The sequence below is a fragment of the Stomoxys calcitrans genome, chromosome 1 (assembly GCF_963082655.1).
Source record: "Stomoxys calcitrans chromosome 1, idStoCalc2.1, whole genome shotgun sequence".
Lineage (NCBI taxonomy): Eukaryota > Metazoa > Arthropoda > Insecta > Diptera > Muscidae > Stomoxys > Stomoxys calcitrans.
Genome location: NC_081552.1, coordinates 165,394,392 through 165,538,570, shown reverse-complemented (window position 1 = coordinate 165,538,570; position 144,179 = coordinate 165,394,392). Strand labels below are relative to the sequence as shown.

The window sequence follows — 144,179 nt, the reverse complement described above, 5'->3', positions numbered from 1 at the left end:
AATCTTTGCATATATCGATATATGGTCCAATTAGGAGCGAACTGTCACTTGCTTAATTCATACTTTAATTTACTTGTTATTCAAATTTTATAAATTTCTATTTTAAATTTTTAACATTATTTTTCTATCAGAAGGAACATTTTTAATTATTTAATTGAAAACTATTTTCGAGCAATAAAAGAATATATTTTTTGGCTGTTAAACAAAACGTGTATATATTCCACTTAAATTATCAGATTATGGACCAGCAGAGGAATTTGGAATATATTCAAAGGACATTAATTAGAAAATTGGAGATTCCGTGCAGAACGTCATTTGGCGGCTGATAAATGCTTGTAAACTGTGAAGAGTTCAGCTCCGGTTGCAGATGCTGGATATTATTGTGCAAGACCAGCAGATTGAAACAAAAAGGATGGATTTGAAAGCACAGTATGTTATAACATCTTTTATGTACGATGATTCTTTAGAATATATTCGTGATCAATCTACAGCCAAAGATTTGTGGCTGACGTATACCAAACAAACATTAATCCGAAAGGAATTGGCAAATCTTCATTTATATTATACCAGCTGGTCAGGGCCCGATCCGCTGCGCCTTCTTTCACTTCCTTATTTTATCTGAGCCTTATGCGGTCACGTCAGAAAATAAGTCCTGTTTGGAGGTGCTGGTACGGCCTTTCAGATATGTCGCGCCTATATGGATAGGATTGGGTTGGACCCTTATATTGCTATGGCGGATCTCCATGTATCAGATTCGTGCTCTGGTCTCAAATACCTTTCATTTGAGTCCCATATTGTCATTATTGGTCTATATTTCATTTGGCTGGTGGCTTTGGCTAAACCGATCTGAACCATAAACGACACGGATGTCGAAAAGCCTAACATAAATTTCAGTGAAATCGGATTATAAATGCGTCTTTTATGGGGCCAATACTTTTAATCGAGATATCGGTCTATATTGCAGCTATATTTAAATCTGGACAGATTTGGGCCAAGTTGCAGAAAAATTTCGAAAGCCTAACGCAACTCACTGTCCCAACTTTCGGCGAACACGGACAATAAATGCGACTTTTATGGCCCCAAAACCTTAAATCGAGAGATGGCTCTATATGGCACCTATATTCAAATCTGGACCGATCTGTGTCATATTGTTGAAGTATATCGAGGGGCTTAACTTAACTCAACGTCCCAAATTTCAGCGACATCGGACAATAAATGCGCCTTTTATGGCCCCAAAACCTTAAATCGAGAGATCGGTCTACATAGCAACTATATCCAAATCTGAACCGATCTGTGCCAAATTAAAGAAGGATGTCGAAGGGCCTAACACAACTCACTGTCCCAAGTTTCAGCAAAATCGGATGATAAATGTGGATTTTATGGGGGAAATTTGACACAGTAAATTTCGGTGAAATCGAACAATAAATGCGCCTTTTATGGGCCCGAAACCTTAAATCGAGAGATCGGTCTATATGACAGTTTTATTCAAGCGACATCGAACAATAAATGCGCCTTTTATGGCCCCAAAACCTTAAATCGAGAGATCGGTCTATATAGCAACTATATCTGAACCGATCAGGGCCAAATTAAAGAAGGATATCGAAGGGCCTTACACAACTCACTGTCCCCAATTCCAGCAAAATCGGGTAATAAATGTGGCTTTTATAAGCCTAGGACCCAAAATCGGAGGATCGGTCTAAATATATGGTGTGCAAAGTTTCAGCTCAATATCTCTAATTTAAAAGACTGTAGCGTGATGTCAACAGACAGACGGACATGTCTAGATATTTCGATGTGTTGCAAACGGAATGACAAAATTAATTTATCCCCATCCTTCGGTGGTGGATATAAAAAAAGAATCTTTTCAAAGTTTCGGCTCAATATCTCGGTTTTTAGAGACTGTAGCCCGATTTTAACAGACAGACGGACGGACTTGGCTAGATCGTCTTAGATTTTTACGCTGATCAAGAATATAAATACTTTATAAGGTCGGAAATGGATATGTCGATGTGTTGCAGACAGAATGATAAAATGTGGGTATAAATATAAAGGTTTTTACAAAAAAAAAAAATATACTAATTGGGCAGTTATTTGCGAAGTAAAAAAAAACGATCGAAATTGGAAATGGAGAGCAAGTTAGTTAATATATATATTTCACTTAAGACAGCAGTTTAAACTTGAAATTTTAGTACTTTGACTCGTAGGCATTCGTTGGAGCAAATAAAGTCTTAAAGAAAATTCTCAATTTAAAATTTCACCAAAATTGGATGGAACGTTTCTCACAAGAAATAATTTATGTTTTGGTTCATAATAGAATTTCAACTAAGTATGATTTTTTCAACTAAGTGTGAATTCTGTGGGTGTGCACAGCAAATTAGCAAAAATACCCCAAGGATATGAATGAAGTTCATATTTTTCTATTCACGTTATGTTTCTATTCATTGAAACAGAATTTCAACATAATTTATGTGTTGCAATACTTTGTGAATTATTCGTTATTCTGGCCACGTTCTTTTGGTGGCAATAAATAAATAGAATGTCCTTCGGCAACTTTAAACTGACGGTGAGCCCAAACGCAATGCCATTGATATATCGGCCTAATACTGCAACAAAACTAAAGTGACATATGGGATCAGAGGCTAGAAAATGGACGGACGGACGGATCGTGTTTTCATCTATCAGTCTATTGGTAACAACAACAAAGGCTGAACATACAAAAGAGTACGTGTGTTTGTCTATATCTGATATTTTTCGGGAAATGTGTTTGAATGTCACTTGCAAATTCTCGGCAGAGTATTCCATGAATTGGCTCGGTGTGTGAGTGGCTCATATCAATAATAAATCAAATTCAATGCCGAAAGAGCTCAATCTGGAAATAATAAAGGGTTATACAAAAAATACAACTTTAACTAAAATAATTTTTACATAGTTTTGAAAGCTCTGCCATCATCATTTTGTCATTCCGTTTGCAACACATCGAAATATCCATTTCCGACCCTATAAAGTATATATTGGGTTGCCCAAAAAGTAATTGCGGATTTTCTCATATAGTCGGCGTTGACAAATTTGTTCACAGCTTGTGACTCTGTAATTGCATTCTTTCTTCTGACAGTTATCAGCTGTTACTTTAAGCTTGCTTTAGAAAAAAAGTGCAAAAAAAGTATATTTGATTAAAGTTCATTCCAAGTTTCATTAAAAATGCATTTACTTTCTTTTAAAAAATCCGCAATTACTTTTTGGGCAACCCAATACAATATATTATTGATCGTCGTAAAAATCTAAGACGATATAGCCATGTCCGTCCGTCTGCCCCTCTGTCTATTGAAATCACGCTACAGTCTTTAAAAGTAGAGATATTGAGCTGAAACTTTGCACAGATTTTTTGTGTCCATAAGCAGGTTAAGTTCCAAGATGGGCTAAATTGGACTATATCTTGATATAGCCCCCATATAGACCCATTCGCCGATTTAGGGTCAGAGGCCAATAAAAGCCACATTTATCATCCGATTTTGCTGCAATTTTTGACAGTGAGTTGTGTTAGGCCCTTCGAAATCCTTCTTCAATTTGGTCTAGATCGGTTCAGATTTGCATATAGCTGCCATATAGACCGATCTCTCGATATAAGGTTTCGGGCCCATAAAAGGCGCATTTATTGTCCGACGTTGCCGAAATTTGGGACAGTAAGTAAAGTTAAGCCCCTCGATATACTTCTATAATATGGCACAGATCGGTCTAGATTTGGATATATCTGCCATATGGACCGATCTCTCGAATTAAGGTTTTGAGCCCATATAGGGCGCATTTATTGTCCGATTTCGCCGAAATTTGGGACAGTGAGTTGTGTTAGGCTCTTCGAAATTTTTCTGAAACTTGGCCCAAATAGGTCCAGATTTGGATATAGCTGCCATATAGAGCGATCTCTCGATTAAAAGTCTTGGCCCCATAAAAGACGCGTTTATAATCCGAATTCACTGAAATTTGACACAGTGACTTATGTTAGGCTTTTCGACATCCGTGTCGTATATGGTTCAGGTGGGTTTATTTTTAGCTACTGAAAAGATCAATATTTTGTTATACACAATTGAACAATGTTTTGTACTTATTAGTATTTGGTCCAATTCGGAACAACAAGACAACGCAACACTTAATATACCCTCCCCCATAAGATGGGGTTATGCTACTCTAGTCATTCCGTTTGTATCGCCTCGTAATATTGATCTAGGACCCCATAAATTACATATTTTCTGGATCGTCTCGACATTCTGAGTCGATCTAGCCATGTCCGTCCGTCCGTCTGTCGAAATCACGGTAGCGGTCGAACGCGTAAAGCTAGCCGCTTGAAATGTTTTACAGATTCCTGCTATTGATGTAGTACATTGGGGATTGTAGTTGGACCGTATCGGTTCAGAGGTGGATATAGCTCCCATAGAAACCGATCTCTCAATTTGACTTCTTGAGTTCCAGGAAGCCGCAATTTTCGTCAGATATGGCTAAAATTTTGTATGTGGTGTTCCCTTATGATTTTCAACCACTGTGTCAAGTAGGATCCAAATCGGTCTATGAGCTATTATAGCTTCAATATAAACCGATCTCCCGATTTGACTTTTTCAGCCCCTGGAAACCGCAATTTTTGCCCCATTTGGCTAAAATTTTCTATTCAGAGTTTTGTTTTAAATTCCATCGGTCTATAACATTATTTAGTTCTCATGTAACCCGATCTTCCCATTTGATTTCTTTTGCCTTAGGAAGCTGCAATTTCTGACCAATTGGGCTGAAATGGTCCACGTAATGTACTGTTATGATTTCGAACAACTTAACAACTTTGTTATGTACTGTCTGAATCGGTCTATAACCTGATATAGCTCCCATATAAACCGGTCCCTCGATTTGACTTCTTGAGCCCTTACAAGCAGCAATTTTTGTCCGATGTGGCTGAAATTTTGCATGTAGTCTTTTGTTATGACTTCCAACTACTGTGCCAAGTACAGTTTAAGTCGGTCCGTAACCTGATGTAGCCCCCATATAAACCGATCCCCCGATTTGACTCCTTGAGCCTCTGAAAAGCCCAATTTTTTACGCTTTGGCTTAAATTTTGCACATAGTGTTCTGTCATGACTTCCAACAACTGTGCCAAGTACGATCCAAATCGGTCAAGCACCTGATATAGCTCCTATGTAAACTGGAATTTTGATCATCCTTGTTTGGTTCCTGGAGCTTTAATTTTTGCTGGTTTGGCAGAAGTTTGGTATGTAGGATAAATAAATTCTATTTTGATTACTTATGGAAGGCCTGCAACAGAAGGCCTTAACAAAAGCCTGTTTTAAAAGACTTCCCAGAATGTCTGCTTTTGAACGCACAAAAGAAGACCTATGTAAGGCAAATAGTCCATAAAATGAGGAAAAAACAAGTAAAAGCGTGCTAAGTTCGGCCGGGCCGAATCTTATATACCCTCCACCATGGATCGCATTTGTCGAGTTCTTTTCCCGGCATCTCTTCTTAGGCAAAAAAAGGATATAAGAAAAGATTTGCTCTGCTATTAGAGCGATATCAAGATATGGTCCGGTTTGGACCACAATTAAATTATATGTTGGAGACCTGTGTAAAATGTCAGCCAATTCGAATAAGAATTGCGCTCTTTGGGGGCTCAAGAAGTAAAATAGAGAGATCGATTTATATGGGAGCTATATCGGGCTATATACCGATTCAGACCATAATAAACACGTATGTTAATGGTCATGAGAGAATCCGTCGTACAAAATTTCAGGCAAATCGGATAATAATTGCGACCTCTAGAGGCTCAAGAAGTCAAGATCCCAGATCGGTTTATATGGCAGCTATATCAGGTTATGAACCGATTTGAACCATATTTGGCACAGTTGTTGGTTATCATAACAAAATACTACGTGCCAAAATTCATTCAAATTGGATAAGAATTGCGGCCTCTAGAGGCTCAAGAAGTCAAGACCCAAGATCGGTTTATATGACAGCTATATAAGGTTATGAACCGATTTGAACCATACTTAGCACAGTTGTTGGATATCGTAACGAAACACATCGTGCAAAATTTCATTCCAATCGGATAAGAATTGCGCACTCTAGAGGCTCAAGAAGTCAAAACCCCAGATCGGTGTATATGGCAGCTATATCAGGATATGGACCGATTTGAACCATACTTGGCACAGTTGTTGGATATCATAACAAAACACGTCGTGCAAAATTTCATTCCAATCGGATAAGAATTGCGCACTCTAGAGGCTCAAGAAGTCAAGACCCAAGATCGGTTTATATGGCAGCTATATCAGGTTATAGACCGATTTGAACCATACTTGGCACAGTTGTTGGATGTCATAACAAAACACGTCGTGCAAAATTTCATCTCAATCGGATAAGAATTGCGTACTCTAGAGGCTCAAGAAGTCAAGACCCAAGATCGGTTTATATGGCAGGTACATCAAAACATGGACCGATATGGCCCATTTACAATACCAACCGACCTACACTAATAAGAAGTATTTGTGCAAAATTTCAAGCGGCTAGCTTTACTCCTTCGGAAGTTAGCGTGCTTTCGACAGACAGACGGACGGACGGACGGACGGACGGACGGACGGACAGACGGACGGACATGGCTAGATCGGCATAAAATTTCACGACGATCAGGAATATATATACTTTATGGGGTCTCAGACGAATATTTCGAGTAGTTACAATCAGAATGACGAAATTAGTATACCCCCCATCTTATGGTGGAGGGTATAATAAAAACGATGGTATAGATTTTCATAACTTTATAACGTTCCCTATTTGTAAAATTTTTGTATACCCTCCACCATTTGATTGGGGTATAAAAATTGTATATATATATATATATATATATATATATATATATATATATATATATATATATATATATATATATATATATATATATATATATATATATATATATATATATTATAGCTGACCCGGGCCCGCTCTGCAGCGCCTTCTTTTACTTTATATGGAACAAAAGTTTCCTTGCAATATTTATTTTCGACAGTTAAAGAGCTTTTAGTGAAATACCATACTGCAAAACTAATTGTTTAGCAATATAAGTGCCTTTGTCCGAATCCCATATGATCTAAATTGGTCTACGAATTTAAGTTCGGATGTAAGATGTACTCCATTCTTAAAATACTTTATTTCAGCCCTCAACTCAAATGATATCTGATTTAGTAGTGTTTTCGGGGGTGAGGTGGTCCCCGAGGCACTTGGCCCTGAAAATAATACCAGCATTGTGCTCTTCTTTCAAAAACCATTTATTGGTTTAGGGGAGTTTACGCGATGAGGCGTCCTCCAAACACATAGCCCCAAAATAGGTTATCAAATTTGTTTACAAATCTTAAATACTATATATTGGCATGGTCGCAAAATGTTTACCCTTTGCGGGGTGTTTGGGTGAGATATTCCCTAAATACATGGTCCTAAATTTGGATATAAAATTCGTATTCTACTCCCAAATAACTTTATTTGAGCCCCATTTTGCGATGGTCACTAAAAAATTGGTGCTTGTGGGGTATTTTGGGAAAGGGGTTGACCCCCAGAAAATTGGTCCCGAAAGTGGGTATCAATTCTTGCTCTACCCCCCAATACCTTTAATTTATTCTCCTCATTGACATGGTCGGTATATATGGCCGATTTAGGGGTGTTTTTGAGGATTGGTCCCCCAAACACAAAGCCTGGAAAATATATCAGCAACGTGCTCTATTCTCATATATCTATATATCATTTATTTGAACCCCATATTGCCATTGGCCTCAAAATTGGATATCAAATTCGTTTTCTAATCTCATTTAAACTCCTTATTGCAAAGGTCAGTAAATATGTCCGGTTTGGGGTATTGGGCCCTGAAAACGATAAATATTTAGTTCCACTCTCTTTACGACCCAAATAGTCTTGGTGAGCTAATACGTCCTATTTGGCGGTTGTTATAGTGGTGGGACGTCCCCTAGACTGTTGGTCCCTAAAGTTGATATCAGATACGTGGTCTACTCCCAAATACCTTTAATTTGAGCCCCATATTTCCATTGTCAGCAAACGTGACCGGCTTGGGGGGTGTTTTGGGGGATGGGCGGCCACTCAGTGAGTTGGAATTGGAAATATATATCTGATTCGTGTTCACTCTAAAAAACATATTATTAAACCTCATATTGCAAAAGTCAGAAAATACTTACTATAGACACTTTTCCCAAATATTGATATAAGATTCGTGCTTTACTCCCAAAGACCTTTCATTTGAGCCCCATATGGCTATGGTAGTAAATGTGTCCCCTTTGGGGGATGTTTTTGGGGATAGGCGGGCCCCCAAAACACTTGGTCCCATATTTGGATATCAGATTCTAATTCTACACTCAAATACCTTTTATTTAAGCCCCATATTCCCATGGTCAGTAAATAAGTCCTGTTTGGGGGGTGTTTTGGGAAAAGGCTCCACCCCCCCAGAAACGGGGTCGCATATTTGGATATCAGATTCGTATTCTACTCGCAACCTTTCCTTTTAGTCCCTCATTGCCATGATCGTTAAATATGTCCGATTTAGGTGTGTTTTGGGGGTTGAGTGGTGTTGTAAGGTAGGGGTGGCCTCATAGACACTTTTCCCGAATATTGATATCCGATTTGTGCTTTACTCCCAAATACCTTTCATTTGAGCCCCATGTAGCTATGATCGTAAATGTGTCCCCTTTGGGGGAGGTTTTTGGGGAGAGACGGCCCCCAAACACTTGGTCTCATATTTGGATATCAGATTATAATGCTACACTTAAATACCTTTTATTTAAGCCCCCTAATCCCATGGTCGGTAAAAAAGTCCTGTTTGGGGGGTGTTTTGGGGAAGGGGTGGACCCCCAGAAATGTGGTCCCACATTTGGATATCAGATTCGTATTCTACTCGCAAATAACACATTTGAATCCCATAATGCCATGGTCGGTAAATATGTCCGATTTGGGGGTGTTTTGGGGGTTGGGGTGGTCCACCTAGCACTTGGTGGTTGGTTCGACAAATGGATATCAGATCGTTTTCGTATCCTAAATACCTTTCATTTGAGTCCCATATTGTCGTGATTGGTCTAAATATATGTTTGGTAGGTTTTAGGGTGGGGCGGCCCCCCTAGGTACCCCATGCGAAATTTGGATACAAAATGATTTTTATTTATAAGATACTTGATTGTCATGACATTTTAGGTCGAAATAACCATGTCCGACCATCCATCTGCCTATCGAATGCACCTTTACTTTCGAAGGGGTAAAGGTAGGCGTTTGAAATTTTGTTCAAATATTTTCTATTAGTGTTGGTCAGTTGGGATTGTAAATGGGTCAAATCGGTCCATATTTTGATATAGCTGTCATATAATTCGATCTCTCGATCATCCTTGTTCGGTTCCTAGAAGCTTTAATTTTTGCTGGTTTGACAGAAATTTGGTATGTAGAATAAAAAATATGCTCTCCAACTAAATTTATTTTCTATAAATTTTTAGCAAAATCAATGGTTGTGGATTCAGCCTGGCCGAACTTAGTACCCTTTTACTTGTTTATACCCACCACCACAAGATGGGGGTATACTAATCTACTTATTCCGTTTGTAACACCTCGAGATATTGGTCTACAACCCCATAAATTAAACATATTCTTGATTGTCTGGACATTTTGAGTCTAGCCATATCCGTCCGTCTGTGGAAATCAAAATAGCGGTCGAACACATAGAGCTAGCCGCTTGAAATTTTGCACCGATATATCTAATTGATGTAGGCCATTGGTCAATTTGCTAAATGACAATATCGCTTCATATTTGGATATAGCTCCCATATAAACCGATCTCCCGATTTGACTTATTTAGCCCCTAGATGGCGCAACTGTTATAGGATTTGGCTAAAATTTTACATGTAGTATTCTGTTTCGACTTCCTACAACTGTTCCGAGTACGGTTGAAATCTGTCTATAACCTGACAACAACTGTGTCAAGTCCAAATTGGCCTTTAACCTGATCGGTTTATATGGATGCTACATATAAACCGATCTCTCGATTATCCTTGTTCGGTTCCTATGGCTGGTTTGTCAGGAATTAGGTTCGCAGATTATAATTATGCCTTTCATCTAATTTCATTTTGTGTCAATTTTTCCAAGAATCCATGGTAGTGAGTTTCAAAAATTGGACTCGGACAAACTAAGCACGATTATAATTGGAGGTTTGGCTACAACTCTTCTAGAAGACTCGTCTTAATGACACAACTTCACATAATGCGATAATTTTCTAAGAACATTTAGCGATCAAAACTTTTTCTGGAGGATTCGCGAAAAACTATTTAATAACATTGTGTTTCTCTAAAAATATGCAGGTGTTCTTATGTACCAATTAAGTTTTGTTGGAGTCCATTGATAATAAAAATACCTTAAATTTTTCTGGGTCACTTCGTTAAGTGATTTTATAAAGCTACAATATATGTACAAAAAAACGCGTTTCCGTAGATTTTCGGTTTAAACCCAGCATAACTTTTTTGATTCACAACGAAATTATATGATTCTAAGCTTTATTTGTAGTTCACAACATTATCTTTCAAATAAGTTATATTGCATTTAAATCTGCTAAGTTACATTGGCTGAAATATGAAAAATGCACTAAAAACAGAAAACAACATTTTCCTCGATCTCTATTCTGCTTAAAAGGCACCATACAATATACACATTTACTTCTGTGAAAAAGGAAATTAAATAAGCTTTCCAAAATGGGTTATAACAATAAAAAAGGTTAAAACAAGTAAAAGCGTGCTAAGTTCGGCCGGGCCGAATCTTTTATACCCTCCACCATGGATCGCATTTGTCGAGTTCTTTTCCCGGCAAACAAGAAGTAAAATAGAGAGATCGATTTATATGGGGGCTGTATTGGGCTATAGACCGATTCAGATCATAATAAACACTTATGCTGAGGGTCATGAGAGGATCCGTAGTACAAAATTTCAGGCTAATAGAATAATAATTGCGACCTCTGGAGGGTCAAGAAGTCAAGATCCCAGATCGGTTTATATGTCAGCTATATCAGGATATCATAACAAAACACGTCGTGCAAAATTTCATTCCAATCGGATAAGAATTGCGCACTCTAGAGGCTCAAGAAGTCAAGACCCAAGATCAGGTTATGAACCGATTTGAACCTTATATTACACAGTTGTTGAATGTATGTGTAAAATACGTCATGCAATAGGAATTGCGCCGTCTAGAAGCTCACGAAGTCAAGCACCCAGATCTGTTTATATGACAGCTATATCAGGTTATGAACCGATTTGAACCATACTTGGCACAGTTGTTGGGTATCATAACAAAACACGTCGTTCAAAAATTCCATTACAATCATATAAGAATTGCGCCCTCTAGAGGCTCAAGAAGTCAAGACCCAAGATCGGTTTATATGGCAGCTATATCAGGTTATGAACCGAATTGAACCATACTTGGCACAGTTGTTGGACATAATAACAAAACACGTCGTTCAAAATTTCATTTCAATCGGATAAGAATTGCGCACTCTAGAGGCTCAAGAAGTCAAGCACCCAGATCTGTTTATATGACAGCTATATCAGGTTATGAACCGATTTGAACCATACTTGCCACAGTTGTTGGATATCATAGCAAAACACGTCGTGCAAAATTTCATTCCAATCGGATAAGAATTGCGCACTCTAGAGCCTCAAGAAGTCAAGACCCAAGATCGGTTTATATGGCAGCTACACCAAAACATGGACCGATATGGCCCATTTGCAATACCAACTGACCTACACTAATAGGAGGTATTTGTGCAAAATTTCAAGTGGCTAGCTTTACTTCTTCAGAAGTTAGCGTGCTTTCGACAGACAGACGGACGGACATGGCTAGATCGACATAAAATGTCGCGACGATCAAGAATATATATACTTCATGGGGTCTCAGACGAATATTTCGAGTAGTTACAAACAAAATGACGAAATTAGTATACCCCCATCCTATGGTGGAGGGTATAAAAATGCCTTTATCTAACTATCGTATGATCTTTATTAGTCTGTGATTTCGCTCGGCAGTTTTAGAGTCAACTAAGTTCGGATGTTAGATGTGCTTCATTCTTAAAAACTTTAATTGAGCCCTTTATTCTCATGGGGATTTTGCCAGTAGGAGCCCATATTGCCATGATCGGTAAATACGCTTGTCCGATTTAAGGTCGTTTTCAGGGTGAGTTGGTCCTCCAGACACTTGGCTCTGAAAAAATTTCAGCATCGTGCACTTGGTCATTGGTTTCAGGGGAGTTTATAGGACGAGGAGCCCCCAAATACTTGGCTCCAAAATTGGTTATCAGATTCGTCTTCTAATCAAAAATATCTCTCATTTGAGCCACATATTGACATGGTCGGTATATATGTCCGATTTAGGGGTGTTGTGGGGGTTGAGGTGGTCCTCAAATACGTAGCCCCACATTTGGATAGCAGATTCGTATTCTACTTGCTAATACCTTTTATTCGAGTCTCATATTGTCGTGATATGTGTATAAATATATGTCGTGGATTTTGGGTTTGGGGCGGCCCCCTCCCCGCCTAGGTACCCCATCCGAAATTTTGATACCAAATTATTGCTTTTAGGTTACTATAAGAGAGCAAGCAAAATTTCGCTTAAATCGCACCACCCATCTCGGAAATCTAGCGTTTCTGAAAATTAGGGTATGGGGGAGGGGCAAAAAAAGTTAGTACCCTATTTTCACCATGGATTCATAATGCACCATCTGTGAAAATTTCAAGAAAATCGGTTCAGCCGTTTTTAAGTCTATAAAAAACACACAAACAAAAACAAATTGATTTGTATATATAAGACTAGCTGGAAAGGGCCCGCTCCGCTGCGCCTTCTTTCACTCTCTTATTTTATTTGATCCCTATACGGTCACGTCAGGAAATAAGTCTTGTTTGGGGGGTGCTGGTATGGCCTTTCAGCTTTGGAGGTAGGGCGGCCCCCTCGATATCCCTCACTAAATAAGGATATAAATTTTCTGTATTTAAGTTATTATAAACAAACTAAATTTCGCTTTAATCACCCCAGCCATCTCCGAGATCTGGCGTTTTTTAAAAATAGGGTATGGGGAGTGTCGTCCCATTAAAGTTGAGATGTTAGATCTACATCATTCTCTTGGATTTGTTGGTGGATTGGAGTAGCCAAACTCTTTGCCGCGAAAGTGGGTATCAGATTCATACTCCACTACCAAAAGAGTCGCTCCCCCAACGCTAAAAAACAAACGACAATTTATTTTAGTCTATTATTGTCGCGATCTACTGTCCTGCGGAACGGTAGGACATGACCCAGCTACTTAAATCTTTATACAAATATTATATTCGAAATAAATTGTCATAGGCCTTTCCCGATCGAACTACACGTCCTATTGGCCCAGGCTCTGTCCTTTTTGTGTATACCAAATTCGTAGTCAACTCCCAAAGGCCTTTCATTCGATACCCATATTGTGACGTTGGAAATTTATGCCCGTTTTGAGGGTTTTTGGAGATGGGAAGGCCCCGAGGACACCTTGTAGAGAAAAAAAATAACTCTTAGAAAAAAACAACTACCAAATTTGTATGTGAAGCTTTGAATTCTCAACAAATTTTTGCATTGAATAGAAGAAATTATTTGTTGAAGTACGTAAGTAAGTCTCTACAAGAGACTTGACAGACAAAATTTTTGAAATTTTGTGGACTTTCAAAATAGGCGAAGTACCATGTAGTGCATAAAACTCTCATGCCGTTCATGACTTGCAAACCCAAGTACGAGTCCCCCCGTCAGTCAAAACAAATTATATTTTTATACCCTCCACCATAAGATGGGGGGTATACTAATTTCGTCATTCTGTTTGTAACTACTCGAAATATTCGTCTGAGACCCCATAAAGTATATATATTCCTGATCTACGTCCGTCTGTCCGTCCGTCCGTCTGTCTGTCGAAAGCACGCTAACTTCCGAAGGAGTAAAGCTAGTCGCTTAAAATTTTGTACAAATTCTTCTTATTAGTGTAGGTCGGTTGGTATTGTAAATGGGCCATATCGGTCCATGTTTTGATATAGCTGCCATATAAACCGATCTTAGGTCTTGACTTCTTGAGCCCCTAGAGTGCGCAATTCTTATCCGATTGGAATGAAATTTTGCACGACGTGTTTTGCTATGATATCCAACAACTGTGCCAAGAATGGTTCAAATCGGTCCATGTTTTGATATAGCTGCCATATAAACCGATCTTGGGTCTTGACTTCTTGAGCCTCTAGCGTGCGCAATTCTTATCCTATCAGAATGAAATTTAGCACGACGTGTTTTGTTATGATATCCAACAAGTGTGCCAAGTATGGTTCAAATCGGTCTATAACCTGATATAGCTGCCATATAAACCGATCTTAGGTCTTGACTTCTTGAGCCCCTAGAGTGCGCAATTCTTATCCGATTGGAATGAAATTTTGCACGACGTGTTTTGCTATGATATCCAACAACTGTGCCAAGAATGGTTCAAATCGGTCCATGTTTTGATATAGCTGCCATATAAACCGATCTTGGGTCTTGACTTCTTCAGCTTCTAGAGTGCGCAATTCTTATCCGATTGGGATGAAATTTTGCACCACGTGTTTTGTTATAACATCCAACAACTGTGCCAAGTATGGTTCAAATCGGTTTATAACCTGATATAGCTGCCATATAAACCGATCTTGGGTCTTGACTTCTTGAGACTCTAGAGTGCGCAATTCCTATCCGATTTACCTGAAATTTTGTACTACGGATCCTCTCATGACCATCAACATACGTGTTTATTATGATCTGAATCGGTTTATAGCCAGATACAGCTCCCATATAAATCGATCTCTCTATTTTACTTCTTGAGCCCCCAAAAGTGCGCAATTCTTATTCGAATTGGCTGACATTTTACACAGGACTCCAACATATAACTTAATTGTGGTGCTAACCGCACCATATCTTGATATCGCTCTAACAGCAGAGGAAATCTTTTCTTATATCCTTTTTTGCCTAAGAAGAGATGCCGGGAAAAGAACTTGACAAGTGCGCTCTATGGTGGAGGGTATATAAGATTCGGCCCGGCCGAATTTAGCACGCTTTTACTTGTTTAGAGTAGTTTTTATACCCTCCACCATAAGATGGGGGGTATACTAATTTCGTCATTCTGTTTGTAACTACTCGAAATATTCGTCTGAGACCCCATAAAGTATATATATTCTTGATCGTCGTGAAATTTTATGTCGATCTAGCCATGTCCGTCCGTCTGTCCGTCCGTCCGTCCGTCCGTCTGTCTGTCGAAAGCACGCTAATTTCCGAAGGATTAAAGCTAGCCGCTTGAAATTTTGCACAAATACTTCTTATTAGTGTAGGTCGGTTGGTATTGTAAATGGGCCATATCGGTCCATGTTTTGATATAGCTGCCATATAAACCGATCTTGGGTCTTGATTTTTGAGCCTCTAGAGTGCGCAATTCTTATCCGATTGGAATGAAATTTTGCACGACGTGTTTTGTTATGATATCCAACAACTGTGCCAAGTATAGTTCAAATCGGTTCATAACCTGATATAGCTGCCATATAAACCGATCTTGGGTCTTGACTTCGTGAGCCTCTAGAGTGCGCAATTCTTATCCGAATGGAATGGAATTTCGCACGACGTGTTTTGTTATGATACCCAACAACCTTGCCAACTATGGTTTAAATCGGTCCATAACCTGATATAGCTGCCATATAAACCGATCTTGGGTCTTGACTTCTTGAGCCTCTAGAGGGCACAATTCTTATCTGATTTGAATGAATTTTTGCACGAAGTATTTCGTTATGATATTCAACAACTGTGCCAAGTATGGTTGAAATCGGTCCATAACCTGATATAGCTGTCATATAAACAGATCTGTGGATTTGACTTCTTGAGCTTCTAGAGGGATTCCTATCCGATTTGGCTGAAATTTTGCATGACGTATTTTATTTTTACTTTCAACAACTGTGTCAAATAAGGTTCAAATCGGTTCACAACCTGATATAGCTGCCATATAAACCGATCGGGGACCTTGACTTCTTGACCCCTAGAGGTCGCAATTATTATCCGATATGCCTGAAATTTTGTACGACGGATCCTCTCATGACCATCAACAAACGTGTTTATTATGGTCTGAATCGGTCTATAGCCCGATACAGATCCCATATAAATCGTTCTCTCTATTTTATTTCGTGAGCCCCAATGGGCGCAATTCTTATACGAAGTGGCTGACATTTTACCGGACCATATCTTGATATCGTTTTAATAGCAGAGAAACTCTTTTCTTATATCCTTTTTTGCCTAAGAAGAGATGCCGGGAAAAGAACTCGACAAATTCGATCCATAAGATTCGGCCCGGCCGAACTTAGCACGCTTTTACTTGTTACCTTTTTATACCCTCCACCATAGGATGGGGGTATACTAATTTCGTAACTAACTGTTTGTAACTACTCGAAATATTCGTCTGAGACCCCATAAAGTATATATATTCTTGATCGTCATGACATTTTATGTCGATCTAGCCATGTGCGTCCGTCTGTCTGTCGAAAGCACGCTAACTTTCGAAGGAATAAAGCTAGCCGTTTAAAATTTTGCACAAATACTTCCTATTAGTGTAGGTCGGTTGGTATTGTAAATGGGCCATATCGGTCCATGTTTTGATATAGCTGCTATATAAACCGATCTTGGGGTTTGACTTCTTGAGCTTCTAGAGGGCGCAATTCTTATCCGATTGGGCTGAAATTTAGCATGACGAATTTTATTATGACTTTCAACAACTGTGCCAAATAGGTTTCAAATCCGATTTATCTGAATTTTTGTGCAACGGATCCTCTCATGACCATCAAGATACGTGTTTATCATGGTCTGAATCGGTTTATAGGCCGATACAGCTCCGATATAAATCGATAAAGAAGATGATATCGGTAGGCTAGTGGATGCGTGCAATTATTAAAATTTGTTTTTAAGGGTAATAGTAGAGAGAGTGACAGAGCAATCTAATAAAACGAACGAGACAAAGCAGCGCTAGCCGAACAAAGAAAATAAAAACTGCACCACCCGAAGCAAAGCACATGCGGCGGGCTGGTAGATGAATTTTTGTCTTGCATATGGATATATTTTTGTTGTTGTTATGTGTTGGCTTGCAAAGAGTGCCTTTCAATAACAAATTTGTACTTTGGGTCGTTGAAGTTCAAAATAAATTGTTGCAGGAAAATTTACAACTTCCGTAGTTGTTTTTTCAACCATAGTTGTTGTTTTTCAAAATTATTTTTATCTGTGCAACATTGCTTGGAGATGGTGCAAAGTTAGCCAATGACTTTCGGAACAGCATCGTTTTCCTTACGCGATACAGTCTTTATTACACTTACAACATTTGCATATTTAATATGTTGCCTTATTTTGAAATGATATCCTCTTGTTTCAGTTTAACAGAAATAGCAAAGTTTTTTCTATGCACACGAAGTGAAAGCCAATTAATCGGTTCAAGAAACGGTAATTCAAAAGAACAATTTCAGCGTTGAATAACAACACGAACACCAAACCGATGGTATATACCATTTTCCATATACTACGGAACGATTAAAATATTCTTCATAAAGAGAAATAATATGCTTCTTTACCGACACATCTATTTTGTATCGTTTATCCACATACACAACAAAAGTTATTTCTTAAACTACACATTTTTATATACTTTTATAATATTTTCGATCTTTTTGAGATTCCATTGTAGGATATTGTCCGGCTTTAGACCATTGTTTAATGCTTTATATTCAAAGAGTAGTATAGCAAAAAACATTTAAAAGTCAGCAAAAGTGTGTTGTTTTTGATATTCGGTATATTTTAATAATAAGACTTTTCACTTTTTGCACCAAAATTACTACGATGTTTATTGTTCACTTACAGAAATTATAATGTACCGGTTACGCAACCACAAGCATGGTTCCGTTTATCAATTTAACCCATTAATGTTTACGTGTTTAACCCATTACAACCAAGGCCATAAAAAATTAGAAATTTTGACTTCATTTATAAGGATCATTAAAAACAAACAGGTAAAAGGCTTAAAATGACAGTCATTTTACACTAAATGCTTGGTACCTTTGTAGCCTCTAAATATATTTAACCCATTAACATTTACCTATTTGACTCATAAACAAGTAAAAGTTCGGCCGGGCCGAATCGTAGAAATCGTGGATTCTAAAAAATTATACAAAAAAATTGTGTTGCAGGGAATATATTATTCTACATACCAAACTTCTGTCAAACCAGCAAATATTCAAGCTTTTAGAAACCGAACAAGGATGATCGAGAGACCGCTTTACATGGTAGCCACATCAGTTTATAGACTTGTTTCGACCGTATTTGGCATAGACGTTGGAAGTCGTAACAAACACCGAATACAAAATTCCAGTCAAATCGGACAAAAATCGGGTAGTATATAAAGCTTTTATGGTCTTCAGACCCTTTATCGGTCTATGTGGAAGCTATATCTAAAAATAGTCCGATCTGAACCATATTTATGTCAGATGTTGGGAGGCTTAAAATAACCCACTGTTTCAAATTTAAGCGAAATCGGGTAATAAATAAAGCTTTTATGGCCTTCAGACCCTTTATCGGGAGATCGGTCTATATGGTAGCTGTGTCTAACTATAGTCCGATCTGAACCATATTTGGGTCAATTGTCGAGAATCCTTAAGCTACTCACTGTTTCAAATTTCAGCAAAATCGGATGAAAAATAATAATTTTTATGGGCATTAAACCCTTTATCGGAAAATCGATCTACAATATATAGCACCTATATCCAAATATGGTCCGATTTGGCCCGTTCAAGAACTTAACCAGCGTGCATCAAAAAGACGTATCTGTGCCAAATTTCAGCTCAATATCTCAATTTGTACGACGATCCGAAATATATATACTTTGTAGGGTCGGAAATTGATATTTCGATGTGTTGCAAACGGAATGACTAAATGAATATACCCCCAATTCTACGGTGGTGGGTATAACAAGTAAAAGCGTGCTAAGTTCGGCCGGGCCGAATCTTGGGAACCTACCACCATGGGTTCTTATAATATATGAGCGCTATATCTAGTTATAGACCGAATTGGACCGTACTTGGCGCAGTTGTTAGGAGTCATAACAGAACACTACATGCAAAATTTCCGCCAAATCGGATTAAAATCGAAGCTTGTAAAGGCTCATGAAATTAAATCGGGAGATCGGTTTATATGGGAGCTATATAATGGTATTGACGGATTTGAACCGTATTTGGCACAGTTGTGAGAAGTCATAACATAACACTATGTGCAAAATTTCAGCAAAATCGGACAAAAATTGCGACTTCGAGGGGCTCAGGGTCAAATCGGGAGATCGGTTTATATGGAAGCTATATCAGGATACCGACTGATTTGGACCGTACTTGGCTCCGTTGTTAGGAGTCATAACAGAATACTATGTACAAAATTTTAGCCCCATCGGATGAAAATTGAGGCTACCAGGGGCTCAAGAAGTCAAATCGGAATATCGGTTTATATGGAAGCTATATCAGGTTCTTAACCGAGTTGAACTGTACTTGGCACAGTTGTTGAAAGTCATAACAAAACATTATGTGCAAAATGTCAGTCAAATCGGACAAAAATTGTGGCTTTCAGGGCCTCAAGATGTCAAATCGGGAGATCGGTTTATATGGGAGCTATATTCAAATCTGAACCGATATGGCCCATTTGTAATTCCCAACGACCTCATCAAAATCAATATAAGTATGTATGCAAAATTTCAAGCGTGATTTCGACAGACGAGACGTTTCAAGAATATATATACTTTATGGGGTCCTAGATCAATTTTTCCAAGTGTTACAAACGGAATGACAAGATTAGTATACCCCCATCCTACGGTGTTGGGTATTAAAACCCAAGACATAAAAAATTGTTTAATTCTTTTATAAGGATCATCATGTTTTTTAACTAAATGAATAACTTTTCTGAACCATTCCCTTTACTGTACTGAAGCTGGTACAATGGTCATTAATGGGTAAGTTCGATGTTTTTATGGGTGTTTAAAAAACTGTGCATGTTTTCTTCATTCACAAGTCATTTATTTTAAGAAACTTCTAAATAAAGAACAAGTAAAAGCGCGCTAAGTTCGGCCGGGCCGAATCTTATATAACCTCCACCATTGATCGCATTTGTCGAGTTCTTTTCCCGGCATCTCTTCTTAGGCAAAAAATGATATAAGAGAAGATTTGCTCTGCTATTAGAGCGATATCAAGATATGATCCGATTTGGACCACAATTAAAGTATATGTTGGAGACCTGTGTAAAATGTCTGTCAATTCGAATAAGAATTGCGCCCTTTGGGGGCTCAAGAAGTAAAATAGGAGCTGTGTCGAACTATATACCGATTCAAACCATATTAAACACGTATGCTGATGGTCATGAGAGGATCCGTCGTACAAAATTTCAGGCAAATCGGATAATAATTGCGTCCTCTAGATGCTCAAGAAGTCAAGATCCCAGATCGGTTTATATGGTAGCTATATCAGGTTATGAAGCGATTTGAACCTTTTTTGACACAGTTTTTGATAGTAAGAATAAAATACGTCATGCTAAATTTCAGCCAAATCGGATAGGAATTCCGCCCTCTAGAAGTCCCCAGATCTGTTTATATGAGAGCTATATTAGGTTATGAACCGATTTGAACCATACTTGGCACAGTTGTTGGATATCATAAGAATTGCGCCCTCTAGATACTCAAGAAGTAGACCCAAGATCCGTTTATATGACAGCTATATCAGGTTATTAACCGATTTGAAACATACTTGGCACAGTTGTTGGATATCATAACAGAACACGTCGTGCAAAATTTCATTCCAATCGGAGAAGAATTGCGCCCTCTAGAGGCTCAAGAACTCAAGACCCAAGATCGGTTTATATGACAGCTATATCAAAACGTGGACCGATATGGCCCATTTACAATGGTAACCGACCTACACTAATAGGAATGACGAAATTATTATACCCCCCATCCTATGGTGGAGGGTATAAAAAACATTAAACCGCAAAGAATTGCATATGTGATCGATTTTTATTGTTATTTCCCATTTTAGAAAGCTTATTTAAATTCCTTTTTCACAGTAGTATATATATAATGTATGGTACTTTTTAAGCAGAATAGAGACCTAGGAAAATATTGTATTGTGGTTTTAAAGGGTGATTTTTTTGAGGTTAGGATTTTCATGCATTAGTATTTGACAGATCACGTGGGATTTCAGACATGGTGTCAAAGAGAAAGATGCTCAGTATGCTTTGACATTTCATCATGAATAGACTTACTAACGAGCAACGCTTGCAAATCATTGAATTTTATTACCAAAATCAGTGTTCGGTTCGAAATGTGTTCAAATTTTGACAAATTTTGTTCAGCGATGAGGCTCATTTCTGGTTGAATGGCTACGTAAATAAGCAAAATTGCCGCATTTGGAGTGAAGAGCAACCAGAAGCCGTTCAAGAACTGCCCATGCATCCCGAAAAATGCACTGTTTGCTGTGGTTTGTACGCTGGTGGAATCATTGGGCCGTATTTTTTCAAAGATGCTGTTGGACGCAACGTTACGGTGAATGAACACATTTCGAACCGAACACTGATTTTGGTAATAAAATTCAATGATTTGCAAGCGTTGCTCGTTAGTAAGTCTATTCATGATGAAATGTCAAAGCATACTGAGCATCTTTCTCTTTGACACCATGTCTGAAATCCCACGTGATCTGTCAAATACTAATGCATGAAAATCCTAACCTCAAAAAAATCACCCTTTAGTAAATCTTTATCATATATTATCCACTGTAATTTTGTGATTTGTTGGCCGGTGTTGTGACCTACAAAAGGAGGTAAGAATCATAGATATCCGTTGTGAATCGAAAAAGTTATGCCGGTTTTAAACCGGAAAGGCGTTTTTCTCTACATGTATCGTCATCAAATCACTTAACGAAGTGACCCAGAAAAATTAAAGGCTTTTTTCGTTTTCCATGGACTTCAACGAAACAGAATTGGTACATTAGAACCCCTGCATATTTTTTTCAAGTTTTGTATCACAGTGTAGTCGAAAATGTTTGAATATTGATTGAGCATTTACGTATTATATAACCCTTTGGTGGTTAAAATGGAGTAAAATTTAAATATAACAGAAAAATGAAAAGAAAACAACTATCCGGGCGAAAAAAGAGAACATGAACGAATGTGGGCCATACTAAAACCTTTCGTTAGTAATATTTATTGGAAGATTCACCACATGGTCATTTATTTCATGTACCCAGCGGCGGAATGAGGAAGGTGATTACCGAATTCAGGCCTCTTGAATGCCTTAATTGGCAATGTGTTCCGTTTATAATGCCTGAGTTAGTTCTGATATTCCATTCGTGTTTTCTTTCTTTTGCCACTAAACAAAGTTCGGCATAACACGTTGTTTTCTACTTCTTAAAGTCAGTTGTAATATGTGTACACATCGCCTTTTACTTCCTTAAATGAGGTATTTATAGAACATGATAATCTGAGTTTGTTTTACGTCATCTGAGCAACAAGAACACAAAAAGTAATAACTTTTACCGCATGTAAAAAAAGAAAACAAAATATTTCGTCATCAAAGACATATAAATGCCATCTTTTTCGTTGATTTCTAGTCCTAATGCAGATCGGACACTTTTTTACAACAATGACTGACAAAAAAGGCAGTTTTACATAAAGTATGGTTAGTTTCATACTTAATTTTAAAAAATCTCCCCAAGTAATGCAATTATTTCTTATATTTCTACTAATTTCAGATTTGGCGAAAAAGCAATAGATTTGTACATTGCAATAATATGTGAAAAGTTTGACCCTGTTCCTTAATGGAATGTTCATGAGCAAATTTGCATTTTTGTCTTCAACATATATTTTAAGGAGATAGGGAGACTAAAAAATCTCCCACAAAGTATTTCTATTTTAATTAAATAATTTTTTAAAATGTTTATGTGTAATGCCTTTTATTCGAACTTGATAAGCACTTTGTAAGGATAAATTTTGCAGTAACTATGAAGTGGGTCGTGGAGTGTAGTTAAACGCCTGCATAATGTCTCTTCACTCAGAGAAATTTGTTAGTAAAAACAGCAAACATGTTAGCTGCAACAGCAGAAAGTCTGCTGAAATTGGGACAGCAGTAATTTTTTGCTAAAACAGCGAACATTTTCTGTTGTTTTCAAATGGTAAAAAGTTGAAAAGGTCAGAAACGTCATAAAGATTTCAAAAATTTTTATATACTATCTTATCGTTTAATTTAATAATCATATAACATAAAATGTTTCTAATTTTCTACAATTTGCTAATTTTTGAACGTATTTAAATAACAGCAGGCAAAATAACTACTGCTACTATAATTATTCTTTTAAACAAAAATTAGCGCCTTAAATTGTCAAATGTTTGTACTAAGTTAAAGCAAATGCTTTAATTATTGTTTAAAAGTTCAAAAATTTTATATGGATTCATTTGAAAATATAAAATTTTTATTTTATGTCAGCAGACAGAGTTTGCTGATATCAGCAGACTAATTTTTCTGGGTGCATATGAAGGGCTAGATATGATATTTCTTTTAATCAACGATAAGGCCTGAATTCCTGACATACCCTATATAAAATGGAAAGGAAGTTGCAATGTGCTAAGTAGGCCTCTGTGATATCTGGACAAGCCTGAAAAGAGGCCTCCTTAGCACATGAACTTCTCCACTGTGTAGTTACACATAAGTCCGATTGTTGAATGACAGCTTGCATGTGGCTTATGCTAAATTTCTCTTCAATAACACCATTTAACAATAGTTTTCTTTTTGAACTTACTAATGTCATTTCGCAAATGTTGTGCGTCAGCACACTAAAGACTTCGAATTGACTTGGGTGTCAAAGAAACAAAGACATTCAGTTACCAATGTATGTGATTCTGTTTGTTAGAATTCAGAGTAGACTCAAAATGTTAATCACTTCCATAGTGGGCACCTGTGTTGTACAGAAGTTCACGTTTTTATACCCAACGGCATAGTTCAATGAACATTAAAAGCCTGCAAATGTCACATTTTTCTCTATTTGTGCCATCTGTCGACAACAAATGCATTGCTACGATATGCGAACATCAACGCACATCACGCCATGACAGCGTTAAAAGTGCGTAGTGTGTTTACAGATGTCGCCGTATATGGATATAGATATATAGCAACAAATATTAAGAAACTAGATCTGCATTAAATCTCAAATCAATTATTTAAGCTTTGATAATCTATATTTGAAATATATGGATGACCAATTGTTTAAGCAAAAATTAGCATACAAGCAGTACAAACTGCACAATACACAAAATAGGTGGCGTTTTGGCATCGACTTATTTTTTAACCAGTAAGAAGAGGCAAAAGTTGAGCGGTGCCGGCTGTATTATACCCTACACCTACCCTACAAGTACAAAGTGCGAGATATATTTTAACCTGAACCAATTTCGATGGACCTCGCCGGATGTTTTCAGATTGGTTATTAAACAATCGGTATAATATTTCGAGCAAATATATTCAAACTGGAATAACTACGGTTGACAAATGACAACATTATTGTAAATTACCCAAAATCTGACTAACGTATATATGAGAGCTGTATCTAAATCTGAACCATCTTCGAACAAATGTCTTAGTTAATATGGTAGTTGTCGACGAAAGCATTTCGCAAAATTTTGGTAAATAAATTCGCTTGCAGTGGCTCTAGAAGTGAAAATCGGGCAATATGCCTATATGTCAGCTATATCTAAATCTTAGCCAATTTTTATGGAATTCGCTAGCAATATTAACAGTCATAAGAAAACCCTTCCTGTTAACAAAAGGGGAAGTTTATTGCAATATTTCTCAAAACAGGTCGTACATATACATATATGGGAGCTATATCTAAATCTGAACCGACTACGCGCAAACTTCTTAGATATTGTGGATGTGTTGTAAGATATAGAAAGGTTAAAAAAATCCAACTGTGACAAAAACGGGCAAAACTTTCTTGAACACATATGCAGTTAAGGATCCCCTGTATTAGAAAACCAAGATTCAGAGATTAAATGTTTTAATAGTCAACTATATCTCCATGTTTTTATTACAAAACAAACATTTTAAAGTCGTTAGAAATTTATTTATCTTCTTATATATAACAAGTAAAAGCGTGCTAAGTTCGGCCGGGCCGAATCTTATATACCCTCCACCATGGATCGCATTTGTCGAGTTATTTTCCCGGCATCTCTTCTTAGGCAAAAAAGGATATAAGAAAAGAGTTGCTCTGCTATTAAAACGATATCAAGATATGGTCCGGTTCGGACCACAACTAAATTATATGTTGGAGACCTGTGTAAAATTTCCGCCAATTCGTATAAGAATTGCGCCCATTGGGGCTCACGAAGTAAAATAGAGAGAACGATTTATATGGGATCTGTATCGGGCTATAGACCGAGTCAGACCATAATAAACACGTTTGTTGATGGTCATGAGAGGATCCATCGTACAAAATTTCAGGCATATCGGATAATAATTGCGACCTCTAGGGGTCAAGAAGTCAAGATCCCAGATCGGTTTATATGGTAGCTATATCAGGTTATGAACCGATTTGAACCTTATTTGACACAGTTGTTAAAAGTAAAAATAAAATACGTCATGCAAAATTTCAGCCAAATCGGATAGGAATGGCGCCCTCTAGAGGCTCAAGAAGTCAAGACCCAAGATCGGTTTATATGGCAGCTATATCAGGTTATGGACCGATTTAAACCATACTTGGCACAGTTGTTGGGTATCATAACAAAACACGTCGTTCAAAAATTCCATTACAATCATATAAGAATTGCGCCCTCTAGAGGCTCAAGAAAGCAAGACCCAAGATCGGTTTATATGGCAGCTATATCAGGTTATGAACCGAATTGAACCATACTTGGCACAGTTGTTGGACATAATAACAAAACACGTCGTTCAAAATTTCATTTCAATCGGATAAGAATTGCGCACTCTAGAGGCTCAAGAAGTCAAGACCCAAGATCGGTTTATATGGCAGCTATATCAGGTTATGGACCGATTTGAACCATACTTGGCACAGTTGTTGGATATTATAACAAAACACGTCATGCAAAATTTCATTCTGATCGGATAAGAATTGCGCACTCTAGAGGCTCAAGAAGTCAAGACCCAAGATCGGTTTATATGGCAGCTATATCAGGTTATGGACCGATTTGAACCATACTTGGCACAGTTGTTGGATATTATAACAAAACACGTCGTACAAAATTTCATTCTGATCGGATAAGAATTGCGCACGCTAGAGGCTCAAGAAGTCAAGACCCAAGATCGGTTTATATGGCAGCTATATCAGGTTATGGACCGATTTGAATCATACTTGGCACAGTTGTTGGATATAATAACAAAACACGTCGTGCAAAATTTCATTCAAATCGGATAAGAATTGCGCACTCTAGAGGCTCAAGAAGTCAAGACCCAAGATCAGTTTATATGGCAGCTATATCAAAACATGGACCGATATGGCCCATTTACAATACCAACCGACCTACACTAATAAGAAGTATTTGTGCAAAATTTCAAGCGGCTAGCTTTACTCCTTCAGAAGTTAGCGTGCTTTCGACAGACAGACGGACGGACGGACGGACAGACGGACGGACGGACGGACGGACAGACGGACGGACGGACAGACGGACGGACATGGCTAGATCGACATAAAATGTCGCGACGATCAAGAATATATATACTTTATGGGGTCTCAGACGAATATTTCGAGTAGTTACAAACAGAATGACGAAATTAGTATACCCCCCATCTTATGGTGGAGGGTATAAAAATCAATTTGTGTTTGTTTGTAGGTTTGTTTGTATGTTTGTGTGTTCCTTATAGACTCAGAAACGGCTGAACCGATTTTCTTGAAATTTTCACAGATGGTACATAATGACCCCCAACCCCCAAAACACTTAGCAAACAAGGATCATGTATTTAGGGCATCACCCCTTCCCCGAAACACCCCCTCAAAGGGTAAACATTTTTCGACCATCCCAATATGTGGTATTTAAGATTAGAAAACGAATTTCATAATCTATTTTGGGCCATGTATTTGAGGGACGCCTCATCGTGTAAACTCCCCTAAACCAATGGCAATATGGGGTTTATATAAATGGTTTTTGAAAGAAGAGCATGATGCTGATAGTTTTTCAGGGCCAAGTGCCTGGGGTAGCACCTCATCCCCGAAAACACCCCTTAATCAAATATCATGAGTGTAGCGGGCTGAAATAAAGTATTTTAAGAATGGAATACACCTTACATCCAAACTAAAATTCGTATACCAATAAAGATCATATGGGATTCGGATAAAGGCAGTTATATTGTTAAACAATTAGTCAAGCCATATACTATGTTCGTAGCATTGTATTTCACTAAAAGCTCTCTAATTGTCGAAAACAAAAATTCCAAGGAAACTTTTGTTTTTTTTTTTTTTTTGTGTAAAGTTGTATAAAGTAAAAGAAGGCGCAGCGGAGCTGGCCCGGGTCAGCTAGTTTATAATATATTGATTTTAACTGTAGCAAAAAGTCGTACTAAAATAAATCGAAATCATTTTAGTTTGAATGTGTAAAAGCGTGCTAATTTCGGCCTGGCCGAATCTTGGGAACCCACCACCATGGATTCTGCTAACAATTTATACAAACTGAATTTAGTTGAAGGGCATTACTTTAATTCTACATACCAAACTTCTGGCAAACCAGCAAAAATTAAAGCCTATAGGAACCAAACAAGGATGATCGAGGGGCCGGTTTATGAATAATGTCATAACAGAACACTGCATGCAAAATATCAGCCAAATCGGACAGAAATTGCGGCTTGTAAGGGCTCCATAATCCAAATCGGGAGATCGGAAGCTATATCAGGTTATAGACCAATTTGGACCGTACTTGGTACAGGTGTTGGAAGTCATAACAGAACATACCTGTTCTCGGACAAAAAATTGTGGCTTGTAAGGACTCAAAAAGTCAAATCGGGAGATCAATTTATATGGGAACTATATCAGGCTTTAGACCGATTTGCACGGTATTTGGCACAGTAATTGGAATTCATAAGAAAACACTATGTGCAAAATTTAAGCCATATTGGGCAAAAATCTCGGCTTCAAGGGGCAAATTGGGAGATCGGTTTATATGGGAGCTATATCAGTTTATAGACCGATTCGGTCCGTACTTGGCAGAGTTGTTAGAAGTCATAACAGAACAATATGTTCAAAATTTCAGCCAAATCGGACAAAAATTATGTCTTCCATTGGCTCAAGAAATCAAATCGGAAGATTGGTTTATATGGGAACCATAACAGATTATAAACCAATTTAGACCGTACTTAGCAGAGTTATTGGAAGTCATAAGCCAAATCGGACCAAAAATTGTGGCTTTCAGGGGCTCAAGAAGTCTAATAGGGAGGTCGGTTTATATGGGAACTATATCAGATTAGAGACCGATTTGGACCGCAATTGGCAGTGTTGTTGAAAATCATAACAGAAAACTATGTTCATAATTTCAGCCAAATCGGATAAAAAATATGGCTTCCAGGGGCAAAATATATCAAATCGGGAGATTGGTTTGTATGGGAGCTATATCTAAATCTGAACAGATATGGCCTATTTGCAATCCTCAACGACCTACGCCGATAGTGAGTATCTGTGCAAAATTTCAACAGGATAGTTTTACGCGTTCGACCGCCATCGTGATTTCGACAGACTGACAGAGATGGTATGATCGACTCAGGATGTCAAGACGATTCAGAATATCCATGCTTTATGGGGTCGAAAATCAATATTTCGAGGTGTTATAAAACGGTACAACTAATTTAGTATACTCCCATCCTATGGTGGTGGGTATTAAAAAAAACTAATAAAAGCGTGCTAAGTTCAACCGGGCTGAATCTTATATACCCTCCACCATGGATCGAATTCGTAGAGTTCTTCTCCCGGTATCTCTTTTTAGGCAAACAAATGATAACAGAAAAAGGTATGGTCCGATTCGGAGCTGCATTAGGATATAGACCGATTTAGACCATATTTGACACGTGTGTTGAAGGTCACAGGAGAAGCTGTTGTACAAAATTCAGCCAAATCGGATCGCTTTTGGAGGGCGCAATTCTCAGATCGGTTTATATGACAGCTATATCAGCTTATCAAGCTATTAAAAACATACTTCGAACAGTTATTGGAAATCGCAATAAAAAACCTCATACAAAATATATGGCAGCTATATCAAAACATGGACCGATATGGCCCATTTACAATCCCAACCGATCTACCCTAATAAGAAGTATTTGTGCAAAGCGGCTAGTTTAACTTCTTCGAAATAAGGCGTGATTTCGACTTAAAATATCATGCCGATCAAGAATATAAATACTTTATGGGGTCATAGACGATTATTTCGAGGAGTAACAAACGGAATGACGAGATTAGTATACCCACATCGTATGGTGGTGGGTATAAAAATGTATGTTCATGTACCTGCTGCAACTAGGTATATAAGCCCTTAGACCATAATTTTGGGGAATGTGAAAGAGGATATTATATCCTTTCGAATGATGCATAATATTTTGCTATGGCATGAAATTTATATTTTGAATTAAACCACACTTTTGAGGTAAAATTATTCACAGTGCAGCATGCCGCAGAGCGACACCTCAATACTCAAACCACAGTACCAGCCCACGCCGCATTCGAGCGGCCATCGTCGAAGTCGTCTATCTTTTCAGTCGAAATCCCTGCCGCTGCCACTATTTGAACATGCAGTTCAAATAGTTTAGCCCCTGGCCTGGATGACTCATCGTCATCGACCGCTCAAGGCAAAAATTCCATAAACTCTTCGCTCCAGCAATCGATAACTCAGACTCCGTCATTCCAATGTGCTCCGTCAAGGATTATGTCGCCGTTGCTCACTCTATCCGATAGCATAAAAAACGCATCTACAATATGTTCGTATTGCCTCCAGTATTTTCCAGTGGACTCGACATCATATTTGGCACCGTCCGCTTTATCCACCCTTTGCCTTGGAGGAACCACTCTTTCCAGCTACGCCTGTTGCCCATCCTTGCGCACATATGGCTTCGGTTTCTTGATCATGTTCTCATTCGCTGAGAAAATTTAGCTACCTGCAATGTTTCGTCCACACGAGGACTTCTTTCACCGCAGCCTGAGTCTCTTTCGCTGATTTGTTTCCTTTTGGTCAAATTATTCGACCCCACTATAGCCGGCCATTGATTGTTGACAGAGGGGAGGTGGACCAGGGTAAACTCTCTCGTGTCGAAGACTCGCTCTTCAGTTGAGTCTAGTTATCACTTCACTTGACACTCAGCTTTTTTAAAACAGAGCCTTCAGTTTCCGATTGCTCGGTAGTCCTCTGTTTGGTTGCTGACCCCTTTTGAGATAATGGACTCATGGCAGTTTTATGTATCTTTACAGAATTGAAGCATTCTCGCTTCGAATGATCTGTAGATTCAGATCCTTCAGAGTTAGCTGGGAAAATAATGATGACCACACCACCACTATGGTACAGGGTATTATAGATTTGTGCATTTATTTGCAACGCTAAGAAGGAGAAGAGCTAGACCCGTTGATAAGTATACCGATCGACTCAGAATCACTTTCTGATTCGATTAAGCCATGTCCGTCTGTGAGTCCATGTATTCTTATAATCAAAGTGCAGGTCGTATTTGTTGTCCGATTGTCACGAAATTTTGCACATGTCACTTTCTTGGCCCAAGGACAACGCTATTGATTTTGAAAAAAATCGGTTCAGATTTAGATATAGCTCCCATATATATCTTTCATCCGATATGGACTTTTATGGCTGTAGAAGACACAGTTTTAGTGGGATTTTTAAAATATTTTGGACGAGGGGTTTTATTTGAGGTCTTAATATATGTGGAAAATTTCATGTAAATCGGTCCATATTTAGATATAACTCCCATATATATCTTTCATCCGATATGGCCGTTTAAGGCTGTAGAAGCCACAATTTTTTACCGAACTTTACAAAATTTGGCATTAGGCGTTTTTTTGACGTCTTCATGTGTGTGCAAAATTTCATAAAAATCGGTCCAGATTTAGATATAGCTCCCATATATATGTATCGCCCGATTTGCACTTAAATGGTCGTAGTAGCTACAATTTTCAACCGATCTGCACAAAATTTGGCACGGACTATTTTGTTACTGCACTTAATATATCTGAAAAAATCGGTTCAGATTTGGATATAGCTCCCATATATATCTTTCATCCGATTTGAACTATTAAAGCTGTAGAAGCCACAATTTTGGTCCGATCTTTTCCAAATTTGGCGTGGAGTCGTTTTTGTGAAGTCTCAATGTATGTGCAATATTTCATAAAAATCGGTTCAGATTTAGATATAGCTCCCACATATATCTTTCATCTGATTTGGCTTTTTTATGTTGTAAAAGTCGCAATTTTGGTCCGATCTTTACAAAATTTTGCATCAGGTTCTTTATTTGACGTCTTCATATGTGTGCAAAATTTCATAAAAACCGGTTTGGATTTAGATATAGCTACCATATATATCTTTCATCCTATGTGACCTTTTAAGGCTATAGAATCCACAAATTTCGCCCGATTTTACATGAGACGTTTAAATTGACGTTCCAATACGTGCTCAAAATTTCATTTAAATCAGTCCTAATTTAGATATAGCTCCAATGTGTATATTTCATCCGATATGGACTTTTAAGGCAGTAAAAACCACCATCAATATAACTCCCATATAATATTTTATCCGATATGGCCTTTTAAAGATGTGGAAATCCAAATGGTAGGAAAATCTTACAAGGTCCTAAATTGGTATCCAAATTAAAGTCTGACTAGATTTCGAGATAAGTTCTACATATAAAAGGTATTGCATGCATTAGGTGGTGTAGGGTATTATATGTTTTGTTTTACAAAATTGAACAAAAATAAGCGACCCGACACTGAATGTATCTTATAAGACCCATCACTTGATCTTTACTTCTAATTTTCGTTTGAATATTTCAAAGGTTATGGGAAATAAATGATAGTATCGATACTATCGATATTTATTATGAGAATATCGATTGTAGCGAATATCGATAGTTTGCCATCTCTAGTCCAGATTCCCATCCAATGTTGTCAAATTCCCACCATGACTGTTTGAACACCCTTGTGACTAAGTTCAATGCATGCCTCGTAATCTCCCGTCTCTATTTAAGACTTGTGAAACTCGCTATATATATATTCCTGTCCAGCTCTCAAGGTCCGCCCGTTATGAATCACTTGTTATGAGATGAAGACGAGACATGCTTGTTGTTTCAACCAGATCAAACTCGTATAGGATGGGGATTGGACCTCCAGATTGACTTGTGTCGGACGGACAGACGGGACGTTGTACAGTGGGATAGACTCAAAAGAAAAATAGTAAAAAAATCTGACGATTGAGAACGCAAATTGCAAATTTGCCTATGAACATTCCCACATATCGCTAAGATCTATCCGATTTATGATTAGGCTCAATGATGGGGGGCCTCCGTTTTATCGACGAGTCTGAACGGCGTGCTACAGTACGACACCTCTTTGGGAAGAAGTAGAAAAGTACCTCACAAATGTCGCCAACATTAGGAGGATATAACCACCGCTGAAAATATTTTCTGATGTAATCATCAGAATAAGAACCCAAACGTTCAGCGTCATAGGCGGAAGTACTAACTGTCGAAAGGATGAAACTCCGGTATGACAGTTAGCACAACTACCGGTAGGGTATAAGCAAAACTACCATAAGGGTGTTGGCTAACTCAATGGTGATACTGCAGACAATAAAACGTTGTTTATACAATTGGCAGATGCAAATTAAATTATTTTTATGAAAATGATTGCTGAAACTGATATATCGGTATGAAGCATCTTCTTTTGACCCTATTTATTGTATCGTGGTTAAGATAGCGGCTGAACTATGAAAATAACCAAACTGTAGTTCAAACAATTGAAATTGTTTTGGCATTAATATCTTTTTATGCCCTCCACCATCGGATGGGGGTATACTTATTTCGTCATTCTGTTTGTAGCTACTCGAAATATTCGTCTGAGACCCCATAAAGTATATATATTCTTGATCGTCGCGACATTTTATGTCGATCTAGCCATGTCCGTCCGTCTGTCTGTCGAAAGTACGCTAACTTCCGAAGGAGTAAAGCTAGCCACTTGAAATTTTGCACAAATACTTCTTATTAGTGTAGGTCAGTTGGTATTGTAAATGGGCCATATCGGTTCATGTTTTGATATAGCTGCCATATAAACCGATCTTGGGTCTTGACTTGAGCCTCTAGAGTGCGCAATTCTTATCCGATTGGAATGCAACTTTGCACGACGTGTTCTGTTATGATACTTAAGAACGGTGCCAAGTATGGTTCAAATAGGTCCATAACCTGATATAGCTGTCATATAAACCGATCTTGGGTCTTGACTTCTTGAGCCTCTAAAGTGCGAAATTCTTATTCGATTTGAATGAATTTTGGCACGTAGTATTTTGTTATGATATCCAACAACTGTGCCAAGTATGGTTCAAATAGGTCCATTACCTGATATAGCTGCCATATAAACCGATCTTGGGTCTTGATTTCTTGAGCCTCTAGAGGTCGCAATTTTTGTCCGATTTGAATGCAATTTTGCACGACGTGTTCTGTTATGATACTTAACAGCGGTGCCAAGTATGGTTCAAATAGGTCCATAACCGATCTTGGGTCTTGACTTCTTGAGCCTCTAGCATGCGCAATTCTTATCCGATTTGAATGAATTTTGGCACGTAGTATTTTGTTATGATATCCAACAACTGTGCCAAGTATGGTTCAAATCGGTTCATAACCTGATATAGCTGCCATATCAACCGATCTTGGACGTTGACTTCTTGAGCTTCTAGAGAGCGCAATTCGTATCCGATATGGCTGAAATTTTGCAAGACGTAGTTTATTCTTACTTCCAACAACTGTGTCAAATAAGGTTCAAAACGGTTCATAACCTGATATAGCTGCCAAATAAACCGATCTTGGGTCTTGATTTCTTGAGCCTCTAAAGTGCGCAATTCTTATCCGATTTGAATGAATTTTGGCACATAGTATTTTGTTATGATATCCAACAACTGTGCCAAGTATGGTTCAAATAGGTCCATTACCTGATATAGCTGCCATGTAAACCGATCTTGGGTCTTGACTTCTTAAGCCTGTAAAGGGCGCAATTCTTATCCGATTTGAATGAATTTTGGCACGTAGTATTTTGTTATGATATCCAACAAGTGTGCCAAGTATGGTTCAAATAGGTCCATTACCTGATATAGTTGCCATATAAACCGATCTTGGGTCTTGACTTCTTGAGCCTCTAGAGGTCGCAAATTTTATCCGATTGAATGCAATTTTGCATGTAGTATTTTGTTATGATACTTAACAACGGTGCCAAGTATGGTTCAAATAGGTCCATAACCTGATATAGCTGTCATATAAACCGATCTTGGGTCTTGAATTCTTGAGCCTCTAAAGGGCGCAATTTTTATCTGATTTGAATGAATTTTGACACGTAGTATTTTATTCTTTCTTTCAACTACTGTGTCAAATAAGGTTCAAATCGGTTCATAACCCGATATAGCTGCCATATAAACCGATCTGGATCTTGAGCCTCTAGAGGTCGCAATTATTATCCGATTTGCCTGAAATTTTGTACGACGGATTCTCTCATGACCGTCAACATACGTGTTTATTATGGTCTGAATCGGTCTATAGTCCGATACAGCTCCCACATAAATCGATCTCTCTATTTTATTTCTTGAGCCCCCAAAGGGCGCAATTCTTATTCGAATTGGCTGACATTTTACAACATAAATTATTTTATTGTAGGTCAAACCGGACCATATCTTGATATCGCTCTAATAGCAGAGCAAATCTTTTCTTATATCCTGTTTTGCCTAAGAAGAGATGGCGGGAAAAGAACTGGACAAATGCGATCCATGGTGGAGGGCATATAAGATTCGGCCCGGCCGAACTTAGCACGCTTTTATTGTTGTTGTAATAATCGAATTCCAACAAATGATTTCTCTGGGTGACAATTTCCGTTTTGTTTTATTTTATATCTATGCCAAATTTATTCCGATTTTGATACGGTTTGGACTCACTTAACAAATTTTAATATATGGTCAAAATCCAGTGAGAAATGTGTACCTTATGTCCAATAGCAGCTATACCGAAATATGTTCCGATTTGGACCAAATACTAATAAGTACAAGTCATTGTTCAATTTTGTATAACAAAATATTGGTCTTTTTAGTAGCTATATCTAAAAATAAACCGATCTAATCCATATACGATACGGATATCGAAATCCTACCATAAGTCACTATATCAAATTTTAGTGAAATCGCATTATAAATGAGCCTTTTAAGGGAATCTGGACCGATTTGGGCCAAGTCTCAGAACAATTTCGAAGAGCCTAACACAACTCACTGTTCCGAATTTCGGTTAAATCGGTCCCAAATTTCGGTTAAATAAATGCGCCTTTTACGGCCCCAAAACCTTATATCGAGAGATCGGTCTAAATGCAGCTATATCCCAATCTGGACCGATCTGTGCCATATTGCAGAAAGATGTCATGGGCTTAACATAACTCATTGTCCCAAATTTTGTCAAAATCAGGCAATAAATGCGCCTTTTGTGGGCCCAAGACCTAAAATCGAGAGATCGGTCCATATGGCAGCTTTATCCATATCCGGACCGATCTGGGCCAAATTGAAGAATGATTTCGAATGGCCTAACACAACTTACTGTCCCGAATTTCAGCAAAATCGGATAATAAATGTAGCTTTTATCAGCCTAAAACCCTAAATCGGCGGATCGGTCTATAGGGGGGCTATATCAAGATATAGTCCGATATTGCCCATCTTCGAACTTATCCTGCTTATTAAAAAAAGAATCTGTGCAAAGTTTCAGCTAAATATCTCAATTTTTAAAGACTGTAGCGTACTTTATAGGGTCGGAAATGGATATTTCGATGTGTTGCAAATGGAATGACAAAATGAATATACCCCTATCCTTCGTTGGTGGGTATAAAAAACAAGTAAAAGCGTGCTAAGTTCGGCCGGGCCGAATCTTAGGAATGTGCTACCGTGAAATGATATCCAACTTTTTTTGGCCAAAATACAAGAGTTTGACTTGCATGACAAGTGGTTTCAACAAAAGGATGCCACATGCCATACAGTACGCGTAACAATGGACTGGAATATATTGGTTTATATCGGAGCTATATCAGGTTATAGACTGATTTGGACCGTACTTGGCACAGTTGTTGTCGTAACAGAACACCGCACGCAAAATTGTAGCCAAACCGGACAAAAATTGCGGCTTCCTGGAGCTCAAGAAAACAAATCGGGAGATCGGTTTATATGAGAGCTATATCCAATTCTGAACAGGTATGGCCCATTTGCAGACCCCAACGAACTACACCAATATTAAGTATCTGTGCAAAATTTCAAGCAGCTAGCTTTACGCGTTCGGGCGCTATAGTGATTTCGACAGACGGACATGGCTAGATCGACTAAGAACATCGAGACGATCAAGAATATATATTCTTTATAGGGTCTTAGATCAATATTTCGAGGTGTTACAAACTATGACAAGACTAGTCTAGATTAGTATACCCACATCCTATGGTGGTGGTCGAAATCGGTCTTCAACCTGATATAGATCCCATATAAACTGATCTCCCGATGTCACTTCTTGAGTCCTTACATGCCGCAATTTTAGTCCGATTTGACTGAAATATGACATGCGATGTTTTGTTACGACTTCCAACAACAGTGTCAAGTACGGTTCAAATCGATCTATAACCTGATACAGCTCCCATATAAACCTGTCTCCCGTTCATCCTTGTTCGTTTCCTAGAGGCTTCAAGCTTTGTTGTTTTGACAGAACTTTGGCATGTAGAATAAAATTAAGTCCTTCAACTAAATTTATTTTGTATACATTTTTAGCAAAATCCATAGTTGTGGGTTCCCAAGATTCGGTCCGGCCTATCTTACCACGATTTTACTTGTTTCTTATTGCACATACTTTTTTACAAAGATATGGTGTTTTTTTATCTTTTGCAGCAATTTCTCATATGGCTTAAATAAATCTTATAAAATATATAACAAGTAAAAGCGTGCTAAGTTCGGCCGGGCCGAATCTTATATACCCTCCACCATGGGTCGCATTTGTCGAGTTCTTTTCCCGGCATCTCTTCTTTGGCAAAAAAGGATAAAGGAAAAGAATTGCTCTGCTATTAGAGCGATATCAAGATATGGTCCGGGTCGGACCACAATTAAATTATATGTTGGAGACCTGTGTAAAATTTCCGCCAATTCGTATAAGAATTGCGCTCATTGGAGCTCACGAAGTAAAATAGAGAGAAAGATTTATATGGGAGCTGTATCGGGCAATAGACCGATTCAGTTCATAATAAACACGTTTGTTGATGGTCATGAGAGGATCCGTACAAAATTTCAAGCAAATCGGATAATAATTGCGACCTCTAGGGATCAAGAAGTCAAGATCCCAGATCGGTTTTTATGGCAGCTATATCAGGTTATGGACCGATTTGAACGTTATTTGACACAGTCGTTGAAAGTAAGAATAAAATACGTCATGCAAAATTTCAGCCAAACCGGATAGGTATTGGACCCTCTAGAAGTTCAAGAAGTCAAATTCTCAGATCTGCTTATATGACAGCTATATCAGGTTATGGACCGAATGAATTATGAACCAAACTAAGCACAGTTGTTGGATGTCATAACGCAATACTTCGTGCAAAAACTCATCCAAATCGGATAAGAGTTGTGCCCTCCAGAGGCTCAAGAAGTCAAGACCCAAGATCGGTTTATATGGCAGCTATATCAGGTTATATACCGATTTGAACCATAATTGGCACAGTTGTTGGATATCATAACAAAACACGTCGTGCAAAATTTCATTCCTATCGGATAAGAATTGCGCACTCTAGAGGCTCAAGAAGTCAAGACCCAAGATCGGTTTATATGGCAGCTATATCAAAACATAGACCGATATGGCCCGTTTGCAATACCAACCGACCTACACTAATAAGAAGTATTTGTGCAAAATTTCAAGCGGCTAGCTTTACTCCTTCGGAAGTTAGCGTGCTTTCGACAGACAGACGGTCGGAAGGACGGACAGACGGACGGACGGACAGACGGACGGACGGACAGACGGACGGACGGACAGACGGACGGACGGACAGACGGACGGACATGGCTAGATCGACATAAAATGTCGCGACGATCAAGAATATATTTACTTTATGGGGTCTCAGGCGAATAATTCGAGTAGTTACAAACAGAATGACGAAATTAGTATACCCCCCATCTTATGGTGGAGGGTATAAAAATCAATTTGTGTTTGTTTGTTTGTTTAGGGGGGCTGACCTCCCCTAAAACTTGCCAAACATATATTTAGACCAATCACCACGATATGGGACTCAAATGAAAGGTATTTAGGATAAGAAACCGTATCTGATATCTAGTTGTAGGACCAAGTGCTAGGGGGACCACCCCAAGCCCCAAAACACCTCTAAATCAGATATATTTGCCGACCATGGCGATATGGGACTCAAATGAAAGATATTTGCGAGTAAAATACAATCTGATATCCAAATGTGGGACAATGTTTCTGGGGGTCTACCCCTTTTCCAAACCACCCCCATACAGAACTTATTTACTGACCATGGGAATATGGGGCTTAAATAAAAGGTATTTGAATGCAGAATACGAATCTAATTTCCAAATATGGGACCAAGTGTTTAGCAATATGGGGCTCATATAAAAGGTCTTTGGGAGTAAAGCACGAAATTGATATCAATATTCGGGAAAAGTGGCTTTGGGGCCACTCCACCCCCACAACACCACCCAAATAGGAAGTATTTTCTGACTATTGCAATATGATGCTCAAATAAGAGTGTTTTTAGAGTGGAACACGAATCCGATATATATTTCCAAGGCCAACTCACTGAGTGGCCGCCCATCCCCCAAAACACCCCCCAAACCGGTCATGTTTGCCGACTATGGAAATATGGGGCTCAAATTAAAGGCATGTGGGAGTAGACCACCAACATTAGGGGCCAACTGTCTATACCCCACAAACAGCAATTTTTTAGTGACCATCGCAATATGGGGCTCAAATAAAGGTATTTGGGAGTAGAATACGAAAAATATCGGACCATGTATTAAGGGCATCACCCCTTTCCCAAAACACCCCCAGGGGAAAAAATTTTTCGACCATGCCAATATCTGGCTCAAATGAAAGGTATTCGAGATTAGAAAACGAATTTGAGAACCTATTTCGGGGCCATGTGTTTGGAGGACGCCTCATCGTGTAAACAATATTGCCCTAAACCAATGACAATATGGGGTTAAAATAAATGGTTTTTGAAAGAAGAGCACGATGCTGATATTTTTTCAGGGCCAAGTATCTGGGTGACCAACTCTCCGCCGAAAACACCACTAAATCAGACATCATGAGAATATCGGGCTGAAATGAAGTATTTTACGAATGGAGTACACCTTACATCAAAACTTAAATTCGTAGACCAATAAAGATCGTATGGGAATTAGATAAAGGAGCTTTTATTGTTAAACTGTTAGTCAAACGATATACTATTTTCGTAGCATGGTATTTCACTAAAAGATCTTTAATTGTCGAAAATAAATATTAAAATGAAACTTTTGTTCCATATAAAATAAAACAAGTAAAAGCGTGCTAAGTTCGGCCGGGCCGAATCTTATATACCCTCCACCATGGATCGCATTTGTCGAGTTCTTTTCCCGGCATCTCTTCTTAGGCAAAAAAAAAGGATATAAGTTTTGCTCTGCTGTTAGAGCGATATCAAGATATGGTCCGGTTTGGGCCACAATTAAATTATATGTTGGAGACCTGTGTAAAATGTCATCCAATTCGATTAAGATTTGCGCCCTTTGGGGCTCAAGAAGTAAAATAGAGAGATCGATTTATATGGGAGCTGTATCGGCCTATAGACCGATTCAGACCATAATAAACACGTATGTTAATGGTCATGAGAGAATCCGTCGTACAAAATTTCAGGCAAATCGGATAATAATTGCGACCTCTAGAGGCTCAAGAAGTCAAGATCCCAGATCGGTTTATATGGCAGCTATATCAGGTTATGAACCGACTTGTACTTTATTTGACATAGTTGTTGAAAGTAACAATAAAAAACGTCTTGCGAAATTTCAGCCAAATCGGATAGAAATTGCGCCCTCTAGAAGCTCAAGAAGTCAAGTCCCCAGATCTGTTTATATGACAGCTATATCAGGTTATGTACTGATTTGATCCATATTTGGCACAGTTTTTGGATATCATAACAAAATTTTACGTGCCAAAATTCATTCAATCGGATAAGAATTGCGCACTCTAGAGGCTCAAGAAGTCAAGACCCCAGATCGGTTTATATGGCAGCTATATCAGGTTATGAACCGATTTGAACCATACTTCGCACGTCGTGCGAAATTTCATTCCAATCGGATAAGAATTGCGCACTCTAGAGGCTCAGGAAGTCAAGACCCAAGATCGGTATATATGGCAGCTATATCAGGTTATAAACCGATTTGAACCATACTTGGCACAGTTGTTGGATATCATAACAAAACACGTCGTGTAATTTCATCCCAATCGGATAAGAATTGCGCACTCTAGAGGCTCAAGAAGTCAAGACCCAAGATCGGTTTATATGGCAGCTATATCAAAACATGGGCCGATATGGCCCATTTACAATACCAACCGACCTACACTAAAAGAAGTATTTGTGCAAAATTTCAAGCGGCTAGCTTTATTCCTTCGGAAGTTAGCGTGCTTTCGACAGACAGACGGACGGACGGACGGACTGATGGACGGATAGACGGACGGACATGGCTAGATCGACATAAAATTTCACGACGATGGGGGGTATACTAATTTCGTCATTCTGATTGTAACTACTCGAAATATTCGTCTGAGACCCCATAAAGTATACATATTCTTGATATGTATACTTTATGGGCTCTCAGACGAATATTTCGAGTAGTTACAATCAGAATGACGAAATTAGTATACCCCCCATCTTATGGTGGAGGGTATAAAAAGGCGCAGCGGAGCGGGCCCGGGTCAGCTAGTTTTTGAATAAATATTGCGTTATTCTTAGAGTGTTCTTCGAAATAGGAGTCACATGGTTTGATGCCGCATTCTGATAGTTTAGATGGCATAAAACATGCAATGGGGTCACTATAGCGAGGGTTTAGTATGTCTTATTATTAGGGCGCTGAAACTCTAGGTTCAAATTCTGGCGAGAACAGCGGAAAAAAATATGCATTGGACGTTAATCCCTACCAATGCGTAACGGTAGCCTCGTTGGTAGTGTGCTTGGATTACCAGTGCGGGGGTAGTGGGTTCGATTCCTACTAGAGGTCTTGGTCTGCTGCTACTCAGGTATCACAATGGACTTGAAATTTTCTAAGTGAGTCTGTAAAAGACTGTCACTCGTGCCTAACCTATCCCCTACTAATCCTGGCGCCATTTTGAGGTTTCAGCCATGTAAAACTTCCCCACAAAGTAATGTCGCTCTGCGGCAATAAGCGTAAAGACATGGTTTATTGTTTTCGACAAAATTTGCTTATTTTATCTCTACACCGAGAAAAATTAGTCTGCTGATATCAGCAAACACAGTCTGCTGATATTAAATTAAAAACTTTAAACTTTTGAACAAATCCATTTTAAATTTTGGAACTTCTAAACAACAAATGGCGCCATTTGCTATACAAAATTAAAACAAAAACCAAGTAAAAGCGTGTTAAGTTCGGCCGGGTCGAATCTAATATACCATCCACCATGGATCGCATTTGTCCTTTCCCGGTAACTCTTTTTAAGCAACATATGATAAAAGGAAAGAATTGCTATGATATTGAAGCTATAATTGAACTGAATGTTGGATACCATAATAGAAGTCGTTGTCTAAAATTTCAGCCAATTCGAATAAAAATTGCGCTCTTAATGGACTCAAGAAGTAAAATAGGGAGATTGTTTTTTTCCGGTGCTATAGACTGATTCAGAGAATAATTGCCACGTATGTTGAAGTTCATAAGATAAGTCGTTGTGCATAATTTCAGCCAAATCGGAGAATAATTGCGACCACTAGATGCTCAAGAAGTCAAGAATCCAGATCGGTTCATATGGCAGCTATATCAGGTTATGGACCAATTAAAACCATATTTGACACAGTTAGTGGGAGTCATAGCAAAACACTTGCTTGCAAAAATTCAGCCAAATCGGATTATAATTGCGCCCCATAGAGGCTGGAGAAGTCAAGACCCCAGATCGGTTTATATGACAGGTATATCAGGTTATGGACCGATTTAAACCACGCTTAACACAGTTGTTGAAAATCATACCAAAACACCTCGTGCAAAATTTCAGCCAAATCGGAAAAGAATTGTGCTCTCTAGTGGCTCAAGAAGTCAAGATACAAGATCGGTTTATATGGCAGCTATATCAAAACATAGACCGATATGACCCATTCACAATCCCAACTGACCTACACCAATAAGAAGTATTCGTGCAAAATTTCAAGCGGCTAGCTTTACTCCTTCGAAAGTTACTGTGTTTTCGACAGACAGACGGATGGACGGACGGACAGACGGATTGATGGACGGACATGGCTAGATCGACTTAAAATGATATGACGATCAAGAATATATATACGTTATGGGGTCTCAGAGGAATTTTTCGAGGAGTTACAAACAGAATGACGAAATTAGTATACCCCTATCCTATGGTGGAGGGTATAAAAATTGACAATTTTAGGCGTACATTTTTTGTTTATAAGCGTAAATATTTAAATTATTATTAACTATTATTTAATTTCGATGAAAAATAAGCAAATTGTACAAAATTTTAAAAATGTTAGTTTATATGATTGTGAAACAGATAAGCAAAATGGAATATAAAATTTTTTGACATATTTACGAAATTTTTGAGCTTTTTATACCCTCCACCATAAGATGGGGGGTATATTAATTTCGTCATTCTGTTTGTAACTACTCGAAATATTCGTCTGAGACCCCATAAAGTATATATATTCTTGATCGTCGTGACATTTTATGTCGATCTAGCCATGTCCGTCCGTCTGTCAGTCTGTCTGTCTGTCGAAAGCACGCTAACTTCCGAAGGAGTAAAGCTAGCCGCTTGAAATTTTGCACAAATAATTCTTATTAGTGTAGGTCGGTTCGTATTGTAAATGGGCCATATCGGTCCATGTTTTGATACAGCTGCCATATAAACCGATCTTGGGTCTTGACTTCTTGAGTCTCTAGAGGGCACAATTCTTATCCGATTGGGATGAAATGGGATGAAGATTTTGCATGACGTACTTTGCTATGATATCCAACAACTGTGCCAAGTATAGTTCAAATCGGTCCAAAACCTGATATAGCTGCCATATAAACCGATCTTGGGTTTTGATTTCTTGAGCCTCTAGCGTGCGCAATTCTTATCCGATCAGAATGAAATTTTTCACGACGTGTTTTGTTACGATATCCAACAACTGTGCCAAGTATGGTTGAAATCGGTTCATAACCTGATATAGTTGCCATATAAACCGATCTTGGGTCTTGACTTCTTGAGCCTCTAGAGTGCGCAATTCTTATCCGATTGAAATTAAATTTTGCACGACGTGTTTTGTTATTATATCCAACAACTGTGCCAAGTATGGTTCAAATCGGTCCATAACCTGATATAGCTGCCATATAAACCGATCTTGGGTCTTGACTTCTTGACCCTCTAGAGGGCGCAATTCTTATCCGATTGGAATGGAATTTCGCACGACATGTTTTGTTATGATACCCAACAACTGTGCCAAGTATGATTTAAATCGGTCCATAACGTGATATAGCTGCCATATAAACAGATCTTGGGTCTTGACTTCTTGAGCCTCTAGAGGGCACAATTCTTATCCGATTTGAATGAATTTTTGCACGAAGTATTTCGTTATGATATCCAACAGCTGTGCCAAGTATGGTTGAAATCGGTCCATAATCTGATATAGCTGTCATATAAACAGATCTGGGGATTTGACTTCTTGAGCTTCTAGATGGCGCAATTCCTATCCGATTTGGCCGAAATTTTGTACGACGGATCTTCTCATGACCATCAACAAACGTGTTTATTATGTTCTGAATCGGTCTATAGCCCGATACAGATCCCATATAAATCGTTCGCTCTATTTTACTTCGTGAGCCCCAATGGGCGCAACTCTTATACGAATTGGCTGAAATTTTACACAGGTCTCCAACATATAATTTAATTGTGGTCCGAACCGGACCATATCTTGATATCGCTCTAATAGCAGAGCAACTCTTTTCTTATATCCTTTTTTGCATAAGAAGAGATGCCGGGAAAAGAACTCGACAAATGCGATCCATGGTGGAGGGTATATAAGATTCGGCCCGGCCGAACTTAGCACGCTTTTACTTGTTTTAACTGTTTTGAATTTCAAAACAATAGAAAAATTTGCTGTTCTTGCAACAAATTTCTGTTGTCCCTTTTTTAGCAAACTTTCTGCGGTTTAAGCAAACATTTTTGTTGTTTTTACTAGCAAATTTCTGTTAGTGTATGGGTTTTAGCCAACCCCTCCAAACCGACCGACTGGTTTCACTAATTTCTACGACACGCCGGTTGGACTCGGCAATATAAAGGACGTCACTTCTCATTGAGCTTAAACATGAATCGTACAGTAGCCATTAAGACGAAGTATCCCCGATGTCCTTCTATGGAATGTTCATGGACAAATTTGCGATTGCTTATTAGAAATTTTGATAACAGCACTGCATTTTTATACCCACCACCATAAGATGGGGGTATACTAACCAACTCATTCCGTTTGTAGCACCTCGGAATATTCGTCTAAGACCCCATAAAGTATATTTATTCTTGATCGCCTCGACGTTCAGAGTCGATCTAGCGATGTCCGTCCGTCCATCGTCTGTCGAAATAACAATAGCGGTCGAACGCGTAAAGCTAGCCGCTCAAAATTTTGCACAGATACTTAGTATTTATGTAGGTTTTTGGAGATTGTGAATGGGCTGAAAGCTGAAAGCTGTACCGATATAGGTACAGCTTTAGATATAGCTCCCATATAAATCGGCCTCCCGATTTGACTTCTTGAGCCCCTGGAAGCCATAATTCTTGTCCGATTTGACCGAAATTTTGCACATAATTTGGGGTTGCCCAAAAATTAATTGCGGATTTTTTAAAAGAAATTAAATGCATTTTTAATAAAACTTTGAATGAACTTTAATCAAATATACTTTTTTTACACTTTTTTCTAAAGCAAGCTAAAAGTAATAGCTGATAACTGACAGAAGAAAGAATGAAATTACAGAGTCACAAGCTGTGAAAACATTTGTCATCGCCGACTATATGAAAAATCTGCAATTACTTTTTGGGCAACCCAATATTTTTTTATGACTTTCAACAACTGTGCTAAGTACGATTTGAATCGGTCTATAACCTGATATAGCTCCCATATAAACCGATCTCCTGATTTGAATTCTTAAGTCTATGGAAGCCGTAATTTTTGTCCGATTTAGCTGAAATCGCATATAATGTTTTGGTATGACTTCCAACAACTGTGCCAAGTACGGTCCGAATCGGTATATAACCTGATATAGTTCCCATACAAACCGATCTCACGATATGACTTCTTGAGCCCTTAATATATATTCACATTTTTTGTTCGATTTGGCTGAAATTTTACACATAGTGTTGTGTTATGACTTTTAATTGCTGTGCCAAGTACGGTTCAAATCGGTATAACTTGATATAGCTTCCATCAGGTACGTCGCCAGGCAGGGGTTCTCGGGCCAGAGGCCCATTTTGTCTAAAGAAAAAATTTAGTAAAAACAAAATTTTAATGATGTTTTCTAAAGAAAAAATTTCTGCATAAGATTCTCTAACGACAAAATTTCCCCAAGGGCCGGACTCCCTGGAAATTATTTTTTAGAGACAAATTTTTTTTTAATTTTTTCTAAATCAACATTTTAATTAACTTTTACTAAAGACAAAATTTTGATGAAAAAAGTTATAATAAAATTTTGTCTAAAGGCTTAATTTAAAGAAATTTTTAAGGACTAAATTTCAGCGAAAACTTTCTAAGGACAACCTAACCTCGAGATGATTTTTTAAAGCCAAAATTTCAATAAAATTTTGCATTTTGCGACACTACATTTTGGATAAACATTCTTTTTATTATACCCTCTACCATAAGATGGGGGGTATACAAAGTTCGTCATTCTGTTTGTAACTACTCGAAATATTCGTCTGAGACCCCATAAAGTATATATATTCTTGAACGTCGCGACATTTTATGTCGATCTAGCCATGTCCGTCCGTCCGTCTGTCGAAAGCACGCTAACTTCCGAAGGAGTAAAGCTAGCCGCTTGAAATTTTGCACAAATACTTCTTATTAGTGTAGGTCGGTTGGTATTGTAAATGGGCCATATCGGTCCATGTTTTGATAAAGCTGTCATATAAACCGATCTTGGGTCTTGATTTCTTAAGCCTCTAGAGGACGCAATTCTTATCAGATTTGAATGAATTTTGGCACTACGTGTTTTATTATAATATCCAACAACTGTGCTAAGTATGGTTCAAATCGGTTCATAACCTGATATAGCTGCCATATGAACCGATCTTGGGTCTTGACTTCTAGAGCCTCTAGAGTGCGCAATTCTTATCCGATTGGAATGAAATTTCGCACGACGTGTTTTGTCATGATATCCAAAAACTATGCCAAGAATAGTTCAAATCGGTCTATAACCTGATATAGCTGTCATATAAACCGATCTTGGGTCTTGACTTCTTGAGCCTCTAGAGGGCGCAATTCTTATCCGATTTGAATGAATTTGGGACGACGTGTTTTGTTATGATATCCAACAACTGTGCCAAGTATGATTCAAATCGGTTCATAACCTTATATAGCTGTCATACAAACCGATCTGGGATCTTGACTTCTTGAGCCTCTAGAGGACGCAATTATTATCCGATTTGCCTGAAATTTTGTACGACGGATTCTCTCATGACCATCAACATACGTGTTTATTATTTTCAAAATCGGTCTATAGCCCGATACAGCTCCCATATAAATCGATCTCTCTATTTTACTTCTTGAGCCCCCAAAGGGCGCAATTCTTATTCGAATTGGCTGACATTTTACACAGGCCTCCAACATATAATTTAATTGTGGTCCAAACCGGACCATATCTTGATATCGCTCCAAAAGCAGAGGAAATCTTTTCTTATATCCTTTTTTCCCAAAAAAGAGATTCCGGGAAAAGAACTCGACAAATGCGATCCATGGTGGAGGGTATATAAGATTCGGCCCGGCCGAACTTAGCACGCTTTTACTTGTTTATGCTTATCTGTCCCAAACAACATTTTCCTAAAATTTGATTTTTCGAAAGATTTCAAAAAAAATTTTTTAAGACAACATTTTAACCCATTGCGCCTGTCCCTCGATTTTGATGAAATTTAATATATATTCACAATTTAGGGAGTTTATATTTTGAGAATTTTTTTCGTATGATTTTTGGGATATAAAGCATGGCCGGTTTTCGACAATCGTATTTCCCCTAAAACGTGGCGGGAAAAATTGTTGTCACTGGTTTAAGTCGTCCACTTAACGCTAATCCAAATTTCAGTACCAGACCTCTTTCTTAACTAGAGCTAGAATTTCTGTAAGGCAGCTCTATTCTTGGATATTTTTCGTCGTTAATGGGTTAATGCAATTTTTAGTAAAGACCGAATCGCAATGAATTTTTTCAAAAAATACGATTTTTGTGATTGTTTTAAACGAAAAGTTATTAAAAATTTATTTAAGCCAAAATATTTTTTAAAATTTTTTTTGTAAAAGTTGACAACATTTAACAAAAATTTTTCTAAGATTTAATTGTATATGAATATTCTCTTAAATTTAATTTTATTATTTTATTGAAATTTTAGCTGTTGCCAAAAATTATTTAAAAAATATCTTTAAATGCAATACTTTGCTTGTTGGTCTGAAAACCCAAAGAATAATTCGTTATATATAATTATAAATTATTTGAATTACTTCAGCAATGAAATGAAAAATTTTAAGGACCCAGATTAATTTACATTTGTAAGTAATTATTTCAAATAAAACCATTTCGTTTTTCTTACTTACGTTTACCTTTTTGAAAAACTACTAAAATATCCATGATAATATAACACCTTTATTAAAGTTTTTCAAAAATAATGGGAAGGTCCCAATGAACGAAATCAGAAAGTCCTTTTGCTTCAAAATCTATTATTTACAAAAAGTATTGTAATTGTAACAAGTAAAAGCGTGCTAAGTTCGGCCGGGCCGAATCTTATATACCCTCCACCATGGATCGGATTTGTCGAGTTCTTTTCCCGCCATCTCTTCTTAGGCAAAAAAAGGATATAAGAAAAGATTTGCTCTGCTATTAGCGCGATATCAAGATATGGTCCGGTTTGGACCACAATTAAATTATATGTTGGAGACCTGTGTAAAATTTTAGCCAATTCGAATAAGAATTTGGGGGCTCAAGAAGTAAAATAGAGAGATCGATTTATATGGGAGCTGTATCGGGGTATAGACCGATTCAAACCATAATAAACACATATGTTGATGGTCATGAGGGAATCCGTCGTACAAAATTTCAGGCAAATCGGATAATAATTGCGACCTCTAGAGGCTCAGGAAGTCAAGATCCCAGATCGGTTTACATGGCAGCTATATCAGGTTATGAACCGATTTGACACAGTTGTTGAAAGTAAGAATAAAATACGTCTCGAAAATTTCTGCCAAATCGGATAGGAATTACGCCCCCTAGAAGCTCAAGAAGTCAAGTCCTAAGATCTGCTTATATGACAGCTATATCAGGTTATAGACCGATTGCGCACTCTAGAGGCTCAAGACCCAAGATCGGTTTATATGGCAGCTATATCAGGTTATAAACCGATTTGAACCATACTTGGCACAGTTGTGGGATATCATAAAAATATGTTGCGGATTTTTGTTCTACCACCTCTTCTTATTTTGTCACCAATTACCAACCAAATGTTTGGGGGGCCGCCTCTCACCAAAAACATCCCCCAAAGGGGACAAATTTACGACCATATCAATATGGGGCTCAAATGAAAGGTCTTTGGGAGTAAAGCACAAATCTGATATCAATATTCGGAAAAAGTGTCTATGGGGCCACCCCACCCCCACAACACCACCCAAATAAAACGAATTTGCTGACTACTGCAATATGAAGCTCAAATAAGAGGGTTTTAAGAGTAGAACACGTATCCGATATACATTTTCAAGGCCATGTCACTGAGTGGCCGCCCATCACCCAAAACATCCCCCAAGCCGGTCATGTTTGCCGACTATGGAAATATGGGGCTCAAATTAAAGGTATGTTGTATAAGACCACGTATCTGATATCAAAATTAAGGGTCAACTGTCTAGCGGACGTCCCACCACCATAACAACCCCCAAATAGGACGTATTTGCTCACCAAGACAAGTTGGGTCTTAAAGAGAGTGGAACTAAACATTCATAGCTTTTAGGACCAATACGTCAAACCGGACATATTTGCTGATTTTTGCAATAAGGAGTTAAAATGAGATTAGTAAACGAATTTGATATCCAATTTTGTGGGCAATGGCAATATGGGGTTCAAATAAATGATATATAGATATATGAGAATAGAGCACTTTGCTGATATATTTTCCGGGCTTAGTGTTTGGGGGACCACCCCAATCCCCAAAACTCACCTAAATCGGGCATATTTACCGACCATGTCAATGTGGAGCTTAAATGAAAGATATTGGGTGGTAAAGGAAGAATTGATACCCACTTTCGGGACCAATTTCCTGGGGGTTTACCCCTTTTTCAAAATACTCCACAAACAGCAATTTTTGTATAGGTCTCAAAAGGTTTTTGGGGGTAGAATACAAATTTCATATCCAAATGTAGGTTCATGTATTTACGGCATCACCGCTTTCCCAAAACACCCCCAAAGGGAAAACATTTTTCGACCATACCAATATGTTGGTCAAATGAAAGGTATTTGAGATTAGAAAACGAATTTGATAACCTATTGTGTTTGGGGGACGCCTCATCCTGTAAACTCCTCTTAAGCCAACGGCAATATGGGGTTTAAATAAATGGTATTTGAGAGAAGAGCACGATGCTGATATTTTTTCAGGGCCAAGTATCTGGGAGACCACCTCTCCCCCGAAAACACCACAAAATCAGACATCATAAGAATATCAGGCAAACGGGTTTTCGATCGACTTTAAAAGATTTCGAAAAAGAAATAAGTGACATCATTTAAGCAGATGGTTTTGCATAAAAATTGGTAAAAATTTGTTTTTTAAATGTATAATAATTATATTTGCTTAATGCTTTCAGTTTTTTTTTTGCGTAAGATTTTTTGGACATAAAAGTCATTTAAAACCAATAGACCGACACAATCTATTCTGTTGAAATCATTAAACTAGATTTAGAGCAAAAATGAGTGCAAATAAAAAAATTTCATCAAAATACTGAAGATGATTCTCCGAAATTCTGATAATATACAAATATATTCGCAAAGACAACCACACTTTGAAGGCTTTAAAAAAATAGGATTTGAAATAATAGTGTGTTGGCAATCTGTACAAAATTCAGCTCCGACTTTATGACCTAATGTCACCGCCGATGGGTCAGTTCCTGCACCCAATAGCGACCACAATTTTCAGAAAAAAATTAGGTATCTGATCCAGTAACAGAAGAATTCTAACAATTTTCGATTTTGAAAAAAACTATTTCCTGATTTGACTTGTTCAGCAAGCCGCAATTTTTTGTCCGATTTGGCTGAAACTGAGTATGTAGTGCTTTATAATGACTTTCAACATCTGTGCCAAGTGCGGGCAAATCGGCCTACAACCTGGTATAGCTTTCATATAAACCGGTTTCTCCATCAGCCTTTTCTGGTTCCTAGAAGCCTTAATTTTTGCTGGTTTGACAGAAGTTCGGTATGTAGAATAAAATTATGCCCTTCAGCTAAACTTATTTTGCAAAAATTTTTAGGTGGTGGGTTTCCAAGATTAAGCCCGGCCGAACTTAGCACGCTTTTACTTGTTTTGATGTAAAAACCTCCATATTTTTTGTTATTTTTATTTCTCTTTTAAATTTTTAATCACTTGCCGTGGATTTCTCTTTATTTATTGTATCACATGATAACTCCAACAGCAAGTGGAGACAATATAAGAAATAACACGGTAACGTCAAATGGATGGATCTAACAAATGCATGCTTGTTGCAGAGCCAAAAGGGAAAATCTCATTAAAAACTGATATTTCCAGTGGAAATCATGTACACTGTTTATGGGCAAATTTTATTGTAAACACAATAGCTGCATACGAATGCTTCAAGCTAGAGGGCAAAAAGCTTACATACAATAAAGGCTGCACCCGAAACCCGTACGTTGGAATTGTAGTATGTAGTGAATCTTGTGTGCAGAGCATCCAGCATATCCAGAGCACGGGAGTAATGTCATAAACATGTTCACGTAGAAACTTAAGAAATGCAACACGTAACATTACTACCATTGCATGTCGCCGTAAGTTTACTCGTGCATTCGAATATGCGTTTGTCTTTACATTTTTTCCAGATTTAAGTTTCATGTGACAACCTGCTAAGAGTTCTTCGCAGACAAGTGAATACTAGATGGAACCGGCAACAGCCTTTAATTAACATATACAAATAATATAACGCAAATGTTAAACTTAAACAGGAGAGATAAAACCATAGAATATTATAGACCCATTAAGAGCGTTTTAACTTCTTGAGTTCATAAAAGATAATCGCTCATAGGGTCTTAAGCCCATAAAAGGTGCATCTCCTATCCGATTTCGCTGAAATTTTAAACAGTGAGTTGTATTAATCTATATATATAAATAAATTTGTGTTTGTTAGTATGTTTGTTTGTTTGTTTGTGGGTTTGTAAATTTGTTTGTTCTGTATAGACTCCAAAAAGGCTGAACTGATTTCTTTCAAATTTTCACAGACTGTGAGGAATGATCCGGAAGGAGCAATAGGCTATATAATATATTGATATCGGTAGGGGGCCCCCTTAACCTAAAAGTACGACCCCAAAAAAAAGTGAACCGATCGGGTCTACGAAATTCATATTAATAATTGAATCCAAGTATCTGGGGAGCCGCCACGACCCAAAAACCCCCCAATATAGGTTTATTGGACGATAATGACAAAATGGGAATCGAATGAAAGGTATTCGCGAGTAGATTACGAATATGGTCCGGATGGAGCAATAGGCTATATAAGTTTTTGATATCGCAAATTGAGTCCAAGTAATTGGGGGGCCGCCCCGATCCCAAAATTGGTTTATTGGGCGAAAATGACAATATGGGGCTCAAATCAAAGGTATTCGCGAGTAGATTACGAATATTGTCAGAAAGAAGGTATAGGCTATGCAATTTGTTGGAATGGGGCGAATCCTCGCCCGTTACCACAAAAACCCCACCCAAAATCAAAAGTTGACCGATAGGGACAATATGGGTATCAAATAAAAGATGTTGGAGAGTAGAGAGCAAATGTGGTATAAAAACTTGGGTTCAAGTATTCAAGGGGTAGCCCAAGCCCGATAACTGTTCCAAATAGAGTAGACTACGAATATGGTATAGAGTAGAGGGAGTAGACTACGAATATGGTATAAAAATTGATATTCGCCCTATTCCCGATAAGCTCCCCAAATGGGAATAATAGGCATTTGAAAGCAGATTACGAATATGACATTAAACTTTGTGTCCAAGAACCTAGGTGGTGTTGCACCTCCTAAAATCATATCCAATAGATTATTTAACCTATCAAAACAATGAGCAATCAAGTGATTGTTTTTTTTTTTTTTTTTTTGAGTTGAGTCATTCAAATTTGTGCTCAAGTGGCAGTGTGGCGCACAACACTCATATAGACGCCCTCCACCAAACGGCTGTATACACCAATCATGTTAATATGAGGTTAAATTAAAGGTATACGGTTGTGTACTGCAAATCTGACATCATTATTCTGCTTATATATCTAGCGGACAACCTCAGCCCAAAACAGTCGATCAATTATAATGACCAAACGGGACACTGTGTGATTTAATTAATGTGTAGGCCGCAATAGCCTCGAAATTATAACATTCAGCGAAAAAGCAGGAGTTGCAAACCTTAACGATAAGGTTGCAACCATGTTTAGCTCACCGATAGACGAGACCAAACGACGTCTTGCTGGGCAACACTTTTTTGTTCAAGAGTTTTACACGGTAAGAACTATGGCGACCACACCAAATATACAGACTGGCAAATTAGTTTTTACCACAGAAAATCGTTTAATATGGCAATTTAATATGATTTAAAAACAAATAAAAAAGCGCTAAGTTCGTCCGGGCCGAACTTTCGATATCCACCACCTCGGGTATGTATGTAAACCATCTTTCATCACATTTCGGTGAAAATTTCATATTTTATGTCCCATAGCAGTTATATCGAAATATACTGAGCCAAATGGACGAAGGATTTTAAAGGGCTTAACACAACTCACTGTCCCAAATATCAGCAAAATCGGATAAGAAATGTGGCGTTTATGGACCTATGACTCTAAATCGGCGGATCGGTCTATATAGGGGCTTTATCAAGATATAGTCCGATATAGCCCATCTTCGAACTTAACCTGCTTATGGACAAAACAAAGGTTTATGAAAAGTTTCAGCTCAATACCTCTATTTTTAAAAATTGTAACATGATTTCAACAGACAGACGGACGGACGGACATGTCTAGATCGTCTTAGATTTTTACTGCTGATCAAGAATATATATACTTTATGGAAATTTCGATATGTTGCAAACGGAATAACAAAATTGATATACCCCCATCCTTCGGTCGTTGGTATAAAAAAGGATTAAATGATGATTATTTAATAGGTAGACAACCGCCATACCATTCATAGACAATCGCCATACCATATGATCCACTCTAAGCGAGAAGCACTAACATTTGAATTAGCGTCGTCTGGCAGTCTTCAACTGAAATTGTTTGATCCAATTGGATTTAGTAAGTCAACCAGAGAGAGGCCAGAGTGGTAAAAAGTAATCATCAGCATGTATCTTTGTTATGACAAACTGTGGGTCCTTTGAATAAAGAACAAGTAAAAGCGTGATAAGTTCGGCCGGGCCGAATCTTATATACCCTCCACAATGGATCGCAATTGTCGAGTTCTTTTCCCGCCATCTCTTTTTAGGCAAAAAAATGATATAAGAAAAGATTTGCTCTGCTATTAGAGCGATATCAAGATATGGTCCGGTTTGGACAAAAATTAAATTATATGTTGGAGACCTGTGTAAAATGTCAGCCAATTCGAATAAGAATTGCGCCCTTTGTGGGCTCAAGAAGTAAAATAGAGAGATCGATTTATATGGGAGCTGTATCGGGCTATAGACAGATTCAGACCATAATAAACACGTATGTTGATGGTCATGAGAGGATCCGTCGTACAAAATTTCAGGCAAATCGGATAATAATTGCGACCTCTAAAGGCTCAAGAAGTCAAGATCCCAGATCGGTTTATATGGCAGCTATATCAGGTTATGAACCGACTTGTACTTTATTTGACATAGTTGTTGAAAGTAACAATAAAAAACGTCTTGTGAAATTACAGCCAAATCGGATAGAAATTGAGCCCTCTAGAAGCTCAAGAAGTCAAGTCCCCAGATCGGTTTATATGACAGATATATCAGGTTATGAACCGATTTGAACCATATCAGGCACAGTTGTTGGATATCATAGCAAAATACTACGTGCCAAAATTCATTCAAATTGGATAAGAATTGCGCACTCTAGAGGCTCAAGAAGTCAAGACCCAAGATCGGTTTATATGACAGCTATATAAGGTTATGGACCGATTTGAACCATACTTGGCACCGTTGTTGGATATCGTAAGAAAACACGTCGTGCAAAATTTCATTCCAATTGGATAAGAATTGCGCACTCTAGAGGCTCAAGAAGTCAAGACCCAAGATCGGTTTATATGGCAGCTATATCAGGTTATGAACCGATTTGAACCATACTTGGCGCAGTTGTTGGATATAATAACAAAACACGTCGTGCAAAATTTCATTCTAATCCGATAAGAATTGCGCACTCTAGAGGCTCAAGAAGTCAAGACCCAAGATCGGTTTATATGGCAGCTATATCAGGTTATAAACCGATTTGAACCATACTTGGCGCAATTGTTGGATATTATAACAAAACACGTCTTGCAAAATTTCATCCCAATCGAATAAGAATTGCGCACTCTAGAGCCTCAAGAAGTCAAAACCCAAGATCGGTTTATATTGCAGCTATATCAAAACATGGGCCGATATGGCCCATTTACAATACCAACCGACCTACACTAATAAGAAGTATTTGTGCTAAATTTCAAGTGGCTAGCTTTACTCCTTCGGAAGTTAGCGTGCTTTCGACAGACAGACGGACGGACGGACGGACGGACGGACGGACAGACGGACGGACATGGCTAGATCGACATAAAATTTCATGACGATCAAGAATATATATACTTTATGGGGTCTCAGACGAATATTTCGAGTAGTTACAATCAGAATGACGAAATTAGTATACCCCCCATCTTATGGTGGAGGGTATAACAAGTAAAAGCGTGCTAAGTTCGGCCGGGCCGAATCTTATATACCCTCCACCATGGATCGCATTTGTCGAGTTCTTTTCCCGGTATCTCTTCTTAGGCAAAAAAGGATATAAGAAAAGAGTTGCTCTGCTATTAAAACGATATCAAGATATGGTCCGGTTCGGACCACAATTAAATTATATGTTGGAGACCTGTGTAAAATTTCAGCCAATTCGTATAAGAATTGCGCCCATTGGGGCTTACGAAGTAAAATAGAGAGAACGATTTATATGGGATCTGTATTATATGGCAGCTATATCAGGTTATGAACCGATTTGAACCTTATTTGACACAGTTGTTGAAAGTAAAAATAAAATACGTCATGCAAAATTTCAGCCAAATCGGATAGGAATTGCGCCCTCTAGAAGCTCAAGAAATCAAATCCCCAGATCTGTTTATATGACAGCTATATCAGGTTATGGACCGATTTCAACCATACTTGGCACAGTTGTTGGATATCATAACGAAATACTTGGTGCCAAAAATTCATTCCAATCGGATAAGAATTGCGCACTCTAGAGGCTCAAGAAGTCAAGACCCAAGATCGGTTTATATGGCAGCTATATCAGGTTATGGACCGATTTGAACCATACTTGGCACAGTTGTTGGGTATCATAACAAAACACGTCGTGCGAAATTCCATTTCAATCGGATAAGAATTGCGCCCTCTAGAGGCTCAAGCAGTCAAGACCCAAGATCGGTTCATATGGCAGCTATATCAGGTTATGAACCGATGTGAACCATACTTGGCACAGTTGTTGAATATAATAACAAAACACGTCGTGCAAAATTTCATTTCAATCGGATAAGAATTGCGCACTCTAGAGGCTCAAGAAGTCAAGACCCAAGATCGGTTTATATGGCAGCTATATCAGGTTATGGACCGATTTGAACCATACTTGACACAGTTGTTGGATATCATAACAAAACACGTTGTGCAAAATTTCATCCCAATCGGATAAGAATTGCGCCCTCTAGAGGCTCAAGAAGTCAAGACCCAAGATCGGTTTATATGGCAGCTATATCAGGTTATGGACCGATTTGAACCATACTTGGCACAGTTGTTGGATATCATAAAGAAACACGCCGTACAAAATTTCTTTCGAATCGGATAAGAATTGCGCACTCTAGAGGCTCAAGAATTCAAGACCCAAGATCGATTTATATGGCAGCTATATCAAAACATGGACCGATATGGCCCATTTGCAATACCAACCGACCTACACTAATAAGAAGTATTTGTGCAAAATTTCAAGCGGCTAGCTTTACTCCTTCGGAAGTTAGCGTGCTTTCGACAGACAGACGGACGGACGGACGGACGGACGGACGGACGGACAGACGGACGGACATGGCTAGATCGACATAAAACGTCACGACGATCAAGAATATATATACTTTATGGGGTCTCAGACGAATATTTCGAGTAGTTACAAACAGAATGACGAAATTAGTATACCCCCCATCTTATGGTGGAGGGTATAAAAATAAAATATAGGAATATATGAAGGTTCTAAAAGCAAAAAATTTGGTATCAAATCCTGGGGTGGAATGCCTAGGAGAGCCGCCCAACCCCAAAACCCGGCAAACTGATTTATAGACCAACCACTACAATATGGGACTCAAATTAAAGTGAGAGTAGATAACGAATCTGATGTCCAATTGCGGAACTAAGTGTTTCGTGGGACACCCTACCACTATAAAACCCCCCAAATCGGACTTATTTACCGAGCATGGCAATCTGGATCCTAAATTAAAGGTCTTTGGGAATAGAGCACGAAATTGACTTTCACTTTTAGGACCAAGTATCTGGGGGTCCACCACACCCCAAAAAGGACTTTTACTGACCATTGCAATGTGGGGTTTAAATTAGAGATACTAGAGTGTAGAAAAACCCATAGGAAAATTGGAATACATTTTCAACTACAATTACGCAGAAATGTTCAAATTTAGAGTACTCCTCTCCAACATAACATAATCGGGCGCGGCAGAGCGGGCCGGGCTCAGCTAGTCTTATATAAAAAAATCAATTTGTGTTTGTTTGTTTGTTTGTGTGTTCCTTATAGACTCAGAAACGGCTGAACCGATTTTCTGAAATTTTCACAGATGGTGTATAATGATCCCGTGGTGAAAATAGGGTACTACATTTTTGATATCTGAAAGGGGAGCGGACCCTCCCCCTTACAATAATTTTCAGAAACGCCAGATCTTGTAGATGGGTGGTGCGATGTAAGCGAAATTTTGTATGATCTCTTATAGTAACCTAAAAACAAATATTTGGTGTTAAAATTTCGGATGGGGTACCTAGGAGGAGTGCCCCATCCCAAAACCTACAAAATATTTATATACACCAATTACGACATTATGGAACTTAAATGAAAAGTATTTAAGATTAGAAAGCATATCTAATACCCAATTGTCGGACCTAGTGTTTGGTCGGCCCGGTTTGTCCAAACCGGACATATTTGTTGGCTTTTTCAATAAGGGGTTTTAGTGAATGGTATTTAAGATTAGAAAATGAATTTAATTTAATTTAATTTTGAGGCTAATGGCAATTTAAGGCATCACCCCTTCCCCAAAACACCTAACAAAGGGTAAACATTTTTCGACCATGCCAATATGTGGCTCAAATGAAAGTTATTTGAGAATAGAAAACTAATTTGCTAACCAATTTTGGTTATCAAAACCCAAGGGCAATTTGGATTTAAATAAATGGTATTTGAGAGAAGAGCACAATGCTGATATTTTTCAGGGCCAAGTGTCTGGGGAACACCTCACCCCCGAAAACACCCCTAAATCAGACATCGTGAGAATATTAGGCTGAAATAAAATATTTAAAGAGTGGAGTACATCATACACCCAAACTTAAATTCGTAGACCAATATATATCATATGGGATTCGGATAAACGCACTTATATTGTTTAACTGTTATTCAAGCGATATACTATATTCGTAGCATGGTGTTTCACTAAAAGCTCTTTAATTGTCGAAAATAAATATTCCAAGGAAAATTTTGGTCAATATAACGTAAAAGAAGGCGTAGCGGAGCGGGCTCGGTCCAGCTAGTACCCAATGTCGGCCCAGTTAGGTCTCTAACGCAGAAAAAAATTAAAATCTTGGTCGAATTAGAAAATTGTAGATTCAATTGAAAATGGTGCTGAAAGAAAAGAAATTTGTATTATAAAAACCAATTTGTATTTTGCATTTCTGACAAGCTGAATAGTTATATTTATAATACCCACTCGGTTCAACTGGGCTGATCATGGATCGCATTTGTCAAGTTTATTGACGGTTAATCTTTATAGAAATAAACTGAAAACGGCAAGGAAAATAGTGCTAAGTTCGGCCGGGCCAAATCTTGGCAACCCACCACCATGGATTCTGCAAAATATTTATACAATCTTAATTTAGTTGAAGGGCATTATTTTAATTCTACATAACAAACTTCTCTCAAACCAGCAAAAATTAAAGCCTATAGGAACCGAACAAGGATGATCGGGAAACCGGTTAACATGAGAGCTATATCAGGTTATAAACTGATTTGGATCGTATTTGCCACAGTTTTTGGAAGTCGTAACAGAACAACGCATGCTCAATTTCAGCCAAATCAGACAAAAATTTCCGCTTCTAATGGCTCAAGAAGTCACATCGGGAGATTGGTTATATGGGAGCCATATCAGATTATAGCCCGGCTTGGAGCATACTTGGCACAGTTGTTGAAAGTCATAAAAAAACACTAAATGCTCAGTTTCAGGCAAATCGGACAAAAATTGACGATTACAAGAGCAGACGGGCGGACGGGACATGGCTAGATCCGTCCGGAACACGGCTAGATCGACTCAGAACGTCGAGACGATCAAGAATATATATATACTTTATGGGGTCTTAGACGAATATTTTGAGGTGTTACAAACGGAATGGCAAGATTTGTGTAAACCCATTTCATGTTGGTGGGTATAAAAATGGTAAAAAAAAAAATGGTAGGTGACAACAAGTATCCCCTGGGATTTTTGGTTAAGAATTGTGCCCTCTAGAGGTTCAATAAGTATATTCGGGGGATCGGTTTGTATGTAAGCTATATTATCAAGTCATAGAAAAAGTCATTGTGCGAAATATCAGCCAAATTGAACTAGATTTGCGGTCTCTAGATGTTTAAGATGTATTTATATTCCTGATATATGTTTATATCAGAGTTTCGGCCGATCCAATCCATACTTACATCTGTTGGAAATCAAAGGATAGTTCATCGTACAAATTTTCAAATATACCGGTCTAAGTCTTCATATTGCAGACATATAAACCGACCTCCCGATTAGATTTCTTGAGCACGTGGTGTTTTCGTATGACTTTCAGCAATTGTGCCAAAGCGGTTCATAACCTGATATAACCTTATATAGGTTCATAACCAGATATAACCTCCTATTATATAACCGATCTCTCGATCAAACCTCTTGAGCTTATAGTGGGCAAAATTCTTATCCGATTTCGCTGAAATTTTGCACATATAGTTCTGGTATTTCCAACAACTGTACGCTTTTACTTCTTTTATCCAAATGTCATGTCCACAACCATAGAATAGGCGGTATATTCATTCAGTTATTCCGTTTGCAATAGATCGCAACATCAATTTCGGGCCCTTCAAAGTAGATATATATCGGGTCGCCGTAAAATTCTAAGGTTTAACGATGTCCGTGTATCTGTCCGTCTGCTGTAATCACTGTAACTGCAAATGCATTTTAACCCATGAACTTTCCATTAGGAACTTCTTGAACGTGTCACATGGGATCATATTTGAATATTTTGAGCTGAAATTTTGCGCAGATGTCTTCATTAATACGCAGATTAGGTTAGGTTGAAAAGAGGGTGCAGATATAAGTTTGCCCCATGCCACTATAGACATACACCTACGTCTGTATTCGGCTTGTTGTGCGCTCTTAAAACCTCGAAAAGAAAATTTTATGTTAGGAATTCTGTCCTATTTACAAAATCCTTAATTGTTTTCAATTCCACTCCCCTAAGTTGGTTCATGTTTGGTATCGTGTCCCCACCTAAGTACCGGTGTCTGTTAGCCGCGAAAGCCGGGCAATGACATAGGAAATGCTCCAACGTCTCATCTTCTTCCCCACATGCCCTACATATGCTACCACTTGCCGCACCGATTGTGCATAACCCTGCAAACATTTTCTATCGTGCGAGTCACTAAATCTGCACTCAAGGAAGTTGAAAACAATCTTAGGCGATATCACTTTTTACTCTAATTAGTGTCTCGGTACGGGAGAAAACGTGCCGCTTGGCGATATATACCCATGAGTGACTAAATAGGGACTAAAAAAAGTTTCAAATTCGATTATCAACTTCATTAATAAAAAAAAAAAAAAAATGTTTGCCTTATGTTTTTTTTTTGCAATGATTCTCCCTGACTGGGATTTGAACAGCCAACCTTACGATTGAGAGGCGTATGCTATCCTTCTGTGCTACGCGCCTTTCTTCATAACAGAAGGCTAAGTAAACATACATTCTCATGTGTGGGGTTGTTTCAGTTAGCATCCAAAACAACAACAAAAAATCTATTTTTAAATTTGTAATAATAACAGTTGATTATGAGAAACTAATTAGCGAATCATGAACGATAGAATTCCGATACTGATGTATTTTGTTGATTTAAATAAAGCAATCTCTACAAACTATCATTCAAAAGAGGCTTAAAAGTGACAATTCAGGGATGGAGTGAGAAAGTCACTTCCAAATGTTTGGAGGGAAGTGAGCACCCCATAGGATTTTCACCGTCCTACCGACTGTTTTGCTGTTCCACGTTTGTCGCCCACGCCCTTAAATCGGACTGCGTCGACCTGAAAGGCTTCGGGTTTGAAAAGTTCATCGACGGCAGTTCTCTGGCCTTCAGCTAAATCGTCTGCCCTTTCATTTCCAATTACTCCGTTATGGCCCGACACCCATACTATGCGGATTGTGCCATCCTCAGAGGAGGCGTTAATATCCTTCTAAAGAGATTTTAAGGTAAGGTCACGAACAGCCTTGTAGTGTACTACAAGGCTATTCGCGACCTTACCGTCCTGCTTGTCATTGCCCTTAGGGCCATTTTACTGTCCGTAAGGATGTTCACACTCGACATCCTTGCGTTAGTACCACATCACCTCAACCATTCCTTGATCACCCGGATCTCTGTTAGCAGGACGGTATTATGATCAGGCAGTCTTAAATAGATCCCAGTCCTTGGGTTCTCAATGTAGACCCCTGGCCCACTCTGTCCCCTTTCTTTGATCCATCCGTGTAACATGTTCTTCCAGATGGCAATACTAGGGTTCTGTCAGTCCAAGACTGTGCCGATGGCAGAAGTGCCTCGCTCTCGACCTCAAAGTCCATCTCGGGTATCCGATCGGGAACCACTTCCCTTCCTTCCAGATTTCTTATCGTCGCCTTGAATATACCGCGATGGTATGAGCTACTCCCATCCTCAATCCATTCTCCCATCGCCTTAAATCTCATAGCCACAGTGGCTGTCTCACATTTAATCTGTGTGTAAAGCGGTCGGCTATCTAGAATAGTTTCCAGTGCCATAGTGAGCGTGGTCCTCATCGCTCCGCCTATACAAAGACAACATGTTCTCTGAATTTGTTGTAAGGTCCTTATGTTGCACATTTTCTCCATAGCAGTCGTCCAAACTACTGAGGCGTAAGAAAGTATTGGTCTTGTCATGCTTTTGTAGAGCCAGTGGACTATCCTCGGATTCGGGCCTCATTTCGAACCCGTCTACATAGTGCCCAACGTCTGTGAGCTTTCTCGGTACATTCCTGAATGCGACCCCAATGTTTCCTATCGAAGATCACTCCTATGTATTTGACCTTGTCAGACATCGAAATCGCATTCGAAGTATTTTAACATCGTGTGCGTAGCAGACGGGTTCAAATCTCTCCTCAGCCAGCAGGACCCGGTCCACCCGGTACTGCTCTAAGGATTGGATCAATGTGTCGGTCCGCACATTATTAAACGCTCCTTTCTGAGGCCAGAAATATTCCATCAGGTCCGGGTGACTTAAATGGCTTAAAGTTCCTCAAGACTTCCTTGTCCATAAATTCTGTTATAATAAACCTTCGACCAAAGACATTATTCCAAGATTCCAGTGTTTCCGTGAGTTCCGTCGTATCCTGTGGAAAATGCGTTTTCGTCAAAAGCCCCAACATGTCATCCGTTATTTCTGCTCTCACTCCCAGTCGTCTACTAAAGTTTCAGTGTAACATGGGTTTTGAGGGAAAATTTTTCATCTTGTAAAACTCTGCTTACCTCATTCCCAATATTGCGAATCTCCCCGGTCATCCCGGGTGTTTCTTGGGCTGATTTCCTTTTCCGAAGAGGCCAACTATCTTCGAAAGACTCCACTTCTGCAGTCGTAATCCTGTTGATATTATCGTCAATGTCTTCTATGCTTGGACAATTTAAATTATCTTGCCCAAGTCTTCTTCTGAGTTGTTATATATACCGATCCTCCAATTATTATCCTATTTTGCTGAAATTTGGGACAGTGAGTTGTCGACATTTTTTTTTCAATTTGACCCGGATCGGTTCAGATTTGGATATAGCTGCTATATAGACCGAACTCTCGACTTAAGGTTTTGGGCCCATGAAAGGCGCATTTATTGCCCGATGTCGCCGAAATTTGAGACAGTGAATTAAGTTATGCCCCTTGACATACTTCTGCAATATGGTACAGATCGGTCCAGATTTGGATAAAGCTGCCATATAGACCGATCTCTCGGTTTTAGGTTTTGGGGCCATAAAAGGCGCATTTATGGTCCGATTTGGGACAGTGCGTTGTGTTAGACTCTTCGACATTTTTATGCAATTTAACCCAAATCGGTGCAGATTTGTATATAGCTGCCATGTAGACCGATTTCTCGATTTAAATTCTTGGCCCCATAAAAGGCGCATTTATAATCCGATTTCACTAAAAATTTGACACAGTGTTAGGCTTTTCGACATCTGTATCATATATGGTTCATATCGGTTTATTTTTAGATATAGCTACTAAAAAGATCAATATTTTGTTATACACAATTGAACAATGACTAGTACTTATTAGTATTTGGTCCAAATCGGAACATATTTCGATATAACTGTTATGCAATTTTCACCGGATTTTGATGGAAGGTGGTTTACATAAATACCCGAGGTGGTGAGTATCCAAAATTCGGCCCGGTCGAACTTAACGCCTTTTTACTTGCTTTGTAATATGTAGTACCTATTCCGTGATAAGGCTATTTCTCTTTGAGGAGCGAAATGAAGACATGTTCGTTCCACGCAACGTCTACCTTATCAGATTTAGTTCTTGAACTGGTCAAATCGGAATAAATTTGGATATTACTACCATATAGACTGATGTACTGATTTAGGGTCTTGATCACCTGTGGTTTATTTATTTTTCGATTTGGCTGAAATTTAGAACAGAGAGTTGTACTAGAGCTCCCGATATCCTAACCGAATATGGTACATAACTGCCCATGTTTACATATAGCTGCCATATTGACCGATCTGTAGATTCAGGGTCTTACACCCTTTAAAGCCCTATTTTGCTAAAAATTTGAAACAGTGAGTTGCACTGGGACCCCTGATATTAGAACGGAGTATGGTTCAGATCGGATCATATTTCGATATAGATGCCATGAAGACCGATCTGTTGATTCAGGGACTTAAGCCAATAAATGACATATTTAACGCATGATTTCTTGAAGTTTGGAACAATGAGTTAGGCAAGGCCACTCAATATCCGAACCGAGCATGGTCCTCCTCAGACCAAATTTGGATATAGCTGACACATGATCGATCTGCCTACTTAGGGCCTTAAGCGCGTAAATGGCGCTTTTATTATCCGATTTCGAAATTTGGAACAATGAGTTGGATAGTCATCCAATATCCGAACTAAGTTTGCTTAACATCAAACCATATTTAGATATAGTTGCCATACAGACCGATATGCGGATTTAGGATTATAAGGCCATGAAACTTGCATTTATTACCCGATTTCGCTGAAATTTGGAAAAGAGAGATGTACTCGGTACAGTCAGAACAGTAGAACTTATTTAAATGTAGCTATCAAATACACCGACCTGCTGATTTAAGGTCTTACACATAACATGAGTCTGCAGAACTTAAGCTAAATCGGACAAGAACTGCGCCCTCTAAGATCTCAAAAATTGCAACCGGGAAAATGGTTTACGTGGAAGCAATATCAGGTTATAAACCGATTCAGGCCATCCATAACACGCATGTTGGAGGTCAAAGGAGAAGTCATTGCGCAAAACTTCAAAGCGGATAAATATTGCTCACTCTAAAAGCTCCAGAAGTATAATAGGGAGATCGGTTTATTTGGCAGCTAAATCAGGTTTTTAACCTATTCGAACCATACTTGACACATCTCTTATATGGCATAGAAGACGTCATAGTAATCCATATCGGATAAGAATTGCGCCCTCAAGAGGATCAAAAATTATGAACGGGAGTTGGTTTTATATGAAAGCTGTATCAGGTATTAGGTTTGAATACAGTTTCAGATATAAACCAACTTGGGGGCGTGGTACGCAAAACAATAAGGTATTTTTAAAGTAGCATGGAATTCCTGAGTTAGATTTTCTTTTTCTTGTTTTTGTATTTTTTTATTGTATTTATTTTTATTGTGATAATACCCATACCAAAGGGTAGGTCTTATATAAAGTATGGGTAAGGTAATCATACAGTTTTGATTTGCAAATTAGCTATAAAGTAAAAATTAAGTGATATATTTTTAATTTTAACAAATTGAAAGTAGCAATGAAAGTTCGGAGATCAAATTAATAAAAGAGAAAAAAAGTTTGTAAATTGCATAAAATAACTACATAGTAAATTTGAAGTACATATGCATTTTCGCATTTTAACAATGTGTATCAACAAAGGGGTTAAATTAAATAATTAAATAAATAAATTTGCTCAAATTTTTGTTTAACTTATATAACAAATTGTTTAACTGATTATAATAGTTCATAAATTGTTTAGAAAAAGATTGAATATGTTAGAAAGACTAAAAATGATTAAAAATCGAAGATTAAAACTGTTTTTCGTTACTTAAAGTTTGGATATAATTGGGAAAGTATTTCAGAGGCGTAATGCACTGATAAAAAAATGTTGGTCTGATATGCGATATTGGTGCAGTACTTAAATCACTTGTTTGCCTCTTCTAGAATTAGCATAACGAAGTATAGCAGACAAATCAGACGATCTAGCCTCGTCCGTCCGTCCGTCCGTCTGTCTGTCGAGCACGCTAACTTTAGAAGGAATAAAGCTAGCCGCTTGAAATTTTGCACAAAAATTTTTTTTAGTGTAGGTCGGTTGGTATTGTAAATGGGCCAAATCGGTCCATGTTTTGATATAGCTGCCATATAAACCGATCTTGGGTCTTAACTTCTTGAGCCTCCGGAGGGCGCAATTCTTATCCGACTTGACTGACACGTAGTGTTTTGGTAGCACTTCCAACAACAACGCTAAGTATGATTCAAATCGGTTCATCATCTGGCATAGCTGCCATATAAACCGATCTTGGATCTTGACTTCTTGAGCCAATATAGAGGGCAATTCTCATCCGATTTGGCTGAAATTTCGCATGAGGTGTTTTGTTTTTACTGTTCTAAGTATGGCGTAAATAGGTATAGAACCTGATATAGCTGCCATGTAAACCGATCTGGGATCTTGACTTCTTGATCCTCTAGAGAGCACAATTCTCATCCGATTTACCTGAAATTTTGTACAACGGCTTCTTTCATGACCTTCAACATACGTGACTAATATGGTCTGAATTGATAAATAGCTTGATACAGCTCCCATATAAACCTATCTCCCGATTTTGTGTCTTGAGCCCCTACAAGACGCAATTCTTATCCGAATGAACTGAAATATTACACAATGACTTCTACAATGTTCAGCACTCATTTATGGTCCGAATCGGACTATAACTTGATATAGCTCCAATAGCATAACAGTTCTTATTCAATATTCTTTGTTTGTCTAAAAAGAGATACCGCGCATAGAACTCGACAAATGCGATCAATGGTGGAGGGTAAATGAGATTCGGCCCAGCCGAACTTAGCACGCTCTTACCTATAAAGTATATATATTCTTGATCAGCGTAAAAATCTAAGACGATCTAGACATGTCCGTCCGTCTGTCTGTTGAAATCACGCTGCAGTCTTTAAATATAGAAATATTGAGCTGAAATTTTGCACAGATTCTTCTTTTGTCCATAAGCAGGTTTAGTTCGAAGTTCGGGCTATATCGGACTATATCTTGATATAGCCCTCATATAGACCGATTAGGGTCTAAGGCCCATATAATTCCGATTTTGATGAAATTCGGTCCAGATTCGTCAATTTGGTCCAGATCGGTCCAGATTTAGATATAGCTGCCATATAGACCGATCCTCCGATTTATGGTCTTAAGCCCATAAAAGCCACATATATTATCCGATTTTGCTGAAATTTGGGACAGGAAGTTGTGTTAGGCCCTTCGCCATCCTTCGATAATTTTGCCTAGATCGGTTTAGATTTGGATATAACTGCCATATAGACCGATCCTCCGATTTCGGGTCTTAGGCCCATAAAATACGCATTTATTGTCTGATGTCGCTGAAATTTGAGACAGTTGGTTTAGTTAGGCTCTTCGACGTCCTTCTTAAATTTTGCCCAGATCGGTCTAGATTTGAATATAGCTGCCATATAGACCGATCCTCCGATTTAGGGTCTTAAGCCCATAAAAGCCACATTTATTATCCGATTTTGCTAAAGTTTGGGACAGTGAGTTGTCTTAGGCCCTTCGACATCTGTCTTCAATTTGGCCCAGATCGGTTCAGATTTGGATATAGCTGCCATATAGACCGATCTCTCGATTTAAGGTTTTGGGCCCATAAAAGAGGCATTTATTGTCCGATTTCGCCGAAATTAGGCTCTTCGACATTTTTATTTAACTTGGCCCAAATCGGTCCAGATTTGGATATAGCTGCCATGTAGACCGTTATCTCGATTAAAAGTCTTGGCCCCATAAAATTCGCATTTATAATTCGATATCACTGAAATTTGACAAAGTCTTATGTTAGGCTTTTCGACATCCGTGTCGTATATGGTACAGATCGGTTAATTTATAGATATATCTACTGTACTAATTAGTATTTGGTCCAAATGGGAACATATTTTGATATAACTGATATGGGACATAAGTTATGAAATTTTCACCGAATTTTGATGAAAGGCGGTTTACATACAGGGTGGCTGATGAAAGCCGCTACCAAAAAAAAATGTAATAACTTTTTTTCTATTTAATAATAATAATTTAATAATTAATTTAATTAATTAATTAATTAATTTAATTAATAATAATTTAATAATTAATTTAATAATTTAATTTAACATGAATAAAAGAAAAATGTATTCCATACACCGAAAAAAAAATGTAGCAATATTCATCATTGTAGCAATATTCATCAGCCACCCTGTATATACCCGAGGTGGTGGGTATCAAAAGTTCGGCCCGGCCGAACTTAACGCCTTTTTACTTGTTAAAAACTGTATGACAATTTCAAAAAATTTCACAAGAATATAAAAGTTTTGGCAGGGTATATGTTTTTGCCAAGAGAATTCTGATTTCTAAGGGAGTCAAGCTAATATGATTCGCCCATGATTTATCATAAAAACTACGCCAAGATTACTCGCTGAGGTCACCATTTCGATTGCAGAACCATTAATTACAATATTAATGTTTGGCGGCAATATTGTGTGATTTCTGGAAATGGCTATGCATTTTGACTTCTGAGTGATTTAATAGAAGGCCATTCGCATTCGCCCACGCAATAATATTTTCAAGGTCGTTATTCAGACGATCTATGGTATCATTTATTTTCTCACCTGACGTGCTTATATACAGTTGAACATCATCAGCATACATTTGTATACTATAACTGTGCAACTGTTTGGGAAGGTCATTGCTGTATAAAGAAAAAAGGAGAGGGCCTAATATCGAACGTTGTGGGACACCTCGTGAAACTGAAATTCATATAGAATTACGATTTCCAACTGATATTGGCTACGATTAGAAAGATAGGAATGAATCTGATTTATTCAAGAAGATTGATGATTCGGAAAATTTAAAAAAAAAAAATGTTTAAGTTTAAGACAGAGAATTTTGGGGTTAACAGAGTCAAACGCCTTAGAATGATCTATAAAAACCAGAAAAGTTATTTTGTTGCAATCAATATTACTTCTTATATCTTCAACAACTTTCAAATGTGCAGTAGTGCAATTGTGCTTCAGCCGGAATCCTGACTGGAGGTTGGTTAAAATTGAACTATCCGTAATATGTTGCGAAATTTGTTTGTTCAAATATCTTCGGAATATTTGGAAGAATGGCTATAGGCCTAAATTCTAGATTATTTTTTGGTACCGGGAGTACTTTTGCCTGTTTCCAGTATTGTGGATAGCAGCTCCTTAATACAGTATTGTTAAAGAAATAACAAATTTCATAATGCTTACAAATGCGCAAGGAAACTTGTAATTTCCACCATTGAAGCCAAATAAATTGCTTATTTTAGCAGGAAATTCCAGAGCATTAGATCAAATTGATTTGACGGCATTGATGATGTCAAATGGTTCAAAGTGTCCGAAATCAAAAAGCTGATTCGGAGTAATATCATTTTCAATATTACTTAATATATTCCCATAAAAGTTAACACTGGGTCTTGGTAGAGATATATTTAAAAAACTTTTATTAATTGCATCCAAATCCACATTATCATCAACTGCTATATTATCGCCCCTATTCCAATATGCCTCTGGAATTTCCTGCTAAAATAAGCAATTTATTTGGCTTTAATGATGGAAATTACTAGTTTCCTTGCGCATTTGTAAGCATTATGAAATTCAAGTATCCTAAAACGTTTCCAACGGGAGTATATATGATTTCTTCCTTCAGTTATCGAACCATGGGCTTCCACTACTCAGAATAGTTGTTGTCCTTATTGGGACACATTTGTCAAATAAATAATTTATATTTTGCTGAAAAAAGTTAGCCTGTTCGTCAACAGAGGACATGGTATAGAGTTGATGCCATCCAACAGATCCAATTTCCCACAATAGCAAGTTGTAGTCAATGTTCTTAAAATCTCTGTAAGTAAACGTCTTCTTATCATCCTCCATTGGAATACCGAATGTTAAAAAACATAAGCCATGGTTCGAAACGAAGGGTGCCGATAACTGATCATAAAGTTCCATATCAGATCTTGAACTTACAAAAACTAAGTCGATAAGAGTTTCTGTTGTTGTTGAATAGTATGTAGGAGTGTTGGAATTAACAATATATAACAAATCGATTCCATGCTCGTTAACAAGCCTGTTTCTTCGAGAACATTGCAGTTAAAATCGCCAGTGAGTACAATATCACTGTACTTCCCTTCTATTGTAGAGAGCATAAAAAGCGAGTTTAGTACCTGATTTGGGTTAAATTTGGAACAGTGAGTTGCGCTAGGCTAGCCGGTATCCAAACCGCTTATGATCCTCATTAGACCTTATTTGGATATAGCTGTCGTCTAGTCCGTTCTGCCAATTTACGGTAATAAAAGACTCATTTCCCAACCATATTCTCTAAAATTTTCATCTATAACTTGTATAAGGCTTCTCGTAACCAAGTATGTCCAGATCGACCTAATGTATAGTAGAGTTATAACAAAATAGGATGATAAACATATCAATGGTGATGGGTATTCAAAGTTTGGTACGGCCGAACTTACTGTGTTTTTAGTCGTTTTAAAACAAGTTAAAAAAAAAAAAAAAAAAAAAAAAAAAAAAAAAAAAAAACATTTTTGTACGGTTGGGTGGAATGTTAGTCCCGTGTGCTAAATTCATGGTAGTACGCGTATGCCAACAACCAATTGAGCAAAAGAATTTGTTGAAAATCCACAAAATATCATTTACATCGTCTGTCAAGTCTTCGATGCGACCCCATCCACTGTCTTTTAAAGAAAGCTGTTTCCACCTGCAGCTGAATCTACTGCCATGGTTACTTCACTTACAGCGAGCACCGATGCCATTTGATTCATCGGGAAATATAGTTGCTGGACACCAACGAAGCACACTTGAAAACGGACTTGGTAAAATTGAAAACACTGCCCAACTACTACCAGCTAAAACATTCATTCGTGATGTATATTTAGAACCGGAAATAATACATGTTGTATAAGCCATATATCTATGGAACATGACATTTGACCCATGGTGCACTCACATATACAATGTGTATGTGAGTGCACCATATGACAGTGTTGTATGTATATTATACATACAGCACTGTCGCATACACCCTCTTTCTTTTACTTTGGTGAACTCTTTATTACGACACGGTCATGAAGACATACAGGTAGTAAAAAGTAGTGACAGAAAACCATAAATGTCAACCTAAGTATAAGTTAATAGTTTGCAGGAATTGATCAATTATTAAAAAGTTTAGATACGAACACTCAGCGACCGGAGTTGTTAACGATTGATGCCATCACTTACATACGCAAACCTCCATCTATTGTTTCATTGTTTTGTCTTGTTTGCGGATTTGGGTTGGCAACCTAACAATATAATAAATCGTTTTATTTCTATACTCATTGCTGGATTATATTTCCAAATGGGCAAATGGGAAAAATGAAATTTGGGAAACTTGATACAAGCTACAGCTTAAAAACGTCTCCTCAATGAGGCGTTCGGACTCGACTATAAAAAGGAGGTCCCTAATCATTGAGCTTTAATTTGAATCGGGCAGAACTCATTGATTTGTGAGAAGTTTGCTCCTGTTCCTTGGAATTTTTATGGGAAAATTTGCACTAACATTCTAGATTTTAGTTAAATAGGATAAAAAAAGGTAAAGACAGTTTCGCAAAGGCTAGAGTTAATGTTACGATGATCAGAGAAGCTGTTGCCATCCAATACTTCCCAGTCACATATACTTCCCCATTTATCCTCTCAAAAATGGGGAACAATAAAATACTGAAATATTGGGTTGCCCAAAAAGTAATTGCGGATTTTTTAAAAGAAAGTAAATGCATTTTTAATAAAACTTAGAATGAACTTTAATCAATATACTTTTTTTACACTTTTTTTCTAAAGCAAGCTAAAAGTAACAGCTGATAACTGACAAAAGAAAGAATGCAATTACAGAGTCACAAGCTGTGAAAAAATTTGTCAACGCCGACTATACGAAAAATCCGCAATTACTTTTTGGGCAACCCATTAGTTTTGGCCAGGAAAAAAGACAGTTAGACCATATTGCACTTTTGCCATAGCCATATCGTCTGAGTCTGACCGGAGTTCGTTCTCACAAGACTCGTCTGATCTTTTCATGATAAACTTACTTACGCTTCCAGAGGCAGTTAAACAAGTAGTGGTACCACATTGAGCTGGATACTTGTGGTGTGGCTGATTTCTACTTAGATCCTTCTCTAACTCTTGTTCTGGAAGGGCGGTATGAAAAAAAGCCCCAATGCAATAAAGCACCAAAGGGAAAATTAAACAAGTAAAAAGGCGTTAAGTTCGGCCAGGCCGAACTTTGGATACCCACCACCTCGAGTATATATGTAAACCACCTTTCGTCAAAATCCGGTGAAAATTGCATACCTTATGTCCCCTAACAGTTATACCGAAATATGTTCCGATTTGGACCAAATACTAATAAGTGCAATAGCTATATCTAAAAATAAACCGATCTGAACCATATACGACACGGATGTCGAAAAGTCTAACATAAGTCATTGTGTCAAATTTCAGTGAAATCGCCTTTTATGGGGCCAATACTTTAAATCGAGATATCGGTCTATATGGCAGCTATATTCAAATGTGGACTGATCTGGGCCAAATTGCAGAAGTATGTCGAAGTTCTTAACGCGACTCACTGTCTCAAATTTCAGCGACATCGGACAATAAATGCGCCTTTTATGGCCCCAAAACCTAAAACCGAGAGATGGGTCCATATGGCAGCTATATCCAAATCTGGACCGATCTGTGCCATATTGCAAATGCATGTCAAGGGGCTTAACATATCTCACTGTCCCAAATTTCGGCAACATCGGACAATAAATGCGCCTATTTGGGCCCAAAACTTTAAATCAAGAAATCGGTCTATATGGCAGCTATATCCAAATCTGATCCGAACTGGTCCAAATTGAAGATAGATGTCGAAGGGCCTAACATAACTCACTGTCCCTAATTTCGTCAAAATCGGATAATAAATGTGGCTTTTATGGGCCTAAGACCCAAAATCGGAGGATCGGTTTATATGACAGCTATAACTAAATCTAGACAGATCTGCGCAAAATAAACGAAGGACGTCGAAGGGCCTCAAACAACACTTTTCCCAAATTTCAGCCAAATCGGATGATAAATGTGGTTTTATGGACCCAACACACTAAATCGGAGGATCAGTCTATATGGCAGCTATATCCAAATCTGGACCTATCTGGGCCAAATTAAAGAAGGATGTCAAAGGACTCAACGCAACTCACTGTCCCAAATTTCAGCAAAATCGGAAAATAAATGTGGCTTTTATGGGCTTAAGACCCTAAATCGGAGGATCGATCTATATGGTAACTATATCCAAATCTGGACCGATCTGGGTCAAATTAACAAAGAATGTCGAAGGGCCTAACACAACTCACTGTCCCAAATTTCAGCATAATCGGATAATAAATGTGGCTTTTATGGGCCTTAGACCCTAAATCGGCATATCGGTCTATATGGCAGCTATATCCAAATCTGAACCAATCTGAGCCAAATTGACGAAGGATGTCGGAGGGCCTAACAAAACTCACTGTCCAAAATTTTAGCAAAATCGAATAAGAAATGTGGCTTTTATAGGACTAAGACCCTAAATCGGCGGATCGGTCTATATGGGGGCTATATCAAGATATAGTCCGATATAGCCCATCTTCGAACTTAACCTGCTTATGGACAAAAAAGAACCTGTGCAAAACTTCAGCTCAATATCTCTATTTGTAAAGACTGTAGCGTGATTTCAACACACAGAGGGATGGACATGTCTAGGTGGTCTTAGATTTTTACGCAGATCAAGAATATACATTCTTTATAGGGTCGGAAGTGGATATTTCGATGTGTTGCAAAACGGAATGACAAAATGAATATACCCTTATCCTTCGGTGGTGGGTATAAAAAAACCCAAATATGGGGCTTTATTCCATAATGAAATACTTAATTTGGGGCATAATATCATATGAGATAATGTCCCAATTTTAAAATTAAATAATGCCCTCAAAGGAAATGGAAAGACGTGAGTGCGAGCGAATTGAGATGTTCAGGAGTCAGAATGAAGTCCGGAAATTCTACATAAGAATTAAACACCAAACCGATGGCTTTGGTGCAGGCACATCCTCCTGCAGAGACAAAGAAGGAAATCTGGTAACTGATACAGACAACATGCGGAGGATATGGATAGAACATTTTACCCAACTGCTAGTGTCCGATGTTGGCGGCGAAGAGGATACCGCAGAACCAATCCCTGATGATGGTATAGAATGTTTACCTCCTAGTCAGAATGAGGTCCAAGTAGCAGTAACCCGACTAAAGAACAACAAGGCAGCAGGAGCCGACGGGTTACCCGCTGAACTATTTAAGACCGGAGGCGACAACCTGATAAGGCGTATGCATCAGCTTATCTGCGCAATCTGGCTAGAAGAACGCATACCCGATGATTGGAACCTCAGCATACTATGTCCCGTACACAAGAAAGGAGACAAGACGGAATGTGCCAACTACAGAGGAATAAGTCTCCTCCCCATCGCATACAAGATACTCTCGAGCGTACTGTGTGAAAGATTAAAACCGTAAGTCAATGAGATAATTGGGCCCTATCAATGCGGCTTTAGACCAGGTAAATCCACCCTAGACCAGATATTCACACTGCGCTAAATCCTGGAAAAGACCCGAGAAGGACAAATCAACACCTACCACCTCTTTGTTGACTACAAAGCCGCCTTCGATACTCCTTTACGTTCAAAGATATTTCAAGCCATGTCTGAGTTTGGTATCCCTGCAAAATTAATAAGACTCTGCAGGATGACACGCGTTCCTCAGTAAGAATAGGAAAGAATCTCTCCGAACCATTTAATACCAAACGAGGTTTCAGACAAGGAGACAGTCTCTCGTGTGATCTCTATAATATCCTGCTGGAGAAGATTATACGAGATGCAGAAGTGAATAGATATGGCACACTAATCACAAGAGAGCACATGCCACTCGCCTATGCCAACGATATCGATATCATAGGTCGGTCACCGGAAGTAGTAACTGCAGCCTTTGAAAGAATCGAAAGAGAGTCCGTGAAAATGGGTCTGGCAGTAAATGGAGATAAGACGAAATGGATGGTATCCACTCCCAAAAAGCCTTGTACAACCGAGCAGATAAAGAACATGGAGAAAGTTGGGAACCACAACTTTGAGATAGTCAGTGACTTTATCTAATTCGGCACTGCCGTAACCGAAACGAATGACACCAGTTTTGAGATAAAGCGAAGTATAATACTGGCAAACAGATGCTACTTTGGACTAAGTAAGCAGTTTAGAAACAAGGCCACCTCTCGACAGACGAAGACTACACTTTACAAGACATTGATTGGTAGGTCATGTTGTCAGAATGGATGAAGAAGCTCCAGCAAAGAAGTCTTTTGAAGGCAAACACGGTGGTACACCAAAAGCCCGATGGAAAGATCAAGTTGTGGGAGACACCTCGAAACTTGGTGTCAGAGATTTTAGAATGAGCGCAGAAGATCGAGGCGCTTGGAACGCTATTCTACGTTCGGCTAGTGGAAGAAATATTCTGTCATAGCCAATTAAAGTAAAGTAAGTAAAGTAATGCCCCAATAAGTGGGAATTGGGCTAATTTAATTTTTATATAATAAACAACAGATTTTGTTTTCTGATTTATCTGACCAAAATTTTTGATAATATAGCAGCCCCATATTTTATCAAACAGCAGTAATATCTCCGAAGAAAATTTTAAGTCATTCAAGGATAACTGCGATAGAGGCATCCATTGGGCGGTTGATGATCTGCTTGTTTCCAGTGGAGCGGCAGATCTAGATCCCGGGAGTAGGCTTAGAATTAGAATGGACTCCAAAAACGCAACAGCTGCGGTGTTGCTATAAGGTCGTAGCATGTCGTCTGCTACTGAAACCTCGACTGGTGCAGCGACTGCTCTAGGCCAGCAGGGGCTTTTGACGAAGACATCTGGTTCGAGTCTTAAGGGCAAGGCCGAACCTATTCTTTCTACGCATGGCTTTAATTTGCCTAGGCAATCGGCCTTCTCCGGCAAACAAACATGCTCTTTAAGAGGTTGAAATAATAAAAGACGCATCGCTCTCTGGTTTATTGAGACGTTTGGTGCGAATCCTAAGACTCTCACTAATAGGGAGAGAGTCTCCCGAAACAGGGCTCGGGAATTAGCTGCACAGGCTATGCCAAAGACTACACGTCTAGATTCCGAAACTGCACTGCTGTCAGCCAAAAGGTTGCGGTCACCTGGAGGGCACCCATACCTAAAAGAACTAGGGCGAACAACAGTAAGATGGGTCAAAGAACCTTTGCTAATGTCGCTAGGAACAGTTTGGTTATGGCAGTTGTCGACAAGGGAGAAGAACAGGGCTGCATACCTAGGAATAATTGGAGTGGGATAGTGAATGGACTGTCATCAGTATACTCCGATGTCCTTGCGCAATTTCCTGGGTCTCATTCAGTTTTTGACGATGCAAGCTGGTATCGAGTCCAACGTCGATCAACGCTCAATTGAAATGTATCGTTGTGCGCTAATAAAGATTGGTGAGCTCTGGCCAGATGCAGCACTAGATTTAGTCAAGAAGAAAGGTATTAGACTAATGGCGCATGCTTGGATACCAAGGATTACCTCAGATCCTGAAGCGATACTTGGAAGACAAAGGAAATGTAATCTCAATCTTTCAACCACCGACTGGAAGATTGGTAGATTGGATGAGGCTGATGGTGATCGAAGACATGCAGTATTCGTACTAAACTCCGGCAGTCTCGCAGACCTCAACAAGTCTGAAGGGGTTGTATCTTACGGATTCAACAAGTTGAAACAGAAGGTCTATAGAAGCGGTGGGGTTGGGGAATCAAGAGAGGACTCAGCAGTTGTTGCTGAAGACTTGCCTGAGGAACTATCGACCACATCGCTAAAGCCTGGCGAATTGCAGGAGACTGAAAATCTCCCTGCCACAATCAAGGCAGGAGGGGATGGCATCGAAACGGGACCCGACAAGCCCTGTGTGGGTATATCACAAAGTTGGACTGGGCTCAAGTGCGCCAGCGGGGAAGCACAGAACTCAGAAAGTACTTCGACAGCAGCAGATAGTGCAGAATCTAAGGAGAAATCGTCCATACCGCAAGTGTCCAGTGTCCTGAGGAAGAGTGATTCTACAGCTTTCTCACCTGCCCCTGGATGCGTACGGAAGCTCATCATGACAAGTTCTAAGGAATCTTGTGAGGATGAACTCCTGGTGGAGTCAGAAGACGAGGCTAACACAACAGTGGTGAATGTTCTGAATCCTGACTGTGATCCGGTTTCTACAGATAAATCTCCACCATTGTAAGGCCGCTTCGACGGCACTAAAGGTCCTCTTGCTGGCTGGGGGATTTTACGTGGTTCTTATCCAGGAACCATGGGTGTGTGGAGGAATGGTTCGTGGATTCTCTGATCATCGTTATATTAGTTTTAGCCTTGAAGAAAATATTGGAGCAGTGGTCCCTCGGCTAAACAGAAAAAAGGCGAATTGGAATAAATTTCGGCACAAATTCTGCACCACTATCCCTCCTAGACTAGAAAAGGATTACGGAGGATATAGACATTGTGGTCAGGCGGATCACGAAGGCCCTGAATGACTCGCTTGTGTCAGCATGCCGTAGTGCAAAGCCAAGGGGCAAACAGCGCCCGCAATGGTGGACCCCAGAGCTGGTTGGTCTAAGGAAGGACTGCAGAAAACTCTTCAACAGAGCAAAAGCCATAAGAGCACCACACGCTTGAGACATCTATAAGGCTGAGCGAAGAAAAGATAAGGGCGAGCTTAGAAAGGCTCAGAACAAATCCTGGGTAGAATTCTGCAGCTCCGTGGAGGATACATCTGAGGCATCTAGGCTAAGGAAGATTCTGTCCTCGAGACCTATTACGGTGGGGTATATCCAGAAGTCAGAGAATGTATGGACAATGTCTAGTGAGGAAACACTAGAACTGCTTGTTGATACACATTTCCCAGGAAATTCTCCAAAGGACAACGTGGCGCCAGAAGAGGTTGCCACTGATATGCATTTATCGGATGTAATTAGGGAAATTGTGTCTGAGCCGAAAATCCTTTGGGCTATAAGAAGTTTCGACTCCTTTAGGTCCCCAGGCCCTGATGATGTATCACCAGTTGAATTACAACCTGTGTAAGATAGACTGGTTCCCTGGCTTATGGAGAAATACTCTGCTTGTCATATATACCTGTGGGATGGAGGGACACTAAGGTCATTTTAATCCCGAAATCAGGAAAATCCTACCACACGGAGGCGAAAGATTTTCGTCCTATTAGTCTGTCATCCTTTATGCTGAAGACTTTTTAGAGGTTAATAGAAACATATCTTAGGGCAAAGATCCCTGGAGATCGCCTGTCGCGGTAGCAGCATGCATACAGTAAAGGCAAATCCACTGAAACAGCACTTCACGACCAAGTAGGCTACATTGAGGGTTCTCTCGCTGTCAAGGAATATAAAATGGCAGCATTTCTTGACTTTGAAGGTGCTTTCAATAATGTAAAACCGACGTCAATCATGAAGTATTGTAGTTGGAGTTTCAAAGGAAGTTTATTAATAACTTACTTACAAAAGATGCATTACAGCAGGCTTGGTATCTATGGATGTAAAAAGATGAGTCAGCAGAGGAATACTTCAAAGAGGTGTACTGTCTCCTCTACTTTGGAATGTAGCCATTAACAATATATTATTGTCTCTAGAAGAAAAAGTATCAAACAAGTAAAAGCGTGCTAAGTTCGGCCGGGCCGAATCTTATATACCCTCCACCATGAATCGCATTTGTCGAGTTCTTTTCCCGGCATCTCTTCTTAGGCAAAAAAGGATATAAGAAAAGAGTTGCTCTGCTTTTAAAACGATATCAAGATATTGTCCGGTTCGGACCACAATTAAATTATATGTTGGAGACCTGTGTAAAATTTCAGCCAATTCGTATAAGAATTGCGCCCATTGGGGCTCACGAAGTAAAATAGAGAAAACGATTTATATGGGATCTGTATCGGGCTATGTATCGGGATGGTCATGAGAGGATCCGTCGTACAAAATTTCAGGCATATCGGATAATAATTGCGACCTCTAGGGGTCAAGAAGTCAAGATCTCAGATCGGTTTATATGGCTGTTATATCAGGTTATGAACCGATTTGAACCTTATTTGACACAGTTGTTGAAAGTAAAAATAAAATACGTCATTCAAAATTTCAGCCAAATCGGAATTGTGCCCTCTAGAGGCTCAAGAAGTCAAGACCCAAGATCGGTTTATATGGCAGCTATATCAGGTTATGAACCGATTTGAACCATATTTGGCACAGTTGTTGGGTATCATAACAAAACACGTCGTGCGAAATTTCATTCCATTCGGATAAGAATTGCGCCCTCTAGAGGCTCAAGAAGTCAAGACCCCAGATCGGTTTAAATGCAGCTATATCAGGTTATGGGCCGATTTCAACCATACTTGGCACAGTTGTTGGATATCGTAACAAAACACGTCGTGCAAAATTTCATTTCAATCGGATAAGAATTGGGCACTCTAGAGGCTCAAGAAGTCAAGACCCAAGATCGGTTTATATGGCAGCTATATCAGGTTATGGACCGATTTGAACCATACTTGGCACAGTTGTTGGATATCATAACAAAACACGTCATGCTAAATTTCATTCTGATCGGATAAGAATTGCGCACGCTAGAGGTTCAAGAAGTCAAGACCCAAGATCGGTTTATATGGCAGCTATATCAGGTTATGAACCGATTTTAACCATACTTAGCACAGTTGTTGGATATCATAACAAAACACGTCGTGCAAAATTTCATCCCAATCGGATAAGAATTGCGCACTCTAGAGGCTCAAGAAGTCAAGACCCAAGATCGGTTTATATGGCAGCTATATCAAAACATGGACCGATATGGCCCATTTACAATACCAACCGACCTACACTAATAAGAAGTATTTGTGCAAAATTTCAAGCAGCTAGCTTTACTCCTTCGGAAGTTAGCGTGCTTTCGACAGACAGACGGACGGACGGACGGACGGACAGACGGACGGACATGGCTAGATCGACATAAAATGTCACGACGATCAAGAATATATATACTTTATGGGGTCTCAGACGAATATTTCGAGTAGTTACAAACAGAATGACGAAATTAGTATACCCCCCATCTTATGGTGGAGGGTATAAAAAAGAGCCATACTTCAGGAAACTCTACGTGCAAAAGCAAAGTGGGCTACCGAAAGTGGTCTGTGTATAAATCTGTGTAAGACAATAATAGTTCTATTTTGCAAGAGATACAAGTTGCCTACAGTAGTACCTGTCTCCTTGGGTGGAGAGAATGTTCCATTTACAAGGTGCCTAGAGTATTACCTGTCTCCTTGGGTGGAGAGAATGTTCCATTTACAGAAAGCGCCAAATACCTGGGTGTTTTGCTGGACATGAAACTGAACTTTAAATCCAACATTTTGGAAAGGGCAACAAAATCCACTCTTAACCTATACACCTGCAAGAGAGTCATTGGCAAAAGTCGGGGATTAAGACCTTGTGTCATGCATTGCATATATACTACAGTTGTCAGACCTATTATGATATATGGTGTTGTGGTCTGGTGAACGGCACTTCAAAAATCCACCTACTGCTCAATACTTAACCGGATCCAGAGGATGGCTTGTTTGTGCATCACAGCCGTACTGAGGACAACACCATCTGATGCACTGAATTTAATTCTACATCTTATGCCTCTGGACATTGTGGCTACCCAAATTGCAGCGACAACTACCGAGAGGTTAAGGCAGCTTTGTCATTGGTCATGTGGCGGCTACGGACACTGTCCCACGCAGTGTGGATTATACCCTACCTGAGCCGCTTTTTGATAAAAATTACTGTATTATTATTCCTGATAGAACCGATTGGAACTACGATATCCCTGGTAACAGAAGTTACATAGACTTCTATACGGATGGTTCCAAACTAATCGACCAGGTGGGCTTTGGGGTGTACTCTAAAGATCTAAAACTGGTCATATTGAAGAGGTGAACCGACCACTCCCGGGTGAGCGGAAAGATCCTTGCAATTAAGGACGTGGTGGAATGGCTAAGATATAATGTCATGACGACGATTGGCATAAATATCTTCTCAGACAGCCATTAAATCCCCGGAGAACATATTTCTGAACACAAAAACAGCCCTCGACTGTCGTAGATCTCTCAAAGATATGGCTGCACAGTTCAAAATTCACCGGGCCACACAGATATCCCAGAGAATTCTAAAGCAGACGAGCTTGCGAGACTAGGAACTACAATACCTTACACACTCCAGGAACACTGAAATCTGTGGGTATGTCTCTAGCGACATGTAAGCTAAGTTTTCAGGACCAGGCCCGAAGGACCACGAACGATAGATGGTCACAAAGAGGGGGCTGTGAGCATTCCAAAACTATGTGGCCTTATCTAGACTTGAAGAGGTCTACTGCTTTGCTGTCATTGGATAGAACAAACGTCTCAGTCATTGTGTCCGTCATGAAAGTTCACTGTTTAATCGGAAAACATGCTGACAGACTGAAGGTTGCCAGCAACAACTTTTGCAGAAGCTGTTGGGACATCGAGGAAGAGGAGACTATAGAACACCATATCTTGATATCGCTTCTAAGGGTTAAGTAGTCAAATACTAGTGACTAGATCTATTTATAGACCGATTCGAAGGTCTTTGTTCAAAATTTTAGCTAAGTCGGATGAAAATTGTGGCTTCTAGGGGTTCAAGAAGTCAAATTGGGTGATCGGTTTATATGAGGGCTGTGTAAAATTTTGAACTGATATGGCCCATTTGCAATACGCAATGACCTACATCAAAAAGAAATATATGTTCGACCGCTATCGTGATTTCGACAGAAGGACGGACATGGCTACATAGACTCAGAATGTTGAGATGATTCAGAATATATTTACTTTATGCGGTCGCTGATCCATATTTCGAGGTGTTACGAATGGAATGACTAGATAAGTATACTCCAATCCTATGGTGGTGGGTATAAAAATCGGTTCAAAACCGAATATAGCTTCTACATAAACCATTATTCTTTTCCGATATACCTGCAATTTTGCACAGTAAATTTTTCTATAACCACTTACTAGGGCTTAAGTATGGATTGAATCTGCTCATAACTTGACATATCTCCGATATATACCGATCTTCGGAATACACTACTTGACTCCCTTGAGGGCGCAGTTATTTTCCGATTTAGCTCAAATTTGATACAACGACTTCTTCTATAACCTTTAACATGCGAGCCAAATATAATTTGAACCGGTCCATGGTTTGATATGCTGCCATATAAACCGATCTCTCGATTTTACTTCTTAATCCTCTACAGAGCGCAATTCTTACCGGATTTGGCTGAAATTTTGCACTATGTCGTTTTCTATGACAGATTTGCCAAGTATGGTCGATTCACAACCTGATATAGCTTCCATATAAATCGATCTCCCAATTGCACTTCTTGAACCGCTTTAGGCGCAGGGAGCAATTATTATCTGATTTGGTTTACAATTTGCAAAATGGCTACTTCTATGGTCACTAACATCCAACCCATTTCTGGCCCGAATCGGTTCATAACCTGCTATAGCTCTAATAGCATAGCAATTTTAATCCATTATCCTCTGTTTACATATAAAAAGGTACCGGGCAAAGTAATAGTTTGCCTATAAATTGATACGTGGCAAAGAGCTTGATAAATGCGAACTTGACACGCTTTTATTTATTGTAAGATGATATGTACCTTGGTTTTTAGGCCTCTTCTTCTTCCTCGTTTATAATGGCAATTTTTCTTAGGAAAGTTTCTTGAATCCACAATACTATTGTCCACCTAAGTTCTCTCTGGGATAGGATGTTAAACAGGCTATAGTAGCCTATTTATTGACTGTCGTACCGTTGCTGAATAAGGATGTAGGCCATATGGGCTTGCATATGGTGCTACTATTCCCAGAGCCCAATTTAGGGAGTCTTTCTCATAACTAGTGAGATTCATAGGATTCATCGCACCGAACCTTTCAATAAACTTTGAAATCAATGGGTTTTTTATTCTTCCGCCTCTTCTAGGGGTCTTTGTTATTGCTAGAGATGGCCGATGGCCTAGGCGAATGATAGGCATGATGAGACAAAATTGCACCAGTACTGTCCTCAAGACCTGATCCAGGTCTTCGTCAAAAGCCTCTGCAGACCAGTAGCCCGTCGGCTAGTGGAGCCTGTTGCAGCCACTCCACTAGTTGGGGTTTTAGTTGCAGACAACAAACCACAGTCTGATATCACCACTGCAGCTTTTGGGTCTTTGGAGTCTACTCCCTGATATAGAGATGCTGCTGCACTGGAAAAAACGCTTGAAGGACAAAACCGTTGGAGCTATCCTAAGTAAAAATAGGAACCTGTTACAGGGTGCAGCGACATTCCTGCGGTACAGTGTAGGAACACGTCTGCTCTACTTAATGATTGTAACAGAACTCATCGCAGTACTAATAATTGCAGACGTATGCAATCGAATTCACTTCGCCAACTGCCATTGTAAGCGACAGATCAAGTCCTTTGTCGGGAATAGAGAACACGACCCCACACTTGTCAGACGGCTAAGGTACCGGGGAGCTTATGCACCGTTCTTACCTTTTACGAAATTAAAGAAGTCGAATTTAGTATCGGATTTATATCCAAGAATTTGAAAATGTTATTGTGTAAAACACAACATTATTCTTAAATATTTAAACAACATTACATAATTGGCGCCATAAACCTAAAATGAGCAACAAGATATACTTTATCTGTCCTAAATTAACTTGTCAATATTTTACAGTGCTATTTGGCATAAATTTGCATATCTATGTCGTCAGTGTCTTGAATGTGTAAAACATTTGCGGCAAACAGTCATAAATGTTTAAAAAGTACCATTTCTTAAAAGATGGCATAAAACAAGAATTCGAATGTATGTATGAGATCACATCGCTTTCAGGTTATAAGATGCATGAAAAATATGTCACATTCAACCATTCCTCAAAAAGATATTTGTCAGGCACGCTGACTTTTCGCAGTGCACCCGATCCGTCTTTGCCTTCTTCAACGCTGCTACAATTGTCCTTGGCATAACCAAAATAAGAGCGTCAGGATCGTAAAAATGAAATAAAATTATTGGTGTATTAAATATAAAGGTTAGTGAATAACAATCAGCAACAAAATACAAGCATTCAAGTTCGACCCCCATACAGACAGACAGACACAGCCTCTGACATGAACATGGACACCAGTAAGTATTTGTGTTTCTATGCTAGCGGATGGGTAAATTGGTTGTGGAAAAGTGTATGTATGAGCACGCACATTGTGATAAAAATTTTTTATTGCCTTTTATTGCTGGCTTGTTTTTGCTACTGCCGTTGTTTATGATGCTACTGGTCTCGTATCCTTTAGAGTGCAGTATTTTAGTGTGGCAAACAGCTTTGTTTGAGACAATAGCACCAATTCAAGACAATGATGCATATACCATATACATATGACATGTACTGTAACTAATTGTAGATGAAAGATATAATTTTTTTTTTTGAACCCACCACCAAATACCATAAATTGGGGGTTTACAAATCTAGTCATTCAGTTTGTAACTCCTGAAAATATGTACACATATTCTTGGTCGTCTCGATATGCTGCCACTTCAGACAGACCGTTCGTCCGTCGAAATCACGATGGCAGTCAAACGAATTTAGATATCCGGTTGATATTTTGCATCTTACTTCCTGTTGATAAAGCTCGTTGGTATTGAAAATGGGCCACATCTTATCAGGTTAAGATATGGCTTCTATATAAAGTATTCTTTCCAATTGACTTCTTGAGCACCTACAAGCCGCAATTGTCATCAGATTTGGCTGAAATATCGAATAATGTAGAAAATCGAAAAAAACTATTAAAAACATGCCGTGTGAGAAAAGCATTTGAAATTTGAATATGTTGGTGCTGTGGTGCTATCGATATCGTGTGCAAAGTTCTAGACCCTTGGCTGTCCGGGAGCTTTTTGGCAGGCCGTTCAAATTGGTCCCCTCTGTATTTCAAAAATTTGTTGTGGCTGCCAAATCTTATTTTGTGGTCCGATTTCCAAAATTCGATTTTCATTTTTATACCCACTACCGAAGGATGGAGGTATATTCATTTTGTCATTCCGTTTGCATCACATCGAAATATCCATTTCCGACCGTATAAATATATATTCTTGATCGTCGTAAAAATCTAAGACGATCTAGCCATGTCCGTTCGTCTCTGTTGAAATCACGCGGCAGTCTTAAAAAACGGAGATATATTGCTGAAACTTTGCACATAATATTAAGCTCGAAGATGGGCTATATCGGACTATATCTTGATATAGCCCCCGTATAGACCGATCCGCCGATTTAATGTCTTAGGCCCATAAAATCCATATTTATTATCCGATTTTGCTAAAATTTGAGGCCGATCGGTCCAGATTTGGTTATAGTTGTTATATAGACCGATATCTTGATTTAAGGTCTTGGGCCCATAAAAGGCGCATTTACTGAAATTTGGGACAGTGAGTTGTATTAGGCCCTCCGATATTCTTCATCATATAGATGTTATAGCGATGTTGCCAGGAGAGGCCGTCGGGTCCAAGAACCCATTCCCCCCCCCCCCCCCCCCCCCCTCCAAGAAAAAAAATGGTTTGTCTAAAGAAAAATTTAAATTAAATTTATTTTAAACAAAAAATTTCCGTAACATTTTCTAAAATTACAGCATTTCTTTTTTAAGACAAAAAACCAGCCAAAAATAACTGATCTTGACCGCATAGACAAAAAGAACTAAGAACATGTAAAAGCGTGCTAAGTTCGGCCGGGCCGCATCTTATACACTCTCTACCATGGATCGCATTTCTCAAGTTCTTTTCCCGGCATCTCTTCTTAGGCAAAAAAGGATATTAGAAAATATTTGCTCTGCTATTAGACCAATATCAAGATATGGTCTGGTTTGGACCACAATTAAATTATATGTTGGAGACCTGTGCAAAATTTTAGCCAATTCGAATAAAAATTGCGCCCTTTGGGGACTCAAAAGGTAAAAAAGAGAGATCAATTTATATGGGAGCTGTGTCAGGCTATAATAAACACGTATGTTGATGGTCATGAGAGGATCTGCCGTACAAAATTTCAGGCAAATTGGCAAATTTCATTCCGATCGGATAAGAATTGCGCACTCTAGAGCGCAATTCTCGTTCGATTTAACTGAAATTTTGCACGTATTGTTTTGGTATCACCTTCAAAAACTGTGCAAAGTATGATTCAAATCGGTTCATAATCTGGTATAGCTGTCATATAATCCGATTTTTGATCTTGATTTCTCCTGAACCTCGATTCTGTAGTTAAATTTTGACGAAATTCTATACATTCATAATTTAAAGAATTTATACTGACTAATGTTTTTAAATACCTTGAATTCAAAAATATTTTGAAAAAAAATCTTTTTAAATCTACAAAAACACCTGCTGTCATAAGAAGTAGGATTATTATCATTTTGTCATTCCGTTTACAACACATCGAAATATCCATTTCCGACCCTATAAAATATATATATTCTTGATCAGCATAGAAATCTAAGACGATCTAGGCATGTTCGTCCGTCTGTATGTTGAAATCACGCTACAGTCTTGAAAAATAGAGATTTTGATCTGAAAATTCACACAGAATCTTTTTTGCTCATAAGCAGGTTAAGTTCGAAGATGGGATATATCGGACTCTATTTTTATATAGCTCCCATATAGACCGATCCACCGATTTAGAGTCTTAGGCCAATAAAAGCCACATTTCTTATCCGATTTTGATGAAATTTGAGACAGTGAGTTGTGTTGGGCCCTTCGACATCCTCCTTCAATTTGGCCCAGATCGGTCTAGATTTTGATACAGCTGCCATATACACCGATCATTTGATTTAAGGTTTTGGGCTCTTAAGAGGCGCATTTATTGTCCGATGTCACCGAAATTTGGGGCAGTGAGTAAGTTAGACCCCTCGACATTCCTCTTCAATTTGGCCCCGTATCGGTCCAACTTTGGATATAGCTGCCATATAGACTGATAAACTATTGACCCCATAAAAGACATATTTATAATCCGATTTTACTGAAATTTGACGCAGTGACTTATGTTGGGATTTTCGACATCCGTGTTGTATATGGTTCAGATCGGTTTATTTTTAGTTATAGCTACTAAAAAGACCAATATTTTGTTATACACAATTGAACAATGTTTTGTACTTTTTAGTATTTGGTCCACATCGGAACATATTTCGATATAGCTGCTATGGGGCATAAGGTATGTATTTTTCACAGGATTTTGACGAATGGTGGTTTACATGTATACCCGAGGTGGTGGATGGTTCGGCCAGGGCGAACTTTCGAATGGTTGTAATGCACCCATGATCTCTGATTTTTCTTGGTCGAAAATGAAATCGCAATACAGGACACCAGTCAAATGCTTTAGCAACAACACACTCCTTGCTGAATTTTAAAATGATTTTTGCTATACTATTTTTTGAATCGAAAGCATTAAACAATGGTCAAAGGTCGGGCAATATCCTGCAATTTAATCTTAATGAGAACAATATTATTTAAAAATGTCTTCAAATCAAACATTTGGGATGTTAGTCTGAAAAACTTTTTCAAAGAATAATTAGTAATATTTAATTATAAATTATTTGAATTACATCAGCAAAGAAATAATAAATTTTAAGGACTCGGAAACACATTTTAAAACCCCCAAAATGATCACCCAGATTAATTTACATTTTAAAATAATAATTTCAAATGAAACAATATCGTTTTTTTCTTGAAATTATATAATTCACAATACAGTATATAAGACAATTGATACGGAGATCATAGTGATTAAGGAACGGAAAATCTAGTAATAGTAGAAATTTGTTGGTTCTGGTGGCTTTGACCGTAGAATTTTGCGAATAATGTTTTTATTTGTTATTTACGAAAATCTTTAAGGAAAATCGACGAGTGGAATTGCACGTTTATAAAAGGTGGGTAGTAAGTAAATACTCCACTCTGAAACACCCATGTTTTTATACCCTCCACCATAAGATGGGGGGTATACTTATTTCGTCATTCTGATTGTAACTACTCGAAATATTCGTCTGAGACCCCATAAAGTATATATATTCTTGATCGTCGTGAAATTTTATGTCGATCTAGCCATGTCCGTCCGTCTGTCCGTCCGTCTGTCCGTCCGTCCGTCCGCTCGTCCGTCCGTCTGTCTGTCGAAAGCACGCTAACTTCCGAAGGAGTAAAGCTAGCCACTTAAAATTTTGCACAAATACTTCTTATTAGCGTAGGTCGGTTGGTATTGTAAATGGGCCATATCGGTCCATGTTTTGATATAGCTGCCATATAAACCCGATCTTGGGTCTTGACTTCTTGAGCCTCTAGAGTGCGCAATTCTTATCCGATTGGAATGAAATTTTGCGCGACGTGTTTTGCTATGATATCCAACAACTGTGCCAAGTATGGTTCAAATCGGTCCATAACCTTATATAGCTGTCATATAAACCGATCTTGGGTCTTGACTTTTTGAGCCTGTAGAGGGCGCAATTCCTATCCGATTTGAATGAATTTTGGCACGTAGTATTTTGTTATGATATCCAACAGCTGTGCCAAATATGGTTCAAATCGGTTCATAACCTGATATAGCTGTCATATAAACAGATCTGGGGACTTGACTTCTTGAGCTTCTAGAGGGCGCAATTCCTATCCGATTTGGCTGAAATTTCGCAAGACGTTTTTTATTGTTACTTTCAACAACTATGTCAAATAAAGTACAAGTCGGTTCATAACCTGATATAGCTGCCATATAAACCGATCTAGGATCTTGACTTCTTGAGCCTCTAGAGTTCGCAATTATTATCCGATTTGCCTGATATTTTGTACGACGGATTCTTTCATGACCATCATCATACGTGTTTATTATGGTCTGAATCGGTCCATAGCCCGATACAGCTGCCATATAAATCGATCTCCCTATTTTACTTTTTGAGCTCACAAAGAGCTCAATTCTTATTCGAATTGGCTGACATTTTACACTGGTCTCCAACATATAATTTAATTGTGGTTCAAACCGGACCATATCTTGATATCGCTCTAATAGCAGAGCAAATATCTTGTTTTGCCTAAGAAGAGATGCCGGGAAAAGAACTCGACAAATGCGATCCATGGTGGAGGGTATATAAGATTCGGCCCGGCCGAACTTAGCACGCTTTTACTTGTTTATGATTACTATTTTGAATAACTACAAAAATATCTCTGATAACATAACTAAATATTTTATTTAAACGTTATCATAAATAATAGGAATGCTCTTATGAAAGAAATCAGAAAGTATCTTTGATTCAAAATCTATTATCTAAAAACATAATCTTAAAAGTATTAATTTTCCCTGTGAATCACGAACATAATACCCACCTTAAGTGAGGAAAAACAAGTGAAAAGGCGTTAAGTTCAGCCGGGCCGAACTTTGGATACCCACCACCTCGGATATACATGTAAACCGCCTTTCGTCAAAATCCTGTGAAAAATGCATACCTTATGCCCCATAGCAGCTATATCGAAATATGTTCCGATTTGGACCAAATACTAAAAAGTAAAAGTCATTGTTCAATTGTGTATTACAAAATATTGGTCTTTTTAGTCGCTATATCTAAAAATAAACCGATATGAACCATATACGAACGGATGTCGTAAAGGCTAACATAAGTCACTGAGTCAAATTTCAGTGAAATCGGATTATAAATGCGCCTTTTATGGGGCCGATACTTTAAATTGAGAGATCGATCGATCTATATGGCAGCTATATCCAAATCTGGACCGATCTGGGCCAAGTTGCAGAAAAATGTTGAAGAGCCTAACACAACTCACTGTCCCAAATGTCGACGACATCGGACAATAAATGCGCCTTTTATGGGTCCAAAACCTGGCAGCTATATCCAAATCTTAACTGATCAGGGCCAAATTGAAGAAAACTATCGATGGGCCTAAGGCAAATCACTGTCCCAAATTTCAGAAAAATCGGACAAAAAATGCGCCTTCTATGGGCCTAAGACTCTAAATCGGAGGATCGGTCTATATGGCAGATATATCCAAATCCGAACCGATCTGGGCCAAATTAACGAAGGATGTCGAAAAGCCTAACACAACTCACTGTCCCAAATTTCAGTAAAATCGTGTAATAAATATGGCTTTTATTGGCCTAAGACCCTAAATCGGCTGATCGGTCTACATGGGGGCTATATCAAGATATAGTCCGATATAGCTATCTTCGAACTTAACCTCTTAGAGAAAAAAAAAAAAAAAAGAATCTGCGCAAAGTTTCAGCTCAACATTTAAATTTTTAATGACTGTATCGTGATCTCAACAGACAGACGGACGGACATGTCTAGATCGTCTTAGATTTTTACGCTAATCAAGATTATATACTTTATAGGGTCGGAAGTGGATATTTCTACGTGTTGCAAACGGAATGACAAAATGAATATACCCCCATCCTTCGGTGGTGGGTATAATAATATAAGTCAGCAGACTTTTATCTTTGAGAGCAAGTTTCGTGTTACACTTACATTTCTCGCTAAGTCATTTGACATCAATTAGTGGGCTAAGAAAGAAAAAAGTTAATAACTGCAATAACGTGTTTCTTTGTGTTTCTGATTTTTAGTTCTACCACATTTTTGTAAAAACTAAAGACATGATGGTATTTGAAGCATATACGACAATAGTTGGATGTAATTTTTACTAAACACCTGGTCCATTTTCCATCAATTTTAATTTAAGCTTGAAGAAGAAATCAGCGACATCATTTAAGCAAAATGTAGATGGTTCTTCGAAAAAATTGATCGGAATCTATTTTTTGAAATACTTAACAATTAAAGTTGTATAATGTTTCACCGCCGATGGGTCGGTTTCTGCAACCAATAGCGACCACAATTTTCAAAAAAAAAAGTCTTGGGTATGTTTACCAATTTCACAGTAAAAGACGAATTTTGGGAATTTTCGATTTTGAAGACTGGAAGATTGGTAGATTGGATGAGGCTGATGATGACTGGAGACATTCAGTATTCGTACTAAACTCCGGCAGTCTCGCAGTCCTCAACAAGTCTGAAGGGGTTGTATCTTACGGATTCAACAAGTTGAAACAGAAGGTCTACATAAGTGGTGGGGGGGAATCAGGAGAGGACTCAGCAGTTGTTGCTGAAGACTTGCCTGAGGAGCATCGCTAAAGTCTGGCGAACTGCAGGAGACTGAAAATCCCCCTGCCACAATCAAGGCAGGAGGGGATGGCATCGAAACGGGACCCGACAAGCCCTGTGTGGGTATATCACAAAGTTGGACTGGGCTCAAGTGCGCCAGCGGGGAAGCACAGAATTCAGAAAGTACTTCGACAGCAGCAGATAGTGCAGAATCTAAGGAGAAATCGTCCACACCGCAAGTGCCCAGTGTCCTGAGGAAGAGTGATTCTACAGCTTTCTCACCTGCCCTTGGATGCGTACGGAAGCTCATCATGACAAGTTCTAAGGAATCTTGTGAGGATGAACTCCTGGTGGAGTCAGAAGACGAGGCTAACACAACAGTGGTGAATGTTCTGAATCCTGACTGTGATCCGGTTTCTACAGATAAATCTCCACCATTGTAAGGCCGCTTCGACGGCACTAAAGGTCCTCCTGCTGGCTGGGGGATTTTACGTGGTTCTTATCCAGGAACCATGGGTGTGTGGAGGAATGGTTCGTGGACTAAGATTTCCGGGATTTAAACTTCTCAAGGGTACGGGGAATGGGAGACACAGAGCCTGTATTCTTGAAAAGGGTAGTCGTAATGTTTTTCTTCTTCCGTCACTAAGCACTGAAGATTTAGTAGTAGCCATCCTAGAAATAAACAGGTCTCACTACTGGCTGGCTTCCCTATATATGGCACACGATTCAGAGATGCCACCTTCAAACCTTAAACCGCTGGTTGAAGCTGCTTCGGTAGTGAAGAAAAGCCTCATTGTAAGAAGGAATGGTAATGCACATCACCAGATATGGGGGAGTTCGGATGTCAACGAAAGGGGTGAGCTGCTTATTATAAGTTGCAATCTGGCAATTTCTAATAAAGGGGATAAACCGACCTTTATTAATAGGAACAGGCAGGAGGTACTAAATATAACCTATGTATCGGAAGATATAAGTGAAAGAATATGCGACTGGCAAGTATTGGATGACCACAGCTTCTCTGACCATTGTTATATTAGTTTTAGTCTTGGAGAAAATACTGAAGTAGTGGTCTCTCGGCTAAATAGAAGAAAGGCGGATTGGGATAAATTTCGGCACAAATTCTGCACCACTATCCCTCCTAGACTAGAAATGGAAGTGGAAACTACGGAGGATATAAACATAATGGTCAAGCGGATCACAAAGGCCCTGAATGACTCGCTTGTTTCAGCATGCCCTCGAGCCAAGCCAGGGGGCAAACAGCGCCCGCCATGGTGGACCCCGGAGCTGGTTGGTCTAAGGAAGGACTGCAGAAATCTCTCCAACAGAACAAAAGCCACAATAGCACCACACGATTGAGACATCTATAAGGCTGAGCAAAGAAAATATAAGGGCGAGCTTAGAAAGGCTCAGAACAAATCCTGGGTAGAATTCTGCAGCTCCGTGGAGGATACATCTGAGGCATCTAGGCTAAGGAAGATTCTGTCCTCGAGACCTATTACGGTGGGGTATATCCAGAAGTCAGAGAATGTATGGACAATGTCTAGTGAGGAAACACTAGAACTACTTGATACACATTTCCCGGAAAATTCTCCAACGCACAACGTGGCGCCAGAAGAGGTTGCCACTGATATGCATTTATCGGAGGTCATTAGGGAAATCGTATCTGAGCCGAAAATCCTTTGGGCTATAAGAAGTTTCAACTCCTTTAAGTCGCCAGGCCCTGATGATGTATCACCGGTTGAATTACAACTTGTGTCTGATAAACTGGTTCCCTGGCTTAGGGAAATATATTATGCTTGTATTAGAATGTCATATATACCTGTTGGATAGAGGGACACTAAGGTCATTTTAATTCCGAAAGCAGGAAAATCCTACCACACGAAGGCGAAAGATTTTTGTCCTATCAGTCAGTCATCCTTTATGCTGAAGACTTTTTAGAGGTTGATAGAAACATATCTTAGGGCAAAGATCCCTGGAGATCGCCTGTCGCGGTAGCAGCATGCATACAGTAAAGGCAAATTCACTGAAACAGCACTTCACGACCTAGTAGGCTACATTGAGGGTTCTCCCGCTGTCAAGGAATATACAATGGTAGTATTTCTTGACATTGAAGGTGCTTTCAATAATGTAAAACCGACGTCAATCATGAAGGAGTTGGAGGTGCTAGGCATCAACTCTACCGTAAGAAAGTTTATTAATAACTTACTTACTAAAAGATGCATTACAGCAGGCTTGGGATCTGTAGATCTAAAAAGATCTGTCAGCAGAGGAACACCTCAAGGAGGTGTTCTGTCTCCCCTACTTTGGAACATAGCGATAAACAATCATTATTGTTCCTGGAAGTAAATGGTGTAAAAGCGTATGCTGATGACGTGGCTTTTGCGGTTAGAGGAAAGTTTCCAACACTCTAAGAGATATTCTTTAGGAAGCTCTATGTGCAACAGCAAAGTGAGCAACCGAAAGTGGTCTGGATATAAATCCGCGCAAGACAGAAGTAGTTCTTTTCAGCAAGAGATACAAGTTGCCTGTAGTGGTATCTGTCTCCTTGGGTGGAGAGAATGTTCCATTTACTGAAAGAGCAAAATACCTGGGTGTTTTGCTGGACAGGAGACTGAACTTCAAATCCAACATTTTGGAAAGGGCAAGAAAGGCCACTCTTGCCTCACACACCTGCAAGAGAGCCATAGACAAAAGTTGGGTATTTAGACCTCGTGTCATGCATTGGATATATACTGCAGTTTTCAGACCTATTATGCTATATGGTGTTGTGGTCTGGTGGATGGCGCTTCAAAAGTCTACCTACTGCTCAATACTTAACCCGATCCAAAGGATGGCTTATTTGTGCATCACAGCCGCACTGAGGACGACACCATCTGATGCACTGAATTAAATTCACAATGTTCAGAGGCATCTTATGCCTCTGAACATTGTGGCTAGACAAATTGCAGCGACCACTGCCGTGAGGTTAAGGGAGCTTTCTTATTGGTCATGTGGCGGCTACGGACACTGTGTTATACTTGATACAATATCCGATGTTCCATGCAGTGTGGATTACACCCTACCTGGGTCGCTTTTTGATAAAAATTACTGCATCACTATTCCTGATAGAACCGACTGGAACTATGATATCCCTGGTAACAGAAGTTACATAGACTTCTATACGGATGGTGCCAAACTAATCGACCAGGTGGGCTTTGGGGTTACTCCAAAGATCTAGAACTGGTCATATCGAAGAGGTGTCCCGACCACTGCAGTGTATATCAAGCAGTGATCCTTGCAATTAGGGAAGTGGTGGAATGGCTAAGATATAATATCGTTACGACGATTAGCATAAATATCTTCTCAGACAGCCAGGCAGCCATTAAATCTCTGGAGAACGTGTATCTGAACACAAAGACCGCCCTCGACTGTCACAGATATCTCAACGAGATAGCTGAACAGTTCAAAATGCACCTGTTCTGGGTGCCAGGCCACAGAGATATCCCAGGGAATTGTAAAGCAGGCGAGCTTGCGAGACTCGGAACTACCTTACACACTCCAGGGACACTGGAATCTCTGGGTATGCATCTAGTGACATGTAAGCTAAGTTTTCAGGACCAGGCCCGAAGTGCAACGAATGATAGATGGTCTCAAAGAGGGGGCTGTGAGCATTCCAAAACTATGTGGCCTAATCTAGACTTGAAGAGGTCTACTGCTTTGCTGTCATTGGCTAAAACAGACGTCTCAGTCATTGTGTCCGTCATGACAGGTCACTGTTTAATCGGAAAACATGCTGACAGACTGAAGGTTGCCAGCAACAACTTTTACAGAAGCTGTAGGGACATCGAGGAAGAGGAGACTATAGAACACCTTCTGTGTGTGTGTCCCGCACTAGCAGTTAGAAGGAGTTCCACTTTAGGTTTTCATTTCTTTGGGAACCTGTCTGATTTAGTGGATGTGAACATTCGCAAGTTATTGGGCTTTTTAAACCGATCTGAATGGTTCAACTGGAGGAACTACGGGTGGCTGATGAATATTGCTACAATGATGAATATTGCTACATTTTTTTTTCGGTGTATGGAATACATTTTTCTTTTATTCATGTTAAATTAAATTATTAAATTAATTATTAAATTATTATTAATTAAATTAATTAATTAATTAATTAAATTAATTATTAAATTATTATTATTAAATAGAAAAAAAGTTATTACATTTTTTTTTGGTAGCGGCTTTCATCAGCCACCCTGTAGAAGGTATCTTCCTTCTTCTGTTCCTGTGGTATCAAAATGGACGAAAACTTCTAAGTGAGTCTGATGGCAGACTGCCGCTTAAACCTAACCTAACCTTATATCGAGAGATCGGTTTTTATGAAAGTTATATTAGATTACGGACCGATTCAAACTGTATTTGGCAGGCAGGTTAAAGGTCATAGGAAAAGTCGTTGTACAAAGTCTGCCAAATCGGATATGAATTGTGCCCCCTTGAGGCTCAATAAATATGAACGAGAGATATTTAATATGGGAGCTATATCAGCTTATAGCGCGCTCAAAATCGAGGAAATTCAAAGATGTTTTCTATCTTAAAGCAAATTTTTACAATACATAAAATCAAAGCTTTATTTGTAAAGAATAAAATAAAACACAAAGTATTTTGAAGTAAAGTTTTTAAATATGTAGCGGGCACCACATTACCCCCTTCTTAGTTTAAACATATTTAAATTATACCATTTTAGAAAGGCAAATATTTGTTGTCTTAGCATTTTGCGCAGCTAAATAGGGGCTTGTTTCAATCGATCTATAGAAATGTTTTATTCATTTTGACTAATTTGGACTTTGAGAAATTAATCATTTCTTTTCAGAACTTTGTAGGGTCCAGAATATTTGAATTGTAAGGGTTTAACTGTTTGCGATTTTATCCAAATAAGAGATGTTTGATCTAAATCCTTATGAACAAATGATTTTTGATTGGTATGCCTACTAGCTGGGACCGGTTTTACATTGCCGAATGACTGATGCAGATAGGAAAAAACTTCTGATGGGGTTGCATTGTAGTCTGAATTTTCCTTTAAGAAATCACCAGGCAAACGTAAAACTTCCCCACATGCTATTTCATATACGTATTTTTTTAGATCTTCTTTGTAAGCTGTCCTCAAGCCAAGTAATACTGTAGATAATGTTCTTGTCCACTGTTGATTTTCTTGAGAAGTGAGAGCAGTTTTTAAGACGCGATGGACACGCTCAATCATTTCATTGGCTTGAGGGTGGTAAGAGGTAGTATTTTGATTTTCTACGCCAATTTTCTTAACCATATCGGCAAATAACTTTCAAGTAAATTGCCTACCTCTGTCTGTTTGTATCTTTGTGGTTCTACTATTGTTAATACGTAATGGAACTCTTCAGAAGGTGGTAGAGGACCGACTATGTCCATGTGAACGGAAGAAAACTGTTGAGTTTCCAGCGGAAAATCTCCGTATTGCGAACTTGTGTTGAGAGTGATCTTTGAAGACTTGCACATTTTGCAATTTCTAACCAATTTTGCCCAATCCTTTTTTAATGGATGGCCAAACGTACTTTTGAGTTAGCAAACCCTTTGTTGATTGTACACCAGAATGAGAAAGTCAGTGGATATTGTCAAATACCATCTTGCGATATCGAAGGGGTGTATAGTCTTGCATGTTTAGTAGAAACATCGCAATATTAAGAAATATTTCCATTTGGTAACAGTTTAAAATTTAATTATGAGGAGCTAAACAAGTTTTTGAAATCATGTACAATTTCGTCAATACGCGGTAAAGCATCAGCGTCTTAATTAGATTTACCAGATATATGAAGAATATCTGTAGTAAATTGGGATATGTAGTTCAGATGACAAAATTGTCTTGCAGTAACCTTTTCAGGGTCCAGTCAACATTTTCAAATTGCTCCAAAGCTACGCCGATTACCGTGTCAGAAGCATCTTCTTTCAGACATATCTCCCCATTAAATTTGGGATGAGAAAGCAAGTCAGCATTTCATAGTAGAGTTTTGCATTCATTAAAGTCGTCTTCAAGATTCTCGATCCATGCAATAGGAGTTTTATCTTTTTTGACAAATCCTTTTAGGCAGTCGTTGAGTCGAGCTTGATATTTTGCAGCACCAGGCATAAACTTACGATATAAATTTTAACATTCCCATATATCTGCGAAGTTCCATAACGTTTCTTGGCTACGGATATTAAAAAACTGTTTCAACTTTGGATTGAGTAGGCTTGAGACCGGCAGATGATATATTGAAACCAAGGTAATCAATGTAATTTATGCCGAATATAAATTTTTCAGGATTGATTAGAATTCCGAGCACTCCTAGACGTTCAAATAGCACCTTATATGAAATTAGCACATCGTCAATGTAGACAAAAACGAATGGGAGACCACGATAAAATTCATCCATATACCTGTGAAATGTTTTCGCTGCATTTCTCAATCCGAATGACGTCATCATGAATTGGAACTCTGTCATGGTTATGTCCAATCTTTTGGGATCAACTCTGCGGGCTTCTGCAGATATAGGCTTAATATTTCTGATCTGTTAACTGGGGGTTTGAACAACGTTTTTCCATCAACTAAAACACTGTTTTTCAGTTCTGGCAGTATATGATGACGCTTGAGGAAATCTAAACCCACAATCGGATGGGTAATATCTGCTTCTACAAATATCCACGAAAATGGTCATCTCATTCCAAAATCAATTTGCAGTAATTGAGTACCATAGGTTCGAATATCCGTACCATTGACTGCATATAGATTCATGGCAAAATAACTATTTGCTTACGTTTGTTTCTTTGATATTGGTGGTATCACCGAAATGTCAATTAAAAATGTGGGTTTAGTTGTGTAGCCACAGGACCCGAAATAACAGTTAGTTTTTTTGCTGATGGATGGTAGCAAGGTGCAACGTATTTGGTGGCTTTGGTGTCAAATTTTTTGTGATACCAACACCAATCTTTACACCCTTGAGACTAAATGAGACTACGACGATGGTTCCTGTTCCCAACTTTTTCATTTCTTCCTCTTGAGTATGCATTCAGTTTTCTGTCAATAGCTCCATTCTTGTGGTAAGTTGATTTACGGTATCCGTGAAACTGACATTTGCAATCTTGGGATGTGTTATTTCTACTATTTTGTCGGCTTGTAGGACTAATTGGTCAAGATTCAATAAGCTTTTTGCTAAAATTTAATGTATATTATAGTATAGGTTTTGAGCACGTTAGAACTGACATCGTTACTATTGTAGTAGCAAGAGATTTCATTGCTTGCTGGAAATAAGGTGGTTTTATATAGCCGATGCTGAAACCGCTAAAAAATCTTTTCAATTTTGCTTCCTCCGAAACTGCAAATGAACTAATCAATCTGTTTTTGATGGCTTCATATTAGATGATAGTTGGTGACTAAATGAGATAGTCTCTAATAAACTTCAAATAACTATAGTCCAAACTAGCACCAACGTAGGAATATTTGACAATATTCCTCGTAATTCTGGATATTTGGAACATGGACTTAATCTGAATGACCCATAATTGTGACTGCTCCGTCCAAACTGGTGGTAACTTTTGTGCCGTTGTAAAGGGTGCTTTTTTTAAGAGCTATGGGAAAGATTTTGGATAAAACAAATAAAAGCGTGCTAAGTTCGACCGGGCCGAATCTTATATACCCTCCACCATGGATCGCATTTGTCGAGTTCTTTTCCCGGCATAAGAAAAGATTTACTCTGCTATTGGAGCGATATCAAGATATGGTCCGGTTTGGACCACAATTAAATTATATATTGGAGACCTGTGTAAAATGTCAGCCAATTCGCATAAGAATTGGGACCTTTGGGGGCTTAAGAAGATTTATATGGGAGCTGTATTGGGCTACAGACAGATCCAGACCATATTAAACACGTATGTTGATGGTCATGAGAGAATCCGTCGTACAAAATTTCAGGCAAATCGGATAATAATTGCGACCTCTAGAAGCTCAAGAAGTCAAGATCCCGGATCGGTTTATATGACAGCTATATCAGGTTATGAACCGATTTGAACCTTATTTGACACAGTTGTTGAAAGTAAGAAAAAAATACGTCATGCAAAATTTCAGCCAAATCGGATACGAATTGCACCCTTTAGAAGCTCAAGAAGTCAAGTCCCTACATCTGTTTATATGACAGCTATATCAGGTTATGAACCATACTTGGCACAGTTGTTGGATATCATAACAAAATACGTCGTGCAAAATTTCATTTCAATCGGATAAGAATTGCGCACTCTAGGGGCTCAAGAAGTCAAGACCCAAGATCGGTTTATATGGCAGCTATATCAAAACATGGACCGATATGGCCCATTTACAATACCAACTGACCTACACTAATAAGAAGTATTTGTGCAAAATTTCAAGCGGCTAGCTTTACTCCTTCGGAAGTTAGCGTGCTTTCGACAGACAGACGGACGGACGGACGGACGGACAGACGGACGGACGGACAGACGGACGGACTTGGCTAGATCGACATAAAATGTCGCGACGATCAAGAATATATATACTTTATGAGGTCTCACACGAATATTTCGAGTAGTTACAAACAGAATGACGAAATTAGTATACCCCCCATCTTATGGTGGAGGGTATAAAAAGTCACTGTTTGGTGCGGTTTATGGGCTAGCGGCATCATTGGACCGTATTTCTTCAAAGATGATGCGAAAGGTAACATAACTGCGATTCGTGCGATTTAACTGCGATATCATGTGATTTAACGCCTTTAGACTATTTTTTATGGAGCTATGTTAAAGCTCATGTGTATCCAACAACTGTGCCAAGTATAGTTCAAATCGGTCCATAACCTGATATAGCTGCCATATAAACCGATCTTGGGTCTTGACTTCTTGAGCCTCTAGCGTGCGCAATTCTTATCCGATCAGAATGAAATTTTGCACGACGTGTTTTATTATTATATCCAACAACTGTGCCAAGTATGGTCTAAATCGGTCCATAACCTGATATAGCTGCCATATAACCCGATCTTGGGATCTTGACTTCTTGAGCCTCTAGAGGGCGCAATTCTTATCCGATTGGAATGGAATTTCGCACAACGTGTTTTGTTATGATATCCAACAACTGTGCCAAGTATGGTTTAAATCGGTCCATAACCGATCTTTGGTCATGACTTCTTGAGCCTCTAGAGGGCACACTTCTTATCCGATTTGAATGAATTTTTGCACGAAGTATTTCGTTATGATATCCAACAACTGTGCCAAGTATGGTTGAAATCGGTTCATAACCTGATATAGCTGTCATATAAACAGATCTGGGGATTTGACTTCTTGAGCTTCTAGAGGGCGCAATTCCTATCCGATTTGGCTGAAATTTTGCATGACGTATTTTATTTTTACTTTCAACAACTGTGTCAAATAAGGTTCAAATCGGTTCATAACCTGATATAGCTGCCATATAAACCGATCTGGGATCTTGACTTCTTGACCCCTAGAGGTCGCAATTATTATCCGATATGCCTGAAATTTTGTACGACGGATCCTCTCATGACATGACCATCAACAAACGTGTTTATTATGGTCTGAATCGGTCTATAGCCCGATACAGATCCCATATAAATCTTTCTCTCTATTTTACTTCGTGAGCTCCAATGAGCGCAATTCTTATACGAATTGGCGGAAATTTTACACAGGTCTCCAACATATAATTTAATTGTGGTCCTAACCGGACCATATCTTGATATCGTTTTAATACCAGATCAACTCTTTTCTTATATTCTTTTTTACCTAAGAAGAGATGCCGGGAAAAGAACTCGACAAATGCGATCCATGGTGGAGGGTATATAAGATTCGGCCCGGCCGAACTTAGCACGCTTTTACTTGTTCTGGATGCATTGGTAGCTCTTGCAATGCTTCTGGCAGATCTTCATTCGAAAATTGACAATTCTACTTATATATGTACCCATTGAGCAAAAAATGAGCTTCGTAGTAGAATGGAACAAGCGCGTGATGAACTTTCATAACAGAGCACACATCTTCTTATATATAAAAATCAATTTGTTATGTAGGTTTGTTTGTTTGTACAATATGTTTGTGTGTTCCTTATAGACTCAGAAACGGCTGAACCGATTTTCTTGATCTCGGAGATGGGTAATGCGATTTAAGCGAAATTTAGTGTGCTCTCTTATAGCACCCTAAAAATAAAAATTTTGAATCAAAATTTCGGATGGGGTACTTAGGGGGGCTGCCCCACCCTAAAACCTACCAAACATATACTTTGACCAATCACGACAATATGGGACTCAAATGAAAGGTGTTTAGGATAAGAAAATGTATCTGATATCCAATTGTCGGACCAAGTGCTAGGGGGACCACCCCAACTGCCAAAACTCCCCTAAATCGGACATATTTACCGATCATGGCAACATGGAACTCAAATGAAAGGTATTTGCGAGTAGAATACGAATCTGATATCCAAATGCGGGACCACGTTTCTGGGGGTCCACCCCTTCCCTAAAACACCCCCCAAACAGGACTTATATACTGACCATGGGAATATGGGGTTTAAATAATAGGTATTTGAGTGTAGAATTAGAATCTGATATCCAAATATGAGACCAAGTGTTTGGGGGCCGCCTCTCACCAAAAACCTCCCCCAAAGGGGACACATTTACGACCATAGCCACATGGGGCTCAAATGAAAGGTCTTTGGGAGTAAAGCACAAATCTGATATCAATATTCGGGAAAAGTGTCTATGGGGCCACACCACACCCACAACACCCAAATAGTAAATATTTGCTGACTTTTGCAATATGAGTCTCAAATAAGAGGGTTTTTAGAGTAGAACACGAATCCGATATCTATTTTCAAGGCCAACTCACTGAGTGACCGCCCATCCCCCAAAACATCCCCAAGCCGGTCATGCTTGCCGACTATGGAATTATGGGGCTCAAATTAAAGGTATTTGGGAGTAGACCACGTATCAACATTAGGGACCAACTGTCTAGGGGATGTCCCACCACCATAACAACCCCAAAATAGGACGTATTTGCTCACCAAGACAGTTAAAGTTTTAAAGAGAGTGGAACTAAACATTTATAGTTTTCAGGGCCAATACCCCAAACCGGACATATTCGCCAACTTTTGCATTAAGGAGTTTAAATAAGATTTGAAAACGAATTTAATATCCAATTTTGAGGGTAATGGCAATATGGGGTGCAAATAAATTATATATCGATATATGAGAACAGAGCACGTTGCTGATACAAATTCCGGGCTTAGTGTTTGGGCGACCACCCCAATCCCCAAAACACCCCTAAATCGGCCATATTTACCGACTATGTCAATGTGGAGATTAAATGAAAGGTATTGGGGTGTAGAGCAAGAATTGATACCCACTTTCGGGACCAATTTTCTGGGGGTCAACCCCTTTCCCACAATATGGGGTTCAAATAAATGATATATAGATATATGAGAATAGAGCACGTTGCTGATATATTTTTGCGGGCTTAGTGTTTGGGGGACCACCCCAATATCCAAAACACCCCTAAATCGGCCATATTTACCGACTATGTCAATGTGGAGATTAAATGAAAGGTATTGGGGGGTAGAGCAAGAATTGATACCCACTTTCGGGACCAATTTTCTGGGGGTCAACTCCTTTCCAAAAATATGGGGTTCAAATAATGATATATAGATATATGAGAATAGAGCACGTTGCTGATTTATTTTCCGGGCTTAGTGTTTGGGGGACCACCCCAATATCCAAAACACCCCTAAATCGGCCATATTTACCAACCATGTCAATGTGGAGATTAAATGAAAGGTATTGGGGGGTAGAGCAAGAATTTATACCCACTTTCGGGACCAATTTTCTGCGGGTCAACCCCTTTCCCAAAATACACCACAAACAGCAATTTTTTAGTGACCATCGCAAAAATGGGGCTCAAATAAAGGTATTTGGGAGTAGAATACGAATTTGATATCCAAATTTAGGACCATATATTTAGGGAATCACCCCTTCCCCAAAACACCCCGCAAAGGGTAAACAATTTTCGACCATGCCAATATGTGGTATTTAAGATTAGAAAACGAATTTGATAACCTATTTTGGGGCCATGTGTTTGGGGGACGCCTCATAGTGTAAACTCCCCTAAACCATTGGTAATATGGGGTTTAAATAAATGGTTTTTGAAAGAAGAGCACGATGCTGATATTTTTTCGGGGCCAAGTGCCTGGGGGACCACCTCACCCCCGAAAACACCCCTAAATCAGATATCATGAGAGTAGCGGGCTGAAATAAAGTATTTTAAGAATGGAGTACACCTTACATCCAAACTTAAATTCGTAGACCAATAAACATCATATGGGATTCGGATAAAGGCACTTATATTGTTAAACAATTAGTCAAGCGATATACTATTTTCGTAGCATGGTATTTCACTAAAAGCTCTTTAATTGTCGGAAATAAATATTCCAAGAAATCTTATGTTCCATATAAAGTAAAAGAAAGCGCAGGGGAGCGGGCCCGGGTCAGCTAGTTAATAATTCAATTCAACAATTTGCAACCGTTGTTCGTTTGTAAGACAATTCATGGTTAAATTATCGACCAAACTGAAGATGTTTGACAGTCGAGCAAAACACGAAACGTACATGACCAGTGATGCCAAAAGGATAACAGCTAAAAGATTACCCTTTAGTTACTACAATTTCAGGAGTTGCATTCCCTTGCTGAGCTCTACCAGCTGCTCCTTCATTTGGATTTCCGTACCCTGAAGGCCTACTATTAGTTTCTACAGGCATTCGGGATCACCAATTTATAGCGCGCACAATCGAGAAAATTGAAAAATGTTTTCTATCTAAAAGCAAATTCCAAACTAAAATATTTTATTGAAATTTTCTTTTTATACCCTACACCACTACGGTGGTAAGGGTATTATAACTTAGTCCATTTGTTTGTAACACCCAAAAGAAGACAGATACACCCATTGATAAGCATAACGATCGACTCAGAATCACTTTCTGATTCGATTTACCTATGTCCGTCTGTTCGTCCATGTTAAATTGTGCACAAACTACAGGTCGCAGTTTGGAACCGATCGTCTTTAAATTTGGTATAGGCATGTTTTTCGGCCAAATTTCGAGAGAATCGGGTAACAAATGACCATTTTATTGCATTAACCGATTTTTTCCCAATTTGGAGACGATCGGATGAAAACTGAAAACTGCTACCTTTAGTTTGTACACAATTTAATATGGACGAACAAACGGACAGACAGACAGACATATATATATATATATATTGGTCAATAAATGCACTGCAACCGCATTTATTGACCAATCTTCGCAATACTTTGTACAACGCTTTCCTCGATAACTTCCACAACATCTACTATATTTAGTCGAAATCGGTTCAGATTTATATAGCTCCCATATATATGTATGTTGCAATGAATTGCTCATTTGTTGAGATGGGTTTCTACCGGGTAAATACCCAACGCTTGGGTATTTATTGGGTAAATACCCCATAAATACCTTCTTAATACCCACCACCGAAGGATAGGGGTATATTCATTTCGTCATTCCGTTTGCAACACATCGAAATATCCATTTCCGACCCTACAAAGTATATATATTATTGACCAGCGTAAAAATCTAAGACAATCTAGCCATGTCCGTCCGTCTGTCTGTTGAAATCACGCTACAGTCTTTAAAAATAGTGATATTGCGCTAAAATTTTGTACAGATTATTATTTTTGTCCATAAACAGGTTAAGTTTCATGATAAGCTATGACGGACTATATCTTGATATAGCACCCATATAGACCGATCCGCCGCTTTGGGGTCTTAGGGCCATAAAAGCCACATTTAATATTCGATTTTGCTAAAATTTGGGACAGTGAGTTGTATAAGGCCCTTCGACATCCTCCTTCAATTTGGCCCAGATCGGTTCAGATTTGGATATAGATGCCATATAGACAGATCTCTCGATTTGAGGTTTTGTGCCCATAAAAGTCGCATTTATTGCCCCATGTCGCTAAATTTGGGACAGTGTGTTGTGTTGGGCCCTCCGACATTCTTCTTCAATTTTTCTCAGATCGGTACAGATTTGGATATATCTGCCATATAGACCGATATCTCGATTTAAAGTCTTGTCACCATAAAATGCTCAATCCGATTTCGGTTTATATTTAGATATAGCTACTTAAAAGACCAATATTTTTTTATACACCATTGTACAATGACTTGTTGGGTATTTATTTGGGTATTTATAATTGTGCAGATATCCAGATTCCAACCAATTTTTGATGATTTCGTATTCTTTGTATATAAACCTGACCTTCTGATCTCATAAAGTCGGATTTTAGTTTTTTTTTAGCCGCTATATAGACCTATCGCCAGACTTAAGGTCTTGAGGCAATAAATTGGTAATTTTTCATCCAAAGAACACGAAATCATCAAAAAATTTTTTAAAAAACTTTTTTGTGCACAAGATAGCTGCAAAATTATGAATAGCAGCTCACATATATATCGCCCGATTTTCATTTCCATGGTCAATGCAAGCGCATTTATTGATCTTGCCAACATTTTGTGCAGCAGGTTCCCCGACGTCTACCACAATATCTAAGAAGTTTGCTAGAAATCGGTTCAGATTTAGATATAGCACCCATATATATGTTCGTCACATTTTGTGTAATTTGCAATAATGTTGTCATTTGTCCACCGTATTTATTAAAATTTAAACATATTTGCTCGAAATTTGATACGGATTGTTTAATAACCCGTAACAGCCTGGAAACATCCGCCGAGGTCCATCAAAATGTGTAGGACTGTTGCCTTTCTTTACTGGTTTTAGAATACATAAAATCAAAGCCTACTTTGTGATATAAAATCAAAGACTACTTTGTAAAGAATAAAACAAAACATAAAATATTTAAATACGTAGTGGGCACCACAAGGTTATGAACCGATTAGTATCATACATGGCGAAGTTGTTGGAAGTCGAAACAAAAGACCTCAAGCTATTTTATTTTTAGCCAAATCAGATAATAGTTCCGCTCTTTAGAGGCTCAATAAGCCATGATCCAAAATCGCTTTATATGGCAGCTTTAAAAATTGCGCCGTTTAGTGGTTCAAGAAGTCAATATTTAAGATCGCAGCTACATCAAAACATGTACCGATATGGAACATTTACAATCCCAACCGAATATGAAAATCTAACCACAACCGATTTGACTAAAATCAAATCGGATAAGTATTGCCCTTATAAGAAGCAATTCTTATACGATTTGGCTAAAATCAATTATACTTTCGTCTCCAATATCCAAACCAAATATGGACCGAATCGGTCCATAATTTGATATAGCTCCAATAGCATAATAATTCGTATTCATATTCCTCTGTTAGCCTATAAAGAAATACCAGGCAAAGAACTTGACAAATGCGATCCATGGTGGAGATTCAGCACGGTTTTACTTGTTACTTGTTTTCAATGGCATTGTGCCTTAATTAACGGATTCTTCGGTCTCTTTTTTGGTGTGCTAATAATTTGATCTGTACAGTTCATATGATGTGCTGTCGTTTTCCTGCGGGAACTGTACATTAACCCACCAATGCATCATTGCGACAAAGTGTATACAATACACTCTAAAGATGTAGAGTTTTATTACGGATATCATAAATTGATGTGCCCGCGTAAGCTCAGTGGTAAATTCGCCATCAACACATTGTTCCATCGCCAATGGAACAAGAGTGTGTGTATGATGTTTTCACATGTGTGAGTTAAGAAGTTTGTGATCGGGCAATTTTGTTGCGCTGTATTAAATAAATCCGATTCCATAAAATAATAAAAGTTCCTCAAGCTTCTGGGTTGTCATCTAGTGTTTCACACATTGTTGTCAACCGGATTGATGAATTAATGGGGATATTTTAAAAGAAATATATGTGGGAAGTGTACACCATTCTGGATGGAGATAATTTGAAGCTGTAATTGCGAATACAAGTAATCGCGAATTTTCTTATGGATGGGATTAGGTAATTAGCAGATATGTGCTTCGGTTTGGAAGCTTCCTGATGGCCATTTACTTGGGAATGCTCAACAGCTCACTAAATATGGTATTATAACACGCACTCCCTATTAAAGGCCACTGGTAATCATTTATTGGCAATTAATAAGGCGGCCCCTCTAAGATAAGCCGCGATAAAGCATAGAAATAAACTAAGTATAAAACAATAAAAAGCGTGATAATTTCGGCCTGGCTGAATCTTGCGTACCCACCTCCATGTATTCCGTTGAAAATGTGCCCTTATTAACTGGGTTTGTGTTATTTTGATCTCAAGAAGTCATATCGAGATATCGGTACTAAGGGGGCCTATATCACCAAATTGACCAATTCGGATACCAATTTGCGCTGATGTTGCTAGTCATAAGATAGGGAAATGACCAATTCGGATACCACTTTGCGCTGATGTTGCTAGTCATAAGATAGGTTTTTGGGCCGGATTTCAGCCAAATCAGGTAAAATATTAGCCCTTTAAAGGCTGAAGATGTCAAAACTGGGGATCGGTTTATATGGGTGCTACATATGTTTATAGACCGCCTCAGATCATACCTGGCATGGATGTTTAAAGTCATACCTCAAGTCTTTGTTCCAAACTTCAGCCAAATCGGATTAAAATTGAGGCTGGTAAGGGCTCAAGAAGTCAAATCCGGGAATTGGTTTTATGGGGGCTATATTAGGATCACAGTTGGTATGAATGTTGAAAGTCGTAACGAAAGTCTTTGTTCCAAATTTCAGCCAAATCGGATGAGGCTTGTATCCAAATCTGGAAATCAGTTTATGTGTGGGCTATATCGTTTTATGCCTACCACCGAAGGATGGGGATATATTCATTTTGTCATTCCGTTTGCAACACATAGAAATATCCATTTCCGAACCTATAAAGTATATGCATTCTTGATCAGCGGAAAATCTAAGACGATCTAGACATGTCCGTCCGTCTGTCAGTTGAAATCACGCTACAATCTTTACAAATAGAGATATTGAGCTGAAGTTTTGCACAGGTTCTTTTTTGTCCATAAGCAGGTTAAGTTCGAAGATGGGCTATATCGGACTATATCTTGATATAGCCCCCATGTAGACCGATCGGCCGATTTAGGGTCTTAAGCCAATAAAAGCCACATTTATTATCCGATTTTATTGAAGTTTAAGACAGTGGGTTGTGTAAGGCCCTTCGACATCCTTCGTCAATTTGGCTCAGATCGGTCCAGATTTGGATATAGCTGCCATATAGACCGATCCTCCGATTCGGGGTCTTAGGCCCATAAAAGCCACATTTATTATCAGATTTTGCTGAAATTTAGGACAGTGAGTTGTATTGGGCCCTTCAACATCCTTCGTCAATTTGGCCCTGATCGGTCCAGATTTGGATATAGCTGCCATATAGACCGATCCTCCGATTTAGGTTCTTAGGCCCACAAAAGCCACATTTATTATCCGATTTTGCTGAAATTTGGGACAGTGAGTTGTGTTGAGCCCTTCGACATCCTTCTTTAATTTGGCCCAGATCGGTCCAAATTTGGAAATAGCTGTTACATATACCAATCCTCCAATTTAGGGTCTTAGGCCCATAAAAGCCACATTTATTATCCGATTTTGTTGAAATTTGGGACAGTGATTTGTCTTAGGCCCTTCGACATTTTTCCTCAATTTGTCCCGGATCGGTTCAGATTTGGATATAGCTGCCATATAGACCGAACTCTCGATTTAAGGTTTTGGGCCCATGAAAGGCGCATTTATTGCCCGATGCCGCCGAAATATGGGACAGTGTGTTAAGTTATGACCCTTGACATACCTCTGCAATATGGTACAGACCGCTCCAGATCTGGGTAAAGCTGCTATATAGACCGATCTCTCGGTTTTAGGTTTTGGGGCCATAAAAGGCGCATTTATTGTCCGATTTCGCTGAAATTTGGGACAGTGCGTTGTGTTAGACTCTTCGACATTTTTCTGCAACTAAGCCCAAATCGGTGCAGACTTGGAGACCAATCTCTCGCTTTAAAGTCTTGGCCCTATAAAAAGCGAATTTATAATCCGATTTCACTGAAATTGAACACAGTGACTTGTGTTACGCTTTTCGACATCTGTGTCATATATGGTTCATATCGGTTTATTTTTAGATATATCTACTAAAAAGACCAATATTTTGATATATACAATTGAATAATGACTTGTACTTATTAGTATTTGGTCCAAATCGGAACATATTTCGATATAGCTGCTATGGGGCATAAGGTATGCATTTTTCACTGGATTTTGACGAAAGGTGGTTTACATATATACCCGAGGTGGTGGGTATCCAAAGTTCGGCCCGGCCGAGCTTAACGCCTTTTCACGTTTATAGACCGATTTCAATCATACTTGGCGTAAGTTGGCAGCCATTAGCTTGGCCTTTATTCCAAATCTCAGCAAAATCGGATAGAAATTGAGGCCTCTAGAGGGTCAAGAATTCAAGTCAGGGGATCAGTTTATATTGGGGCTACATTCTAATTTGAACCGATATGGCCCACTTGCAATCCTCAATTTGCAAGCAGCTAGCTTTACGCGTTCGACCACTATCGTGATTTCGGCTATCGATCGGACATGGCTAGAACGACTCAGAATAACGAGACGATCGAGAATATAAATATTTTATGGGGTCGCAGATCAATGTTTCGAGGTGTTACAAAAGGAATGACTAGATTAGTATACCCCCATCCTATGGTGGTGAGTATAATAAAACAAGTAAGGACGGGCTAAAGGCGTGCGTATGCGACCTTAACCTTGTTATATAGATTAAGCGTTCGAAACTAAAATTTGCTTAAATTTTAAGTGTACAATTTCGACCAAAATCCTGACATAATTGGGAAGTTCTAGAAAAAATATAGTAATTAGTAAAAAATGTTGTGAGGATGGGTTCAAGTTATTGCAATAAGAGTCAAAATCGGACAAAATATATAGGAGAACTATATCTAAATCTTAACAGATTTTAACCGAAATCGGCATACATATTAAAATCATAGAAAAAAATTAGAAAAAATCTGTTAAGGAATACGCTGACGAAGGCTTTAAAAGTGAAAATCGATTGATACATACATATATACGGTGGCTATGTCTGAATGTAAGCCGATTTCTAGAAATTGAACAGAAATTTCGTTCGTCAGAAGTCATAATTTGTGCCAAATTTCATGTGAATCGGTTAACAAATGGCCACGTTATTGCATTATTAGTCCAAATCGGATGAATATATGAGAGCTGCATCCAAATTTGAACAGATTTCGACCAAAATCCGCTCGTTTTGTGGTAGACGTAGAAGAAAGCGCAGTGCAAAGTTTTGAGAAGATCGCATGTATAGCTTGCAAAGGCTCTAGAAGTTGAAATCGGGTGATAGATATATATTGGAGCTATATCTGTATTTGAACCGGTTTCTATAAAAGTCACCAGTAATGTCGAGACTCATAAGAGACTTCTTTGTGCCAAATTTCGTGAGATTTGGTTCACAAATGATGAATGATACTATTGGGATATTAGTCCAAATCGGACGAACATTTATAAGGGAGCCATATCCAAATCTAAATCGATTTTTTACTATTTCAATAAGTTTCGTTTCTAGGCCAAAAAAAGCTTGTCGGAAGTATCCACACTCCCTTGGGCTCGACCTGGTGAGAAAGGTGGACATCCCCCAGCTCACATAGGCAACGGTCTTCATCAAAGGATGGGCAGCAAATTCGCGACGGAACAAATATTGGGATTCTTAGGCACGCAAAACCAAGGTTTGGTCGCAGAGAAGTGGGCGGTCTTCCATAGGGAAGTGGGCGGTCTTCCAATAATGGGAAGTCTAGGAAAAGCGAAGATCCTAATATAAAAGCATCAGACAAAGCGAGGGGAGAGACTCAACACAGCCTAACGAAGATCGACCCAACATGGAACCATCACCAACTTCCTGAAGACTCCGAAGACTAGGAAAGATCATGTTATTGAAACACCAGGCATTGTAGTGACGGAAAACTCAATGCTGCTCAAAGAACAGGGAGCAGATGATGAGATCATCAACCACTACCAAGAAGCCCATTTACTGGAGAACCAATGATTGAATTTACAAACCTCCACCGGAGCGAGAAAGCTATACACGCTCTAATGATAAACATTAACAAGGGCAAGATTCATATTGCTTAATTCAGGAGCCATGGACGACCCGGAACAAAGTTTCTGGTAACACTGGTACTCTTCCGAATTGAGGGTCCCACGACGTATATAAAAGGAAGACGCCACTCCTATGGTTGACCAACATAAATAACCTATTACGAATGCTGACTGAGGAGGAATTTGAACCCGTCTGCTTCACAGATAAAGTTATAATACTTCTAAAGCGAAAGGATCCGAACCAATTATGTAGAAGGGCCGAAAGGGTCTTGTAGGTGACGTACGACTGGGCTAGAGCTATGGGTCTCAATGTTAATCCAGAGAAGACTGAAATCTGCCTATTTACGAGGAAACTTAATTGGAAGTGTCACATTCAGGATCTACAGAGAAGGATCACAGATGTTGGACTTAATGTGGACGGCCGAAGGCTCGATATGAACCCTGAATCCGAGGAAAGTTCACTGGCTCTACTGGAGCGTGATTAGACCAGTACTTAGTTACATCTCAGTAGTTTGGTGGACTACGATGGAGAAAACCTGCTACGCAAGGATAATACAACAGGATCAGAGAACATGTTGTCTTGCTATAGACGAAGCGATGAGCACCAATAGGGCACTAGAAACTATTCTAGATATTCGGCCCATGCACATACAAATTAAGAATGAGGCAGCCACTGTGGGTATGAAATTTATGGCGATGGGAAAATGGATAGAGGATAGGAGGAGGACATACCATAGCGGTATATTTGATTCGACGATAGAAAAAACGTTCCGATCGGATACCTTAGACGACACTTCAGGTCGAGTGCGAGGCACTGCTGGCAGCACAGTCTTGGATTGATGGAAATCTAGAATTGCTATCAGCAAGATCATGATACACAGATGGATCAGAGGATGATGGGACATTGGAATGTTTCTAACAGATACTTGCAAAGACATGAACCAACCTAGTGGCGTAGAATGGAAATCAATTAGGAATTTTGTAAGTGGCACGGAATTCCTGAATTAGTTTTTCCTTTTCGTAGCTTCCTCCATACAAATGGATTGAAATTCTTCTACTACTTCTTTCTTTAATTTCTCCTCTCTTAGCTTAGTTTACTTTCAATTTAAATGATCTATGAAATTACACCTCAAAATGTGTTGGTGTTTACACTACAAATGTTCGCTGTGCACAGCTTAAAACCCTAAAAATAGCATAATAACCCCATTTTGCAATCTTCAGGGTCAATTTGGTCAATTTGTATTATGAAAATGCCCCCCAAATTCTGAAACGAAATTTGACACCAATTTAATATTGGGCACAGATTGATTTTATCTTTGCCGTGCACATTTATGAGTTCTTTTGTTTTGGCCCATTTTTATACCCACCACCGAAGGATGGGGGTATGTTCATTCTGTCATTCCGTTTGCAACACATCGAAATATCCATTTCCGACCCTATAAAGTATATATATTCTTGATCAGCGTAAAAATCTAAGACGATCTAGACATGTCCGTCCGTCTGTCCGTCTGTCTGTTGAAATCACGCTACAGTCTTTAAAAATAGAGATATTGAGCTGATACTTTCACAAATTCTTTTTTTGTCCATAAGCAGGTTAAGCTCGAAGATGGGCTATATCGGACTATATCTTTATATAGCCCCCATATAGACCAATCCGCCGATTTAGGGTCTTAGGCCTATAAAAGCCACATTTATTATCCGATTTTGATGAAATTCGGGACAGTGAATTGTGTAAGGCCCATCGACATCCTTCGTTAATTTGGCTCAGATCGGTCCAGATTTGGATATAGCTGCCATAAAGATCGATCCTCCGAATAATGGTGTAAGGCCCATAAAAGCCACATTCATTATCCGATTTTGCTGAAGTTTGGGACAGTGAGTTGTGTTAGGCCCTTTGACATATTTCTTCAATTTGGTCCAGATCGGTAAAGATTTAGATATAGCTGCCATATAGACCGATTTCTTGATTTATGGTTTTGGGTCCATAAAATGCTCATTTATTGTCCGATTTCGCCGAAATTTGGAACAGTGAGTTAAGTTAAGCCCCTTGACATACTTCTGCAATATCGCACAGATCGGTCCAGATTTGGATATAGCTGTCATATAGACCGATATCTAGGTTTTAGGTTTTTGGGCCCATAAAAGAGGCATTTATTGTTGGATTTCGCTGAAATTTGGGACAGTGCTTTGTGTTAGGCTTTTCGACATGTTTATGCAACTTGGCCCAAATCGGGTCAGATTTGGATAAAGCTGCCATGTAGACCGATATCTCGATTTAATGTCTTGGCCCCATAAAAGGCACATTCATAATCCGATTTCACTGAAATTTGACACAGCGACTTAGGTTCGGCTTTTCGACATCCGTGTCATATATAGTTCAGATCGGTATGAGGTATATGAGTATAAGTTATGAAATTTTCACCGAATTTTGATGAAAGGTGCTTTACATATATACCCGAGGTGGTGGGTGTCTAAAGTTCGGCCCGGCCGAACTTAACGCCTTTTTACTTGTTTATAATGCTAAAGCAGCCCAAATTTGGGGTTTATATTCTTTTTAAATTTTAGGCGTATTGTTTTAGACTGTCATAGCGCCTATCTCGAGGACAGATTTCCATTTGGGGCGAAATTGTATTATGAAATTGCACCCAAAATTGCATTTGCACCTTTTTGAGTTCATATATTTCGGTCCATTTTATACCATACACCACTACTGTGGTACAGGGTACTATAACATAGTGAATTAGTTTGTAACACCCAAAAGGAAGAAAGACAGAGCCATTGATAAGTATACCGATCGGATCAGAATCACTTTCTGATTCGATTTAGCTATGTCCATGTTAACTTGTGTGCAAATTACCGGTCGCAATTTTCATCCGATTGTCTTCAAATTTGTTTTTCGGCCTAGAGACGAAGCCTATTGAAATTGGAAAAAATCGGTTCAGTCTTGGATATAGCTCCCATATATATGTTCGTCCGATTTGCAGTAATTATGCAATAAAATGGTCATTTGTTAACCGATTTTCTTGAAATATGTTAGGAAAGATTTTCTCTTGACTCTCGACATTACTGCTGAGTTTCGTGGAAATTAGTTCATATTTAGATATATATAGACCAATCTTGCCAAAAGTTTGCACAACGCTTTTCTCGACGAGTACCACATTATTTGAGATGTTTGCTCGAAATCAGTTAAGAAAAAGATATAGCTCCCATATATATGTTCGTCAAATTTTGGGTAATTTGCAATAATATTATCATTTGTGAACAATAGTTATTATAGTTTGAACATATTTGCTCGAAATGTGATACGGATTGTTTAACAATCCATCTGAAAACATCCGGTGAATTTCACCAAAATTGATTTAGAATTAGACATAGCTCCCATATTGTACCTTTAGGGTAGGTGAAGGGTATTATAAAGTCGGCACCGCCCGACTTTTGCCTTTCCTTACTGGTATATAATGCAAAAGCACTCCAAAATTGGGGTCTTTTTTTATACCCACCACCGAAGGATGGGGGTATATTCATTTTGTCATTCCGTTTGAAACACATCGAAATATCCATTTCCGGCACTATAAAGTATATATATTCTTGATCAGCGTAAAAATCTAAGACGATCTAGACATGTCCGTCCGTCTGTCTGTTGAAATCACACTACAGTCTTTAAAAATAGAGATATTGAGCAGATTTTTTTTTTTTGTCTATAAGCAGGTTAAGTTCGAAGATGGGCTATATCGGACTATATCTTGATATAGCCCCCATAAAGATCTATCGGCCGATTTAGGGTCTTAGGCCAATAAAAGCCATACTTATTATCCGATTGGATTTTGGGACAGTGAGTTGCGTTAGGCCCTTCGACATCCTTCGTTAATTTGGCCCAGATCGGTTCAGATTTGGATATAGCTGCCATATAGACCGATCCTCCGATTCGGGGTCTTAGGCCAATAATAGGCGCAATTATTGTCCGATTTTTCTGAAATTTGGGACAATGAGTCGTCTTAGGCCCTTCGATATCTTTCTTCAATTTGGCCCTGATCAGTTAAGATTTGGATATAGCTGCCATATAGACCGTTCTCTCGATTTAAGGTTTTGGACCCATAAAAGGCGCATTTATTGACCGATGTCGCCGACATTTGGGACAGTGAGTGGTGTTAGGCTCTTCGAGATTTTTCTGCAACTTGGCCCAGATCGGTCCAGATTTGGATATAGCTGCCATATAGATAGATCTCTCGATTTAAAGTCTTGACCCCATGAAAGGCGCATTTATAATCCGATTTCACTGAAATTTGACACAGTGACTTATGTTAGCCTTTGAACAATGACTTGTACCAATTAGTATTTGGTCCAAATTGGAACATATTTCGATGTAGGTGCTATGGGGCATAAGGCATGCATTTCTCACAGGATTTTGACGAAAGGTGATTTTCATATATACCCGAGGTGGCGGGTATTCAAAGTTCGGCCCGGCCGAACTTAACGCCTTTTCACTTGTCTATTTTAATTTGAGGCGTATATGTTCGGGACCCACTATCATAGCACCTATCTCGAGGACAGATTTCTTAAAATATAGGATTTAAAACTAAAGGATTTATAGGAAAGAAAACTAGAATGAGTGATACCCAAGAAAGTGTAACTACCGCAATTCTGTCAGTTGCGGATTCGGAGAATGAAACCAATCATAATTTGCAGAAAACTGTGATAAAAACTTGGGCAAAAAAATGACGAGTAAGTCTTAATCACAGTAAATTAGCATTTACAAACTTTACAAATAAACATATTCAAAAATTTCCGTTGTATATAGACAAATGTGAAGTTCCTTACTCAAACAACGACGAAAATATCGGAATGAATGGTCCCCAATTAAATAAATTTTTTATGCCCATCACCATAAGATGGGGGTATACTAATCTAGTCATTCCGTTTGTAACACCTCGAAATATTAGTCTAAGACCCCATAAAGTATATATATTCTTGAACGTCTCGACATTCTGAGTCGATATAGCCATGTCCGTCCGTCCGTCTGTCGAAATCACGATAGCGTTCGAACGCGTAAAGCTAGCCACTTGAAATTTTGCACACATACTTAATATTAATGTAGGTCATTGGGGATTGCAAATAGACAATATGGGTTCAGATTTAGATATAGCTCCGATCTCCCGATTTGAGTTCTTGAGCCCCTGGAAGACGCAATTTTTGTACGATTTGGCTGAAATTTTGCATGTAGTATTTTTTGTGATTTCCAACAGCAATGAAGCACGGTTGAAATCGGTCTATAACCTGATATAGCTCCTATATAAACCGATCTCAAAATTTGACTTCTTGAGCCCCTGGAAGCCGCAAATTTTCATCCGATTGGGCTGAAATTTTGCATGTAGTATTCTGTAGTGACTTCCAATAGCTGTGAAGTACGGCCCAAATTGGTCTATAACCTGATATAGTTCCCATACAAACCGATCTCCCGATTTAACCTCTTGAGCCTTTACAAGCCGCAGTATTTGTCCGATTTGGATGTGTTCTGTTATGACTTCCAACTACTTTGCTAAGTACGGTCCAAATCGGTCTATAAACTATTGTAATATAGCTTCTATATAAATTGATCTCCTGATTTGACTTCTTGAACCTTTGCAAGCCGCAATTTTTGTCGGATTTGATGAGATCTTGCATGCGATGTTCTGTTAGGACTTGCAACAACTGTGCCAAGTATATAACCTGATATAGCTCCCATATAAGGCCGCCTCTCGATTATCCCTGTTCGGTTCGTAGAAGCTTTAATTTTTGATGGTTTGGCAGAAGTTTGGAATGTAGATTAAATGTATGCCTTTCCACTAAATTTATTTTGCATAAATTCTTAGCAGAATCCATGGTGGATTCTCCCAAGATTCTGCCCGTCCGAATTTAGCATGCTTTTACTTGTTTTTATTTCCAAAGTACAGAAAATATAAATTTTTTAACCAAACTAATGCTCAATTTAAATCGAAATTCCTTCAAACTATTAGCATTCGATGTCGAGCTTAAGTTCTCTGTTGGTTCACGTTTGCAAAACGGGTCCTGTTTCTTGCGAAACCTTATGTATATATGAGAGACCAAATGTTTGTCTGGGCAACAGAACACACGTGCTCATTACATATTATTAAAACTGAAAAACCTGCACTTACAGTGAGCTGTTGATTGAGTCCTTGCGCGACGGTGTAGCATTTGTACCAGCAGTACAAATGTAATGCGAGTACAACTGCCATAATTATTGTGCACCAGTGTGTAAAATGAAATTGTCACAAATGCATTGTTGGTAGGAGTATGACATTAAATTACTTAAACTGGACCCTAATGCAAATCGTTCTGTGTCCATCGTATGATTTAGAGTTGAAGCTTGCACATTATGTGGGTTCATTGAATAAAGAAAATACTCCGCCAAACAAATATGACCAAAGAGCGTAAAAAAGAAGAAGAGCTGGCATTAGAGCCCAATTCGGAATAACGAGAGAAAAAGTTTAAAGACACAACATGTTTGAATTGCTTACGATATTTCGTTTTTCCTTTATTCCAACTTTCGGTTGCAAAGACACAAAGCAAAATACGAAAAAATGTTCGATCGAATGCCCGTATCAAAACAGAATAACCCGAAAATGGTGCAACCCTCAATGTGAATCCAATTGGAATACATGGAAAAGGTTGTGTCTTTAACGCGAATTATGGGGTATGGGGAAGACAAAGCAGAAACCCTCTATTCTTCTTTCTTACGCTCTTTGAATATGACAGCCAAAGTTTTGGTTTATGTGTACTGAGTTATTGTGGTTCTTCTTACAGCAGCATTTAAGCTAAGTATGATACCTATATTTATATCGTACGTAGCGTGTACAGAGTACTACATAGAGGTGTAGTACGGTCGAGTGTCATGAATTGTGTATTACACGTGAATCACGCGTGGGACATGTGATTCGTGAATGAAATGCAAACATAATCACCAATGATAATCAGTAATGCGAATTTATGCGAAAGCGAATGTATGAAATGTAAATATTACCCACACAGTAATACTTAACATATTTGGTGGTTTTTCTATGCACATGTAGACATAATTTCTTTCTGTCCGTTATTATGCAATAGTGTAAGCGTACCTTAATTCGTAAGTTAAAATATCGTTTGACTTAAAAGACCCGAAAAATGTATTTTCGGAACACTTCAACTGCGAATCGTGTCCTTCTCGCGATTTTCTCGTAGGTTGTTCCTTACTTCAATTAAGAAAAGTGTTGCAAACATTTTTGATTGCCAAACAATCAGAAGAGTCATGAAGATTTATGAATCGCTTGAGAATCTTGTGGACGAGTATAAAATTAGTGTATTCGATGATTTATAAAATACTCTTCTAGTTAATTCTTTTAGTATTTAATCTCATTCTTTATTTATTCATTTTAATATTTATTATACGTTTTTCTGTAAGAGTTGCTCGTTATTCGGTTGGAAGATCTATAAATGCATTAGTTTGTTCATCAAAAACGTTAAAACTCTGAAAACACTTAATAAAAATATTAGTTTTGCTCGTCACGTTCGTCATACTAAGTACAAAGTTGTCCACTCAAAACAAAACATCGAATAACATAATTTAAAACCAATCCTGAACACACCACGTATGAAAATAAAAGCAGTAGCGAAAATTAAATTAAAACAAGTAAAAGCGTGCTAAGTTCGGAAGGGCCGAATCTTATGTACCCTCCACCATGGATCGCATTTGTCGAGTTCTTTTCCCGGCATCTCTTCTTAGGCAAAACAGGATATAAGAAAAGATTTGCTCTGCTATTAGAGCGATATCAAGATATGTTCCGGTTTGGACCACAATTAAATTATATGTTGGAGACCTGTGTAAAATGTCAGCCAATTCGCATAAGAATTGCGCCCTTTGGGGGCTCAAGAAGTAAAATAGAGAGATCGATTTATATGGGAGCTGTATCGGGCTATAGACCGATTCAGACCATAATAAACACGTATGTTGATGGTCATGAGAGAATCCGTCGTACAAAATTTCAGGCAAATCGGATAATAATTGCGACCTCTACAGGCTCAAGAAGTCAAGATCCTATTTAGGTCGGTTTATATGACAGCTATATCAGGTTATGAACTGATTTGAACCATACTTGACACAGTTGTTGGATGTCATACCAAAACACGTCGTGCGAAATTTCATTCCAATCGGATAACAATTGCGCACTCTTGAGGCTCAAGAAGTCAAGACCCAAGATCGGTTTATATGGCAGCTATATCAGGTTATGAACCGATTTGAACCATACTCGACACAGTTGTTGGATGTCATACCAAAACACGTCGTGCGAAATTTCATTCCAATTGGATAACAATTGAGCACTCTAGAGGCTCAAGAAGTCAAGACCCAAGATCGGTTTATATGGCAGCTATATCAGGTTATGAACCGATTTGAATCATACTTGGCATAGTTGTTGGATATTATAGCAAAACACGTCGTGCAAAATTTCATTCCAATCGGATAACAATTGAGCACTCTAGAGGCTCAAGAAGTCAAGACCCAAGATCGGTTTATATGACAGCTATATCAGGTTATAAACCGATTTGAACGATACTTGGCACAGTTGTTGGATATCATACCAAAACACGTCGTGCGAAATTTCATTCCAATCGGATAAGAATTGCGCACTCTAGAGGCTCAAGAATTCAAGACCCAAGATCGGTTTATATGGCAGCTACATGAAAACATTGACCGATATGGCCCATTTACAATACCAACTGACCTACACTAATAAGAAATATTTGTGCAAAATTTCAAACGGCTAGCTTTACTCGACGATCAAGAATATATATACTTTATGGGGGTCTCAGACGAATATTTCGAGTAGTTACAAACAGAATGACGAAATTAGTATACCCCCCCATCCTGTGGTGGAGGGTATAAAAATTAGTCGTTTATGGGTTATAACATTGACTAGCCGTAAAATAAATGACACGCCAATAAATCTATAACCTGGGGGAAGTAAAATTTGGTTAAAAAATTTATCAATATTTTATCTTAATCCGCTCTTCAATTTATTTGGACCAAGTTTCACCGCTCGTTATATGTTATGTAACGTTATGTTTCCTTTCCAGGGGGATCTATTGAGGTGGACTCCCTGTATCAGATTAGTGCTCTAGTCTCAAATTCCTTTCATTTGAGCTTAATATTGTCATTATTGGTTTATATTTCCACTTGGCGGGCTTTAGAGGTGGAGCGACCCCCTCCGTCTCCGAGATCTGGTGTTTTTGAAAATAGGGTAAGAGGAGGGTCCGCCCAATAAAGTTCGGATGTTAGATCTACTTCATTCTCTTGGTTTTTGTGTTGAATTGGAGTAGCCAAAAGTTGTTGCTCTGAAAGTGAATATGAGATTCATTCTTTACTCCCAAAAACCACATTTGAGCTTCATATTGCTATAGTTGATATATATGTGTGATCTAGGGGAAGTTTATTAGGCAACCCTGAAACACTTGTCCATTTTTCTAGTTTGAGGGGTATGTAGGGAGTGGAGCGGTACCCACGCACTTAGCCCTGAAAAATATCAGAATCGTGCTCTACTCTCAAATTTAGTTTATTTGGGCCCCAATAACCATTGGTTAGGGGGAGTTTATGGGGAAAAATGACCACCAAACACTTGGCATCAAAATAAGATATGAAATTCAATCAATTTTATTTATTGCCATAGTAGGCAAACATGTCCGGTTTGAAGGGAGTTTAGGGGGCGGATCTTGAAATAATATCAGCATCGTCCTAGAACACGATTTTGTTTGAGTCCCATAATGTCAAGCACTTAGAAGGTGGCTATCAAAATTTTCAGGGCTAACAAATAGCCCTAGCGTTCAAATCCACACTAATTAATTTATTTTTCTATTGGTTATCTGCATTCAAAATCTTATTTCAAAGCCACCACTTGGGATATCACATTTGAAAAAATCGGCTGGTCCTTCTGTGCCTATTCCAATTTGACGGTAAAAGGTGTACTCTACTACCACAGACCTTTTATTATTCTATTCTGATCGACTTTCATATGTTATTTTTATACACTCCACCATAAGATGGGGGGTATACTAATTTCGTCATTCTGTTTGTAACTACTCGAAATATTCGTCTGAGACCCCATAAAGTATATATATTCTTGATCGTCGCAACATTTTATGTCGATCTAGCCATGTCCGTCCGTCCGTCTGTCTGTCGAAAGCACGCTAACTTCCGAAGGAGTAAAGCTAGTCGCTTGATTTTTGCATAATTACTTCTTATAACTGTAGGTCGGTTGGTATTGTAAATGGGCCATATCGGTCTATGTTTTGATATAGCTGCCGTATAAACCGATCTTGGGTCTTGACTTCTTGAGCCTCTACAGTGCGCAATTCTTATCCGATTGGAATGAAATTTTGCACGACGTGTTTTGTTATGATATCCAACAACTGTGTCAAGTATGGTTCAAATCGGTTTATAACCTGATATAGCTGCCATATAAACCGATCTTGGGTCTTGACTTCTTGAGCCTCTAGAAAGCGCAATCCTTATCCGATTGGAATGAAATGTCGCACGACGTGTTTTGGTATGATATCCAACATCTGTGCCAAGTATGGTTCAAATCGGTTCATAACCTGATATAGCTGTCATATAAACCAATCTGGGATCTTGACTTCTTGAGCCTGTAGAGGTCGCAATTATTATCTGATTTGCCTGAAATTTTATACGACGGATCCTCTCTTGACCATCAACATACGTGTTTATTATGGTCTGAATCGGTCTATAGCCCGATACAGCTCCCATATAAATCGATCTCTCTATTTTACTTCTTGAGCCCCCAAAGGGCGCAATCCTTATGCGGCACAGCTCTCCAACATATAATTTAATTGTGGTCCAAACCGGAACATATCTTGATATCGCTCTATTAGCAGAGCAAATATTTTTTTATATCCTGTTTTGCCTAAGAAGAGATGCCGGGAAAAGAACTCGACAAATGCGATCCATGGTGGAGGGTATATAAGATTCGGCCCGGCCGAACTTAGCACGCTTTTACTTGTTAATTCCTTATTCTTAGGTAAGATAGGGGGAGGGGGATTGCCCTCTGCCACATCCTTTCATTTGAGTACAATACGTTCTCTGTCGTCCTACATAACAGTTTGGTGTTGTTTTTACTGGGATTTAAGTCCTTTATTGTCGCGATCTACACGCCCTGCTGAGCGAATGGACAACAGAACGTGGCCGATACACTTGAATCTTTATATCAACATTTGATTCGAACTCTGCTGACATAGACCTTTCATGATGGTATAATATACACACTTGCGGCAGTTTTAGTTTCTTGGCGGCCCCCTTGGTAATTACACCTATTTTTTATACCCACCACCGAAGGATGGGGGTATATTCATTTTGTCATTCCGTTTGCAACACATCGAAATATTCATTTCCGACCCTATAAAGTATATATATTCTTGATCAGCTTAAAAATCTAAGACGATCTAGACATGTCCGTCCGTCTGTCTGTTGAAGTCTACAGGCTTCAAAAATAGAGATATTGAGCTGAAACTTTGCACAGATTCTTTCTTTGTACATAAGCAGGTTAAGTTCGAAGATGGGCTATATCGGACTATATTTTGATATAGCCCCCATATAGACCGATCGGCCGATTCAGTGTCTTAAGCCCATACATGCACATTTATTATCCGATTTTACTGAAATTTGGGACAGTGAGTTGTTTGAGGCCCTTCGACATCCTTCGTGAATTTGGCTCAAATCGGTCCAGATTTGAATATAGCTGCCATATAGACCGATCCACCTATTAAGGGTATTAGACCTATAAAAGAAAATCGGGACAGTAAGTTGTCTTAGGTCCTTCGATATCTTTCTTTAATTTGGCCCTCATCCGATCAGATTTGAATATAGCTGCCATATAGATCGATCTCTCGATTTAAAGTTTTGGACGCATAAAAGGCGCATTTATTGTCCAATGTCGCCGAAATTTGGATTGGTGAGTTAAGTTTAGCCCCTTGACATACTTCTGCATTATGGCACAGATCGGTCCAGATTTGGATATAGCTGCTATATAGACCGATCTCTGAGTTTTAGGTTTTGGACCTATTAAAGGCTCATTTATTGTCCAATTTCGCCGAAGTTTGGAACAGTGATTTGCGCTAGGCCTATCTATCTAGATCTATCAAAATGTGCATACAGCTGCCATATAGACCGATATCTTGATTTTTAGTCTTGGCCCAAAAAAGGCGCATTTATAATTTTATTTAACAGAAATTTGACACGTTGACTTTTGTTAGCCTTTTCAATATCCATGTTGTATATGGTTCAGATCGGTTTATTTTTAGGTATTACAAGGTACTTGGACCATATTCGTATCTAACTTCCAAATACCTTTTATTTGATATCCATAGTGTCTCAATTGGTAAATAAGCCCTGCTGGGGGGTTTTAAGGGACGGAGAGGACCCTCAGACGCCAAGAAATATATTATTATGTCATACTAGCTTACCCGGGCCCGCTCCGCTGCTCCTTCTTTTACTTTTTATGGAACAAAAATTTATTTGCAATATTTATTTTCGACAATTAAAGATCTTTTAGTGAAATACCATGCAAACTTGACTAACAGTTTAACAATATAAGTGCCATTATCTGAATCCCACATAATCTATATTGGTCTAAGAATTAAAATTAGGATGTAAAGTGTACTACATTCTTAAAATACTTCATTTCAACCCGATATTCTCATGATGTCTGATATAGTTGTGTTTTCGGGGATGAGGTTATCCCCAGATACTTGGCCCTGAAAAAATATCAGCATCGTGCTCTTCTCTCAAATACCATTTACTTAAACCCCATATTGCCATTGGCTTAAGAGGAGTTTACAGGATGAAGCGTCCCCATGATCCTACATTTGGATATCAAATTCGTATTCTTCTCCCAAATACATTTATTTGAGCCCCATATTGTGATGGTCACTAAAAACTTGCTGATTGTGGGGTATTTTGGGAAAGGGTTAGATCCCCAAAAAATTGGTCCCGAAAGTGGGTATCAATTCTTGCTCTACCCCCCAATACCTTTTATTTAAGCCCCACATTGACATGGTCGGTATATATGCCCGATTTAGGGGTGTTTTGGGGATTGGGGTGGTCCCCCAAACAGTAAGCCCGGAAAATATATCAGCAACGTTCTCTAGTCTCATATATCTATATATCATTTATTTGATTTCTGAGTCTACAAGGAACACACAAACAAACAAACAAATCTATTGGGCTACCCAAAAAGTAATTGCGGATTTTTTAAAAGAAAGTAAATGCAATTTTCATAGAACTTAGTGAATGAACTTTAATCAAATATATTTTTTTTACACTTTTTTTCTAAAGCAAGCTAAAAGTAACAGCTGATAACTGACAGAAGAAGGAATGCAATTACAGAGTCACAAGCTGTGAAAAAATTTGTCAACGCCGACTATATGAAAAATCCGCAATTACTTTTTGGGCAACCCAATACAAACAAACACAAATTGATTTTTATACCATCCACCATAGGATGGGGGTATATTAATTTCGTCATTCTGTTTGTAACTACTCGATTTATTCGTCTGAGACCCCATAAAGTATATATATTCTTGATCGTCGCGACATTTTATGTCCATCTAGCCATGTCCGTCCGTCTGTCTGTCGAAAGCACGCTGACTTCCGAAGGAGTAAGGCTAGCCGCTTAAAATTTTGCACAAATACTTCTTATTAGTGTAGGTTGGTTGGTATTGTAAATGGTTCAAATCGGTCGATAACCTGATATAGCTGCCATATAAACCGATCTTGGGTCTTGACTTCTTTAGCCTCTAGAGGGCGCAATTCTTTTTCGATTTGAATGAATTTTTGCACGAAGTATTTTGTTATGATATCCAACAACTGTGTTAAGTATGGTTCAAATCGGTTTATAACCTGATATAGCTGTCATATAAACAGATCTACGGACTTGACTTCTTGAGCTTCTAGCGGGCGCAATTCCTATCCGATTTGGCTGAAATTTTGCTTGACATATTTTATTCTTACTTTCAACAATTGTGTCAAATAAGGATCAAATCGGTTAATAACCCGATATGGCTGCAATAGAAACCGATCTGGGATCTTGTCTTCTTGAGCCTCTAGAGTTCGCAATAATTATCCGATTTACCTGAAATTTTGTACGACGGATCATCTCATGACCATCAACATACGCATTTGTTATGGTCTGAACCGGTCAATAGGCTGATACAGCCCCCACATAAATCAGTCTCTCTATTTTACTTCTTGAGCCCCCAAAGGCCGCAATTCTTATACGAATTGGCTGACATTTTACACAGGTCTCCAACATTTAATTTAATTGTGGTCCAAACCGGACCATATCTTGATTTCGCTCTAATGCCATAGCAAATCTTTTCTTATATCCTGTTTTGCCTATTGATATCCAAATGTGGGACCACGTTTCTGGGGTCCAGCCCTTCCCCAAAACACCCCCCAAAGAGGATTTATTTACTGACCATGGGAATATGGGGCTTAAATAAAAGGTATTTGAGTGTAGAATTAGAATTTGATATCCAAATATGGGATCAAGTGTTTGGGGGGCCGCCTCTCACCAAGAACATCCCCCAAAGGGGACAAATTTACGACCATAGCAATATGGGGCTCAAATAAAAGGTCTTTGGGAGTAAAACACGAATTTGGTGTCAATATTCGGGAAAAGTGTCTATGGGCCACGCCACCCCCACAACACCTCCCAAATAGTAAGTATTTGCTGACTATTACAATATGAGATATATATTTTCAAGGCCAACTCAATGAGTGACCGCCCATCCCCAAAAAACACCCTTCAAGACGGTCATGTTTGCCGACTATGGAAATATGGGGCTCAAATTAAAGGTATATGGGAGTAGACCCCGTATCTGATATCAACATTAGGGATCAACTTTCTAGGGTACGTCCCACCACCATAACAACCCCCAAATAGGACGTATTTGCTTACCAAGACAATTTGAATATTAAAGAGAGTGGAACTAAGTATTTATAGCTTTTAGGGGCAATAGCAGAAACCGGACATATTTGCTGACTTTTGCAATAAGAAGTTTAAATGAGATTAGAAAACGAATTTGATATCCAATTTTAAGGCCGATGGCAATAAGGGGTTCAAATAATTGATGTATAGATATATGAGAATATAGCACGTTGCTGATATATTTCCGGGCTTAGTGTTTGGGGGACCACCCCAATCCCCAAAACACCCCTAAATCGTCCATATTTATCGACCATGTGAATATGGAGCTTAAGTCAAAGATATTGGGGGGTGAGCAAAAATTGATACCCACTTTCGGGACCAATTTTTTGGTTACTAAGACAGCAATTTTTTAGTGACCATCGCAATATGGGGCTCAAATAAAGGTATTTGGGAGTAGAATACAAATTTGATATCCAAATTTAGTACCATGTATTTAGGGCTTCATCCCTTTCCCTAAACACCCCCCAAAGGGAAAAAATTTTTCGACCATGCCAATATGTGGCTCAAATGAAAGGTATTTGAGATTAGAAAACGAGTTTGATAACCTATTTTGGGGCCATATGCTTGGGGGACGCCTCATCCTGTAAACACCCCTTAAACCAATGGCAATATGGGGTTTAAATAATAAATGGTATTTGAGAGAAGAGCACGATGTTGATATTTCTTCAGGGTTAAGTATCTGGGGGACCACCTCTCCCCCGAAAACGCCACTAAATCAGACATCATGAGAATATCGGGCTGAAAAAAAGTAATTTACGAATGGAGTACACCATACATCCAAACTTAAATTCGTAGATCAATAAAGATCATATGGGATTCAGATAAATACACTTATATTGTTAAACTGTTATTCAAGCGATATACTATTTTCATAGCATGGTAAATTGTCGTAAATAAATATACCAAGGAAACTTTTGTTTCATATAAAGTAAAATAAGGCACAGTGGAGCGGGCCCGGGTCAGCTAGTAAAGTATATATTCTTGTAAAAATCTAAGGCGATCTAGCCATGTCCGTTTGTCTGTCTTTTAAAATCTCGCTACAGTCTTTAAAAATAGAGATATTGAGTTGAAACTGTACGTAGATTCTTTTTTCATCCATAAGTTCGTTAAGTTCGAAGATGGGCTAAATCGGACTACATCTTGATATAGGCCCTATATGAACTGATCTGGTAAAATAAGGTCTTACGCATAATAAAGCTTCATTTATTTTCCAATTTTGCTGCAATTTGAGACAGTGAGTTGTGTTAGGTTTCTCGGCATCCTCGTTGAATACGGCCCGAATCGGTCCAGATCTAGATATAGCTGCCATATAAACCGAGCTCTCGATTTAGGGTCTTGGATCCCTTAAAGGCGCATTTAAATATTTCCCGATTTCTCTGAAATTTGGGAGAGTAGGTAATGTTAGGCCTCTCGACATCCTTTTTTAATTTGGACCAGATCTGTTCAAATTTCGATATATCTGCCATATATACCGATCTTTCAATTAAAGGTCTTTGGCCCATAAAGGGCGCAAGTATATCCCGATTTCGCAGAAATTTAGTTAGCGAGTTGTGTTAGGTTCTAAATGGCCCAGATCGGTCCAGATTTGGATATAGCTGCCATATATACCGATCTCCCGATTTAAGGTTTTAGACCCTTATAAGGTGAATTTATAAACGATTTAGTTCAAGTTAGGGACACTGAATTGCGTTTGGCCTCTCGACATTCGTACCGAGTATGCACCGATCTCACGAATAAAACACGTTTATTGCTCTATTTCGTAGAGGCTGTGTTCAATATGGTACAGATCGGTCTATATATGGTAACATATATACATACATACATGCAGCTGTATGTATGTATATATGTTACCGATCACCCGATTTAAGTTCTAAGAGTCATATAATGTGAATTTTTGAACCGATGAATGTGATAGAATAAGTTGTGAAGACCCTTATATAGCCTTGTATATTCTTGATCGGGCTATATTTAGATATACCTGCTTTGAATTCATAAATGATACATTTTACAGTATATTATGGCGAAAGGTTTTAAATATATTGGGTTGCCCAAAAAGTAATTGCGGAAAGGTTTTAAATATATTGGGTTGCCCAAAAAGTAATTGCGGATTTTTCATATAGTCGGTGTTGACAAATTTTTTCACAGCTTGTGACTCTGTAATTGCATTCTTTCTTTTGTCAGTTATCAGCTGTTACTTTTAGCTTGCTTTAGAAAAAAAGTGTAAAAAAAGTATATTGATTAAAGTTCATTCTAAGGTTTATTAAAAATGCATTTACTTTCTTTTAAAAAATCCGCAATTACTTTTTGGGCAACCCAATATATATCCGAGGTGGTGGGTATCCAAAGTTCGGCTTCACCGAACTTAATGCGTTTCTACTTGTTTTTTTTTATCAAATAAATATACATATTTTTTAAAGTTTTAACTTTTATGTCCCTTCGATTTTGTTTCCAAAATGATCTCACAATGTTCCTTATGTGATCATCATTCTACAAAGGAAATTTTGGGACAACTATATTTGCATGAGATACAAGTAAAATATCAGCTAAGCCCAATCCCCTCAATGTTCGTCTAATGGTATAACATCGTTAATTGTTTACCTATTCTCACGAAATTTTGCACAAGGGTTTCTCTTATTACTACCGTTTTTATAATTAGTCATTCCGTTTGAAACACATCGAAATATCCATTTCGGACCATACAAAGTATAAATATATTTTAGCAGAGCAAAAATAAAATACGTCTTTTCAGTTGAACGATTTGATATAACCATGAAGAAAATATTTTATTGACATAAGTTTCAAAGACAAGAACAAACAAAAAAAAATAATTTACAAAATCAAAGCCTACTTGTTTTGTTCGCACAAGTACATTTTCAAATGAGTACTTTTCTAACACCCCCATACGAACAAAATTTATATTACTTGCAAGCCCATTTGTTTTGAACAAAATTTGTGCTTGTCAGTTGGTACTGGCTTTGTTAAATTATCTGCTACCATGAATTGAGTTTGGATTCCCACGAAGTTAACTATATTTTGATCTTTTTTCTCGCGTACAAAATGATGTCGAACGTCGATATGTTTTGATCTCGCTAAATACTTATTAGTTGATGCCAAATTTATAGCGCTTTGATTATCGCAATATATCTCCGTCGGTTCATTTTGAGATTGTGGGTTGAGTTCTGCATTTAAATTTCTCAGCCATATAACTTCCTGTGCCGTAGCAGATAGCGCCATATATTCAGCTTCCGTTGTAGAAAGAGCAATAGTTGGTTGATGTTTTGAAACCCAGGATATTGGTCCACCTTGTAATATACAAATGTACCCAGTCACTGATCTTCTTTCATCAATATCATTTGCCCAGTCTGAATCTGAATATGCGGCCAGTTTCTCATTTTCTCCTTTAGAAAATTTGATTTTTGCGCCTTTCGTCCCTTTTAAATATCGGAATATTCGTTTGACTGCTGACCAATGTTCTTTTCCGGGACACTTGTTGAATTTGCTTAGCTTGTTGACTGCCAAGCATATATCCGGTCTTGTGCATTGCGAAGCAAACAGCAAACTACCAATCGCTTCCTGGTATGGTATTTCCGACATTTCCTTGACTTCAGCAAATGTTTTCGGAGACATTTCCTTGGAAAGTTTAACGTTGACATCCATCGGGGTCGATACGGGATTGCAATTTTCCATGTTAAACTTTACTAAAATTCTGTTGATATACTCTTCTTGGTCCAAATAAATGTCCCCGTCTTTGTTTTCTATACGTAGACCAAGGCATTGCTTTGCCTTTCCAAAAAACTTCATTTTGAATTGGGACATTAATTCCGATATAAGTTTCTCACGAAATGAATTTTCATTACTAAAAAGCAAAATGTCATCGACATATATAGCCAAAAACGTCATAGATTTTCCATTTCTATGTATATAAATACACGGATCCACTTTTGAGCGTATAAGTCCAGATTTCTTCAAAGCTTCATCCAGTTTGTTATTCCAAACCAAACTTGATTGTTTTAGTCCATATATAGCTTTGTTGAGCTTCAAATACTTTCCCTGTTCCCTAATAGAAACTCCATCTGGCTTTTCGATATATATATCTTCTTTTAACTCACCTTGCAAGAATGCTGTTATTGCGTCCATCTGATAAATTTCCAGACCATATTTCACTGCCATGGCTATTAAAAATCGAACTGATGTATATCGAACCACCGGGGAATACGTTTCTTCGTAGTCGATCCCTTGTACTTGGGTGCATCCCTTGGCCACCAATCTTGCTTTGTACTTGATATTGTTATCAGGTTCCCGTTTCTTCCTAAATATCCATTTTGTTTTAACAACATTTGTTCCAGGTGGTTTTTCGACACATGTCCAGGTGTTATTCTCTCTAAGTGACTCTAGCTCACTCTCAATCGCCTCAATCCACCTTTCTTTTTCACTGCCTTGGGTAGCCTCAGCAAAACTTACGGGTTCTTCTGTGCTATCTAAATTTCTTGTTGCCAATGCTTTCTTTTTTCCAGCTAGACGTTCGCTTCTACGAGGAATATCAACATTATAACCTTGAGTATTGACACTATCACCTTGAAGCTCTACAATTTCATTTTTCTGGTCACAAGGTAATTGAAAGCTCTCCTCTAAGCTATTCTACAAATCCCCCACTTCAGGTTCATTTTGTGGTGGAGACGATGAACATGATTCAATAAAAAGAGCTTTCATGGAAAATTACATCTCGACATACAAATACTTCTCTCCGCTTTGGGCTATAAACTCGATATCCTTTCGAAGTTGTACTGTATCCCACAAAAACGCACTTTTCGGACTTGGCATCCAACTTTTTACGTTTTTGCTTTGGGATATGTGCCATAGCTATGCAACCAAAAGTTTTTAAATAACTTACATTTGGGGTACGGCCGGTCCACATTTCTTCTGGAGTATTTGGCAGGTTTTTTTGAGGTGATCTATTTATTATGTAGCTTGCACAATTAACAGCTTCGGCCCAAAAAAATTTCGGCATATTAGCATCACACATCATTGTCCGTGCTTTTTCTATCAAGTTGCGATTCATTCTCTCCGCGAGTCCATTTTGCTCCGGAGTATATGGAACTGCAGTTTGATGTATTATACCACATTTCTTCAACTCGACGGCCAATTCTTTATTGATGTACTCCGTTCCATTGTCTGTACGTATTATTTTAATGGTAGCTTCCATCTGGTTTTCAACCTCAGCTTTATACTCACGGAAACAGTTTATGACTTCATTTTTACTTTTGATAAAATAGACCTTTACTCTGCGAGTGAAGTCATCAATGAACGTCACGAAGTAAAGACTGCCTCTGATGGATTTGACTTCCATTGGTCCACAAACGTCTGAGTGTATGACTTCTAAGACTTTAGATGCCCTTGACCCTTCTGTCGGAAAACTGCTGCGATGCTGCTTTCCTTCTGCGCACGACGTACATGACGCCAAAGAACTTTCTGGAAACCGAACACCTTTTACCAAGCCTTTTGAAAGCAGTTTCAAATTATCAGATCCCAGATGAGCATACCGACGATGCCATAAATCAATGGAATCTTCTTTTGCAATGAAGACAGCATTCTGGGAAGGTGTATCGAGTTTATACAAACCATTCGTTTGACTTCCAGTTGCAATGATTTCCTTTGACGAATTCAAAATACGACAACCCTTTTTATCGAAAATTACGCTGTTGTTGTGTTCGACTATAATTGACAATAAATTCATCTCCAACGATGGAACATAAAGAACTTCGTGCACGGTAACGATTTCATTACCTCTTGGAGTCGAAACAGTCATGGATATATTACCCTTTCCAACAGCTTTCATGGTTGCATTATTTGCAGTTTTTATCTCTCCAGAGAAATCACCAATCGTCTCGAAGCATTCCCGACTTGAAGTCATGTGGTTTGTAGCACCGCTATCTATGTACCACTCGTTGTCTAAGGACTTTGTGCCTAATGCAGCGAGCATAGAACCGCCTTTGTTGGGAGTTTTATCTTTGGCTTTTGATGGGCATTCTGATGCGTAATGGCCTTTACCATCACAATTAAAACATCGCGACTTATCCTTCTTATCTTGCTTGGAGAACTTTTTCTGACATTTTGCGTTCTTTCCATTAATATTTCTGGTTTTCTTGGAGAACAAAGCACTATTTGAAGTTGATGGCTCAAATTTGACATCTTGCAGAAGTTTCATTTTGACCCCATCGGCAGTTAACGGCTTCCCTGTACTTCCAATTGTCATTATCATGGGCTGATACTCACTTGGCAATCCCTTCAGAAGTAAGCTTCCAATCCATTCATCGTTCACACTGAATCCTATATCATTTAATTTCTGGGCTGTTGAAATTACTTGATTGACGTAATCTTCCACCGATGAACATTCCACCATTTGAATGGAGCACAATTTCTGCAACAGGCCAATTCGTCTATCCAATCCGCTATCTTGAAAAAGATTTTTGAGAGACTTCCAGACTTCCGCTGATGTGTTGCAATCTCGCACATGCACATATAATCTTTTGTCAATAGCTAGGATTATCTTGCATCTTGCCTTTTTATCCTTCTCAGCATCCAAAACGGCATTGTCTCCTGAAGGTTCAATACAATTCCAAGAGTCCTCTAAATCCAATTGCGTTTTCATGGCAAAGCTCCATGTTGACCAATTTTCGGATCCAACAAGCTTTTCCATCTGTTGTATTGTTCCAATCGAATTCATTGCACAAATTTCAGGACAAATTCCACGAGAAAAAACAATATTCAATTAACAGATTTTCTCTGGGCCCATAACCTTTTAGCAGAGCAAAAATAAAATACGTCTTTTCAGTTGAACGATTTGATATAACCATGAAGAAAATATTTTATTGACATAAGTTTCAAAGACAAGAACAAACAAAAAAAAAAATAATTTACAAAATCAAAGCCTACTTGTTTTGTTCGCACAAGTACATTTTCAAATGAGTACTTTTCTAACAATATATTTCTAATCGTCGTAAAATTCTAAGACGATTTTACGATGTCCGTGTAACCTCAGTTGTTATCACTCTACAGTCCTTAAAAACTGATATATTAAGTTGAAATTTTGGACAAACTCGTATTTCTTCTATGTGCAGTTTAAGTTCTTTAAATGGTATATATCGGACCATATTTACATATAAATAGCTGCCATATAGACCGATATGCCGGTAAAGGGACTTAAGCCCATAACAGGCGCATTTTTTATCCGATTTCGATGAAATTGAAAACAGTGAGTTTGTTCAGGCCTCCTAATAACCGACTCCAATATGCTTCAGATCGGTCTATATTCAGATATAGCTGCCATATATAGCGATTTGACGATTGAGGGTTTTAAGCGCATAAAAGCCGCAATTATTATCCGATTTCGCCAATTTGAATCAGTGAGTTGTTTTACGCCTCCCAACATTCGACTAAAATATGGTTCAGATCGGATCATATTTAGATATAGTTGCCATATAGCGCTCTATATGACAGTGGAAACAGTGAGTTATTTTAAGCCTTTCGTAATCACACCAACATATGGTACAGATCGGACTATATTTAGATATATTGGGTTGCCCAAAAATAATTGCGGATTTTTTAAAAGAAAGTAAATGCATTTTTAATAAAACTTAGAATGAACTTTAATCAAATATACTTTTTATACCCTCCACCATAAGATGGGTGGTATACTAATTTCGTCATTCTGTTTGTAACTACTCGAAATATTCGTCTGAGACCCCATAAAGTATATATATTCTTGATCGTCGTGACATTTTATGTCGATCTTGCCATGTCCGTCCGTCCGTCTGTCTGTCGAAAGCACGCTAACTTCCGAAGGAGTAAAGCTAGTCGCTTGAAATTTTGCACAAATACTTCTTATTAGTGTAGGTCGGTTGGTATTGCAAATGGGCCATATCGGTCCATGTTTTGATATAGCTGCCATATAAATCGATCTTGGGTCTTGACTTCTTGAGCCTCTAGAGTGCGCAATTCTTATCCGATTCGAAAGAAATTTTGCAAGACGTGTTTCTTTATGATATCCAACAACTGTGCCAAGTATGGTTCAAATCGGTCCATAACCTGATATAGCTGCCATATAAACCGATCTTGGGTCTTGACTTCTTGAGCCTCTAGAGGGCGCAATTCTTATCCGATTGGGATGAAATTTTGCACAACGTGTTTTGTTATGATATCCAACAACTGTGTTAAGTATGGTTCAAATCGGTCCATAACCTGATATAGCTGCCATATAAACCGATCTTGGGTCTTGACTTCTTGAGCCTCTAGAGGGCGCAATTCTTATCCGATTGGAATGAATTTTTGGCACCAAGTATTTCGTTATGATATCCAACAACTGTGCCAAGTATGGTTGAAATCGGTCCATAACCTGATATAGCTGTCATATAAACAGATCTGGGGATTTGATTTCTTGAGCTTCTAGAGGGCGCAATTCCTATCCGATTTGGCTGAAATTTTGCATGACGTATTTTATTTTTACTTTCAAAAACTGTGTCAAATAAGGTTCAAATCAGTTCATAACCTGATATAGCTGCCATATAATACAGATCCCATATAAATCGTTCTCTCTATTTTACTTCGTGAGCCCCAATGGGCGCAATTCTTATACGAATTGGCTGAAATTTTACACAGGTCTCCAACATATAATTTAATTGTGGTCCAAACCGGACCATATCTTGATATCGTTTTAATAGCAGAGCAACTCTTTTCTTATATCCTTTTTTGCCTAAGAAGAGATGCCGGGAAAAGAACTCGACAAATGCGATCCATGGTGGAGGGTATATAAGATTCGGCCCGGCCGAACTTAGCACGCTTTTACTTGTTTTACACTTTTTTTCTAAAGCAAGCTAAAAGTAACAGCTGATAACTGACAGAAGAAAGAATGCAATTACAGAGTCACAAGCTGTGAAAAAATTTGTCAACGCCGACTATGTGAAAAATCCGCAATTACTTTTTGGGCAAATAGCTGCCATTTAGACAGATCTGCCTGGTAGTTGGGTTATAAATGCTGTCCAAATAAGTAAAAAGGTGTAATGTTCAGTCGGGCCGAACTTAAGATACCCACCACCTCGGGTATATATGTAAACCACCTTTCGTCATAGTCCGGTAATAATATCGAAATAAGGTCTGATTTGGACCAAATTAGGCACGGACATTGAGTGGTCTAATGAGCACAAGTCATTGTTAAATTTTGTATAACAAAATATTGGTATTTTTGGTAGCTATATCCAAAAATTGCCCGATCTGAACCATAAACGACACTCATGTCGAAAAGCCTAACATAAGTCACTGTGTCAAATTTCAGCGATATCGGTTTAAAAATGCGCTTTTTACGGGGTCAAGACCATAAATCGAGAGATCAGTCGGTATGGCAGCTATATCCAAATCTGAAGCGATTTAGGCCAAATTGCAGAGAGATTTGGACTCACTGTCCCAAATTTCGCCGACATCGGCCAATAAATGCGCCTTTTATGGGCCCAAAACCTTAAATCAAGAGATCAGCCAATATGATAGCTATTTCCAAATCTGGATCGATCTGGGCCAAATTGAAGATTAATTTCGAGCGGCTCAACACAACTCACTGTCCCAAATGTGAACGAAACTGTGAGTGTGTGAGTTCTCGGGACCTGATTGAAATATGGTCCGTACCAGCCCCCATTTACATATTATTATGGATAAAGTAGTAGAGTTGTTATTAGACAGGATGGTTAATTTATCATAGGTGGTGGGTATCCAAAATTCTGCACGGCTGAAACAAACACTTTTATACCCTCCACCATAGGATGAGGGTATACTAATTTCGTCATTCTATTTGTCACGCCTCGAAATATGTCTAAGGCCTCATAAAGTATATATATTCTTGATCGTCATGTCATTTTAAGTCAACCTATCCATGTCCGTTCGTCTGTCTGCCGAAAGCACGCTAACTTTCGAAGGCGTAAAGCTAGCCGCATGAAGTTTTGAACAAATATTTCTAATCAGTGCGGGTTGGTGGGGATTTTAAGGTTATTGTCGGTTGATAACCTGATATAGCTGATATATAAACTGATTTTGGGTCTTGACTCCTTTAGCTTTTAGAGGGCGCAATTTTTATCCGATTTAGTTTTAATTTTGCACGTGGTATTTTGGTATCACCTCTAACAACTGTGATAAGTATGATTCAAATCGGTTCATAACCTGGTATAGCTGCCATATAAACCGATCTGGGATCTTGACTTCTTGAGCCTCTAGAGGGCGCAATTCACATCCGATTTGGCAAAAAAAAACCTTTCCATAACCTTCAACAGACATGTTAAATATGGTCTGAATCGACTTATAGCTTGATGCAGCTTCCATAAAAACCGATCTCCCGATTTTGCTTCTTGAGCCCCTAAAAGGGGCAATTCTTATACGAATGAACTGAAATATTACACAATGACTTCTACAATGATCAGCATTCAATTCATTTATGCTCGAATCGAACTATAACTTGGTATAGCTCCAATAGCATAACAGTTCTTATTCTCGTTCAACTCGACAAATGCGATCCATGGTGGAGGGTATATAAGATTCGGCCCGGCCGAATTTAGTACGCTCTTACTTGTTATACCCTCCACAATAGGATGGGCATATAATAATTTCGTCATTCGGTTTGTAACACCTCGACCGTCGTGTCATTTTAAGTCGATCTAGCCATGTCCGTCCGTCTGTGCGTCCGTCTGTCTGTCGAAAGCACGCTAATTTTCGAAGAAGTAAAGCTAGCCGCTTCATATTTTGCACAAATACTTTTTATTAGTGTAGGTCGCTTGGGATTGTAAATGAGCCAAATCGGTCCATGTTTTGATATAGCTGCCATGTTTTGAAATTTTGCACGTGGTGTTTTGATATCACTTTCAACAACTTTGCTAAGTATGATTCAAGTCGGTTCATAACCTGGTATAGCTGTCATAAAAACAGATCGTGGGTCCTGACTTCTTGAGCCTCTAGAGGGGGCAATTATCGTCCGATTTGACTTAAATTTTGCACGTACTGTTTTGGTATCACTTCCCACAACTGTGTTAAATATAACTCAAATCGGTTCATAATCTGGTATAGCTGTCATATAAACCTATCTTGGATCTTGACTTCTTGAGCCAATAGAGCGCGCAATTCTCATCGGATTTGGCTGAAATTTTTCATGAGGTGTTTTGTTGTGACTAGCTGCAATATATACCGATCTGGGATCTTGACTTCTTGAACCTCTTGAGGGCGCAATTGTCATCCGATTGGAATGAAATTTAGCACGACTTGTTTTGTTATGATATCCAACAACTGTGCCAAGTATAGTTCAAATCGGTCCATAACCTGATATAGCTACCATATCAACCGATCTTGGGTCTGGACTTCTTGAGCCTCTTGAGTGCGCAATTCCTATACGATTTGGCTGAAATTTTGCACGACGTGTTTTGTTATGATATCCAAAAACTGTGCCAACTATGGTTGAAATCGGTTCATATCCCGATATAGCTGCCATATAAACCGATCTTGGGTCTTGATTTCATGAGCCTGTAAAGTGCGCAATTCTTATCCGATTGGAATAAAATTTTGCAAAACGTGTTTTGTTATGATATTCAACAACTGTGCCAAGTATGGTTGAAATCGGTCTATAACCTGATATAGCTGTCATATAAACCGATCATGGGTCTTGACTTCTTGAGCCTCTAGAGTGCGCAATTCTTATCCGATTGGAATGAAATTTTGCAAGACGTGTTTTGTTATGATATTCAACAACTGTGTCTATTATGATTCAAATCGGTCCATGATCTGATATAGCTGTCATATAAACCGATCTTGGGTCTTGACTTCTTGAGCCTCTAGAGTGCGCAATTCTTTCCGATTGGAATGAAATTTTGCACGACGTGTTTTGTTATGATATCCAACAATTGCGCCAAGTATAGTTCAAATCGGTCCATAACCTGATATAGCTGTCATATAAACCGATCTTGGGTCTTGATTTCTTGAGCCTCTAAAGTGCGCAATTCTTACCCGATTGGAATGAAATTTTGCAAGACGTATTTTGTTATGACATTCAACAACTGTGACAAGTATGGTTCAAATCGGTCCATAACCTGATATAGCTGTCATATAAACCGATCTTGGGTCTTGAATTCTTGAGCCTCTAGAGTGCGCAATTCTTATCCGATTGGAATGAAATTTTGCACGACGTATTATGTTATGATATCCAACTACTGTGACAAGTGTGGTTCAAATCGGTCCATAACCTGATAAAGCTGCCATATAAACCGATCTTGGGTCTTGACTTCTTGAGCCTCTAGAGTGCGCAATTCTTATCTGATTGGAATGAAATTTTAATTTAATATTTGTAATTTATTTATTTACACCCGCACAACAAGAATATAAAATTCTTATAATTAAAGTGCGGGTAATATCTCCAACAATTGTACATAGTAAACACTTAAAACTAAGAATCTATAGCTATACAATACATCAAAGATTTTGAATGAATAACTTACGGAAAAAACTAACAATTGTGGCTTTGTAGATTTGAATTTAAAAGAAAAAAAAAAACAAAAGTGAATTTATCAATTAAAGAGGAATTAGTAGACTTAGTTGATCCGAAAAAAAAGAAATTAAGGTAAGTATAGAAGAATAAAAATAAATATATAAATGAGTCTTAACATTCATCAACTTAATGCAGTAAAATGTTTCCAAAGTCTGGTTTTAAATGTTGCCGAGTTACTGAGTAATTGCAGATCGTTAGAAAGAGAATTCCAGAGACGTACAGCGAATATGAACATATGCCATTCAGAAACAAGCCTCCGATACATTTTGGGAATGATTTTTTTACCTCTAGTAGATCTGGCGAAATCAATAAAACCATACAGATATTGTGGTGCCTGCGTGTAGATCAGTTTATGCAGGAAAGTAAGCGATCTTAGGTACAACAATTGCTGTAAGTAGACGCCATACAGAGATAAAGAGTATTCAGGGATGGAATCGCGCCGTCTGAAGCCAAATACATAACGAGTAATGCTATTGAAAAAGGTGTTTAGCTTACGTCTACTTACCGAGTCGCAATTAGCAAACAACTCACAGCCGTAGAGAACGCCAGGAACAAGATAAGTCTTTGCCAAGAGAGACCTAACCCGCAGCGGAGTAACCGACTGAGTGGCCCAGAGAGCACGCAATTTGCACGACGTGTTTTGTTATGATATCCAACAACTGTGCCAACTATGGTTGAAATCGGTTCATATCCCGATATAGCTGCCATATAAACCGATCTTGGGTCTTGACTTCATGAGCCTCTAAAGTGCGCAATTGTTATCCGATTATAATGAAATTTTGCGAAACGTGTTTCGTTATGAAATTCAACAACTGTGCCAAGTATGGTTCAAATCGGTCCATAACCTGATATAGCTGTCATATAAACCGATCCTGGGTCTTGATTTCTTGGAAATTTTGCGAGACGTGTTTTGTTATGACATTCAACAACTGTGCCAAGTATGGTTCAAATCGGTCCATAACCTGATATAGCTGTCATATAAACCGATCTTGGGTCTTGACTTCTTGAGCCTCTAGGGGGCGCAATTCTTATCCGATTTGAATGAAATTTTGCATGACGTATTTTATTTTACTTTCAACAACTGTGTCAAATAAGGTTCAAATCGGTTCATAACCTTATATAGCTGCCATATAAACCGATCTGGGATCTTGACTTCTTGAGCCTCTAGAGGAACGACGGATCATCTCATGACCATCAACATACGTGTTTATTATGGTCTGAATCGGTCTATAGCCCGTTACAGCTCCCATATAAATCGATCTCTCTATTTTACTTCTTTAGCCCCCAGAGGGCGCAATTCTTATTCCAATTGGCTGACATTTTACACAGGTCTCCAACATATAATTTAATTGTGGTCCAAACCGGACTTCATATCGCTCTAATAGCAGAGCAAATCTTTTCTTATATCCTTTTTTGCCTAAGAAGAGATGCCGGGAAAGAACTTGACAAATGCGATCCATAGTGGAGGCTATATTAGATTCGGCCCGGCCGAACTTAGCACGCTTTTACTTGTTAGATCTACAGATCCCAATCCAGCCGTAGTACATATTTTAGTAAGTAAGTTAATAATAAACTTTCTTACAGTAGGGTTGATGCTTAGAAACTCAAGCTAAATCATGATTGATGTCGGTTTTACATTATTGTTAACACCTGAAAGTCGAGAAATGCTACCATTGCATATTCTTTGACAGCGAGAGAGTCCTCTATGTAGGCTTCTAGGTCGTGAAGCCCTGTTTCGTTAGCAGATGCGGTGAATTGCTACCAGGTGAATGTGGTCTTTGGAGAACGTCCGCCTCCCATCGCACCTGAAGAAATTGACCTCCCCCGGCGAATCAGAGTAGTACTGGCTCAATTACGATCCGGCAGATGCAGCCGCCTCAATTCCTACAGAGCAAGGATGGATGCCAACGTGTAGGATGTTTGTCCCTATTGTGACAAGGGACCACATGACATACGTCACCTGTTTAACTGCCCAGCCAGACCCACTTGTCTCAGACCCAGATCCCTCTGGACGAACCCCATCTTAGACGCAGAGTTCCTGGATCTGGATACTCAACGGAATCAAGCAGACGAAAGATAGAACACAACAGCAACAGTAGTTTTAGTGTTTCCTCACTAGGCATAGTCCATATATTCTCTGACTTCTGAATATATCCCACCGTAAAGATTTGCTATATCAGGTTTCGACCCATTTATAATATGGCAAGCACGAGTGACGGTGGACATAGGAAAAGTCAGCAGCTAAAGGGAATACGAATTACGTCCTCTAAGAACTCAAGAAGTCTTATCGGGATGGCGGTTTATGTGGGAGCTATGTCTAAACATGGACCGATTAGGCCCATAAACAATCCCCAATAACCCACTTCCATAATATGTTTACGTGCAGAGAGAATTGCTTTATTCGTATACAGATGGACTGACATGGCTATAATTGCCACGACATTAAAAATGTATAAATACTTAATAGGATCGAATATTTAAATTTCAAGGTGTTACAAAATGAATTACAAGATAAATATACCTCGTATCCTGTAATATAGGATATAATAATTCCTTACAAATATTTTTGACTATCAAACTTACAAATTAGCGCTGTGAAGAGTGTACAACAAACATTTGTTAAAGTTTTTAATTAAATAATAATTTTATTTTACTTTGGCAAAGTGCAAATCAAGAGTTCGTCAACACTATTATCCCAAATGTAAAAGGAGAAAACAAATTGACTGCAGAAAAAAACTATTAAAATTCACTGCAGAATCCTTACAGGTAGATTGTGGTAAAAATAGAACAATGAACTTAAACCACAAAAGAAATACTAAATTGCTTTGGAAACTTCGCGAAAAGTTTAATTAGTTCCTCAACCGTCATCTCAGCATCTAGTAGTGATGGAAATGCTATGCAGGTAACTATAAATTTCTGTTGTAATTCTTTTTTACCTATAGTGCTGAGGCGCCATGTAGTTTATGAACGTTAATTTGTGTAATCTGTAGACATTTGTTGTGTGATTAAACTAGGATACGAACACTCATAAAAAAGTTTACATAAACTTACAGATTTTGTCCTTAATTTTAGGATAGCGTCCTACCGTGACATACGTAGTGTGGATATAATACAAGTACACGGAGTTTTAAAATAAAAATTCTTGAATCCTTAATACAAAGAAGTAAATACTAAAATCCTGGTTTTCTGCGATTGAATCACAAGGATATGCAGACTTGAATTAATGTTATAAGTCACTCTGCTTTGTATATGAAAGACATATGCGATCTCACATAATCCATGCGGTTGGAGCGTTGGGCCAGTAACCCGCCCGCGGAAAATTATAAGTATTACTCTGAGAAACAAAAGAATAGAAACAAGTAAAAAGGCGTTAAGTAAACCGGGCCGAACTTTGGATACCCACCACCTCGGTATATACGAATACCACCTTTCATCAAAATCCGGTGAAAATTACATACCTTATGTCCCACAGTAGTTATATCGAAATATGTTCCGATTTGGACCAAATGCTAATAAGTACAAGTCATTGTTCAACTGTGTCTAACAAAGTATTGGATCTGAACCATATACGACACAGATGTCGAAAAGCCTAACATAAGTCACTGCGTCAAATTTCAGTGAAATCGGATTGTAAATGCGCCTTTTATGGGGCCAAGACTTTAAATCGAGATATCGGTCTACATGGCAGCTATATCCAAATCTGGAACGATTTGGGCTAAGTTTCAGCAAAATGTCGAAGAGCCTAACACCACTCACTGTCCCAAATTTCGTCGAAATCGGACAATAAATGCGCCTTTAATTGGTCCAAAACCTTAAATCGAAAGATCAGTCTATATGGCAGCTATATTTAAATCTGGACCGATGTGGGCCAAATTGTAGAAGGACGTCGAAAAGCCTAACACAACTCACTGTCTCAAATTTCAGCGACATCTGACAATAAATGCGCCTTTTATGGCCCCAAAACCTAAATCCGAGAGGTCGGTCTATATGGCAGCTACATCCAAATCTTTACCGATCTGTGCCATATTACAGAAGTACGTCAAGGGGTCTAATTTAACTCACTATCCCAAACTTCGGTGACATCGGACAATAAATGCGCCTATTGTAAATTGATAATTTTGCCCACTAACATTCCAATAAGGAACAGGGGCAAACTTCTCACATATCAATGAATGCAGTCCGATTCAAGTTTTAAGCTCAATGATAAGGGGCCTCCTTTTTATAGCCGAGTCTGAACGGCATGTCGCAGTGCGACACCTCTTTCGAGAGAAGTTTTACATGGCATATTACCTCACATATGTTGCCAGCATTAGGAGGGGAAAACAACCGTTGTAAATTTTTTCTGATGGTCTCGCCAGGATTCGAACCCAGGCGTTCAGCGTCATAGGCGGGCATGCTTACCTCTGCGCTACGGTGGCCTTTTATGGACCCAAAACTTTAAATCGAGAGATCGATCTATATGGCAGCTATTCCCAAATCTGAACCGATCAGGCCCAAATTGCAGAAGTATGTGGAAGGACCTAAGACAACTCAATGTCCCAAATTTCATCAAAATAGGATAATAAATGTGGCTTTTATGGGCCTAAGCCACTAAATCGGAGGCTCGGTCTATATGGCAGCTACATCCAAATCTGGACCGATCTGAGCCAAATTGACGAAGAATGTCGAGGTGCCTATCATATCTCACTGTCCAAAATTTCGTAAATCGGATAATAAATTTGGTTTTTATGGGCCTAAGAACCTAAGTCGGCCGATCGGTCTATATGGGGGCTATATCAAGATATAGTCCGATATAGCCCATCTTCGAACTTAACCTGCTTATGGACAAAAAAAAGAATTTGTGCG

The 144,179-nt window shown here is 38.6% G+C and overlaps 1 protein-coding gene across 1 annotated transcript; it reads right to left on the bottom strand.

Annotated features, from left to right (window-relative positions):
• Positions 1–96,399: 96,399 nt before the first annotated feature.
• LOC131997170 (uncharacterized) lies at positions 96,400–96,867 on the bottom strand. Its single transcript, XM_059367666.1, has one exon. The coding sequence runs from the start codon at positions 96,865–96,867 to the stop codon at positions 96,400–96,402; it is 468 nt and encodes a 155-aa protein (XP_059223649.1).
• Between the last annotated feature and the right edge of the window lie 47,312 nt (positions 96,868–144,179).

Bases quoted from the DNA above. Each gene is read 5' to 3' on its own strand.
- LOC131997170 (XM_059367666.1), bottom strand. From the start codon at position 96,867: ATGGTTAAGAAAATTGGCGTAGAAAATCAAAATACTACCTCTTACCAC.